The sequence below is a fragment of the Erythranthe guttata genome, chromosome 9 (assembly GCF_056151865.1).
Source record: "Erythranthe guttata isolate IM_541 chromosome 9, IM_541, whole genome shotgun sequence".
Classification (NCBI taxonomy): domain Eukaryota; kingdom Viridiplantae; phylum Streptophyta; class Magnoliopsida; order Lamiales; family Phrymaceae; genus Erythranthe; species Erythranthe guttata.
The window spans coordinates 13,346,671-13,451,632 of record NC_142541.1 but is presented as its reverse complement, the minus strand read 5'-3'; the positions used below and the strand labels follow the sequence as shown (position 1 = coordinate 13,451,632).

The window sequence follows — 104,962 nt, the reverse complement described above, 5'->3', positions numbered from 1 at the left end:
AAATATAGGGTGAGAGGAACATGAGATTGGAAAGTATATATGAGATTTGTTTCTTATGAATTAAGGGTGTTTATGTCCATGTACTGATTATTTAATTTTATTTCTATTATTTTTTTTGTCCAAGAACATATGCCTATATTCATCTAGCAACTATGATCTCTATCTATATAAGTCCAAAATAAGAGGTGTCTAGCAAATTTCCCCAAATTAATATAGTAATTTCATGTTAATTTATAACTTTAATCACATTTCATGTCTGCTATAAATGTGTTTACTATTTTAAAAATGAAAATATACAAATAATTACAATTATCTATTTTTTTCTTTAATAAGTGCATTTTTAATTTATTTACAAAAATCGTAAAATATTTCAATATAATTTTCACAAACCAACAAAAATTTGAATGAATAGATTATTAGATATCAATATTTGGACTCTGTTTAATTTTTCAATGTTTTCCATATTTTATTTATAGGTAAATTACAGGTACCTCTGACGTAAAAATAAATGTCTTACAAATCCCTATAATATTGGTAACTATATATATCCACCTGAGCTATTTATTCATCTTACAATTACACCCTTATAACTTATGAGTAATGAAATATTGAAAGTTTCATAGAATATACATTATGAATTTTCAAATATACTTCGAGGTAGTAAATGTAATATATCCACAAGGGTGTAAATGTAATATTTTTTTTACCGCATGGGTACCTGTAATTTACCCGTTGTTTGTTTGTTTAATAAAAATGTAATTTAGATAATTCATTCATTCCGTTAAGGTCCATAACATATTGTTACTTTTAGGGGTATTTGTAATTAACAATGCCACATGTTTTTGTTAGACCATTTTTTATGTTTTTTTTATATTCTTACCTCTATGCAATGGTAGTAGCAAAAACCAATTGAAATATTCACTTCGTCGACCAATTTATTTTTGTCCATTTATTTATTGTATATAGAAGTAATTCGTATTAGTATTAGTATTAATATTAGTGTTAGGATTATGATTAGGATTAGAAATACGATTTCGATTACGATTTCAATTAGATATAATTATAATTAGCATTAGGATTATGATTAGATTTATTATTAGTATTATAATTAGGATTGGGATTAACATTAGCATTAGTATATTATAATTATTATTAACATTAGTATTAGTATATTATAATTATCATTAGCATTAGCATTTTATGATTATATGATTCACATTAGCATTAGCAGTATAAATAGGATTAGCTTTACGATTCTGATTAGAATTAGAATTAACATTAGTATTATGATTATGATTAGTATTACGATTAATATTATGATTTGGATTAACATAAACATTAGCATTACAATTAGCATATCTGGATTAGGATTAGCATTAGCATTAACATTAGCATTAGCATTAGCATATTAGGATTAAAATTACCATTAACATTAGAATTACGATTATGATTAGGATTAGAATTTGTATTAACATTGTGATTAGAACTAGGAGTATGATTACGATTAGCATTAGCATTATAATTGGCATCAACATATTAGGATTATGATTAACGTTAACATTTCCATTACCATAAGCATTAGTATTAAAATATTAGGATTATGATTAACATTAGCCTTAACATTAGCATTAACATTTTAGTATTATTGTGTTGGGATTAGCATTAAATTTAGCATTAGCAGATTATGATTAACATTTGTATTAGCATTAATATTAGGATTAAGATTCACAGTAACATTAGCATATTAGTATTAACATTAACATATTAGTATTAACATTACTATTAGCGTATTAGTATTAGTTTGAGTGTTATGATTAGGATTAGAGCTAGGATTATGGGTATGATTAGTAGTAGTATTAATCTAAGATTATGGTTATTATTAGGATTAGAATTTGGATTATATAATTAGCATTTAACATTAGCCTTAATATTAACATTAACATATTTTAATTAGTAGATTAAGATTAGCATTATCGCATTATGATTAGCATTAGCTACATCATTAACATTAACATTAGATATATGATTAGCATTAGCATTAAAATATTAGTATTAACATTAGCGTGTTAGTATTAGCATTATCATTAACGTATTATTATTAATATTAGTGACAGTGTACTTATTAGGAGTATGATTAGTATTAGGATTAGGCTAAAGAATGTGATTAATATTATGAATAGGATTTGGATTAGCATTAGCATTAACATTAGCATATTATAATTATGATGAGCATCAGCATTATGTATTATAATTATGATTCGCATTAACATTAACATTAACATTAACATTAGTATTAGAATTAGGATTAGCATTAGGATTGAAATAGGAATTAGAATTAGAATTAATTTTACCATTAGGATTAGTATTAGGTTTAAGCTGATGATTAGGATTAACATTACCATTACATTAGCATGTTAGGATTAGAATAAACATTAACATTAACATTAAATTAGAATTACGATTAGTATTAGCATTATAATTATAATTAATATTAAAATTATTATTAGCATCAACATATTAGGATTATGATTAATATTAGCATTAGCATTACCATGAGCATTAGAATTAATATATTAGGATAACGATTAGCATTAGCATTATCCTTAACATTAGAAACGTGATTAGGATTATGATTGGGATTAGTATTAACATTATCTTTAGCATTATTGTTAACCTTAGCATATCAGTGTTAGCATTAGCATAATACTATTAGTAAATTACAATTATAATTAGCATTAGTAGATTATGATTAGCAGTAATATCAGAATTATGATTAACATTAGTATTAACGTTACCATTAGCATTATCATTAGTGTGTTATTATTAGTAATAGTGTTAGGACTAGGATTATAATTATGATTATGATTATGATTAGTATGAAGATTAGGCTAATGATAATGATTAATACTAGGGTCAGAATTTGGATTAGGATTAACATTAGTATTAGTATTAGCATATTATAATTGTCATTAATATTAGCATAGTAGGATTTGCATATTATAATTGTCATTGGCATTAGGCATTGGAATATCAGTATTAGGAAATTATAATTATCATTAGCATATTAGTATTAACATTACCATTTGTATTATCATTAGAGTATTAGTATTAGTAATAGTGTTATGATTAGAACTTGGATTGTAATTATGATTAGTATTAGCATTTATCTAAGGATTATGATTAATATTAGGATTATCAGTATCATTAGCCTTAGTATTAGCCTATTGGTATTAGCATCAACTTATTATTATTAGCATATTACGATTAACATTAACATTAGCATTGGTAGATTATGGTTAGCATTAGCATATTATTATTATCATTACCATTAGCATTTTATTAGTGTATTATTATTAGTAATAATATTAATAATAGTTGTTATGTAGGATTAGGGTTATGATTATGATTAGTATTAGGATTAGATATAGCATTGTGTTTAATATCTGGATTATGACTATATGATTAACATTAACATTAGCATATTATATTTATCATTAACATTAGTATATTAAGATTATGATTAGCATTAGTATTAGGAGTAGGATTAGAATTACCATTAGGATTATAATTAGCATTAACCTTACCATTGGCATTCGAATTAGTATTAGCATTCACATTCACATTAACATTAGCATAGCATTGGCATTAATATTAGCATTAGCATTAGCATTAGCATTGGCATTGGCATTAGCATTAGCATTAGTATATTAGTATTAGTATTAGTATTAGTATTAGTATTAGTATTAGTATTAGTATTAGTATTAGTATTAGTATTAGTATTAGTATTAGTATTAGTATTAGTATTAGTATTAGTATTAGTATTAGTATTAGTATTAGTATTAGTATTAGTATTAGTATTAGTATTAGTATTCGTATTATTATTAGTATTAATATTAGTATTATTATTAGTATTAGTATTAGTATTAGTATTAGTATTAATATTAGTATTAGTATTAGTATTAGTATTAGTATTCGTATTAGTGTTAGTGTTAGCATTAGTACTAGCAAATTAGTACTAGCAATAGAGGTGGCATGGATATGTCGCAATGTCGAGAGTTAAGAGTAGATGTGGCATAAAGATACTCATCAAGTCGGAATCTAGGCTCTGATGTTAATTGCAATATTGTCTACAAGGAAGCTTTTCAGGGAATATGAATTTAGATCATACAAAATGTACATTGTGATTCAAATACACATTTTCTTTTTATTATTTATATGAATAATTGTATTTTTTCTTACACTTTTATGTTATCATTTATGTTTCAGTAATGCATATTACTGATTGCATATGAACAACAAAAAATGAGCAGGTTACTCGCAAGGTATTAGATGAGTTATAGGTGATGTCATGTTATAAAACACTTTCTGATAATTAAGTTTCATGTTAAGGATCAGAGTGCATCAGATGAGATAATTGTAATAATTGGGTTAACTGATATATCTTTTTTGCACCCATTAATGAAAGTGTCAGTTTTGTGAATAATCATTTTTTGTCGATCATACCTGGAGTGGAGAAGGTCTATTTCAGCTCCAATAGTATGTGCAATGAGGAATTATTATCGGATGTTAACGCAAAAATATATTCTCCGGAGTTTCTCAACACCATATCATGCACCGGAATTCCACCACATAAGTTGACATTGAAAAAAAGTGTTCCCGTTATGCTCATCAGAAATATTGATCAGGTCAGAGGATTGTGCAATAGAACAAGGTTTCAAGTTATTAATATTACTCATTTGTAGGTAATTATACTACGAACTTGCTATGGACTCCGCCCACTATATTTTATGAAGGTAATCTTTTTACAGTGATTTTATGCCATTAAACAGTTATATTGGTATTCCTTTGGTAATAATTTACCTATTTTTGTATGATCATGTACAACATATGCAGATCAGTTGCATTGTATTGAATTTGTTCCATGCGCTTAGGGCGGTTGGTATGAAACAAAATAACATTGATTGTTTGGATCAAATTCAAAATTTCAACGTTCATATATCATTATGGTTGTACAAATTTGGGACCAATGATATATTCGTTCTTATTGTGAGGAAATTAAACTTTCAATATTTAGTTTTTTTCATTTATTCCGGCTTATTTCATCTCTTATCCATACAAATTAGTTTTTTTTTTTTTAATATTTTCTACTTCTTTGTATTACATATCAATAATTGATCTTACTATTTTGAGAACCTTTTTATTACTCAATATTTTATTTACGATGAATACCCCATGCATCGCACGGGTGTAGTACTAGTGATATTATAAAAGAAAGGAAAAAAAAAATTAAAAAAGAAAATAAATGCATTCTGGCCAGCCAGATCTGGCTATTTAGCAGCCTCCCAAGAAAAATTACCCAAAACGACAATTAATTTGAAACGAAACAATACACGTTAACAAGAACTTGTAATAACCCATACGAATATTCAGAGAATCTGCTGACCAGATTTCTATTATTGGATTACGAGAAAGGGCCCCACATCCGAGAATATCCGTTAATCCCATTGGAGATGCCATCCGCATATTCGCATTTATTCCCTCCAAATACCAACGCACCTATTAATCACCACCTCAATTCTGCATTAAACCTAATTAATCCATCATTAATTACCTTTCTCCCTTTTATCCAACCAAAAATCCACAATCCACATTCAAAATTAATCACGCTCTTAAATTAAATCCATTAAATCCTTCCTATATATATTATACAGATAGGCAAGAGGAAAAAAAAAACATCATCGTTCGTTTGTCTCTGGTTAATTTTCTCTCACAAACACACACACACACACACGCATTAACCATGGTTAAATGGGTGTGTTTACTAACGACGACGGTGATGATCGCCGCCGTCAGTTTGTTGCATACGTCAGCAGAGCTGGAAAGATTCGAACATCCGGCAAAAGGTGACGGAACCCTAACGTTCTTGGTTGTCGGTGATTGGGGAAGAAGGGGTGATTTTAACCAATCCCAAGTTGCTTTTCAGGTGCCCTAAAGATTCGTTTTTTTCTTTTTTTCATTTTTTTATTTATTAAATATTTATAATAAATAATCCCATTTTTTTTATTTTTGTTGTTGTTGAATTAATCAGATGGGAAAAATCGGAGATGAGTTGGATATAGATTTTGTGGTTTCAACAGGTGACAATTTCTACGACAATGGATTGAATGGGGAAAATGACTCGAATTTTCTCGAATCTTTTTCGAATATTTACACGGCGAAGAGCCTCCAAAAACAATGGTTCAGCGGTAAGTTTTATTGCAAATTAAATACGTATATTAAGATACTCAATAAATATGAATATTTTTTTTTTTGAGAAGCAATAAATATGCATAGATTATAGCAAAAATAACATTGTGAATAATAAAATACCGATGTCATTAAATTATTTTTTAATTAACTAATTAAAAAGTAAATAATTTTTTTTATTTTTTTTTATTTTACCATGCAGTTCTTGGTAACCATGATTATAGGGGTGATGCGGTGGCGCAGTTGAGTCCTTTTCTTAGGAAAATTGACAGCAGGTGGCTTTGTTTGAGGTCTTTTGTTGTTAATGCAGGTAATTTTTCATTTCATTCATATTTATTTATATTTGTTATATTTTTTTTTTAATTTATTTAATTGTCTCTTTTTTTTTTTGGGATAAAAACAGAAATTGCGGAATTGTTTTTCGTGGATACGACGCCGTTTGTGGAAGAGTATTTCACAAGTCCAGAGGATCATACTTATGATTGGCGTGGTGTTTCCCCTGTTAAGAGTTATACTGCCAACTTATTGAAAGTAAGTTCACCAACTTTTTATTTTTTTTAATTTTATTTTTATTATATGATGCTAATAATCAATTTTATTGCAAATAAGTACTCTTATTTGTAATTTATATCAAATATTATATTTATTCATACACGAAAAAGTGAAAAACACATATACTTAATAGGGTGTAGCATAGAATTAATCGGTAATTCATGTTTTAAGTTTCGACACACACGAAGATTAAGAAATCTAATAAATTTATAATAATTTTAAGAAAAAAAAAAAATTATGCGATAGGGCTAAATTAGGTAGCCTTCCAATTAATTCTTTTTTTAATTCTTACTTTCTCAACTTTGTGTGAATTAATGTTTGATTAAGAATAAATGTTGTATCTACCTAACCATGGACACTAATATTAATGTTTGATTAGGAATAAATGTTGTGCCTATCTAACCACATTGCAATAGATAGTGACACTAATATAATCTAATTTCTTGCCAAACATGTTGATTATGAGCACATGTTTTTTAAATTTTTATGTACCTAACCATATTATAGCAATAAATCTATATATGTACAGTTAAATCTCTATAAGTTAATACAGTTGGAAATAGCAAAATACTATTAATTTAGTGAATATGAAATTATCGAACTAATAATTTATTATATTTTTATCAAATCGAAACCAAAAAAATAATAATTATTTAATCGTTTATTATTAATTTATCGAGGTTATTCTGTAAATATATAGGATCTTGAATTAGCATTGAAGGAATCAAGTGCTACATGGAAAATAGTGGTTGGTCATCATGCCATTAGAAGTGTAGGTCACCATGGCGATACACAAGAGCTTATAGATCAACTTCTTCCTATTCTTCAGGTAAACAAATATATTTAATTTTCTTTGATAACCAAATTTATTTATTTTTTAAAATCAAATTCTTTAAATTTGTCTTTTTTGTGAAACTTTAGGCGAACAAAGTCGATCTATACATGAACGGACACGATCACTGCCTCGAACGCATCAGCGACCAAAAAAGGTATGCAAACAACAAAATCCCGATATCTATTTTATACTAAAATGTTGAAATTATTGTATTATTCAGTGATTCCTCGATAATTTAATAAAGTCGGTTTAAATAATATTGGAATTAATATTTTGCTAAATTAATAGAATTTTGCTAGTCCCGACTGTATTAATTTACCATGAAATTTGTTGCAGCCCGATTCAATTTTTGACGAGTGGGGCGGGGTCAAAGGCATGGAGGGGGGATGTAAGTACGTCGAACAATGCCGGGGTGAATTTTTTCTACGACGGACAAGGTTTTATGTCCGTAAAATTGACACAAAGTGATGTGGAGATTGTGTTTTATGATGTTTTTGGTAGATTATTACATAGATGGACTATGTCCAAGCTGCAGGACTTGCTTCATCCAGTTATATGAAACAATATATTTTTTTTGGCATTTAAATGTGTCCTTTGTACCTCATATTACATAGATATAATTACATAGGTGTAAATATAATTTTATATATAGTATTAGTACTCGAGTTCTATTTTTTATCCCCATTTCATAGTGTTCTTATTTTATTGAAATAGTCCTCTAGTTTAATGTTATTGTGTACGCATATAATAATAAAAAGCTGTAAAATCCTATTACAATGGAATATTTTAATTATACTGGAAAACACCCTCTGTATTATAATATGTCTCTTTGAAGAGTTTTCTTGTTTGTTTGTTTTTTTGGTCTCAAAATAATTTGTCAGTTTATATTTCTAATGATACACTAATCGCACTTTTTGGTCCCAAAATAATTTGTTAGTTTATATTTCTAACGATGCACTAAATATTCGTGTGTTTCGATAAATTATGGTGCATCGTATGGGAAAATATACTATTTTTAATAACTTAAACTATTAAGAATTCTAAAAAATTTAGGGGTAATAAGCTAAGAGTCCTTCGAATCAAACTTAATTTGAACTAAGAGGGTGTTTGGCTAAGCTTATTTTAAACAGCCGATAAGCTCTTACGTCTGATAAGATGTTTTAAGAGCTGATAAGGTGTTACATCTTATTTTTAGAATTAAGTTTTAGAGTGTTTGGATAATAAGCTTATTCCTTATTTTTACTCATTATAAGATCTTAAATAAAAAGGTGGGGTAGAGGTATTTATTTAAAAAGATCTCATTTGCTCTCCAACAGCTTATTATTTAAAATATTAAGATCTTTTTTAAATAATACCAAACACTTTGGAAGAGCTTATAAGCTCTAAAACATCTTACAAACTCCTTTTAACATCTTATAAGCTTAGCCAAACACCCTCTAAATACAACCTTGTTCATTTTTTAATTAAATCCTTACTTTGAAACAATATATGACCCACATTCTTAATTTTTTATTTTATCCCTATTTTTCCCTCATACCCTAATTAAAATATATATATTCACGTTTCTCGAACTAACAAGATTTGTTTCTACAACTAATCAAATTTATTTCTCCTCTTTTGCTTTCTTTCCCTTCCCCGCTCTTTACATCTCTCTCGCCATTCACTCAGGGGTGTGGAACCAGGATTTTTTGGTAGAGGGAGCCGAAAACTTTAGAGAGTTAATAATAATATGGCGGGGTTTCAGGGGCAGCACCCCCAAAATGTTTTAGGGATATTTATGAAAAAAACCAACACAAATAAGTAATGAGTAATAGATATTATTGTCAAAACAATTTTCATAAACTTATGTAAAATAAATTATAATATAGTATATATTTAGTTGAATAAGTAAAAGTATTTTAAAAAGAAATCTTGAAATACATAGAAATTCGATAGATTGAAAACTTTAAACATCGAGAAGAAAGAAAAAAAATACTTTCTTTTTTATGTTATATTATTTTTTATGATAAGCTTTAATAGAGAATAGGAATTGGGATTGAAAAATATTTTATAGGAAAAAATATAATAGAAAGTTAAATTTAAAAAGTGGAAATAATAATTTATTTTTCAATGTCCATATATAAGTATTTGTAAATAAAAAATTAATATATAATAGTAGATAATATACCAAGCAATTACTAATTATTTGTGCTATATCAAATAAGCATTAGTGTATATATATATATATATATATATATATATATATATATATATATATATATATATATATATATATATATATATATATATATATATATATATATATAATAGTAGTACAAAAATAAAAAAATTATGGGGGCAACAGCCCCACCCCACACAACTATTAAGAATTTTAAAAAATTTAGGGGTAATAAGCTAAGAGTCCTTCGAATCAAACTTAATTTGAACTAAGAGGGTGTTTGGCTAAGCTTATTTTAAACAGCCGATAAGCTCTTACGTCTGATAAGATGTTTTAAGAGCTGATAAGGTGTTACATCTTATTTTTAGAATTAAGTTTTAGAGTGTTTGGATAATAAGCTTATTTCTTATTTTTACTCATTATAAGATCTTAAATAAAAATGTGGGGTAGAGGTATTTATTTAAAAAGATCTCATTTGCTCTCCAACAGCTTATTATTTAAAATATTAAGATCTTTTTTAAAAAATACCAAACACTTTGGAAGAGCTTATAAGCTCTAAAACATCTTACAAGCTCCTTTTAACATCTTATAAGCTTAGCCAAACACCCTCTAAATACAACCTTGTTCATTTTTTAATTAAATCCTTACTTTGAAACAATATATGACCCACATTCTTAATTTTTTATTTTATCCCTATTTTTCCCTCATACCCTAATTAAAATATATATATTCACGTTTCTCGAACTAACAAGATTTGTTTCTACAACTAATCAAATTTATTTCTCCTCTTTTGCTTTCTTTCCCTTCCCCGCTCTTTACATCTCTCTCGCCATTCACTCAGGGGTGTGGAACCAGGATTTTTTGGTAGAGGGAGCCGAAAACTTTAGAGAGTTAATAATAATATGGCGGGGTTTCAGGGGCAGCACCCCCAAAATGTTTTAGGGATATTTATGAAAAAAACCAACACAAATAAGTATTGAGTAATAGATATTATTGTCAAAACAATTTTCATAAACTTATGTAAAATAAATTATAATATAGTATATATTTAGTTGAATAAGTAAAAGTATTTTAAAAAGAAATCTTGAAATACATAGAAATTCGATAGATTGAAAACTTTAAACATCGAGAAGAAAGAAAAAAAATACTTTCTTTTTTATGTTATATTATTTTTTATGATAAGCTTTAATAGAGAATAGGAATTGGGATTGAAAAATATTTTATAGGAAAAAATATAATAGAAAGTTAAATTTAAAAAGTGGAAATAATAATTTATTTTACAATGTCCATATATAAGTATTTGTAAATAAAAAATTAATATATAATAGTAGATAATATACCAAGCAATTACTAATTATTTGTGCTATATCAAATAAGCATTAGTGTATATATATATATATATATATATATATATATATATATATATATATATATATATATATATATATATATATATATATATATATATATATATATATATATATATATATATATATATATATATATATATAATAGTAGTACAAAAATAAAAAAATTATGGGGGCAACAGCCCCACCCCACACAACTATTAAGAATTTTAAAAAATTTAGGGGTAATAAGCTAAGAGTCCTTCGAATCAAACTTAATTTGAACTAAGAGGGTGTTTGGCTAAGCTTATTTTAAACAGCCGATAAGCTCTTACGTCTGATAAGATGTTTTAAGAGCTGATAAGGTGTTACATCTTATTTTTAGAATTAAGTTTTAGAGTGTTTGGATAATAAGCTTATTTCTTATTTTTACTCATTATAAGATCTTAAATAAAAATGTGGGGTAGAGGTATTTATTTAAAAAGATCTCATTTGCTCTCCAACAGCTTATTATTTAAAATATTAAGATCTTTTTTAAAAAATACCAAACACTTTGGAAGAGCTTATAAGCTCTAAAACATCTTACAAGCTCCTTTTAACATCTTATAAGCTTAGCCAAACACCCTCTAAATACAACCTTGTTCATTTTTTAATTAAATCCTTACTTTGAAACAATATATGACCCACATTCTTAATTTTTTATTTTATCCCTATTTTTCCCTCATACCCTAATTAAAATATATATATTCACGTTTCTCGAACTAACAAGATTTGTTTCTACAACTAATCAAATTTATTTCTCCTCTTTTGCTCTCTTTCCCTTCCCCGCTCTTTACATCTCTCTCGCCATTCAGTCAGGGGTGGAACCAGGATTTTTTGGTAGAGGGAGCCGAAAACTTTAGAGAGTTAATAATAATATGGCGGGGTTTCAGGGGCAGCACCCCCAAAATGTTTTAGGGATATTTATGAAAAAAACCAACACAAATAAGTAATGAGTAATAGATATTATTGTCAAAACAATTTTCATAAACTTATGTAAAATAAATTATAATATAGTATATATTTAGTTGAATAAGTAAAAGTATTTTAAAAAGAAATCTTGAAATACATAGAAATTCGATAGATTGAAAACTTTAAACATCGAGAAGAAAGAAAAAAAATACTTTCTTTTTTATGTTATATTATTTTTTATGATAAGCTTTAATAGAGAATAGGAATTGGGATTGAAAAATATTTTATAGGAAAAAATATAATAGAAAGTTAAATTTAAAAAGTGGAAATAATAATTTATTTTTCAATGTCCATATATAAGTATTTGTAAATAAAAAAATTAATATATAATAGTAGATAATATACCTAGCAATTACTAATTATTTGTGCTATATCAAATAAGCATTAGTGTATATATATATATATATATATATATATATATATATATATATATATATATATATATATATATATATATATATATATATATATATATATAATAGTAGTACAAAAATAAAAAAATTATGGGGGCAACAGCCCCACCCCACACAACTATTAAGAATTTTAAAAAATTTAGGGGTAATAAGCTAAGAGTCCTTCGAATCAAACTTAATTTGAACTAAGAGGGTGTTTGGCTAAGCTTATTTTAAACAGCCGATAAGCTCTTACGTCTGATAAGATGTTTTAAGAGCTGATAAGGTGTTACATCTTATTTTTAGAATTAAGTTTTAGAGTGTTTGGATAATAAGCTTATTTCTTATTTTTACTCATTATAAGATCTTAAATAAAAATGTGGGGTAGAGGTATTTATTTAAAAAGATCTCATTTGCTCTCCAACAGCTTATTATTTAAAATATTAAGATCTTTTTTAAAAAATACCAAACACTTTGGAAGAGCTTATAAGCTCTAAAACATCTTACAAGCTCCTTTTAACATCTTATAAGCTTAGCCAAACACCCTCTAAATACAACCTTGTTCATTTTTTAATTAAATCCTTACTTTGAAACAATATATGACCCACATTCTTAATTTTTTATTTTATCCCTATTTTTCCCTCATACCCTAATTAAAATATATATATTCACGTTTCTCGAACTAACAAGATTTGTTTCTACAACTAATCAAATTTATTTCTCCTCTTTTGCTCTCTTTCCCTTCCCCGCTCTTTACATCTCTCTCGCCATTCAGTCAGGGGTGGAACCAGGATTTTTTGGTAGAGGGAGCCGAAAACTTTAGAGAGTTAATAATAATATGGCGGGGTTTCAGGGGCAGCACCCCCAAAATGTTTTAGGGATATTTATGAAAAAAACCAACACAAATAAGTAATGAGTAATAGATATTATTGTCAAAACAATTTTCATAAACTTATGTAAAATAAATTATAATATAGTATATATTTAGTTGAATAAGTAAAAGTATTTTAAAAAGAAATCTTGAAATACATAGAAATTCGATAGATTGAAAACTTTAAACATCGAGAAGAAAGAAAAAAAATACTTTCTTTTTTATATTATATTATTTTTTATGATAAGCTTTAATAGAGAATAGGAATTGGGATTGAAAAATATTTTATAGGAAAAAATATAATAGAAAGTTAAATTTAAAAAGTGGAAATAATAATTTATTTTTCAATGTCCATATATAAGTATTTGTAAATAAAAAATTAATATATAATAGTAGATAATATACCAAGCAATTACTAATTATTTGTGCTATATCAAATAAGCATTAGTATATATATATATATATATATATATATATATATATATATATATATATATATATATATATATATATATATATATATATATATATATATAATAGTAGTACAAAAATAAAAAAATTATGGGGGCAACAGCCCCACCCCACACAACTATTAAGAATTTTAAAAAATTTAGGGGTAATAAGCTAAGAGTCCTTCGAATCAAACTTAATTTGAACTAAGAGGGTGTTTGGCTAAGCTTATTTTAAACAGCCGATAAGCTCTTACGTCTGATAAGATGTTTTAAGAGCTGATAAGGTGTTACATCTTATTTTTAGAATTAAGTTTTAGAGTGTTTGGATAATAAGCTTATTTCTTATTTTTACTCATTATAAGATCTTAAATAAAAATGTGGGGTAGAGGTATTTATTTAAAAAGATCTCATTTGCTCTCCAACAGCTTATTATTTAAAATATTAAGATCTTTTTTAAAAAATACCAAACACTTTGGAAGAGCTTATAAGCTCTAAAACATCTTACAAGCTCCTTTTAACATCTTATAAGCTTAGCCAAACACCCTCTAAATACAACCTTGTTCATTTTTTAATTAAATCCTTACTTTGAAACAATATATGACCCACATTCTTAATTTTTTATTTTATCCCTATTTTTCCCTCATACCCTAATTAAAATATATATATTCACGTTTCTCGAACTAACAAGATTTGTTTCTACAACTAATCAAATTTATTTCTCCTCTTTTGCTCTCTTTCCCTTCCCCGCTCTTTACATCTCTCTCGCCATTCAGTCAGGGGTGGAACCAGGATTTTTTGGTAGAGGGAGCCGAAAACTTTAGAGAGTTAATAATAATATGGCGGGGTTTCAGGGGCAGCACCCCCAAAATGTTTTAGGGATATTTATGAAAAAAACCAACACAAATAAGTAATGAGTAATAGATATTATTGTCAAAACAATTTTCATAAACTTATGTAAAATAAATTATAATATAGTATATATTTAGTTGAATAAGTAAAAGTATTTTAAAAAGAAATCTTGAAATACATAGAAATTCGATAGATTGAAAACTTTAAACATCGAGAAGAAAGAAAAAAAATACTTTCTTTTTTATGTTATATTATTTTTTATGATAAGCTTTAATAGAGAATAGGAATTGGGATTGAAAAATATTTTATAGGAAAACATATAATAGAAAGTTAAATTTAAAAAGTGGAAATAATAATTTATTTTTCAATGTCCATATATAAGTATTTGTAAATAAAAAATTAATATATAATAGTAGATAATATACCAAGCAATTACTAATTATTTGTGCTATATCAAATAAGCATTAGTGTATATATATATATATATATATATATATATATATATATATATATATATATATATATATATATAATAGTAGTACAAAAATAAAAAAATTATGGGGGCAACAGCCCCACCCCACACAACTATTAAGAATTTTAAAAAATTTAGGGGTAATAAGCTAAGAGTCCTTCGAATCAAACTTAATTTGAACTAAGAGGGTGTTTGGCTAAGCTTATTTTAAACAGCCGATAAGCTCTTACGTCTGATAAGATGTTTTAAGAGCTGATAAGGTGTTACATCTTATTTTTAGAATTAAGTTTTAGAGTGTTTGGATAATAAGCTTATTTCTTATTTTTACTCATTATAAGATCTTAAATAAAAAGGTGGGGTAGAGGTATTTATTTAAAAAGATCTCATTTGCTCTCCAACAGCTTATTATTTAAAATATTAAGATCTTTTTTAAAAAATACCAAACACTTTGGAAGAGCTTATAAGCTCTAAAACATCTTACAAGCTCCTTTTAACATCTTATAAGCTTAGCCAAACACCCTCTAAATACAACCTTGTTCATTTTTTAATTAAATCCTTACTTTGAAACAATATATGACCCACATTCTTAATTTTTTATTTTATCCCTATTTTTCCCTCATACCCTAATTAAAATATATATATTCACGTTTCTCGAACTAACAAGATTTGTTTCTACAACTAATCAAATTTATTTCTCCTCTTTTGCTCTCTTTCCCTTCCCCGCTCTTTACATCTCTCTCGCCATTCAGTCAGGGGTGGAACCAGGATTTTTTGGTAGAGGGAGCCGAAAACTTTAGAGAGTTAATAATAATATGGCGGGGTTTCAGGGGCAGCACCCCCAAAATGTTTTAGGGATATTTATGAAAAAAACCAACACAAATAAGTAATGAGTAATAGATATTATTGTCAAAACAATTTTCATAAACTTATGTAAAATAAATTATAATATAGTATATATTTAGTTGAATAAGTAAAAGTATTTTAAAAAGAAATCTTGAAATACATAGAAATTCGATAGATTGAAAACTTTAAACATCGAGAAGAAAGAAAAAAAATACTTTCTTTTTTATGTTATATTATTTTTTATGATAAGCTTTAATAGAGAATAGGAATTGGGATTGAAAAATATTTTATAGGAAAAAATATAATAGAAAGTTAAATTTAAAAAGTGGAAATAATAATTTATTTTTCAATGTCCATATATAAGTATTTGTAAATAAAAAATTAATATATAATAGTAGATAATATACCAAGCAATTACTAATTATTTGTGCTATATCAAATAAGCATTAGTGTATATATATATATATATATATATATATATATATATATATATATATATATATATAATAGTAGTACAAAAATAAAAAAATTATGGGGGCAACAGCCCCACCCCACACAACTATTAAGAATTTTAAAAAATTTAGGGGTAATAAGCTAAGAGTCCTTCGAATCAAACTTAATTTGAACTAAGAGGGTGTTTGGCTAAGCTTATTTTAAACAGCCGATAAGCTCTTACGTCTGATAAGATGTTTTAAGAGCTGATAAGGTGTTACATCTTATTTTTAGAATTAAGTTTTAGAGTGTTTGGATAATAAGCTTATTTCTTATTTTTACTCATTATAAGATCTTAAATAAAAAGGTGGGGTAGAGGTATTTATTTAAAAAGATCTCATTTGCTCTCCAACAGCTTATTATTTAAAATATTAAGATCTTTTTTAAAAAATACCAAACACTTTGGAAGAGCTTATAAGCTCTAAAACATCTTACAAGCTCCTTTTAACATCTTATAAGCTTAGCCAAACACCCTCTAAATACAACCTTGTTCATTTTTTAATTAAATCCTTACTTTGAAACAATATATGACCCACATTCTTAATTTTTTATTTTATCCCTATTTTTCCCTCATACCCTAATTAAAATATATATATTCACGTTTCTCGAACTAACAAGATTTGTTTCTACAACTAATCAAATTTATTTCTCCTCTTTTGCTCTCTTTCCCTTCCCCGCTCTTTACATCTCTCTCGCCATTCAGTCAGGGGTGGAACCAGGATTTTTTGGTAGAGGGAGCCGAAAACTTTAGAGAGTTAATAATAATATGGCGGGGTTTCAGGGGCAGCACCCCCAAAATGTTTTAGGGATATTTATGAAAAAAACCAACACAAATAAGTAATGAGTAATAGATATTATTGTCAAAACAATTTTCATAAACTTATGTAAAATAAGTTATAATATAGTATATATTTAGTTGAATAAGTAAAAGTATTTTAAAAAGAAATCTTGAAATACATAGAAATTCGATAGATTGAAAGCTTTAAACATCGAGAAGAAAGAAAAAAAATACTTTCTTTTTTATGTTATATTATTTTTTATGATAAGCTTTAATAGAGAATAGGAATTGGGATTGAAAAATATTTTATAGGAAAAAATATAATAGAAAGTTAAATTTAAAAAGTGGAAATAATAATTTATATTTCAATGTCCATATATAAGTATTTGTAAATAAAAAATTAATATATAATAGTAGATAATATACCAAGCAATTACTAATTATTTGTGCTATATCAAATAAGCATTAGTATATATATATATATATATATATATATATATATATATATATATATATATATATATATATAATAGTAGTACAAAAATAAAAAAATTATGGGGGCAACAGCCCCACCCCACACCCCCACCCCCACCCACCCCCCCCCCCTCCACCCCCACACACCCCCCCCCCCCCCCCCCCCCCCCCCCCCCACCAATAGAAGCTCCGCCAATGCATTCAGTTATGGTGGCGGTGGGGAATTACGGATATGCAAATGATGGTGGCAACTCATGGCTCATGACAGTTGAGAGAGGCGTGATTGTCGTGGTTATATGGGTGGTTATGGTAGTAGATGGTCATTGGACACAGTGGTGTGAGGTTAGATTAACGGTGGGATGTGGTTGCATTAATCTAGGGCTCTTTGACGGTGCTAGGATTTTGGTGGCGGCTAGAGTTCAGTGGATAGAAGTCGACGGCGGCTGCGAGTTGTTGATTGCTAGCGTTTTGGTGGGCGGCTAGGGCTTGGTGGATAGAAGTTAACTGTGGCTGCGAGTGGTTGGGCGGTGGTTGCGAGTGGTTGGGCGGCTGCTGCGAATTGTTGGTGGCTAGAGTTTGGCGACGACCGAAAGTTGTTCGTAAACTATATTTCACGTAATATACTATAGTACACCGTGTCTGCTACATATTAATAATAAATAAAATCAATAAGAATATGTAAATTGAAGTTTTAAAAATGAAAAATATGTTTTTTTCCAATATTACGTAGAGAAGAAAAATATTTTTTTAATAGTGTAAAAAATTCTTAAAATGAAGAAATATGAAAAAAAAGACATTTTCTATAAAAAATAAAAGAATGTTATATGTAGAAATGAAAATATTAAATGTATTAAAAAAATGATATTTACAATTTGAATTTAGTTAATATATATTTCGAATTTGTAGGTGAAAATCACTAGATGGACATTTATACCCCTAATCTCAAAACTTGTAAAAGTACGTCGCTCCTTATCCAAATCCCAAACTTGGTGACAAACACAAAAAGTTTTACGTGTCCATGGAAACCTCAGCCCATACACGTGTCCTACAGAAACCCCCTCTCATTTGACCGTTTCCCAAAAATAATGAATAAAATTAAAATTAAATAAATCAAAACCGCCGCAAATCAAGACACGTGGCAGCACCTGGTCCGTCATCCGGAGGCAGTCCCGTGAGCTGACCCACATTTCTCGCTCACCAATTTAAATATTTTCTCCTCAAATTTTGCTTACCCAACACAAAAAAATCAAAATTCCGGGTGCGATTTCTCCTCCTCTCAATTTTGAATTCTCATTTTTCAACCTCTCGAAATTAATTCAATTTTTTTTTAATTCTTTTTTCGGAGAGAGAATTTTTTTTTGTTAGGATCTCTGAAAAAAAAAAATCGCTCAACCAGATTATTGTGGATTGAAGAAATTCGATTTTGCTTTTTTTTGCTTTTTTTTTTTTTTTTGAATTCCCCAAATTTATGGTTTATGATTTGCTTCGCATTTCAAAGACCTAATAATTTGATTCCGAGCGAACGCCGTTTCCGAATTAAGATCGGTATAATTCCGAAAGGCAAATTGGAATTCAGTAGCGGAATTCCGTTCACCGGAAAGTATTCTCGATTTTCGTCGAAGGTGATACTCGAACCGCCGAGGAAGAGAAGAGGAGGAGGAAGGATGGTGAAGAGACCTAACGACGCCGCCGCCACCGTAATGCTGACGTCAGGGGCGAGCGGTAGGGTTAATGTTCTGCTTTCGCTGCGCGCGTTGAGGAGCGTGTGGCGGCTGATCAGCGCGTTCTTCATGATTCTCCTGCTGCCGTTCCGCGGTAGGCGGCGGTGCATGGTGGTGGGGGCGGCGCCGGATTCGCCGGAGAAAGGCGGCGGGAGGGAAGAGAAACCCTCGGCGGCGACGGGGAAGGTGGTGAGGGTTCCGGCGGCGATGGTGCCGAGGAAGAGCGCGGCGGCGGCTGTGGATAAAGAGGTGGCGGCGCGGCGGGCGCTGGCGATTAGAAAGGTGGTGGAGGATAATGGAAACGGAGACGGTGAGGATACTGTGAGGGAGTTTTCGTTGTTTGCTACGTCGAGAGGCGACACCATTTTTACTCAGTCATGGACACCTGTTAAGGTTCAAGTAAGGTAATTTTTCCATTTTTTTTAATAATTTGGTTTATTATTATTACATTTTTATTTACATAAATAAATGCTAGATTCTCTTATATAGTTTTCTTTCTCGATTTGCATTAACAAGAACCAACTTTTATTAGTGCAAAACTGAATACAGTCTTGGTTTTTAAGTAATTTTATTTTTCTGGTTATAACAAGTGTTTGATATTATTGTTTTTACTATTTCATGCTTCATTTTCATGTCACTTTATTCTCTCTCTTCATAATCTTTCGACTGTGGCTACATTGTTAGCTGCCGAAACCGATTGATTGGTCCATATGAAATTAAGCAATTTAACCTTAGTGTTGCATTTGCATCCTATGTACTGGCACATGAATTTACGAAGAAATCTATGCTATGCAAGTTTAAACATAAATATGAAAATGGGATAGATAAAATTAATTGGAGCCGAATTTCAGAAATGTATAACCAAGAAAAAAATATTGCAATGCCTTGAAAATATGGTTCACTCAAGTATTACCGTGTGTGTTAATATATGGTTTCTCTTGTGATTATCGGCTGTTAGAGATTCCGAGAGTGCCAATTACATGAGTGGTAACATCAATGGAGCCATATTTGTCCTTATTCAATAAGTTGATGTTAGTGATGTCACGTAGCTGCACCCGAGTATATATATATATATATATATATATATATATATATATATATATATATATATATATATATATATATATATATATAGGGACTTGAAGTTAAAGATCAAGAATATTCCAAAAAAATATTGGGCATACTGGAAATGGTCCAAACCGGCTTTTATGAGGCTGACTCTTGTTTTCTTTTGAGCCCTTTTTTGGATTCCTGTTAATTATTGTTGCCAATGTTATTTGGTCAGCTGAATGCCTAAACTCTTTCGGGAAACTAAAAATGAGAAGAAAGACAGCTCTTTTTTTTTTCTTTTTCGTCTTACTTAACTAAGTCAACTAATTAACAAGAAGATTTTGGTAAACAAAATGTAGGTTGTTTTTAACAAACATGTCCGATTTTTGTTGAGTCAAGGATACAAGGAAATATAAACCGAAATTTATACCACTCCATTAAATCCCGCAACTTGAAATAGGTAATGTTAATAATTCAAGTCTTCCATGAGCTCAGGATTACTGTTTTGATATAGCCGGAACTTGATTTCTGATTTTATTCACGGCAAAGATGCACTATACTCAAAAGGGAAAGTAGCATTTCTTTCTTATAGTGAATTTGATTTATATGTTTTTATTGCATGCAGGGGACTGGTTCTTCTCTTACACGGTCTGAACGAACACAGGTCTGTACTCTATCCATAATTTCATTTCATTCTTTAATATCCTTCCCTAGTGCTAAATGCCGGCGAATTTTTTTACAGTGGAAGATATAATGATTTTGCCAAGAAACTGAATGCAAATGGCTTCAAGGTTTACGGAATGGATTGGATTGGTGAGTTAAAACCAATCATATCTGGCATTTCTTTTTCTCTATATTTGTTTACAAATAGTTCTCGTTGTAAGATATCTGAGTAGCAATACTGTAATTATCTATTTTGGATTTGAGAGATGGTATAAGGGTGGGATCTTAATTTTTAATCTGTTCTTACTTGCAATCATCTGTTTTGCTGCTCCGTGGTTCTTTATTATGTGACCATCGGACAAAGGGGGGCGAAGAGGAAAACTAGTTGAGGTAGATTCTATTTTCAATATGATATTTTTGCATGAGAAATATCTTCGATGTTTTTACGAGCTGTGCTTATATGATTGTAATTGAAGGTTATAGGTGTAAGGATAGACTAAAATCTGGTTCAATCTGCCCGTAAAAAAGTATTTGTTAATATTGTTTTGAATCATTCAGTGATTGGTGTGGTCTTTCTTGGTTAACTACAGCACGTTGTCGGATTTATTCGGCAGCGAGAAACGTTTTTGTAAATGTGAAATTGAAAAAGTGTGCTTGCATATAAAAAATACAAGAAAATTCACAATTTTGTCGCAAAAAAAAGCAAAGGCAGACAGCCGCATTTGTTTACTATTTGGCAGTGTCTAGATATCGATTAGACTTCAACTATGCAACATATATTTGGATTGTTGCAGGGCATGATTATATTTCAATGTGGGATGCAATTGGTGCTTAAAAGTAACATGTGAAAGCCGTCCTCCATCAGTAAGCTTTGCTATTTGAGTCTTTACATATGCATGTAATTACACGTAAGCAACTCAGTTAATACAAGGAGGGGTCGTTTGTTTTTTCGAAATATCAATATCTGAAAACAACAACTTGAAAAGGCTTAAGAGAAACATATTGTGAGATGATTGTTCCTTCTCGAATTTAGGTCTTTTGTGTTTTGTGAGAGCCTATTTTTATTCGATTGTTCTGTCAAATGTACTTCTTTTTATTCTATGAATGATAGATTTTATTATTAGCTCGTATTTCATCAGTCTTATTTGTACCCTATTTGCAGGGCACGGTGGTAGTGATGGACTTCATGCATATGTTCATTCACTTGATTATGCAGTTAATGATATGGTATGTTTGGCAAATGATTTTTGTTACGTAACATTTAGGATTTTTTTTTTCCCTGATATACGCTTCTTTTTTATATATGGTGCGTAGAAAATGTTTCTTGCCAAAGTTTTAGCTGAAAACCCAGCACTTCCCTGCTTCTGCTTTGGACATTCGACCGGTGGAGCTATTGTTTTGAAGGTATAATATTTCGGAACATGATTATTAATTGCATTTTGACGTTATTTGTCTCTTAATCTGATTTTCATTGTACAAAAATGGATTAATATTAATTACTTCTCTGTATTCATGAACAGGCGTTGCTCGATCCCAAAGTGAGACAGCGTGTAGCTGGCATCGTATTGACTTCGCCAGCTGTCGGAGTACAGCCTTCGCATCCAATTTTCGCTGTAAGTGCCGAAAGCTTCCGCAGGTTATTATTTAGCATTCAAATTAGGGGTCGTTTGGTTGGCAAGATTATAAGTCATGATTAATGAGATTAATAATTTGTGGCCTTGTTTAGTTTTTGGTTACTCCAATAACTTTCCGTCAAGTCGTAAATTTTTGGGTGGTCTCGTTTGGTTCGTAAGATAAGATCAGCCATGATAAGATTAAATAATCTAATGAAAACCTAATTGTATTATTAGACCATGGGAGATACGGCAGGATAATATAATATTCTTGGTGGACTCGGAAAATTCTTGGGCTTACCATATATCAAACAAAGTCCAATTATTTAGTTAATCATGACTAATCTCGTGCACAACCAGACGAGGCCTAAAGTTTATTAGAAAATTGTATATATTATTTTGACTAAATCTTATTTTGCCAGTCTCATAAGCATATGCTAAAACATATCATAGTAAGTTTATTTTCGAGTATTGAAACAAATCATGACGTAAAAAGTCCTCTTATTATTAGGTACTTGCTCCGATTATTGCATTCTTGTTTCCAAGGTTTCAATTCAGTGCAGCAAACAAGAGAGGCATAGCAGTTTCTCGAGATCCAGAGGCGCTAGTGGCGAAATACTCGGATCCATTGGTATTCACTGGATCCATTAGGGTGAAAACGGGCTACGAAATCCTCCGAATAACAGCCCATATTCAGCAGAACTTGACCCGTCTAACGGTCCCGTTTTTAGTCCTTCACGGCACAGATGATTCGGTAACGGACCCCACAGCCACACAGAAGCTGTACGACGAGGCCTCGTCAAGTGATAAAACTATCAAGCTCTACAAAGGACTGTTGCATGATCTTCTTTTCGAACCCGAGAAAGAAGAGATAACGGAGACTATCATTAATTGGTTGGATAGTAGATTGTGATTATTGAATCCGGAGATTCGAATAACCAAGAAAAAAAGGTTTACTTTAACGGTTACTTTTTCTTCGCTCGAGGAACGAACGGCTTTCTTGATGAATAATATTTTATGCAGCTTTTGAAATGCAATGTAATTTCATCAAACATCCATAACTACTCTACTTGAATAACTAGCCTTTTTGTAATTGAGTTTTTTCCTCAGTCAATCAATGTATGTATGAAGCTCAGCTACATTTTTCAATATATTATCCTATCTATCTATACTAACTACTAAAAAATATGATGTTGGCAAGTTCCTTTCATTTTAGTTTTCTTACCAAAATGCCCCTATACAATGCATAAATTTTATTATTATCTTGCAAAGTTAGTCTCATGTAGTTTTCTTTCCCCTTCTTTTCTATCTTCAAGATTGATTATGTCACTATATTATTGTTGAAAAAAATAATGTCATTGTACTATCATTTCTCAATTTATTGAATATGTGATTATCCTATAAAAAAGGGTAAATTACGACCAGCCCTTGAGATAAGGTCAAATAAATAAAAATAATCCCTAATGTTTGGGTAATAACGACCATTCCCTCAATTATGAATCTTCTTACACATCCACTCTTGCGTTGTCTAATTTAGTGAAATCTTTGTAGATTATGTTGCATTTTCTCCAGTTTGTACCCGTTTTACCACATTCCAGCTCCACGTTTCTGAAATAAGATGATCATAAAATGTGTCTCTTTGACTTGTAAATATCAGATTGTGTTCTGCATTTTTGCACAAAACGAATACAAAATAGAGAACATTTCACGGAATCTAGAAGATTCTGTTGAATTTGACACCATAAGAGTAGACGTGTAAGAAAATTCATAATTGAAGGATTGTTGTAATTACCCAAATATAAGGCGCTTGTTTTCATAATTTGACTTTACCTCATAGAATGGCCCCGTAATTTACCCTTCTAATTATGGACTTTTCAAAACAGAGAACATTCGTAACACGCTTATTGAAAATAAAAGCGTTCCCTTTATTTAATTTTATCTCCACAGCACAACATACACAGTAAATTAAAACACTATTACGAATCTCTACTAACATTTCTTTATTTGTAGACAATTTAACAACCAAACGACACTTCTCAACAACAAGACAGTAGTATGTCATAAGATAGATATTTTTCTTATTGTCTTCTTTGATATTCTAGGATAGACATTCAAAATATATTGTATGATAATTGTATTATTGAAACTTTGCATTAACTTTTAACTTCTTTGTTATTTTTTTTTTTAGTGGATACGTCTCAACAGTACTACTACTACAAAAACAAGCTATCGTGACGCCTTAAACTGTCACCATATTGTTTGTCACCGTGCTCATGCTCGTGCTCGTATTCGTCCAATGGATGAATGGCGCATGTTGTCGTCGTTGTCTCGTTCATCATGCAACATCAACCCATCTGAATTAATTACAATATCAAAACAATTTACCTCACTAAAAGTTTATTTTTTTGGGTAATTTCCACTTTTCGCCGCTCTTGTCGATATCACTTTATCCCCTTCTACTTTCGATTGCATCGATTTGCCCCCTATACTTGAAAAACTGTCTCATTGTGGCCATCGCCGATAGTTTTCAAACCTTCGACCTTAACACCGTTTGATATAAGTCTGAAATTACAAAAAAAAAACCCTCCCAATTTAAATAATTATTATAAAAAAAAATTGTGGATGCTGTCGCGGACTATGCTTTCTCGTTGCCTTAATTTTTTATTCTTTTTTGTTTATTTATTTATTTATTTATTTTTATTTTTTTTAATAATTATGTAAACTGGTGGATTGGTTTTTTAGTAATTTCAAACCTTAGACCAAACGGTGTTGAGGTCAAATCTTTGACAGCTAACAATAAGGGTCATATTGAGACAATTTTTCAAGTGTATGGAGCAAATCGATGCAATCGAAAATAGAAGAGGATAAATTGATACCGAAAAGTACGGGAAAAGTGGAAATTACCTTAATTTTTTAGATACAATGGTAATTCAACATGGTCATATATTCTGAGTCCCACTCGTAAAAATATTCAACATGCAAGACTGTAAAATATAATACGCACTGTGAGGAAGCGTATTGAAAATATAGATATCTAATAATTCACACAACTAAGAATTTAAAGAGACACGTACATTAGATAAAATCAATAGAAAAAATAAAAGAGATATATCTCGTGTGGTTTTCGAGCTATTGCACGACAGCATAAGGGTATATACTTTACCGTTTTCTTCTCAAATAATTACTTATTTTATTTTTTTAAAAGTAGGAAAATATCTTAAGTAGGTAACTGTAAAATTCTAACCAAATGTATAGTAAAATATAGGACCACTGAATTTCGAAATAAAGTATTCATTGTTGTATAGTAATTTGTCCATAAGTCCTAATTACAAGATCCTGATTGGTCGTTGCGAAATCATCAATAGAGATTATTGATAATTGCCGAGTCATATTGACAAGCAATTTTCCCACTCACACACACACTAGGAGAAAATAAACTTTAATTAACTACACAAATCATAAATTGAAAAATAAAAATAAAATAAATGGCTCTTAAGTTGACCAATACTTTCAAACGGTCAATTCTATGTTACACTGGGTAGATCTTTATCATTCATATACACACAAACATACACACCCACATTGGTGTGTGTAGATCAAAGGTAAAAAATTACGCGGTGTAGTCTTCAGCTATATATTGTCTTAAACGTCGACCTTTACGGTGTCAAGTTCACCTACTGGAGGAGAAGTTTTTCCATAAGAAAATATATAGTTGAGGAGGTAGTTGTAATTATTCAAATATGAGGGGTTTTTTCGTACTTTAATTTTACGTGAGTGACGGTAATTTGTCTTTGAATATTTCAATCTCGATTTTGCCAATTTCTTGGTGATAAATAAATAAAAAGTAAAAATTCTTGTAAATCCCTTAACTCGAATACTATTATTAGAAAATAAAAGGATATGTTATTGAATATGCCAAAGTTAAGGGCATGCACAACAAATTTGGCATTAAATATTATCCAGATGAAAATAGCATAAAGAATAAAGAATATATATTAATACTATTGATGTCGATCACTTAAAATGTAGCTCGGAAAAATTCTCGAATTAAAGAGTTGATTGAGAATGCGTGTAACGCAATATCAAAAGTAGAATTTATTTGTTGTAGAAAATAAATCATACACCTTAAAATGAAATGATAGATTATTTATAGTTGTAATTAGAGAAATTTAGTTTATAGAAATGTGAAGTGATTATTTTTTTCTTCACTCGAAGTGTCTCTTGGAAAAATTATGCCCTAGTGCATCAACAACTCGCTAGCTGTACAAGAGATGTAAACTTACAAAAAAATAATAGAATAATCATGTGTGATTAATTCGACTTAAAAACATTGAAATTAGAGTTTGAATTCAGTTCGAAAATCTTATTATAACATTTTTTTATTAGTAGTGTCAATTGAATGTATTGGGTGATAGTATATCAAATATATCTATTATCGTTTTAGTTAAAAAGAAAAAAAAAATGGAAGGAAAAATTAATGAAAGCTGCCATTTTGAAATTGTATTGTAATAGGTTCATGTTTGGAAATAATTAGTGATAAACCCCTCCTTATGTTTTTTCGCGAATTCTAGATTATATTAAAAAATTTCGCGAAATTCTGGATTAAACTGTACATAACGACTACGCTGTTTGTGTACTTGATTTATTAATCGACTTATGTTTTTTCGCGAATTCTAGATTACATTCTATTTTTTCGCGAAATTCTGGATTAAACCGTACGTAACGACTACACTGTTTTTGTACTTGATTTATTAATTGACTATAGTTGATTAAAAGATTAAACGTATATTTGACTTAAAAATAATAAAACGACTATAAAATAAATATAGTTGATCTATTAATTGACTATAGTCGATTACGTAAATGTACTGTCACATAACAATACTAATATCGATGGAAGAAAAACTTTTGTGTATCAGTCGGATCGGAGAAGCTCTATCCCGCGATGAGTTGGTCTGGACCGTAGAGGAGAAAGTTGTCGATTTTTGAAAGGAGGATCGTTTCAATTCCGATGGTGGAGGTGTTAGATGTCTAGCGGCGGTGCCTCGACAGTGGTTTGTACCTCGGCGACGGCCGTTAGTGCGAGTAAGGTAATCGTGGGGATACAGAGTGAAAACGAATGTAGTATTAGAACTAAAAGTATGATTTTTCATTTAATGAAGAAATTGAACCTTTCACTATTATTGTAATATTATAATATTTGTTGCGCTATATCTAAAAGCTCCAAACAAAACTATATCTATTATACTAATTAATGATTTCTAATAATTAATTACAAAATTCTGAGATGTGTCGCTATAACTTATAATCAACTTTATTAAGATTTAACGAACCTAGAAATTGACTATAAAGATGGTCCCCTACCTACGGATCATATTCACTTTTCACCTTCTTTTCTTTTTATATGAATAAATGCATATAAAATTAGGATTTAACGAACCTAATAATTGACTAAAACATGGACCCCTATCTAACGATCATATTCACTTAGGACCTTCCTTTTTGCGTAAATTACGGTCATCCCCCTGAATTAATGTCAAATTATGAAAAATCCCCTATTGTTCGGGTAATTACAACCGACTCACTCAACTATGAATCTTCTTATACGTCCAACCTTATGTTGTCAAATCAACATAATCTTCTACATTATGTAGAATATTCTCTAGTCTGTACTTGTTTGTGCAAAAATGTAGTTTCTGATGCACCACAATCTGATATTTACAAGTCAATAGACATATCTTATGATCATCTTGTTTCAAAATGGGGAGCTTGAATGTGATAAAACGAGTACAAACTGGAGAATATTCCACATAATATGAAAAATTCTACTAAATTTGACACCGCAAAGGTAGATGAGCAAGAAGATTCATAGTTAAGGGAGGCGGTTGAAATTATTCAAACATAAGGGGTTTTCTCGTAATTTTTCCTTACCTCGGGGTGGTGGCTGTAATTTACCCTTCTTTTTTCCTTTTTTTTTTTTTTGTGTGAATACTAGTAAAATGCATTAAATGATTCAATTAAGTAAAACAATTAATTTTCCTAGCCAATGGCAAACGTTTATAAAATAGCTGAATAGGACACTATTAATTGTTTATTTAATTAGTGGTGAAGCTGACTATTTGATTTATCTAATTGTATTTAAACATTAACCCGATACCTAAGTTTATCAAATTAGAATTAATATCAGCACCAAACATTACTTTATCTTTAATTAGATCTCCGGCCAGCCAATCGAATTGGTGTGACTGCAATACAATATGAATGAATGAATGATAATTTAAATGAAATATAAGTGCAATCACATACGTCGTCGTGTTGATTTGTTTGTTATATTTGCTGCGTTTCGATTGCTAATTGGGTACTCACGACAATAAATATTTAATGTAGATAGATTCATAAATTGTTTACTGGGATCTCTAATTTGGCGTAAATTTACGTTGAGGTCCCTGGCACACTAATTTTATTAATCGAGGTACATCCTAAATTATTTCGTTTTGACCAAAGACCCATTTGGTTAAGTTATAAGTCCATGGTGACAAATCTTATTAGAACTAATGACAAGTCTAACTAAAATTTGCTTGACATCCTTTATCAAAATTCATTCTAAAAATGCCCCTCCACTCACAAATTCGAAATTACATCAAATTGTAAATATTCTATGGGGTTCTATGGTTAGAGCTGGCAATCGGGCCATGTGAGCCGAGCTTGGGTCGGCTCAAGCTCACATACCATCGGGCCTCGTTACTATAAGCTCAAGCTCACATGTCATCGGGCCTCATTAGAATAGGCTCAAGCTCGGCTCATGTATTTTTTCGGGTTTCGGGTTTATATCGGACCCCATTACTATATAATTGTAGTGAGTAAATTTTTTTATAAAAATAATTGATGAACAAGATTTACCTCCATTGAAGCCAATAAAAAAAAAACCCTAAACGATCTTTGAAAATTTCTGAAAAACTTGAAAATAAAATCGAAAGAAGTGAAAAAAGATTAGCAACTCTTATTATTGGAAACATTTTATATTCTCAAATCTCGGTGATATGTTGCATTTGATTCATATTGAACTTATTGCCACCGTCACTACTTAATTCCTTTTATTTTGACTTTTTCTTCGCAAAATCAAATAATCTTATACGGTCATGTTGAGTCATAGTATTAAAATAATAAATATATTATATATTTTATTATTATCCTAATCGGTCGGGCCTTATTCGGGTTGAGCCATAGTAGGCTCAAACTCGGCTCATAAATAAATCAGGTTTAATAAAATGGCTCAAACTCGGCCCAGCTCACTAAAAAGTAGGCTCGGCTCAAATATAATCAGGCCGAGCCATCGGGCTTCGGTTAGGCCCGGCTCAATTGCCGGTCCTAACTATGGTATTATTTAACATTTTTAATTTGCATCTAGCATTTTTGTTATTTTATTTTTTTACGTGGAATACGTTTCTCTCTTTTTTTTTTTCATTACTATAAGAGTCTATGTTTTTTTCTGTTTTTCCTACATAATATTAAAAATTATGATTTTTTTAATTTTTTTTCCGTTGTAGGCATCTGCAGACACTCGTAGTTCCGTTTTTGTCAAATAATACAGCAGATTTTAAAACAAAATACTATCGTATGCTATGGTACGCTATGATATACTACGGTAGACTGTGGTGTACTATTCCGAACTCTATCATTCACCAACTCCCAACCGCCGCCAAACCGTAACTTCCAACATCTTCCAGCCACAAATAAATTATAACAACGAACAAATTTCAGCCGCCGCCAAACCCTACCTGCAAAAACCTAGTCGTACACCAACCCTAACCGCCGACCAAATTAAACCTTAGCCATCGACCAAATTAAACCCTAGCCGCCATAGCCGTCGACCAAATTAAACCCTAGCCTACCTGCAAAAATCTAGTCGTCCACTAACCCTAGCCGCCGACCAAAATTTAACCCTCGCCATCAACCAAATTAAACCATAGCCGTCATAGTCGTCGACCAAATTAAACCCTAGCAGTCGACCAAATTAAAACATAGCCGTCACCATCCGCTGTAGATCTTACCTCCACCACCATAGTCGTCATCGCCTCCTGCCTCCATAACTATCCCCTTGTTAATGCCGCATCCACCGCCATAGTTGCGCCATAGCCATCGCCCCCTCTGCAATGGTGAGAAGTGATAGAGAGGGAGAGCGAGATAAAGAGAGACGAGAGAGAAAGAGAGAGAGAGAGAGAGAGAGAGAGAGAGAGAGAGAGAGAGAGAGAGAGAGAGAGAGAGAGAGAGAGAGAGAGAGAGAGAGAGAGAGAGAGAGAGAGAGAGAGAGAGAGAGAGAGAGAGAAGAAAAATAGATAGAAACATGTAGAATTTATGGATTTAGGTTGATGGCAAATTTGGGATAAAAAAAAAAAGTAAAGAATGTGGGTCATATTTATTTTTGTAAAGTTCAGAAAAAAATATTAGGGTTGTATCTCATATCTAATTATGTTTCCAACTAGGGACCTCTAGCATATTAACCCCTACCTTGTAATACCTTTCATCCTCCTTAATTGTCCTTAATAAAATCAATGAAATGTAGAGGGTTAATTCCACTTTGCACCTCTGAAATATAATATTTCGGTACTTTGCACCCTTTAAAATAATTAAGAACATTTTGCCCGCTCAAAACATAATAAATCATTTACAATGTACCATGACTTGAATATTTAAAACTTAGTGAGGGTAATTTTAATTTTTATTAGTTCTTTATTTCCAGAGTGTAAATTAATAAATTAAGTTATTATTTTCTTCTACCTCCAACATAAATTCGAGCGTACAAAATGCAAAAAAGGTTTAATAAAATAATAAAAAAATTGCAACAAATAACTGGAAAAAAAAAACTATAATTTCTTTAAAAAAACATTTCTCACCGAGTCATCCGATTGATGGTTCTTTTACTGTAATTAGTAAAAATATTTGGTAAAAAATATAATTTTTAAATAACTTGATAACAAACTAGCTCAAGGATTATTATACTTTTTATTTTTTGAAAACATATCTTTTTGTGCAATTTTTTTTAAATGTATTGATCAAATGTACCTTTTCACTTTATAGTATCGAAAAGAATTGATGAATAACAAATATATATATATATATATATATATATATATATATATATATATATATATATATATATATATATGACAATTTGCATCCTAAACAAATGCCATTAGAAATATTAAATTATCTTCAGTAGCTTTAAAAACTTATTTGAGGTGCATTATGCATTATTTATTATGTTCGAGAGTGCAAAATACTATTAATTATTTTTAATGGTGTAAAGTGCCAAAAAAACTATATTTCAAGGGTGCAAATGGAATTAAGCCAAATACAAAAGCAGCAATTAGTAACTCTAGTAATAATAGCAAAGAAAATTGGCACTAAAAACAACAGCAGTAAAGCTATAGTTTGAAAAAGAAAAAAAGAAAAAAAGAAAAAAAGAAAGATGAAAAATTGGGAAATTAGGAATTAAATACCAACTAGTATGTATAGTTTGTAGCAAGACTAATGCTACATCAATTAATAATTGCAATAATTGACAATTATCTAAATAAGTAGGATAAATTTGTCGTTATGTTTCATAAACCCTAATCACTCGTTTGAGTATCAATAAACAATTAACAAATGGTAGAAACTTGTCTTGTTTACAAGTGGAGGCCATTTCTGTTCTCTTCTTCTGTCTTTTCGGGATGGAAATTTGGGATGGATCCTACAAATTCCGCTGATTCCGATTCAAAATGTTTCGATTCTGGAACAAACATTTATTTCAAATTCCCAAAATCCCAATTGTTTCCAAAAATAATTTGGATTGGAATTTGAAGTATGTGCAAGATAATCGGATATTCCGGATTATGAACAAATTTAATTTTCAAAAATATTCCAAAAATTCTGAATTTTTCCCAAAAATACGTTAATAATATTAATATTATTACATATTTAAATGATGGGTTTCAAAATTTTATATATTTATAACAAATTTTATATATTTACAATCATATATGGTTCGAGTAAATAAATGATTTTTTTTACAAACAAAATACGAAAATGTCCGATGTTTTCCCGAAAAAATCCAAAAACATATTACTATCACGATTTAAAAAAAAAATCATATACTTCCGAAATCGGAATTGATTTTCATTTTCCCAACCTTTTGCAATCAGAATTCAAATTGAATTTTCACTCCCGGAAGTTTTCCGAAAGTATGTTTTACGATCTGATCAGTCCGATTTCCACCACTAAATATTGTGTTTCCTAAGTATATTTTATAATTTTATCTGATATTTTTACAAAATATCTTACCCTTTTAGTAGACCCACTGATAACAACCCTTTACCAACATGCCAAATACAACTTTCTCTGTTCCATTTTTCTCCTATTATTCATCTCTCATTCAGTCAGGTCCTACCTAATCACCCACAGTATTCACACACACACACACACACACACACATATATATATATATGTCTCTTTTTATAAGATACATTCAACCTGAGCAATTTTCTTTACTTTCCTTTATAAAAGAAAAAGCATCAAAACCCTCCCATGGAAGTTGGATAAGTGACCATATATTCATCTGAATTTAAATAAGCAAAATTTGGTTCGGTTATACGCTATGGTTTCTCAGCCGATCAAAGCATCTCCGCAAAGCTCAAATCGAGCATATTCCAGTTCAAAAAAAGATTCTTCCATTGCACAAGAAACTTTCGAGTACTACTCAACTTCTTATTTTTCTTTCTCATGCACCAAGTCACAGTAACTCGTTACCACAACATTTTCTAACTATTTTTGCTTCATTCTTTTTGCAGAATTTCCTTAAAAAAACGAAAAAGCGACTAAAAACAGAAAAAAACGAAAAACGATTTACTCTTATAAACAGATTTATACCTGACGTCCGATGTTTTCTGCTTCTTCTTTACCTCTCCTTCTGTAAAAAAAAAAAGACTGTTTGTAGGCTCATGGAATATAGGAGGCGTCTCACCGCCCGATAACCTGAACCTCGACGATTTTCTCGACACGAAAAACAGCACGGCGGATATATACGTCATTGGGTAATATTTCAACTTTTTACGTGCATGTAATTAAGTAGAATATATAATGACAAGTCATAACCGAATATATATTGTGGTAGGTTTCAAGAAATCGTGCCACTCAATCCCGCAAACATTTTGGCGCCAGAAAACAGCAACTTATCGAAGAAATGGAATTCGTTAATTCAAACGGCGCTCAACAAGAGAATCGTGACAGAAGATAGACCACAAAAGGTAGAAATCGGAGAGACGCAGAGGATTTATCCCCTAAAGAAAGACAGCTCCGATTTTAAATGTGTAATAAGTAAACAAATGGTCGGAATATTTATCACCGTGTGGGCGAGAACAGAGCTACACGGTTATATCAGCCATCCAAGCGTCTCATGTGTCGGCTGCGGAATCTTGGGCCGCCTGGGAAATAAGGTAACAGAAATAATTGTTATTATTCTTCATAAAATATATATATATAACAATATCTCATAAAAATATTATTTACTATTTCATAACAGGGTTCGGTATCGATCAGATTTTGCTTGTACGAAACGAGCTTTTGTTTCGTGTGTAGCCATTTAGCTTCGGGTGGTAAGGAAGGCGACGAGAGGTACAGAAATGCAGATGCAGGACATATTTTATCGCGCACGCAATTTCTAACCGAACGGCATCTGCCTAGAAAAATACTTGACCACGAGTACGTATTTTTAGATCTTTTCTGTATACGGTGTTTTATATATTATTTACATCGGGCAATCATTTGAAAAAAATAAAATAATATTTTTTTCATACAGTCGGGTGATTTGGCTAGGCGACTTGAATTATAGGATTTCACTGCCTGAGGATACGACAAGATCGTTAGTGATAAAGAACGAGTGGAGTATCTTATTACAAAATGACCAGGTAACTAACTGTAAAAACAGGAATATAATTCAAGATAATATAAAGGGTAAATTACAACCACCACTGAGGTATGGCCAATATTACGAAAAAAACCCTCTTGTTTGGATAATTACATCTACCCCTCAACTATGATTTTTTCTTACACCTCCACCCTTACGGTGTTAAATTCAACATAATCATCTAGATTTCGAGGAATATGCTCTAGTTTGTTTTCGTTTTGTGTAAAAATACAGTTTCTGATGCACCACGATCAGATATATACAAGCCAAAAAACACATATTATCATCATCTTGCTTCAAAATGTAGTGTTCGAATGGGATAAAACGGGTACAAAAGTGATAATATTCCATATAATCTCGAAAATTCCACTAAATTTGAAACCGCATGGATGGACGTGTAAGAAGATTTATAGTTGAGGGGGTGGTTGTAATTATCCGAACAGGAGGGGGTTTTTCGTAATTTGACCATACCTCAGGGGGTGGTTGTAATTTACCATAGTATAAAAGATCAGCTATCTAATTTCAAATTGTTCGATTATGAAATAAAGCTGAAAGCTGAGCTGAAAAAAGGCCGTGTGTTCGAGGGTTGGCATGAGAAAGAAATTACGTTTGCACCGACGTATAAGTATGACGAAAACTCGGATAATTACTACGGATCAAATCAGAAAATAAAAGCAAAGAAAATGCGAGATCCTGCATGGTGAGTCATCTTTTTCCGTTTAATTCTATTCGTGTAGTTTCGTAGTAAAGTGTGGCTGAATTTAAATTTGACAAAATTAAATTTTGTAGGTGCGATCGAATAATTTGGTTTGGGGAGGGATTGAAGCAGATCAAGTACGACAGATTTGAATCTAAATTATCTGATCATAGACCTGTTCGAGCAATTTTCGTAGCATGCATAAAAGTATCTAGACCCTCGAGAGAAACACAGAGCATCTTGTTAAACGGATTTCCCGATTCATCAATATAATAAAAGAAGAAAGACAAAAAAGATTATAAAGATTTCTTCCCTCCTAATTGAAGTTTCACATAACAGACAGTCATGAAAATTAGTCACACAATTTGACGAGAGTAATTAAGCAATCAGTATTTAACACGCAAATGAAATGTATAAAAAAATTTGGACAATAATTTATAGGTACATTATCGATAAACATTTTCAGTTAACGCACCTCAAAGACGGCTTGAGCATCAGGGTCGAATGTTTTACAAAGAATCTCGTAGCTTTTCTCTGGTCCTAACTACAAAAGAAATGAAACGACGAATCACGTATGAAATTGGAGAAAAATCAAATGATTTAAAAACATTAGACTATATGGAAGTGAGTATTCTAACCAATGGATCAACTCTCGAAGGTGATATTGCAGAAATCGTGTACCTGCAGAAGAAAAAATTATAATAATAAAATAATAAAAGAAAATACCGAAACTCCGTGGTTCAACACTTACGTTAACCTATTTTGGAAACATATGGAAAAAAAACCCGATGAAGTATTTAGCAAAATACCGAAGTTTACGAATATAGAAGTCCATTGCTAACCGATTTGCTCTTTGAACAGTTAGCACCACAGCACCCATTCCACACTGAAAAATTATAAATATTGACTTTCTATCGAACAAATCATGACCGGTATTTATCAACTGATACTTAAATTCGACCATTTATCACGCATTTAAAAAATAATATCAAAGATATTCAGCAGCTAAGGATTTATTGTACCTCGCAAGCAATAAGCTCGATTAATTGCATTAGGAATTTCCCTAACCCCTTGCCATGAACACGAGGCTCGAGCTGTAATTCGTAAACATAAACAACGGGAACTTCTTCCTCCACAACAAACCGGTAATGTACGAAACCGACAATGGGGCCCACACAACGGCATATAATATTCTTGCCCTTTAATTCAGAGGCTTCGTTCGAGATTTCGTGGACAAATATATAGCATGCTTCCTCTGCAACCATTTCCCGTCGCTTTATCTTTTCTTCAGCAGCCCACTCGGGTCCGTAAGGTACCTCCATATTTAACTTAAAATAATATGTAATCACAAAGTTATAAGACAAAATTAACTTTTATAGGTTTGGAAAATACAACGGATGTATTAGTATACGTGATTAACGTTACCTTGAGCAGATTTTGTACGTACTTTTTTGTAGCAAGTGTTAGTTTATTGCCACGCCCCGAATCCAAGTGCGCATGAAATTCTAGTAATGAAAAAATCGAAAAGCATTATAGATTTTAAAACCGATGCCTCGCTCGAGATAATAAGCACAAGAAGAAAAAAAAACCATGCAAACCAACCATGTTAAATCCCATTTTCGATTCCTAATTCGCCACATATACGAAAACCCGTCAAAGTTCACTTTGAATTACCAATTAAATCAAGGGTAAATTACAGTCACCCCTGAGGTAAGGTCAAATTACGAAAAAATCTATCATGTTTGGATAATTACAACCGCCCCCTCAACTAAGAAAATTTCTTACATGTTCACCCTTGCAGTGTCAAATTTAGTGGAATCTTTTAAATTATGTAGAATATTCTCCAATTTGTATATGTATTATCTCATTCCAGCTCTACATTTAGAAACAAGATGATCATAAGATGTGTATACTGGCTTATACATATCAAATTGTGGTGCATCCGAAACTGTCTTTTTGAAAAAACGAGTACAAACTAGAAAACATTTCACGGAATCGAGAAGATTAAGTGGAATTTGACACCATAAGGTAGGACATGTAAGAAAATTCATAATTGAGGCGTAGCTGTAATTGCCCAAACATGAGGGGGATTTTCGTAATTTGACATTACCTCAAGGGTGGCCGTAATTTACCCATTAAATCAAACACATTGCTTCTGAACTGACTATGGTGACCTTATAATACAGTTGATCAAACGAAAATTAAAGTAACCTAGGTAATTATTTAATCCTAGACGCGGAATTGCGGGAATTATAAAATAATAAAAAAAAAAAAAAAACCACCAACCATTTCGTTTGTAGTGGCGGAATTGCGGGAACTTAGAGAGATGATCTTTAACCAAAGAAGCAGCTTTGATTACATTTTCTGTTGATTTCTTCTTTTGCAGTATCTGCCTTCAAAAAAAATTTGGGAAATTTGATATTAAATTGAGGAAATGCTCGTTTTATTAAAACCCTAGAAAATAATTAATGGGTAAATCTTTACATACCTCTCTCCTTGTCTTCTTTGCTCTGTGTTCAATTTTTCCTTCAGCATCCATTGCTGTATGCGCAGAATTTTCTCTTCTTTACCGTTTTGGTGTTAATTTCGTTCGCTATTTATATAAAAGGATTTTTTTTGCATAAATACCCCTCAAAACTTTGGTAATTACGGGAAGGTGCCAAATTGATTTTCAAATTTTGTTGGCTTTTTCCTGCTCTCACTCGCTTCTCTGCTGCGGAAGCCTTCCTTAATTACTCCGACCACCGTTCTCCGCCGCCCGTACGGCGGTTCCCGTAAGCCAAACAATTTCTCACGGTGTGCCATAGTTCTCAGTTAGAGAGATTGATTGAATGACAAGTGTTTGCCCACTTCCAATTTCACATTGAAATTTGAAACTAGCCAGGGTTTTGATTTCACTATTTGTGTACAGTATTTTGATTTTCCGGTAGGGTTACCGATGGTTTCACCGGAAATAATTGATGGTTAGTTTTCTCTCTCTCAATGGTTCTCATAAGGGTTCGTCGGAGGTCCTCTTCGCAGTTTTTCGGTTACCAATTTCCGATCGAAGTTTCAGCAGATTTCTTCTACAAGGTTCAGTTTTTTTAATTTATTCCTTTGTTTATTTTCCTTTCAATCTGTGTAGATTGTTATGCAATTGCTTTCTAGTGCATATTAGGCTTCAAAAAATTGTTATTGAATGTGAATTTATGGATAATGTTTTTGTAGCGGCGACAATCGTCTCGTTCCTTCAATCGGTCCCCAGTCGAAGAAAACACGAACAATTTTACCGGATCATATTCCCATATAAAGAGAAATAATAATTTTTGCTCTCAATGGTTGCAAAGGGTTTATATTAGTCATCGAACGTACCACGCAGCGATTCTAGACGAATGCGACGAGATTAAATACTTGCCCGGCGTGGAGAACATTCCTGGAGAAACATTGAATATTGGGTTGCGTAAAGATAATGTAACTAGTGAATTACATGTTCTTGATGATTTTTCTGGATGTAGATATTCGAGCCCCGTGAAGAAATTGTACAGTGAAGTATCGAGTCTTTTTTCACGGATGTGTGACAATAATATTAGCCTAGATGATGGAGCTGTAGCTAGTATTTTACAAGCTTGCACTGGTTCTAAAGTTCCGTTTCAATTCGTTCAACAGATTCATGCTAAGATCATCCATTGTGGTTTGAGTACAAGCCCGCAGGCCTGTAACCCTCTTATCGATTTTTACCTTAAGAATGGATTTGTAGATTCCGCAATTCAAACGTTTAAAAATATGTACACAAGGGACAGTGTTACTTGGGTTGCCATGATATCAGGCTTGTCTCGAAATTTCCGTGAATTAGAGGGTATTCTCCTTTACTGTGAGATGCGAAAATTAGGAGTATTCCCCACTCCGTATATTTTTTCAAGCATTATAAGTGCCTGCTCGAAGATAAACTTGTATGAACTCGGTGAGCAACTTCATGCTCTAATCCTCAAGTGGGGATTTTCATCAGATCTTTTCGTATGCAACGCTCTTGTTGCACTTTACTCTAGATGTGGGAATTTAACATTTGCTGAACTGATTTTCAGAGAAATGCAGCGTAGGGATAGAGTTTCGTACAACACTCTGATTTCAGGACTTGCTATGCGAGGATCGACCGAGAAATCTCTCGAGTTGTTTGAGAAAATGCACGCCGAGTCCTTCAAACCTGATAGTGTTACGGTTGCCTGTCTCTTTGGCACCTGTGCATCAATGGGGGATCTTCGTAAGGGAATGCAGCTGCATTCGTATGCAACCAAGGCAGGAATGTGTTCAGATATCATCGTTGAAGGTTCTCTGCTAAACTTTTACGTAAAATGCTCCGATATTAAAACAGCCCATAAATTCTTTCTTGCAACAAAAACAAATAACGTGGTACTGTGGAATGTGATGCTAGTGGCGTATGGACAGATAGGCGAACTCGTGGAGTCGTTCCGTATTTATTCAAAAATGCAGATCGAGGGTTTGCAGCCTAATGAGCACACGTATCCTAGTATTCTAAGAACGTGTACCTCTGTTGGAGCACTTGACCTAGGAGAGCAAGTGCATACACAAGTTATAAAAACCGGATTCCAGCCAAACGTGTACGTCTGTAGCGTTCTTATAGACATGTATGCGAAACATAGAATGTTGGAAACTGCTCTCAAGATATTCAGACGTCTTAGTGAAGACGATATCGTTTCTTGGACAGCCATGATTTCAGGGTATGCTCAGCATGACATGTTCTCCGAAGCTCTGAAACTTTTTGGAGAAATGCAAGAACGAAGGATTCGATCGGACAACATAGGATTAGCGAGTGCGATAAGTGCGTGTGCTGGAATTCAGGCTCTCAATCAAGGACGGCAAATTCATAGCCAGTCTATTGTTAATGGATACTCTTTGGATCTTTCGGTTGGAAATGCACTTGTTTGTCTCTATGCTAGATGTGGTTGTACACTCGAGGCACACTTGGCTTTCGAGAAAATGAATGCTAGAGATAATGTCACATGGAATGGATTGATATCGGGTTTTGCACAGAGTGGGAAGAGTGAGGAAGCACTGAAGCTATTTCCTCAAATGATTCGAGTTGGAGAAGAGGCTAATATGTTCACCTACGGGTCTACTGTTAGTGCAGCAGCAAATTTAACGAATTTAAAATTAGGTCAGCAAGTCCATGCCAGAACAATAAAAACAGGGTTTGATTATGAAACAGAAGTATGCAACGTATTGATTACATTGTATGCAAAATGCGGGCGCCTCGATAGTGCTAGGAGGGTGTTCATCGAGATTCCTCACAAAAACGAAGTTTCTTGGAATGCTATGATTACTGGTTATTCTCAACACGGATACGGTAAGCAAGCTATACAACTTTTCGAGGATATGAAAATATTCCAAATGATGCCGAATCATATAACGTATGTGGGAGTTTTATCTGCATGCAGCCATGTGGGATTGGTTGAGGAAGGGCTTAGTTACTTCAAAACGATGAGCGAACATCATGGTTTAGCACCAAGAAACGAACACTATGCCTGTGTGGTTGACGTTCTTGGAAGGGCAGGTCAAGTTTCCCGCGCGAGAGAATTCGTGGAGTCTATGCCAATCGAACCGGATGCAATGGTGTGGAGGACCCTCTTAAGTGCCTGCACGGTTCACAAGAATAGGGAAATTGGCGAAATCGCAGCGAAGAATCTTCTAGAATTAGAACCGAAAGATTCCGCTACTTATGTTCTAATGTCCAATATGTATGCAGTTACTGGTAAATGGGATTATCGGGATCGAGTAAGACAGCTCATGAGAGATAGAGGTGTGAGGAAAGAACCCGGCCAGAGCTGGATCGAAGTAAAGAACTCAGTTCACGCGTTTTTTGTCGGTGACAAGCTCCACCCTCTTGCAGATCAGATTTACAATTATTTGAAAGATTTGAACGAGAGGGTGGCTGCGATTGGCTATGTGCAGGACTACAGTAGCCTATGGAATGATTTGGAGCTGGAGCAGAAGGACCCCACTGCACATATCCACAGTGAGAAGTTGGCCGTTGCTTTTGGACTTATGAGTTTGTCTGAGATGATTATTCCTTTGCATGTGATGAAGAACTTGCGCGTTTGTAGCGATTGCCATAATTGGCTCAAATTTGTGTCGAAGATTGTCGATCGGACTGTTATCGTACGCGATTCGTACCGCTTCCATCATTTTGAAAATGGGAGTTGTTCGTGTAAAGATTACTGGTAGTTTGGAACAGATCTAGATGGTTTTACACCTGCCATTCAGGTAACCAGTTTCATTAGTGTTGATAATATTTATTTCTACGAAAACCAGCCTTGAATGTAGGAGTTGCCTCTCCCTTTGAGATAACATATACATGTTTAAGAAATTTAAAGCAAGGGTAGAATTCAAAGGTCTCGATTGTAAATATAATAGTAAAGATCAAGATTGTTTTCTTGGTTTTTCGTATTGTGGTTAACTGCTCGTTTATTCATACCAAATTGTGTAAATACAGTGATGAGGTGTAACTTTGGCAGAAATCCTACTGAAGCTGAATTTCAAGATATGATCGATGAAGTTGATGCCGATCAAATTGGACCGTTGACTTGCATGAATTCTTGAACTTAATGGCTTGGAAGGTGAAGGTAAGTTTTATTTACCTGAAAAAAAAATTATAATTACTCGAGTGCGAACTCAATCCAGTGTCTGTTTTGTAAGTGTGTGTGTGTGTGTGTGTGTGTGTGTGTGTGTGTGTGTGTGTGTGTGTGTGTGTGTGTGTGTGTGTGTGCGCGCGTGCGTGTGTGTGTATATGCCAAATAAAATTAACATGGTTCTCTATTTATGAAGGACGACTCGGAGAAGGAACTTAAAGAAGCTTCTTTCAAGGTGTTGGGTAAAGATCAAAATGGTTTCGTTTCTGCTGCAAAGGTATTTCTACCGATTCTGTTTTACTTTTACCCTTTGCTTATTTCAATCGAAATATATGCTCTTTAACCATTGCAGTATAGCTCTTGGTTTTTATTTTCCTTTTAAACTTTTTAATTTTTAAATTGGATGTGAGAAATGCAGCTCCGATATTTGATGACCAACCGTATGGAAAAACTGACAGACGAGAAAGTTGACGAGACGATGCGTGGATGATGTCATAGAAGATATCCTAAAGTATGCAATATGGAAAATAAAATAAAATAAATTATTTTTCCTCTTGATGAAACTGCTGTGTTTTCTTGGAAGCTGACAATGAACCCTATGTTTATGTAAGTTCGATCGATTTTGAAGGACCCTGAAATACTTACGAAGCTGTAGTAGACTACGTTGCATGTTTGTTTGGATATTTTTCTATGTCTAAATTCGAATATTCGAGTTTCTGGAAAATCACTTCAGTATTTGTAAGCGACCGTTAGCAAGGGTATTCGAAACATATTATGCGCTGCTTTGGAGTTTCAAGGAAGGGACATGAAATTATTTATTTTTGTCCAACTTTACCCTAACATTAATTAATGATAAATTAATGGAGTAAATAAATAAAAAAAAAAAAAAAAAAAAAAAAAATTCAAATTAGAGGAGTAATTTACTATTGCAGCACAAAAACATCAACTTCTCAATGTTTCCGCGTTTCGGAAACTCGAAAACACCTGCTGGACACCTTATGGGCCATTTTATAATTTCTAAAAAATTAGAAACATATTTGAATAACAAATTTTCAAATATTTCTAATTCTTTCCCACATAATTTACATAATTTAATGATCAATTGCAAATTGATAGTTAAATCTTTATTTTGAATATTTTTGTATACAAATACATAAAACACAATATATTTATAAAAAAAACTTATATGTTTATATAAAATATTTATAAATATACCCCTATACTTTTAATATTTACATTGCCTCCAAATTACCGTATCCCCATTTCCCCGTTTCCGTGCTGCATAGGACTAATTTGGGTGCATCAATCTTAAACAGACACTTAATAATAAGAAAGAAACAGATCTAGTACATTATTAATTAACACAAAAATACTAACAAAATAACATACTTATTTTGTCATCAATTAAAAAAAAACATACTAGTTGAAATATCAGTCTATACATATACATTATACATATAAAAAAAAAATGTATGTATATCTACTGATCATCAGTGAGAGAAGAAGCATTGCCGCCAGTGGAAGAGTGAGAAGGAGAGTTCTTGTGATTATGCATCCACACTTTGAACACTTTTCGACTAATCCCAACTCCTCTGCAGAATCTCTCAATCTCGTCTTCTTGATCTTTCCTCTGCAGCCTCCACTCCAGCTTCTCCGCGAACCCCATCATTTTCTCCTTCTGCTCCTCCGTGAACTTCGTCCTGAACCTCTTCTTGCTGCTCTGCTCCGGCGAGTACGCCGCCGCCATCTGCTGCATCCGCCGCCCGGATCCGCCGCCGCCGTACTCCGTCATCTCCGCCGCCACGTCGCTGCTGCTGCGTGTGACGATGACCTTGCGGTGGAAGTTTCGGTGGCAGCCGCATGCAGCGCAGTTGAGGCCGCCGCCGCCGGAGGCGGCGGCGGCGGCGTCGTCGTCCGGTGTGAACTCCCCGCAGCCGTCGGTGGCGTAGCTACCGAGGCTGGCTGCATGGTTCCTCAGGCATTCTCTGTACATTTCGTTGCTGCTGTTGTCTCCCTCCATCTCTCTCTCTCTCTCTCTCTCTCTCTCTCTCTCTCTCTCTCTCTCTCTCTCTCTCTCTCTGTGGTTCTTGAAATATGTAGATATAAATGATTTTGGAAGAGAAAATTAAAGTGAACGTGGTGGCAATGAATTACACTGTTGCTACTTTTGTTGACATATAAGAAACTACTAAAATTTTAGTTGGATATATATTATATACATACACATATACATATATATATACACACACACACAAAAGAGAGAGAGAGGATTTAATGTAGAGGTTGGTTAGGTATCTGTGTAATAAAAGAGACATTCAATGTAGTAAATTTCTTATTTTATTTTTTTAATTTTAATTTAATTTTAATTTTCTTGCAGTGATAATTTGAGACGACAAATAGACAATTGACAGCAAGAAATTGCAAATTTTTGCCTAAAAGAAAAAATGAGTTATAAGAAACAATATCTTGCCAATATATTGACACAATGTGGGGCTGTGTGGAGTTGTGGCTACATTACAGCCACTGTCTTTTTTTTTTTTATAATTTATTTATTTATTTTAATTTGGGTATTTAATTTGTATGTGTTGATAAGTTTAAAAAATAAAATTCATGGACCCAAGCTAGTCTTTTCTTTATATTTTGTGAATGTTTTTTTTCTTAGACTCTCTTAACTAAAGTGTATTTCTTACACTTAATTAGAGATGATTTTGGGTTCAAATTATTATGATCTCAAACCCCACACTTCAATAATTTTCAAACATGATAGAGTTATTTTACACTCGAGAGTCAGATCAAATGAAAGTATGTATCTGAAAAAATTTGTAATTTCGGTCCTAGCTAATCTATGTTGCTCTACTAAGTTATCCTATTTCGATCCACATGCAATAACTTTGTAAATGTAGCATTTTTGGTCCTCTCTTAACTGCTTGAATTCAAATTTTATCATATATTGAACTAACATGATCGATTTTGCTTACACAGACTTTTAAAACATTATAATCTAATCATCTAACTTAGTTTTCGATAAAAAAAAATAAAAAAAATAAAAAAATTTATCGTGTGATATGACAAGTATATAAACCAAGTTAGAGGACTATTTATAATTTACAAATATTCATATAACTAAATTTTGATGAGGTTGTTAGCCACATAATTTATCAAAGGGTAGAATCAAAATTTTAAGCAAAATAGGACCAAAATGCTAGATATATAAAGTTATTGCATGCAAAATTGAAATATGACAGTTTTCGAGGACTAAATTCCTAAATTGACCAACATTGAGGACCGAAATTACAATTTTTCTTTTTTCTTATTATAACTCTATATAGTTTTGTGGTGGGTGTAGTTTTGGACCTTTGGTTGATTTGACATTTGATTTGTTGCCAAGTTTTAAGGATTTGAGTAAAATGTTTGCTATGATTGTAGATTTAATTATAGTAATGCCTATTGTTATTTCTAGAAATGCCTATTGTTATTGTTCCCATTCCATTTTTTCCCCTATTCAAAATTGCGTGACACTATTTAGGCATGTGATGCATGTCCATAAGATAGAATTATATGCAAGTATTCAAGAATTTGTCCTTTTCCACGTCATCAGAAACTATTTTTTTCTCACTCGGACCTGGGTCTGGTGCCGACAAGAAAACAACCCTCGTTGGAGTTGAAAATTAAAATCCTCACACTGCAGCTGCCAGTAATCGATCCTAGAACATTGCATCAACTTATCGCCCCGAAACCAGTTGAACTATACACATGCGGGCTTCTAGATCTCTATCTTAAAAGAGTAAAATGTGTCCTTAAGTATTGGATTAATCAAGAACTTAATTACTATAAAATGGCAATTATTAAAATAATTTCTCCCTCTTATTTGGACATGACACCATACACAAGCACAAATGAATAATGAAAAATGGTGCAAAGCCAATGTATCTATGGTAATTGTGATTAATTATTTGTGAAGGAACTAAGCATTACAGTTGTATTAGTTAGATAGTCAGCTTTTGTCCCAGTTCATGAACACAAAATATTCTCTTACTACATATTTTACTTTTTTTTTTCATTATTAATTTTAACCCTATACTCACATTAATATATATATATTGGGATGACCCATGAAATGTATGGGGATAACTCAATAATAATGAACATGCAAAAGATATTTTAATTTTACAATACATTCTAGTTCAAACTTTTTTTTCCTTAACTAAATTTGGTAATAGGTTGAATTGTATCTCCACACTAGTCACTATATATCTAGTTGTATTAATTATAAATCGTCACAACTTATTTTTATTAGTGCCTTATATAATTACGCAGCTCTTGGTCATCAACTTCGTGTGTGTGTGTGTTCAATTCGTTCTAGGAATTATTTTTATTTTATTTTGGAAAAATATGTTTTGAGAGAATAATTTAATAATGAAAGTAATGTTTGTTTATAATTTGCGAAAAGACAAAATACATTATAGCAGTCAAATCATGTTTGACAGCGTTAGGAAAATGTATTTGGAAGATGAATTTGAAAACTAAAAATGTTTGTCTTCTATTGAAGATAAATTTTAATGAAACGGCCAAAAAAAATTCACTGTAACAATCAAATCACATCCGTAGAAGAGAGAAACTTTAGAAGTTATTTTGTGATTTTTTTTTAAACATTTTATTTTTTTGAGAAACGCGAATTCGGTTCGGCTCGAGAATAAGAGGGTGTTTGGCTAAGTTTATAAGATGTTAAAAAGAGATTATAAGATGTTTCAAAGCTTATAAGCTCTTCCAAAATGTTTGATTTTTTTTTAAATAAGCTGTTGGAGAGCAAATAAGATCTTTTAAAAAAATAACATCGACTCCACCTCTTTTTTTAAGATCTTATAATGAGTTAAAATGGATAATAAGTTTATTATCCAAACACTCTAAAAATTAATCCTAAAAATAAGATGTAACAGCTTACTTCTCACCTGCAGAGCGGGTTCGATTGCTACTTCTCACAAAAAAAAAAAGTTAGTTTATTGATAATATATTTGATCCGTCGACAAACTATTATTCCCTAAATTAAATTCTAGTCATTGTACATTCCACAATTTACAAAGGTGAATTGTTAAACCCCTAAAGTGGGGACCACCTTTATGCAAAAATAATATAATATTGATTTGACCCGAATCAATTGGCCCAAATAGGAGTAGGCCCATAAGACCAACATCCACGAGGAGTAATCCCACATTGAAAATCTAGGTTCCGAATTCCATAATATTTATTTAATTATAAGTACCTTCACCATTTTCATTTATGATATATGTATGTGAGTACTTAATTGTACTATAATCCCCACATTACCTAACGTGTATTTGTGAGAAACGCGTATTGATTTCCATGGCGTATATATCGACGCTACTAGTGTCCTAAAATTAATTGGTGTTAGGAAATGCGCAAACTCTAGCCTTATAGTACCGCATTCGATTGTGGGTCGCCCATACCCGGGGGCCTCCACCACGTGGACAATTACTGTCAAACCCAGACTGACAATTTCCCCCTCAGCAATTGCTCCAACTGCAAATCGAACCCGTGACCTTGCCTCTGATACCACTTGTAGGACCTCATGCACTACTAGTTGTCATAAAACCAATTGGTGTTAGGAAAGGCGCAAACCATAGCCTTATAGTGCATTGAACAAACACAAGCACCCACAACATTTAATTGTGGGCTGCCCATACCCGAGTCTCTGCCACATGGACAATTGCTGCCAAACACAGACTAAGAGAATGAATGAATAAAGAAAAGAGAAATGAGAAGATAGAAAACAAAGTAAAAGGTAATGGTCACATTGGAGATGTCTCCATATTGGCAAAGAAGTAGGAAGAGGCATAGCTTTGTCTCCTAAACTGCAGTCATTATAATTCAGTAGCCACATGCTATTGCAAGCTACTCCCTCTTTACAAATTACTACATTATCTAGTGTGTGGGTCTCCCCATTTTTGCAACTTGCCCTAATTAATTAGACCTCTACCCACACTATATTATTGTTTCTATTTTTCTTTTCTTCCCATTTTTCACCGGAGAAAATAATACTAAAACAAAATCAATAACGATTTCTCTCTGAACCCTACTCCTTTTAAAAGTCGGGAAGCTCACCGGACGTCGGACTTGGTACTGATGGCGATGAAACAATGAAAGGAAAAATATTAAAGACATAGAGAGTTTGAGAAGAGAGTATTATTGATTGTAACCAATGTACCCCTAGCTAGAGGGTTTCATGCATTCGTTTATATAGTAGGTTTTCTTTGAATGGTTCTTTCTTTTTTTACTCGTTATGTTTCCGTACAAGATTTGTGCTGATTTCACAGTGATCACGTCTAATTTGTATATTTTCCTTATCTATTTTCGGATGATATCTTCAAATTCGTCCTTCCAACGCCGCTCACCACCTATCACTTTTGCTAAACTATCATTTATTGGGTCGTCTAAGCTCAACAAACCCATGTTTGCTAGTCCGGTCTAAACCGGTCAAATTAGCACCTATCACTATTCATAAATCTTTTTTCACTTTCAAGGAAACTCTTTCGAAAATAGGGACATTGAAATGAAGAGGGTAAGCGTAATCATTTGATATTTATATGATATTTGTTTCATACTTGAGGTTTAAGATTATACTAAAGATTATTTTCTTCTTATTATTGTGCAGTAATTTCATGGTCCATGTATGTGATTTCATGAACAATAGGAAATAGAGGAATTTTATCCGATTTAAATTACTTGCTCGTTCATTTTACAAAAATACCCCTGTACTTTATTAGCTAAAAATCCAGGAAAACAATGAGATGAGCCCACAAACCATAAGTTTATTGTCACAATTCAACAGTTCATCGTTAATTTCTATAAGTTCACTACCAATTGAAAAACCATTGCCAATTATAGCCAGTTTTCACCAATTTTCAGAATTTCACTGATATGGGTTGAACTCGGAGTACATATTTTTTTTTTTTGTCAAAATCGCCATAATTGAAAAAAAAAAGAAGCTTTTATTCACTTATACGTAAAACCAATGTTTTGAAAACCGGACCGGACCGGCCGGTCCGACCGGTTCAACCGCGAACCGGTGCAAGATCCGGTCCGGTTGAACTTAAAAACCCGAAAGTGTGAAAAAACCGGTTCAGTTGTTTGAGAACCGCGGAAATCCCGGTTGAACCGGATAAACTCGGTGAAAACCGATCCCAAAAACCGGGTTGATGCACAAAAAAATTCTGAGAAAAAATTTGAAAATCTTTATATTCTTATATTGAAAGTTGGGTCTTTGAAGGAGGTTCCCCACAAGATTAGTACAAGGTACTGTGAGTTCGTGGTGGGGGATTAAGAAAGAAAGAAGAGAAGATAAGAAACAAAAGAAAAAAAAATCAATAATATTTTAAATAGAAGCTGAAGAACCGATTGAGGACATGATGCAGGGGGAGAAAAATAGGGTGGGCGGCGGAGAGAAGATGAGAAGATGAGGTAGTCTTCATAAATCACATATTAGGGCTTGAGTAAGTGGGGGTGTATTTAGTAATTTACATAGAAGTCCTAATCTCTATTAATGCATATCAAAATTATTATTATTAATTTACTCTCTATAAATGTATATGTGGTAAATAAATTAGGATTATTAATTTATTGTTTGGTATTTATGATATATTTTATATTGGTGATGAATAGATAATTTTGCGTATATTTTTTGACATTTTTGTATTTTAGAAACTATAAGAATTATATATAAATGATTAAAAATAAAAAGATGAAAAAACCCGGTCGGACCACGGTTGAACCGGTCCAACCACGATCCAGTTGATGCTACGGTTCAATGTCCGGTCCGGTTTTCAAAACATTGCGTAAAACATAGTAATATTTATATCATATAAAAATGCATTTTCTTAAACATTGATTGTTTACAAATTAAATTTGGGACAAAAATCGAAATCTCATATATCTTCCAATTTTAATCAAAACAAAATAAATCTACAAAGTTGGGACTCTTGAAATTCGAAATTTAAAACAATGGTTTATAATCTTTTTAATCGTCGGATTTTTTTTATTTTTTTTGCCAAAACAAAGAAAAAAATCGGATCTAGATTGGCTGAAACCTGAAATTAAAGATTCAATAGAAACTTTGACCTATATTTGCTTCTATTTCTTATAAATTTACCATCATATTTTGTTAAATACTCAATTTTCAGAAGTTCGCAACCAATTTTGATAATTTCACTGTCATCCTCAGATGTTTACTATCATATTTTGTTAAAACGATCAATTTTGTAAGTCCGCAGCCATAAATTGCACAAAACACTCAAAGCCAAATTCTAATAGGACTTGGAAACCCTATGAACAACTCAATGTTCGTTTCACGAAATCATGTCCGTTTAAAAAAATAAAAGAAAATAAAAATAATGTGTGAATCAGCCAGCCGTATAACCAAAAGAATTCAGAAACGAGCAGAAAATCTACGAAGCAAGCTTAACATTTTCTGATCATAAAATTTACGTCTTCGATTCCTTCCTCGTTAATGAACTATATCAACAAGTACTCCTACATGTTCTATTCTACACGTGTAAAGACTTTTACAAGAAAAATGTTTCAACAATAAATAAAATGATCACCTTCACAACATTAATCCCCTATTAACCAATGAATTGATCTCCATAAACCAATAACAGAGAGGATAATTTGAGGCTAACTTACACGAGCAAATCTTCGGTATTTCAGCTCTCTTACGAATGCTGAAAAAGTATCCGTTCCCACTTTTCTAGTCCTTCGTTAAAACACTCCGAAAAACGTGGCGACTGCAAAAACTAAAAACAATGCTCCACCAATGTATCCCACCTGATTTATATTAAAACATAAATAAAAAAAGGATACAAGTGTGAAAACATTAACCACTAATTTCATTTAAGAAGGGATATTTATTAGCTTTTTTTTTTTTGTTTTTTAAATACCAGTTTTTCGGATATGTATTTTGCAAGAAATGCGCCTCCGAGTACTGCAATAGTTGTTGCTAAGAGATGACCTACGATGGCTCCACTTGCTACTCCCCAAGGTGACTGTAGAATATAACGGGTTCAAAAAAATAAAAAATAAATAAATAAATAATGATTAGAGCTCAAATTTTGAATAACAGAAATGATTGAATTAATCGCAAAAGTTCCGGAAAAATGATACCTGTGCTGCACCAAGAGCTATTGTTGCCAGCATTGAACGGTCCCCCCATTCCTAAACACATACGCCCAAAAACAAATATTAAAAAACGAAAAATTATTTAATAACAAATACTTATGGTTCAAATTATATTACATCTCATGCAATGCTGTAAGTTAAAAATGGATTACTCGAGCTAAAATATGAATAATCACTTTCAGTGCAAGGGAACAAAATGCTTACAGCAAAAAATACGAGGCTAAATGACTTCCAGATAATTTCGAGGGGATTCGAGAGCTTCTTTGAAGCCTGCAAGAGCGAGCACCAATTGTGAAAAAAAAAATGATAAACTTGATTAGATTACGTAATCTTGTTTAAAAAAAGTTAAAACAAGAAACCGATTAGAATGTGGCTATTAGAAAGAGCACCTTAACTTTGACAAGCTCCTCAGCTTCGGTAAATTCGTCAGATTCTTGGTTTCCTTCTTCAGCAGATTTAGCTGCTGCTGATGGAAGGTCCCATGCGTCTTTAATAGATTTAAGACCGAAGAACATCAAAAGCGTTACAGCTGCGTATTCCCCGATTGGCAAGGCTGTGTTTTGGATAATCAACATGTTACTTTACTTCAGACAGGAGTCGATTATTGCGCTTTTTTTTTTTTTTTTTTTTTTTGAAATTTAAGACGTATACTCACGATATACAAGATAAACAATATGTATCTCAGTTTTGCTCTCTTTTTCGTATACATTGAACTGTGTATATATTCAACTTAAGATAATTACAAAAATTGAGCTGAATGTGATTTTTACGGCAAGGAACTACTGCTTACTTGTTTGAAATTGAGACGGTACGGAATGGAATATGAGACCGATTACGACAGACAGGATTGTCATAAGGGATAGTGCACCCATTGATCCCAAAAGAACCTGTTGACAGTTAACAAAAACAAGATTGCCGATTTAAATTCTACTTTTTTTTTAGTATCCAGTTTAAAGAATACCGATCATAATGTGCAGCAGTATCAACTACAAATTGGCATGAATTTTGAGAAAGGAGAGAAATCATTCGCAAGGAATCGTCCAAAAGGCACTAGAGAAAAGTAAATAGGCAACTATAAAAGATTGGAAATTTTGAAAATCAAAGCTCTCATAAAATGCATAACAGAAGAAGAATCTCACACACGTGAAAAATCATCAACTTAAATTCATGTGTATTTGAATCGAGTGACTGTATAAAACATACATGCATTAGCTGAAACAGGAGGCAAATTGAAATCAACACAAAACATGTAAAACGTGCAACACATATAGGAGAGACAGAGAATCATACCAGCAGTTTCTTGTATTGCATGGCCAAAAGCGCGGCAATGAAAAAAGTCTGATAAATTAAATTTAAAAAAAACAAAAAAAAAATAAAAACAAGAAAAATTAGTCGAACTTAAAGACGGGGGAGGTCAATCTTAAATGATAAACGAAAAGATAATAACTCAAGCAACATACTAAGGCAGTTACTAACAAGGAAGGTGTATAAAATAATCTCTTACTGAGCATTTCTTTGGTGTTTGATTAGTGATTAGCCTAATAACTTTCGGGCCAACCCATAAATTTTAGGTAGATTAACCCATCATCTTGATTTGGTAATTAGGGAAATTGTGTATAGGACCCCCTAAGGGCCTCGTTTGGTTGGGGAGATTAGCCATTATTAACTAAATAATTGGACTTTGCTTAATGTTTGGTATCCCCAATAACTTGCCGGGTCGGCCCGCAAATATTATGTTATTATAGTTTATCTTGATTTTTAGGCATGTAGAGATGAATTTAATGCTTGCATACAGATCCCTGCAAGATAAAACATAAAAAAAAAACACCCCCTTTACGCAATAATTTACCTTGTCTCCGATTTCAGAAACAAAAATCAAAGAGAAGGCAGCGGTGAAGCCAGACTTTGCAAGAGCTGGCAAGATCGAGGAAGGTCCTTTTGTGAAGACAACAAGTGAAAATACCAAAGCACATGCACACACCACAAAAGCTATAGATAAAGGATAAGGAATTCGATCAGGAGATGCATCACTCAAACTGCCATGAGAAGTTAAATGTATTAGTTAGGACAGAGTACACAACATCTAATTCGGCCCATTTGCAGCAAATCTATGACAAGGCAAAAAAGGCATGCATCAGAATCTTATTGATTTTAAACTTGATTTTCTAAACTTATTTTTTAGGGTAAATTACGGCCACCCCTGAGGTAAGGTCAAATTACAAAACCCCCCCTCCTATTTGGGTAATCACAACCACTCCCTCAACTATGAATCTTCTTACATGTCCACCCTTGTGGCATCAAATTCAACATAATCTTCTAGATTCCGTGGAATGTTTTCTAGTGTGTACTCGTTTTGAGCAAAAATGCAGTTTCTGTTGCACCACAATCTGATATTTACAAGCCAACACATCTTGTTTCAAAATGTGGAGCTCGAATAGGGTAAATCGGGTTCAAGCTGGAGAATATTCCCCATAATCTAGAAGATTCCACTTAATTTGACCCCGCAAGAATGAACATGTAAGAAGATTTATAGTTGAGGGGTGGTTGTAATAACCCAAACATGAGGGTTTTTTTCGCAATTTGACCTTACCTCAGGGGTGGCCGTAATTTATCCTATTTTTTATATCTCAATAACATCTGAAACGAACTTTACATTACTTGTTTGACTTTTGTTCTTATAGTTGATAAATATGCTTCACTCAAACTATAAATATGGGTCTAGATACAAGATACAATCATCTTTATATTCTTGCTTTCTACATAATTTTCTTTACACTATTGTATTACGTACACACAAGTCCAAATTCACAGAAACTCCCTATTTTCAACTGACAAACCGCTCAACTCTTCTTAATAAAGCCTTTTCTTTTCCAACTTGCTAATGAATTATATGTCCAAGTCCAAAGGCAAAATAAGATCAACTCTACCTTCATGCATACGTTATAGCTAACAACTTTCTCGAGTATCAAAAAGCATGCGATCGCAAAGGTATACATGTGGAATACACACACATAGTTACTCATTGAGCAAATTAGAGATACTTACATTTTCGATGAAGCATCACTATGTTGTTGTCCATCAAGAGAGGAACTTTGGTTGTTATTTTCATGCGTATCTTCATACCCACCAGATCCCGTTCCGACATTTAATGCACGCGCTCTTATTGTTCTGCTCCGCAAAACCAACTTGGATGACACCTTGCATCGTACTGAAAAATAGGAAGTTGCCATCATCATTGCTTTAAGAGATAAATAATAACAAAATGCACCTTCTTGAGTAGTGTAATAGAATGTTTCTTTAGCAGTCTTTTGAGGAAAAAAGTTAAAGGTATCATAAAAACTAAGCAAGGAATGCTCGGCGATTCCTATGGGCCGATTACACAAATAGCAAACTTTTACCTCCATCTGTTAATAAAACCCTCTAATTCAGACCCAAAAGTGGATCGTAGAGGTGTTGGATGCAATTCGATCAATCGCACCATTCAGTTTTTCGTCATTATCCAGTAAATTAGGAATATACGAATTTCCGAATAAATGAATAAAAACATGACGTTAAAATGCAATGGGGTCAAGACCCTAAATAAGTTGCTCGTTGAGATTGGCACCACCAGGGGTGGAAAATTAGCACTTTCGGAAGTGAAAACTAATTTCAATTCTGTTCCAAAAAACAAACGGATATTGGGATTTCGGAAATTGGAATTAAATATAAACTCGTTCCAGAATCAGAAATTTATGGATCGGAATCGGCGGAATTTGGATGATTATAAATTTCTAGTCACCTAACATATAAAATGCATGATAACGCTGATATTAAAAGTGCAATTTTCGGGGAAAATCAGAATTTTTGGAATTATTTTTGCAAATTAAAATCGGATCGGAAATTGGAATCTCAATGTATTCCAATTCCGATCCCAAACAAATTCGGAAAAAATTGGAATCGGAATTCGGAATGAAAAATATTGTTTCAAAATTGTAAGTTTTCAGATCGAAATCAGCGGAAATAAAAATCGAAAATCATATTCCAATATCGATCCCTAGGCAGCACTAGCGGAAGGAATATTACAGAGGCGGATTTAGCCGAAAAGAATATACAGATGCTGAAATGAATACTCAATCCAAATTGATGCTGAAAAAAAAAAAAGTAAACTCAAATAATTAACCCGGATGCGAATTATTTTACGAGGAATTCATCCAGTTTATAGATGTTCAACGTGTTCAATAAAATCGAAAATTAATCAGCACAATCAAATTCATCCAATTGGTGATTCTTTCAAATGAATCTCGCCTACGTGCTACTGTAACAAATCCCCAAACACCTAAATACAGCTAATTGAACAAATACAAGTATATACATTCAATTTGTAATCTCATATTTTCCGAATTTTCACTTCACCGGGGAAGAATCTAGGCAATGATTTGGCGCGTGAGCTAAACAAAAAGTAAAAAACAGGATGAAAAAGGAAGAACTCACAGGAATACGAGCGCGGCGGACGAACTCTTATGGGAAGGAAAGGAGAGAAGGGGAGTGAATCGATCAGAGCAGAAATTGGGGGAATCTGATTGGTGCCGCCATTCTTACTTGATAGTACAATTTGAGACCTCTGGAAAGCCAACACTTGCATTTTTGCCGATACGATTGATTTGGTGATTGTTAACAAATCTTCAGTTCCATTTTTGACGGAATTATTTGGGGAAGAATTGCAGAGAGAGAGAGAGAGAGAGAGAAGAATGGTGAGGAAGGTGATAGAGGTGTGAGATGAGATTGTGTGGGCGTGTGTGTGGTGTGTGGAAGTATTTGAGCAAGTGTTTTGGTATTTCTGCTTATTGGCTAAAAGTTAAAATATTATTTTATTTTATTACCACACAAATAATTCTTTTTTTTACCAAAGCTATAATGGACCCCAAAATTATATGTTTACGGGGTAAAATTCATTTTCGTCCCTCATGTTTAGAGTCAAAATCGAAATAGTTTCTATGTTCCTAATTTTGTTCTATATCATCTTTTGGACACAAAGTTACCAACAAAAAAGAGCATACTTTACATAATGCCCACACTACCCTTCAAAACCTTGGGGATGAAAATGAAATGTACCTAGTTTTGGGCTTCACACAATTTTTTTTTCTTTTTTTTTTTTGCAATTTTTTTAACATCAATTTTTTTGACCAATTTCCAATTTTCGTATAATTACTTTATGCAAAGTTTTTAATAATCGTTAATATTTATCTAATAAAACATACACATGATCAAAACTTTATTTAATAGTACTATACTTATATTTTTGTTAAAATATTAAACATAAATGCTATAATTGTTTGGTTCATATAAATTAGCATTTAATATTTATTTTTTTATTTGGTTTCAAATTTTCTAAAACATAGTGTTTTGCTAAATTCCTGGGATATCTATTTTTCATGCATATGTATCAGATATATATGATTTATTATGGCTTAATTCCACTTTGCACTCTCGAAATAGAGCTTTTTGGCACTTTGCACACATTAGAGCCTTTTGGCAATTTGCACCATTAAAAAACAATAATAACACTCTGCACCATCAAAACACAATAAATCATTCACAATGCACCATGAATTGAATAACAAAAAGAATTTCATTTTTTATTGCGTTTTTTTTTTTTTTGGGTTCAAAATAACAAATTAAATTGTTATTTTTTTTTAACCTCCAATCTAATAGCTGAAGGATTGTTTTTAGTAAAATAGCTGAAGGATTTTTTTTAGTAAAATATTTTTTGTGATAAAAAATATTTTGTTAAATATGTTGATGAAATATATTTTTATTTTTGCACTTTATAGTTTCAAAATGATTGATGAATAAAAAAAATTAATTTCACATTTGGCATCCTAAAAGAATACCACTAAAAATATTCAATTCCCTTTATTAGCTTTATAAATTCATTTGGGGTGCATTATGCAAGATATATTGTGTTTTATGGTGCAAAGTGCTATTAATTTATGTCAAGGGTGCAAAGTGAAAAAATGTTATATTTCAAGGGTGCAAAGTTGGATTAAACCGATTTATTATAGTGTTTAAATAAGTATTATAATTTTAAAATTGTCAAATTAGATATATTTCATTTTCGTCCCAGGGTTTGAAGGGCAATGTGGGTATTAGGTAAAATATATTTGATTTTGGAAGTAAAATTGAATTTGGAGGATGACATTGAAGCAAATTAGAACATGAGGGACTAATTTGATTTTGACTGTAAACCTCAGGGATGAAAATGAATTTTACTCATGTTTACTGGCATTTTTCCCCATCCGTAGCATTTCAAAATAGCATTTTAAATGGGAAAATAATTATTAGTTTAATACATGACAATAATAATTACAATAAAATTTATTAGTGATATTGGTGACAACTTTATTATTAGTAATATCATGAGCTCGAGCTTTCTGACGAGACGAACTCGAACCAGTTTTTAGTTGTTCGTGAGCTCACGAGCCGGCTCGCAAGCCTTATTTTTTATTTTTTTTATTTTTTTATATATTATGTTTTCTTTAAATAATGTATAATAATATAAAAGATTATAGAAATAAAAATATATATAGATATATGTAAACTTTAAAAAATATATATAATTACAATGTATTGTTTATTTTGTAATTTTTTATTAAATGATTTTTAATAAAAAAAAATATTAATTAAAAAAAATATTTTCTTTTTAAAAACAACAAATAAACTTAGGCTCGAGCTTGACAAAATAGACTTGAGCTCGAGTCTGCCAAAAGAGGCGAGCTCGGTTCGTTCACACCCCTAGATGAGATTATGAAAAGGTAGTGCATCATTTTTCTTAGTCGATTAATTGAAATTGACCCTTAAAAGCATTTCATAAAGCAAAAAGATAAAATAAAAAAGAGCTCATATCAGCAGAATAAGTGTATTAATCAGGGTTCTAAATATCAATCGTGGTAGTTGATATATCGACGCCATATTTGTGACGGTCGTAAACCTTTACAATATTGGTGAGGTGTTTTGTGGCTGTTTAGGCGATGTGTGGTGATTTGAGGCGGATCAAAACAATATATCAGGTCAATAAATTAGAGAAAAATATTTTATTTTATTTTTAATTTAAAGGAAACTAGTTTTTTTTGTTTTAATTTCATTTAAACAAAAACAAACCAAGTCACCACCTCCGTAAAAAAGAAGAACCTGACCAAAAGTTACCAACACAAAACAAACCACACTAGGTGGCAGCGACATGGTGCGGTGGAGATAAAATCATATTTAAATATTTTTTAATATATATTTGAGTATTTATAAATAATATTTCAAAATATATTATACTAGATCTAACATTCGATTTGTTTTCGATTTATTATCAATTAATCACCACCACCCAAATTTATCGTGTGACGGTCCCTACCCGCCTCAGATCCAATAACCGCCTTTTGGCAAGAGCCCAAGATGGAAGATTTGGTGTATAATGGGCCAAGGTGTGCCTAAATTGACAATTAAAAGAATATTGTTGGGCTAGATTTAAAAATATTTGGGCCCGTTATAACACATACTTATTTATTTATTTTTATTTTTTTATTTTTTTATTATATATATTTAATTAATTTATCTCATTATATGCATATAATTATTTGAGTTGATGAGAGCAAAATTAAAAAAAATTACCAATTTTTTTAGACATTGATATTGATTTTACGCTCGAATACTACTGGCACGGGAAAAAAAAAGGTAATACGATATCAAACTATCAAAGAGGGGTAAAAATGTAATTAACCACATCTTAAATTGTTCAAAGAAAAAATCAGGCAGTATACTGTACGCATGTATGTATGCTAGTTCAGTTGTCTCTTTGTGTGTGTGTGTTTTTTGTAATGTAATGTAATGAAATGAAATGTGATGTAATGAGAAAAATGACAAGTAAAAGAAAATCAAAAGTGTCTAATTAAAGCTGTCCTAAAAACAATAATTAAAATAAATTGTTGAAAGAATGGGAACATATGATGGGAAGTTGGATTCCCACACACATGCATTATGATTTATTCAAATGCACCTTAATTCACAAGAGAATGTCTTTACACAATCATCTCTCCCAACCTACAAGTGTCACTAATAATTCATCATCTTATTTGCTTCTCCATTATTTTTCATATTATTTTCACTTTCTTTACTCTACTATTTTTTTTTTTTTTTACTATGGTAGATATATAATTAAAGTTGGTAATACTAATTATAATAATGAGAAGGTATAATTAAGTTTGTGCCATCAATTTATTTCAAATTCTATATATTCTAAAGTTGTGAATCTATATATATATATATATATATATATATATATATATATATATATATATATATATATATATATATATATATATATATAGACACACACACACAAATGTAGCTGGTCTAGTAAAAATATGTTCATTCACTAGTAGAAAAATGATTTTTTCTTTACTGAGATTTTTGTTGCTACATTAAAAAAGTTGTTGCAAAAGATAATTTTTACTATGCGACAATCTGAGAGTCGTCGTTTACCGTCGTTTGTCACGCCCGTTTTCGCTACGGAGAAAATTCATAGTACGTAAAATTATAGCAAAAAGCTTTTTTTGTAGAAAAAAATTGTTTTTCTACTAATGACCGTTCACCAAATTGATCGATATTTGCAAGAGCTTTTAAAAAGTTGAAGTTCATGTTGATTGTGAATAAAGTTCAAAATAGTTGTTTATTTCTAAATGTTGGGGTGCTTCGCAAATGTGATTAAAATCAGCTTTAAACATTATTTAAATTATGAGTTTATGTGTTTACAAACTAAACTTAATTGTCAGCTTGTTTAGATAAATTGATTTTTCTTTCAAATGTCCTTAAAATTTGGATTTTAGAAACAATAAGGGCAGAAATGTCAAATAATATGATTTCTTTAAAATTCTAATATTTTCTACGAAAGTGTAATTAGTTGTATCAAATAATATTTTTCACATTTAATATAAACGAAAAACAAGATAGCTATGTTAAAAAAAAACACTCTAGAATCCTACTTTGACAAGGCAAGTAAGTAATCCTACGCAAATTAAACTAATTTATATATCTGAATTTGTTTAAAGTCCTTCGAACATCTCAAACTGAAAATAGACATTTTCGATACAAAATAGACAGCCAAAAGGGGTGATTAACTTAATTAATTAGTGATGTGATTAACTTAATTAATAATAATATTAATAATAATATTATTATGGGAGGGAAGTAAGTAAGAGTGGTGATATGATGAGAAGTAGAGAGAGAGGAGCCCACAGCTTTTGATTAGGGCAGCCACCAAACAGAAGCTCATTTTTTGGTGTCGGAATTCGTAATGGCCCTCTTTTTATTTTGATTCTTTTCTCTCTCTCTCTATCTATCTAATTATTATATCTAATTATTATAATATATGGGTAAATTACGGCCACACTTGAGTTATGATCAAATTACGAAAACTCCATCTTATTTGGGTAATTATAATCACCCATTATATTCTTTTAAATATTTTTACATAAAATTTATGTAATTCGGTTATTTATCGAACCAAATCGTATATTCAGTTCGGTAAACGGTATGAGATGTTGGCGTACCGAAATTTCAATTCGGTTTTAGTGAATTAACATCCCTAAATTTACCTCTAAAGGGTCTTTTCGTGAGATAATATGTAGTTGAGGGAGGTGACTGTAATTACACAAACAGAAGGAAGGTTTTCGTAATTTAACCATAACTCAAGGGGGGCCGTAATTTGTCCTTATTATAAATGTGCCACCTCCTCCCATAATAACAGTAATAATATTAAGTGTCCCGCAATTGGTTGGAGCAACTGAGCATGTGAAAGTTGATACAGGTTCGAAACCTCTTGCCGACGGTTGCTAGGTCGAGCCAGTAACACATGATTATTCTAATGTGGTTTACATCTCTCATATGGTTTACAAGCTATTATACGAGAGTGTAGGTTTACCCAATACACATATATGGTTGGTTGTGAGTTCATTCACTAGCAATAATAATAATAATAACTCTGCATGGGTATAGGATCAACTAATTCAAGTTGGCGTAATGTCCTAAGATCGAGTACTAGCAGCCGTATAGTGTGAGAATTTCAACTTCAATTAGAATTGGTTCATTATGGCATCAGAGAACAGACTGTTGAGTCATTGTAATTTACATTACTCTTTCAAATGCTTATCAAGTCAGAGGATGGAAGCCTTGAGAACGAAGTTAGTGCAGCAGCAACAACAATAATAATACATATATTAGTAGAATTAACTATATTTATATAATATAACAAAAATACAAATGCCTAATGCAAATTTAAGACCCAAAAAATATTTTACATATATACATAATACATGCTTTTAATTAATGTGTTTGAAATAAAGTTTATAAGTGGTTTTAATTTGTCTCCTATTACATGAAGCAAATAGTATTCCACGTATGTAAACCAAAACAAAAACATTAAATAAACAAAGTCACGATCTATACATATACATATATATATTCTAATTAATATTTGTGATGCGCAATGATTATGAACACATAGTGATGTTCATGCACGCAGAAAGCTAGATGGTGTTCTCCTACTTTTTCCCTATATTTTTATATTAGATCCAAAATAACTATTTTATTTTCTTAAAGTATATAATAAAAAAAAAAATTTAAAAAAGCAAATGATGAACAATTTCACTCGTACATTTATTCTTTAAAATCATATTTTCGGCGAAGAAACGAAGAATAACTATTCATTGCCCAAAGCCAAGAAAAAAAATAAGGAAATAAAAAAAATAATAAATAAACAAATAAATAAAGATAAATAAATATTCTGAAATTGGCCAAGACAAAAACAAATACCATGCCTTCAACTCTTGTCCAAATCTGAAATCCAGAACATACCATACCTCCTAAATGTGCAACTGTTTAATTAATTATTATTATAATTATTTTCTCCAATATATTTATTTATTTTAATTAAAACAGACCTCCAAGTTGATATATGTCCATGATTGCCACTCATTTTTAAGAGATAAGACCTTTTAAAAATTAATAATTAAATAAATAAAATTTTCACAAACGATTTGATGTTTAGAACCATAAATAAACAGTTTAATAATAATAAATAAAATAATAAAAAAAAATAATGTAAGTGGGACGAAATTAAATTAGGCAAATTAGGGCCCCATTTGAAGCAACCCATCACCAAACGTCATTTGCATGAGACAATGCTTTTGTTGCCTGACACTGTTACATTGATGCTCTTCTTCACCCATTTCCTAATCCCAATAAATTGAAAATACTTACATACAATATATATTTGTATCTAGTAATAAGTATTTTAAATATATCAAAATACTATTATTTTAGTAAATGCCACATTAAGCTCTCTTACCTTGACCCATTATTATATATGAATTAATTAAGTATGATTTTTTTTTTTTTTTTTATATATAATGAATATGCAGTCAACTATATAGATGCACTGAATAAACACCCAATTATCGTGCAATAGTTCGTAAATCATATGATGATATGTAAATTATACGAGGCTAACTAAATGTGACGAGCTCGACTTAAAGAGTGTTGGCAAATGAATTGGTATTTATGTCGACAAAGTAGTAGTAGATCTAGGTAAATTTACAAAAATGAAATATATATATATAAATATAAATATATGAAAATTCAATTTGATATTGAATAGCACATTTCCAAACTTCATACCAATAATTCCTTAGGTTATGTCTTATAGTATTTGGTTGATGTCTTTGGCTAATGTAATTGTCCTATATATCCAATAATAACCAAAGAAGTAAGTAGCCCTAGGTTACATGAGGTTCTTCTTCTCAATTATATTATTGCATGTCTTTTTTTTTTTTTTTTTTGTCTTCTATTTTTAGAAATTTTTATTACTTTTTTTTTTGTTGTGTGTTTAACTGTTTATTTAAATAAATGGAGATCATATCTTTAATTTTACAAGTTTCGTAATGTTAATTTTTTGAACTATATATACTGTCATATATATTATACTAAAAATACTCAATTTTCAAAAGTTTGTTGCAGTCAACTATAGTCAATTTCATTAAGTTCGTTGTCGAACTTCAGCCATTTATTTCTGACCCGGTTTCAAATTTTCACTTCCATATTATATTAAAAATATTCAATTTTGAAAAATTCACTAACAATATTACTCTCTCTATCCCATAATATCTGTCTCTTTTGAGAAATTTTTTTGTTCCATATTATCTGTCACTTTACAATTTCAATGCTGCATTAATTGCTTATTTTTCAATTTTACCCTTATTAACTCGCACTCTTCCTGCATTAATTAATAAACAAGGGTATTTTGGTCCATCAATATTTATTTTTCTAAAATGAAGACATATTTATTGAGATTCTTAAGATTTGTGCCAAGGTGAAAAACGACACCTATTTAGGAACGGAGGGAGTAGCAATTAGAAATTTAAGAACTCGGACTTTTAGCTAAGGAAAAAAAATTAACTTGTCCTTTCCTTAATGTAAGTTCATGCTAGGGACTATTAGCTAATTCTCCCCAAAAATTAAATCCAAAATCAAGCTAATAAGTAACATGCGCAAGATTAATTTAAATCAGTCTTGAAATAAAAAAAATAAAATAAAAAAAATGAAAGACAAAGAAAAGACAGAGTTATAAACATTAGGTGAGAAGAAAATGTCCTATTAGAGAGGTGGCGGGGTAAAAATGTCATTTCGCAGAAGCTCTACAGTGTTTAGATAGAGGTATGCAAATAGCGACGCTGTAATATATATATATATATCATACATAATTACATATATATAAATATATTGTATTTTGTTTTATAACCAAGGAATATCCATATATAGGTGGGACTAGATAATTCCGTATTTTCCTACAATAAACTTGAAAAAGTAAAATAAAATTGAATCTCCTGTCAATCGGCTCGGGATCGAATATTCTTATGAGTGCTACATCGAACTTGTTGCACATAGTTAACGGGTGCGAACACATGGGGGTTTGGTGGGGGCTAGAATATAGGTGTAAATTAAGAGATAAGAAAATATTTGTATGGGGTAAAATGTATACACTTTTAACTTTCGGGGGCTAAAATATATAAAATAATAGATAAATAACACAATAATATAAAAAATAATAAAAAACTAAGGGTGCTAGGCCAAGGTGCTAGCAACTTTGCCCAAGGTGCTAGCAACTTGGGCAAAGTTGCTAGCAACTTTGGCAAAAGAGGGCCTGCCGCGCCCCCCTGCGGCAGGAATGGTGGGCCAGTGGTGGCGGGCGGGCGGCACCACCACCCAACGGCGGCGGCGCTCCGGCGGCGACGGCGGCAGAGGCGGGAGCCCTGGAGACACTGTGTGTCCGCCCCTGATTGTGAGTCCCCGTGTGGTTTACGTCTCTTGTATGGTTTGTAAATTATTATATATACGAGAGGTGTACATTTACTCAATGCACATGTATGGTTGGATACGGATTACTTCGTTCTCTGAGAATAAAAAAAAAATCATAAAAAGTGTAAAGGACATTAAACATAAATTATATTAAAAAAAAATATATATATATATATATATATATATATATATATATATATATATATATATATATATATATATATATATATATATATATATATAATTCCATTTAATTTCTGCGGTATTTTGCTCCACAAAGTATAGGAGGTGTATTTATTTATGGGTAAATTCTAATTTTCTCATTTACTTTGGTTCGATATCACTTTAGCCCTATTTTATTCTCAATTGTCTCGACTTGGCCTCTTGTACTTGAAAAAAACGTCTCAATGTAATTCTCGCCGTTAGTTATTAGACATTTAACCTTAACACCGTTTGATATAAGTCTGAAAATTACAAAAAAAATCACTCCCAGTTTAAATAAAAATAAAAAAGATAAAAATTGGAGCTGCCGTTGTGGACTATGCTTTTTCGTTGTCTTAAATTTTTATTTTTATTTTTATTTTTTTGTTTTTTTATTTTTTATTTGTTATTTAATAATTATTTAAACTCAGAGGGGTGGTGTTTTGTAATTTCAGAGCTTAGATTAGACCAAACAGTGTTAGGGTCAAATGACAACTAACAACGAGGGTCACACTGAAATAATTTTTCAAGTACATGGGACAAATCAATGCAATCGAGAGTAGAATGGGCTAAAGTGATATCGAACAAATTACAATGAAACAAATTACAAGGGTAAATTGGAATTTACCCTTTATTTATTATATGCATGCAAATAAATATAAAAAAAAAAAAAAAAAAAAAAAAGATTACTGTTTAAATGAAATCATAATGAGTAATGAGGCTGCTTTTGTTCCTTTGTGGGGGTTCATTATTTTCACTGGTTTCAACTTTGAACCGTATATTACAAATCCGGGTCAAGACCCGGCCCCCTTCCATACCCCACCGCCCCCACCCCCCACCCCCCCTTCTCTCTCTTGAACTCTACAACTATAACTGTGAGAAAAAATGCCAATAGTTTTGCTTAAGAGAAAGAAATAGAGAGAGAAAGGCCAAGCAATTTTATTTTTCTTTTTAGAGAGAGAAAGTAAAGAGAGTAAAAAGCTGAAATAAAAAAGAAATAGCCCTTTCTTCCTAGCTTGTATTTAATTTTGTTTTATTCTCTACTCCCATTTCAATTTTTCCCATATATACATACATACACACATACATATATACATACATATGTGTGTGTATATATATATATATATATATATGATCTTCATCTTCAACCTCGTTTAATCAACTAGAAAGAGATCGATCAAAAATTAATTAATGTTGGGCAGCAACATTAATCCCTCCGAACAACCCTTCTCGGAAACCGGCAGCACCAGCAAACGAAAGCGCCGGCCTGCCGGAACTCCAGGTACAATACAAAACATACACGAACACACTCTCTCTCACAGACACACACGTGTCTATGTGTGTAATGAATTTTGTATATATATATATATATGTATATATACAGATCCAGATGCGGAAGTGGTGTCGCTATCGCCGAAAACGCTGCTGGAGTCGGACCGGTACGTGTGCGAGATCTGCAACCAGGGGTTCCAGCGGGACCAGAACCTGCAGATGCACCGGCGCCGCCACAAGGTGCCGTGGAAGCTGCTGAAGAGGGAGACACCCGCGGCGAGGAAGCGCGTGTTCGTCTGCCCCGAGCCCACGTGCCTACACCACGACCCGTGCCACGCGCTCGGAGACCTCGTCGGGATCAAGAAACACTTCCGCCGGAAACACAGCAACCAGAAGCAGTGGGTCTGCGACAAATGCTCCAAGGGCTACGCCGTCCAGTCAGACTACAAAGCCCACCTCAAAACCTGCGGTACACGTGGCCACTCCTGCGACTGCGGCCGCGTCTTCTCCAGGTCTTCATTCCTCTCCTTCATTCATATATACATACACATATACATACATACACACATAAATAAATAAAAGCGATCTTTTCGATGGAGGAAGGTTTTGTTTTTATTAGTATTATTATTTTCATTGTAATCAGTGCAAATAACAAGAATGTTTTTAGTTAGAGATCTAATTAACACACAAACGAGAGTGTGTGTGTGTGTGTGTTTTTTTCTATTTTTTTTATTTAATGTTAATTTTGATTTACAAAAATGTATTTGGGGTTTGCCGGAAGACTGTGTGTCAAATCATTTTCTGTGCAGACTAAAAAATCAAAGAATAGACTAGGTTATTAATTTTTTTTTTCCTTTGACTGATGATGACGTCAGCCCCTCTAATTAATACTTTTTTTTATTTCAATTGACAGTTAAGAAAAAAAAAAACCTTCGATTTTTTATTTTTTTGATGGGTTGTTTTCATGCATGGAATGGAAGCTACATACTATTTTTTATATTTATTTATATATATACATACATACATATGTATATACACTATTTGTGTGTTTAATTAATTAATTAATTAAGCAGATGTTTTCTTGTAATAATTCTTTAATATCATCATAAACCCCACTATCCAACCTACTATTTCAAATTAATTAATGTATTTCAAACACCTAAAGTACATTTTAGGATTTATTTGTTTCTAATTTTTTTATTATTAATCTTTTTTTAATTTTAATTTTTTTTGGTGAAGATGGTTAGAAGGTGGTGGTCAAGATGCTAATGATATGAATCATGTTATCATCTTCATGAGTGAAAAAACTGGTCTTCGGAACAATATATATTATGCTCTTTTTAATTTAATTTGTCCTTTTTTTTATTAATATTAATATGCACTTTTCCACTACGAAAAATAATTATTACAACCCTTTTTCTTACGATCATCATTCTTCCTCAATTATTACACTGTTTTGCAGTTCCATGTTCAAACTAGCTATCTATATATACAGGCATATATAGATACACGTATTATGTATGTATATATCATGTTATTTCAGTACTGATGAAAATTCTCTCTCTCTCTCTCTCTCTTTCTCTCTCTCTTCTTTTTGTATATAGGGTGGAGAGTTTCATCGAGCATCAAGATGCTTGCAGTATGGGGCGGCTCCGATCAGACTGCCACCCTCTTCAGCCGCCGACAGCTTGCTTATCTCGGACGGCGTCCAGCCCCAGCCCCTCCAGCGACACCAATCTCAGCGTCGCCGCACCACCGTGGGCCGCCGCCGCCGCCGGATCTCGCGCGCCGCCGTTGAAAAACCCCATCTTCCTCACCACCACCGCGGCGGCGGATGCAGCTGCACCTGATATAAATAATAATAATTACTGCCACCCGCCAAATCTCGAGCTCCAGCTGCTGACAAAAGCCAGCAGCAGCAGCGCCGCCGCAGTCTCCGGCAACAACTCGACGAAGCCAGCCGACAGGGACCAGCAGTACTCAACCCAGCTCCAGCTCTCCATCGGGTCGTCGGAGATAGGCTGCTCGCCGCGCGGCAGCAGCACCACCACCGGCGGGACGGCGGCGGTGAAGGAGCAGGCGGAGGAGCAGCTGAGGGTGGCCATCGCCGAAAAGGCGTACGCGGAGGAGGCGCGGCAGCAGGCGAGGCGGCAGATGGAGCTGGCGGAGCAGGAGTTCGCCAAGGCGAAGAGAATCCGGCAGCAAGCGCAGGCGGAGCTTGAAAAAGCGCAGGCGCTGAAAGAGCAGGCGGCGAAGCAGATGAGCTCCGCCGTACTGCAGATCACGTGCCATAACTGCCGGAGCAAATTCCACCACCACCAAGAAGCTTCTTCCTCCTCCTCCCCACGTGATCACAACTCCAATAACATGGCACTCAGTTACATTTCTGCTGCGCTGAGGGAATGGGAATTCAGAAAAAGTAACGATCAAAAGTAGCAATATGTTAATTAATTAATTATATCATATATTAATTAATAATTATTAATGTTTTATTAATTAATTAACCCTTTTTTTTTATTATTTTTTCTTCCGTTTTGTTAATTTGCTTAGGACGATATTTATATATTTGTGTTTGTTAATTAATTATTATGGTAAAAAAAAAAAGGTATGCATGTGTTGGTATTTAATTAATTTAATTTGATGAGTTTCGATCTAATTAGAAACGTTAGCAAGGGAAATTGAACTCGAGTTATTTTTTGCAGAAGTATTTATAATTTAGGGTTTCTTTAAATTTTTGTTTTTAATTTTCGAATAGAGAAAGAGATGTAAGGTAATTTTCTTGGTATTCATAAATTTGATTTGCATTAATGGCTATTCATCTTTAGGATCGAATAGGCTTATTTTTCCTTTAACGCATGTGATGATTGTTCTTCAATTCCAGCTTATATATGTTTGGTTTTTAAATAAGTGGAAAGAAAGTATTCATCATTGCTTTTTTTCTTCTTTTAATTTATACGAGGTAAAGTCAATTTAAAAAAAAAAAAAAAAAAAACCCTTGATCTACTAATCTTCTTACACATACATTTTTGCAGCGTCAAATTTAGAGAAATCTTTTAGAGTATATAGAATATTCTTTAATTGGTATTCGCTTTACTCCATTCAAGCTCCATATTTGAATCAAGATGATCATAAGATGTGTCTTTTTGCTTGTAAATATTAGATTGCAGTGCATCAGAAAACTGCATATTTGCACAAAGCAAGTACTAACTGGAGAACATTTCACGGAATCTAGAAGATCTGTTGAATTCAACACTGTAAGTGTAAACGTGTAAGAAGATTCATAGTTGAGGAAGTAGCTGTAACTACCCAAACATGAGATTTTTTTTTTTTCTTTAAATTTGATCTCAACTCAGAAGGTAGCAATAATTTACCCAAGGTGTAATTATCCATAAATAATTAGGAATATTAATAATGTGGATAGATGGAATAATCAAGAGGGGCTTGAATAATAGATAGATATATAATAATATGGTCTACCATGAGACCAACTTTTAGCAGTGCTTAGATTTTGTGTTTGGACTATTAGAAGATCTTTGTTGGGTGAGGTGGTCAGAGAAAATGGGGGGTGACCCCCTTTCTTTAGGCCCCCTAGACCACGCATTAAACTAGAATACTGCAACAAATTTATTATTATTACACATTATATACATAATTATACATGTAATAAAATACACACACACAGTAGTATTAGTAGAGAGAGAAAGTATAGAGAGAGACACACAATAATGTAAAAAGGGTCAGAAGAAAAAAGAAAAGAGTAGTCCTTTACTGTGGAAGTTCTGCACCCATATAAATGTTAATGAAAGACACCATGTTTTTCAGTGCCACAGTTGTAATGGTTCTTCCTTCAGACTCGTCCCTCTCACCTCACACACACACATACATACATACAAACAAACTCTATTCTTTTTTCTTTTTTTCTTTTTTCTTTAATTATAATATTATATATATATATATAAACAAATATACATATGTATGTATCATACTACTCTCTTTTTCCACCCTAACCACATCAGAATCAGTGGCACAGCCATCTTTCCATTTATGAAGAGACCATTACATTTCATGAGCTACTCTGTCTCTCTCTCTCTCCTCTCTCTCTCTCTCTCTGTGTGAGAGAGAGAGAGAGAGTGTGTGTGTAGTGTGTGTGTTTTTATTACAAGAAGCTAAGGAAAATATATATATGTATATGTAACTGCGTGCTGTTACTGTTGTCTTTCCCTGACTTTGCACTATACTGGAAAAAAAGCCCAACCCCTGCCAAAAAGTGAACCTCCAAGATTTCCATTTTGCTTTTTTTTATATTTATTTTTTTATATAATTGTTTAAAAAAAAAGAAAAGAAATTGAGAATTAAAGTTTTGGACCACTAATTAATAGATTTATTTTCGATTAATAAATGCAAATGATCGTACAAAGTATGTATGTCTTTTATTTTCCTGACAGTAAGATAGATTTTAAAGAGCTGTCAAACGTCTCTAATAATCACTTATCAAGATTGTTCAAATCTGCCACCATATAATAATATTCACCACACTATATATTTTTATATATTTATTTATATATATATATGTATATATATTGTATTAATAATTAAATACACGCACGGTGCACCAGCAGAATTATGTGGTCAATTACTAAGTCTTGCATGATTAGATATTGTATCTAAAGAATAACAATAATACATAGATAATAATTTGGAATATGGAAGAATACGGAATTGAGGACTTCCGTTTTGCTAAAACGTAATTCATTACTCACTCATTTCATTAGGGCTGGAAATTGAAACCAAATTTTCGATTTCCACCGATTTCGATCATATTTTTTTTCAATTTTGGAACAATTTTTTTCAATTCAAATTCGGAAATTTCGACTTTTGATTTTCACAAAATTATTTGAATCGGAATTGTAATATATATGAGATTTTGATTTCCTGTCCAATCCGAAAATAATTTCAGAAATTCCAAAAAAAATATGAATGTTACAATTAAAATACCAATATGTATGTTTTTTATACTTAAGGTGAGCAAAAATTGAAAATTTTGAATTCTGCCTATTCCTATCCAAAATTTTCCGATTTTGGAAGTAGTTATTTTCGTTCCAATTTCCAAAATTTTTATTTCTGATTTATTTGAAACGAAATTGGAACTAGTTTTTCACTTCTGCAAAAAAAAAAAAAAAAAAAAAAACCCGAAAAGGCTAATTGCGATATGATCCGTCCGATTTACAGCCCTACATTTCTCTCTCACACACACCAAAAGAACTGCAATTTTTAGACGCATTCAATGAGGGGCGCCACTTATGCTTGTCGGAGTATATTGAAAATGTACGAAAAATCACTGCCAATTTTCAGAATTTCGCTATCAAATTTTAAAACTTCACCGTTAAATTTTCAGTTAATTTGACAAATTTAATCGCACAATTTCACTGTCAATTTTCAACCGGTTTACATAAGTTAATTGTCACATAACTCTAGTGAGTTTTTGCAAAAGCTTCCAATAAGTAAAAGTTAGTGGCTGTGGTTGTATTTGAAGGAATGCACAACCATATATGTAGGTGCACTACATTTAGTGAATATAATTAAAAAAAATCTTCTTTTAAGATATTTTTATTCTAGGAGTGTAAACAAACGGAGTTTCACTCGAGCTCGAATTCGAGCTTAAATTCTTAGGACTCGAGTTCAAGCTCACCACTAAGGATCACGATTTTTCGATCACCTAAACAAGTTTTCATTTAAGAATTATTATTCGATTACTTTATTATTTAATTATAAAAATAATAAGTTCAATTAATTTTGAAGTATTATTCATGATTTGACTGTTACAATTAATATAAACTATATTTTACCAAAATCAAGAAAGTATATATTACTTTATTTCTCTAACTTATTTTTCTTCCAAAACATTATTAGTAGGTACTATATACAATTACAATGTAGTACATCAAAATAGTGATATATATATATATATATATATATATATATATATATATATATATATATATATATATATATATATATATATATATATATATATATATATATATATATACCTTATTTGATCAAAATTATGGTTGGAAAACATTTAATTAAAGTTCGTTGTACCTCACACTCATGCTCGGCCCCCTTTGTACAGTGGATCATCCAAAATTGGTGTATTAACCACATTGTTCTTTAGCATTAAGTTTATCTGTTAATGGATGGATTTTTTTATGTCTTAACAAACAATTAAACTTTGATTAAAACATTAATTTACTTAAAAGGAAAAAAAAAACATAAAAACCAAATATTTAAATATATGTATACAGCCCGGGAAAGGATTATGTACGTATAGTAGATAATTAAAATAAATAAAGAATAATTTCCTCTTATAAAGTGGTACTCAATCCCTTCTATAAACTTAATAAGTATGTCATGATTTTAGGAAAATAAATATATCTTCACTTAATAAATTTTTTTACTAATTAATGCAGAGAGAGTGCTAGAAAGTTAACAAAGGCATAATTGAAATTTATTTCATTAACATTGAAATGTAATTGTAAAATGACAGATAATATGAAACAAAAGAAACTCTCAAAAGTTAGGGGCAATTAGTTAAAAGCTCTCCAATATATAATTTTGTGTATCGGTAAAGACCATGAACCGGAATCCTTTTGGGCTCGTGCCCTCGAGTCCCTGCTTTTTCGGGTTTTCTTTTAATAATCGAAACAATACTTAGTGAGAAAAAATGTAAGATTTACGTTAGATATATGTAGTTGCATGTCGTTCGAATGATCGAGACTAAGTTGTTGTTTGTTAGATAGCGTTTTGTAATCTTTCGACTTCCCCTTTAATAATTTTCAAAGAAAAAAAAATTGAAAATCGCATGTGACGACATATGCAAACATCATTTCGAATTGTTTCGATTACCATTGAATAAAATGCCGACTTGTGTTATCCATCACAACCATACAATTTTTTTACAATAATTTTGAGAGAATATTAAGATACATACACTATAGATACAATATAGTATTAATGCAGATAAAATGTACAATTTTGTGAAGTGATATATATGAGTACTTCACATTATATCTGATAGCCTAAGACAAGAACTTAGGTCATGTCTTGTTTTTCTGGAATCTTAATCTATATATTCCAAAAGGAAAATGTCTGCAAGATATTTCTTATATTTGTCTCCAGATTATTTATTTTGAGTAACGTCACACTTGTATGTACTACTTGTTTTTTTTTTCTTTTTTTCTTTTTTTTCATACATATATATTATTTTTTTTTAATTATTTGACATTGATAATTGAAGAAATTAAACATATCTAAAGGAAATTTATTGTTTGATGTTTATGTTTGGAATGATCATGAGTTTTGTTTAAGTACCAATTAAGGATCCTTTTTTTTTTTTAACGACACCTGATGAGGCTGGACCCACAACCTATCTATAGATAAAAAATCAATGAGTATATAAATAGTTTCAGATAATATACTATAGCCCGAAAAATGGCTAAAAATAGCAATTCCAAAAAAAACAAAAGTTTATCTAAAATAGAATAACACGAGCAAAATAGACATCCCAAACTAATGATAGGATAAGAAGAATGCGAGTGATCACATACAGTCTGAGAAAGTCTAATTCGACACCTTATTATTTTGATGATTCCCTGTCACGATAAGTTAATATCTAAATTAATTGAGATCATCTAAACTGCGATCGTTTTGGCGGATTACTGTTGGGCTAAATACCTAACACGCAAGTGCACGTATCGCAAACAAGTAGTAAAAGTGGACTCGTGAGAGTCGGATGTCGATCCCACAGAGAATACTCAAATTATTTAATCCTAAGTACCAAATTCTAACAATTATGATTTTTATCCAGCCTACGCAAGGTTGTCAAATTTAATAAACTAAATAAATTAAACTAATTCTAAAAGCAAATAAACAAGAGAGGATATCAATATAAAAATGGATCTAGGATTTTATCTTCCCCCTATGCGGTAATTCGTCACCAATTAAACCTCTATCATGCAAGTTACGATTCCCGATTATTAACCCGAGACACTCAATCACTCATAACCCGCTGTCGCGTGTATTATGAGTCTATTATTTATAACTGATTCACTATATGTCTATGCAAACCAATTATGAATAAAACATTAAATAACAAGTCTCGTAAACGGTTACCTAAGGTATTATCTATATGTCTACGATAATACATGCAATTAACACACTCATCCGGTGAAAACTACTCGAAGGTTCTTCTATCCCTGTTCTAATTATTAAAACGATCTGTCAATCAATTCTAACAATAACACATAGCAACATAAATTAGCTAAGTTCATGCGCTAAATAAGATCAAATAGAAGAAATAATCATGGAATTTAAACTTGCATAATATTAGAAAAATAGGTTTGAATCACCACATAGGGTTCAAATAAAATCCTAGATTAAAAGCTTAGCTACTCGTAATTCTTATGATAAACAAAATAAAAATAAAAGAAATAAGAAAAACTATGATTGAGTCTTCGTTGATCTTCGTTCTTCGCGTTTTGTGGTGTAAAATTTCGTGCTTATGGTGTAGAGACATGTTGCTTTTATAGGCTTTTCTTGATAAGGAAGTAGTGGAAACCTAATAGGAATCAATTTCCGCCACTTTCCCTCATCAAGATTTGTTCGTCGATTTGTGCCATGTTGGAGTCCGAATTTTGGAATGTTGTGTAAATAAGAATTGTAGCCCTTGAAATTAGCTTTCCAATGCCGCCAAAATCACCTAATTCGAAGTTTGTATGAGAGAGATATGCTCGAAATGGTGGACACTGTCAAAGCAGTGGCGAGATTCCTTCTTCCAATTTGATTTGTTTCCTTATTTGCAACTTTTTCCTTTCTTTTTGATCTTTTTTCCTTCATGGACACCTAATTCTCGTGTTTCACCTATAAAACACAAAATCAATTAATTAAAGCACAAATATAATTAAATCTAAACAAAAGATCCACGTAATGTAAACGTATTGAGTGTAATATCTACACTCAACAATTACCATGTTAAAAAAAAAAAAACTTCGATTCCACCTAAACTCAATAAGTTGTGTCACATTACCTTTTTTCTGAATTTTTAGGCGAAATGTCCGGAATTAGACACATGGTACATGCGATTTGAAAGAACTCTTTTATTTTTTTCAAAATCACAATCCCTAATTAATTCCTCAAATTCTTCCAGTTTTTTCTTCGATTTCTCTTCCGCGATTATATATTGCCAAGATTCGGAATTTCTCAAGTTAAAATAACTCCTCAGAGTTTTATTAATACGCAAAAATTCTCCCGTGATTCAATTTTCTTTAGCGAACTACCCGTAAAGTTTTTCATCAATTCGATATATATAAAACAACGAATTAATAATATAATGAAATAAACTTTATGATTAATTAATTTCAATTTGCTCACTATAATTCGAATTCAAATAATAGCTGCTAGCCTTGCAAATTAAATTCGTACGACAAAGAAAGTTAAGTGGGCCTCTCTAAGAATGAATCATTACTTTTTCCAGGTACTTTTGAATAAAAATGAGAACATGTACTATATATACTACTATTTTTCATTAAATGGAGTGTGTAATTTCTGTGTGTATACATACATATAGTTACATACACACATATTTACACACACATATATATATACACACACATATGTGAGAAGTTATTAATTACAGCGTTGAGTTGAGTGGGTTACGTAACGTGAGAAGAAGCCGAAAAAGAAAACGTATAATTGCACGTTTTTAGGTTCTTTTTGGAAAGACGCTTTTACATCTTTTAGATTTGATGCTTTGACTTTTGGACTCTCTCTCTCTTTCTCTCTCTCTCTAGAGAGAGAGTATAGAGATATAGAGATATATATAGAGAGAGAGAGAGAGAGAGAGTTCTTTTTGGATTTAAAGGTAATTGTGTCTTCAGCCCCCACTCACATGCTGTGTTTTCTTCACTCATTCATCTCTATTTATTTTCATTTATTTATTTATTTATTTGGATAATAATCTCTCCTAGTTTAATTTCGAATATTATTAACCTTAAATTACTCTATAAAGTTACTTTTTTTTTTTCTTTTTCAGAAAAGTAAATGCTATAATATTTATAGAATCTCATAAAGATTATTTACCAAATTGGGTGATTTGCATTTTGAACCCCACAAATTATCTATATTGGCACTTTGCACCCTAAAATTTATAGTTTCGGCAAAGTTCACCCTTAAATTATATATCTGATGACATAAATGATTCATGATATTTTAAATTTTGAAGCGTTTTTTGTCTTTTTTTTCCCAATTTTTTCTGTATAATTTACATTGTATATGACTTTTGATACGATTTTAATTTACAAAAACAATTCATATTTTTCTAATTCAGACGTGATTTTGACCCTTTTTTTTTTTGAATTAGCAAAACTCAAAACACGGAATTTGTAGTTCTTTAAATTAAATTTATAATCAAAGTTTAATCACCAAGATTAGATGTGGGGTGATAAAGATATCCATGAATAAACGAACAATGCCCACAATTATGGTTTCCATGTTTTCAATTTTGCACAAATTAAACTAGAAAATGCTCAAAATCACATTTGAATTCAGAACAATATTAATAAAATTAAAACGACAATATTGATCATTTTAGTAAAGTAAAACAATAACATATAATCCCATAATTTACTAAATGATGGTTTATCAACTAGTTCTCAAATGTTGTTGAAAACTCCCCTAATTAATTAATTAATAAGTGATATTTTTATTTTATTTTGATTAGGACAGTGAGCCAACCAAGAAACATGAAAAACAAATAGATAGATTCCAAAAAATATTGGACCCCATTTTGTTCATGGATTGATGATTAGGGTTTGTTGGGTATATGATTTACATCTCTATATATATAAGATAAAAAGTTATGACCCCATCTTTCTCTTTAGATCCTTCTTACCAAAGCAGATGTCATTCATTCAAACAACCTTTTTTTCTTTAAAAAAAATAAAAAAAATTAAATAAATAAATATATATATTTACATTTGGTATCTTTATTCCTTTTCCCCCACTGCAGTGTGTGTGTGTGTGTAACATGTTACCACTCACTAATCCCCTTTTTAGTGTTACTTTTTGTTTGTTTTTTCATCTCATTATAAATTTCCATAAACAATGAGATTTTGCACACAAAAAATGATACTTATATATGCTCTCAAATGTCAAAACATATGCCAATAATTAATTAACTACATTAAAATCTTGATGTAAGCTATATATAAATGGTTGACATAATTATATCCACAATTACGGATATTAATCGATTTAAATATGTTTGCTCGCGTCGTACTTTTAATTTATCTCAATTCTCATAAAACGAGCTTTCTGAAGATCTCTAATGGACCGTTCTTTCTTGCATGAAATGCTAATGATCCGGTGAATCTTTTGAATATAAATTATTGCTGATTTTATACCAAATTCCATCATTCGAAGGCGATCTAGCTGTCAATAAAAATAAATTCCAATAAAAAAAGAAAGAAAAGAAATAATAAAGGGTAATGGTTGTGATGAACCAATTCAAGAAAATGAATATATCTATATAAGTTTTTAGGATTTTTCTTCTTTGATTGATTTATTTATTTTTTAATGTTTTGTCTTTCATATGAAATGATCCACTACTGGAGCTGAAGTTGATAGAGGCACATGGAGACTAAAAAGGTCTCCTTCCCATAAAAGATTTAATAAATTGCAACCAAAAAGAAAAAGAGAAAAAGGGTTCAAAAAGAAGAGAGAGAAAAATAAAAATAATAATTATTATTATTAAATAAAAAATAATTAATTAATTAAAATAAATAAATTAAAGAAAAAAAAAGGAGAACAACCCATGCTCCCTGTCCTAATGTGTAAATGTACTTTCAACACTATATTTTAATAGTCTAAATTAAATTTATTTTATATTACTAATAAATCTTCCCCTCACTTGAGTAAAGTAAAGGCAAATCTGTTGAGTGCGCTGCGCTGTGTGGGGAGAGAGTTCTTCAAAAAAAAGAAAAAAAAGAAAAAAAAAAGAAAAGACAAATATTGAACTAGGGGTCGAAATCGGAAAGAGTATTTTTCATTTCGAATTCAGAAAGTTTGGTTTTCGACAAAAAAAAAAAAGGATTGGAATTTGGAATACATATTAGATTTCGGTTGTTGATTCGAATTGAATTGGAGATATTAATATTAAAATTTAAATGATTCATTTCACTAACATCTTAAGTTTTAGATTGAGATGGCCATTCATCAGTGTATGAGAGCCGGATCAAATGAAAGGTTATGCCTGCACTTGAAGGAGCGTATTAGATATATTAATATTAAATGATACATTTCAGTAACAGCTTAAACTTTTGGTTAAGGTCGTCATTCAACAGTTTTTCAAAAAAAATCTTTTTTTTTTTGCTTTCCGAAAATTAGTCTTATAATGCGAGTATTATTATGTATTATATACAAGTAACTAAAAAAAAATAGAAATTTCAAGTTCCACTTTACCCGGTCCGAAAATTTTCAATTTTAAAATTGTTTTTTTTCAATTTTTTAAATTCCATTTTTCCAAAAAAAATCCACGGAATTGTATTTAAATTTTGACTACAAAAATTAGATTTTTTTTCTGCTTCAAAAATGCTAATTCTGATCCGATTCCTGCAATTTCCATCCCTAAGGTGAAGCTCTTCAAAGAGGGAAAAAAAGGACAAAAATTGGGAGCACAAGATAATGAATTAAACTTATAAAAAACAACTTTTGTTGCTATGAAAAAAAAAAAAAAAAAAGGATAAATAAATCTATATATATAATTAGATATTGTTTGCAAGTGAGAAAGTTATATATATAAAAAAAAATAGATCTCATCACACTATATGTGGTTTATTATCTGTCTCTTTCTAGGGCAATTGGATTATATCCATTAAGATTGAGTTTTTTCAATTGCTTTTCATGCACCTCTGCTTGCTGCCCCCAATTTCATTTCTAGTGGACTGCACCACGACTTTTACTTCCTTTTTCATTCATCACTCCCACCTTTTTTTTTAATTAAAAGAAAATTGTGGAATAAAGGTCATTTAATTACCAAAACATACCTTTCTCCCACATTTTATTTATTCTCTCTTTTTCTTTTTTTTTTTTTCATTTAAGAGTTTACTATATCAACCTTGTATTATTTGGGACTTAGGAGTAGGGTTGTTCATTCGGTAATATATACCGTACAGGAATTTCGGTACTTCGAAAATTTGTACCGTAACCGAACTATTCGATTTGGTACAGTTTTTTACTGAATTAATTCGGTTTTTTCAGTTTGGTACCGAACTTTTTGTTAGGTGCGATTCGATCAATTTACTGGCCGAATGAACACCCCTTCTTAGGAGGGTATCTATATCAGCCACATTCAGTGAATTTCAATGGATTACATCTTATTAATTATACAATATGTAGATTCATACGAATTTTACACACAACACACACATACAAGTATCCGATATATTTCACCTACGGTAGCATAATAGAAGGATACCAATCATCAACGTAAATATTGATCCATCACATTGTTTGATGTGGTTCGTTATCTATTCCTCATTTTCATTTTTTTTTTCTCTACAATGAATGGTATTTATAATCGATCATTTGATTTTTTAGGGCAAATTACGGCAAACCCCCTGAGGTAAGTTTAAATTACGAAAAAATTCCTCCTGTTTGGGTAATTACAACCACCTCCATCAACTATGTATTGTCTTACAGGTCCACCATTACAGTGTCAAATTTATCAACTGAATGAGGATTTTGTTTGTAAAAAAAGATATAGCCAAAGTCGAAGGGGTAGTTATAAGTAGGGCTGGGACTGGGTTGGTTTTTATCCACCAACCGATCCATTACCGACCATATTTATAGGCGGATAATCAATTTTTAACCGATCCATTGGATCGGGTCGAAAATTTCAACCAACCCATCTATAATGGGTCGGTTGGTGGTTTCTAATATTATCAAAAGTTGATTGACCGATAATTATCGGTTATCCAACTATACTATTAAAATTTTATTAAAAATATAAAATAAAGCCCGTGTTTTCTTAAGTGGTTATTAAATTATCAAAATAATTAGTATTTTAAATTTTAAAACAATCAACAAAGGAAAAAAAATTGACCTAAATATTCAACCAGTTTCTTTATGCCCAAACTTAAACAAACGCGCACAAAAATCCACTAAATCTCTTGTGTATGTTTGAAATTACTTTGAGTTTCCTAATTATATTTTTTCCGTAAATTGTTATTAATTATTTTGAACTGATAAATGATGATCGCATCGTGACATTACGCAAAATGTGGATATTTTTACTCCAAATTTTGATTTTTTTCAAGTGAACTAGGTGCGGGTATAAACCATCAACCAACCCATTCCGCAACCAAATATTCAGTTGCCAACCATCAACCGACCCACAAAGGTTGGGTCGGCAACGGTTTTCAAATTTTAGCAAAAATGGTTTGACGGATGGGTCGGTTCTTAGGCTGGTAATCGACCGACCCAACCCAGTCTCAGCCCTAGTTATAAGTACCCAAATGAGAGGGGAATTTTTGTAATTCAACCTTACCTCTGGGGTCTGGCCGCAATTTTCTCTATTTTTTTATGCCAAAATAGAAAAGACAATGTCATTTGTGTATTGGGCCCAACCCTGACCCGGTTTAAATTTAATTCCTGATGAACCGACAGATGAATCATGAGGGGGGCCTTGGTGGGCTAAGATTTTCGACCCAATTGTCAATCAAATTCAAAATCACTTTTTTTAGCTACTAAAAATATACGAGTCAAATTAATAATAATTGTTTATTAGTTCTACTTCTTTTTTTCTTTTTTTCAATGATGAATTGAAATAATAATGAATATTATTTTTCTAAGAAATTAAAAGGAAAAGAAAAAAAGGGGATGGGCCCTTATATTATTCGGCAATGATTTGTTCCTTCCGTTGCAATTTAAATTTTGGATAAGTATTACATTGTTTAGTATAGAATAGTGTATGAGTGGTAATTATGTAATATATTTAGTATTAGGGGTTTGTTTTTAATGGAGTACATGTTAAATCCCCAAATTACCCCCCGCCGGTTGCGGTGATCTTGTGAAGGATTAACATAGTCGGGATGGAGAATTTCGACCGTCGTTAGATTTCGAGGCATTTGTGTGTATTTAATGCATTATAAATCTAAGGTATATGCAGACGCGGATTATCATAAGTGTACCCGACCCAACTTGGCCCAAGTTATTTTTTCTCGTGTTGTTTGTGAAATTCAAAATCGTGAAATCGGACAATGTGTATTCGACTTGTGTGGGAGTAAGTTGTGGGCTCGAAGAAGGAAAATTAAAAACAATGAAAAGGGAATTTATGTATTTGACAATTGAGGATTTTAAAAATAAGTACAAGGTTTAACAATAATACTTTATAGGGCAATTGACATTTTGTACCCTTAAATTACATGTTTTTTGCACTTTGTAAACTTAAATTAAAAAAAATAGCAGAATGCACCCTCCAATTACTAATTGCTTGACAAAGTGCACCGTAGCTCATCTTTTGGTTAAAAAAAGTAACCGACGTCTGCGATTTGTTAAGAGTCCAACTCGTTTCATTAGATTTGGCCCATTATGCCAAATCTAGGCCCATCACACGATGTACAAGATTTGTATATTACATTACATTCAATCCGAGCATGTTTCATAAGTTATAAGAAGGCATTCAAAACTAAGAAAATTCATATAAATAATAAATTAGGCCCCGTTTCGTTGCCAATATAAGCCATGATTAACTAAATAGTTGGACTTAATTTGATGTTTGGTATCCTCAATAAATTGTCTGGTCGACCCGCCAAAATTATATAATTATGGCTTATTTTGCCTTATCTTGTCTCTAATGAGTTTTTTTTGTTGGACGTTTCAAGCTCTAATAAAATAATTAGGTCTCATTAAATTATTTAATCTCATCTTGGCTAATCTTATCTTGCCAACCAAACGGAGCCTAAGATGCGCATTGAGAGCTAAAAATCCAACTGGCATGAGTTCTATCAGCAAAAGTTAAGGCAATGTTGACACAAAATAAGTCATAAGAGTTAAATTTGCAGAAGAGCACCGGATAAATTATGATTTTTTTCTCTACTTCATGGTCGTTCAACCCACTCTTGCATCTCCGACTACTACAAAACACCATTTTTTCTATTAAGGAAGATCCGCAGACAACAATCCGACTAATCAGACTATTGCGGTGTTCCTGTCGATTTTTCATTTAAGGAAGATTCGCATCAACTAATCCATTATTTCAGAAAATTGCTATTGATAAAAGAAAGAAAAATCTGCAGTTTTTCAATCTCTCAAAACAGGTAGCCCGATCGCTTTTTTAATCAGACGGTGAACTAGGGTGCACTTTGCCGATAAATTGGTAATTGAAGGATGCATTGTGCTATTGTTTCAGTTTAAGGGTACGAAGTGTCGATACATGTAATTTGAGGGTGCAGAATACCAATTACCCTACTTTATATTGTAATAATAAATATGGAACAATATAAAACTCCCTTGTCAAATATAATGTCAAACAAGAACTAATATATAGAGTTATTACAAAACTTCCCTTGTCAAATATAATGTCACACAAAAACAATGAGCTTAACATATTTATTAGCTAGCCTTTCAAATTGCAAGCTTGGAGAGTAGTACATTAAAATTTATATTTAAAGAATTATCTATGTGTAACACAAATAATCTAGTTATTGATTGATGATATAGAACAAAATATTAGAAATAATAATAATAATAATCATCTTATTAGAAGAATCCCTTTTTGCTTGAAGAAGCACGACGGTTCGATGAGAATACGGTGAGTAGAGCCATAAAAACAAATCCAGCAAGGAGAAGTCCAGTCGAAACAGTGCCCATGTTAAGGAATTTTAGGTCTTTATCGCCTAATAATTCGCCAAAAGTTCTCTTAAATTCAAATGTCACTCCAAATCCAACACCAACTCCACTTGCCAATAACAATGCAACCACCTAGAGAGAAAAAAAAATCAAAAAACCAAGAAAATTATGTTTATTTGATAATTGTACTAAGAAAGTTGAAATTCATTCAAATAAGTTAAATACATTTGTTATTATAAATTCTAAATTTTAAACCTAACTCAATCTAAATGAAGTTTGAAATGTACTTTTTGAAGGACTAGAAGCCAACATCGGTTGAATAAATCGACCGAACCGTATTAAATCACCATTTCATAACATATTGCGGCCGCAATTTGGTTCATTGTTGTAATGTAAAAAAAATGTGATAAAAATTATATTACTTATGACTTTTATTATAGTTTAAGCACTTCGTAATTAACGAACTAATTAAACGCAATCTTTTAGTTTTGACGTACAACATACAAAATTGGTGTACCAAAATTTAGGTGCGATCGATTTATTAAGGCTTTCACGAAACGCACACACAACGATAAAAAAAAAATAGTTAGAAAAAAGTGAGAATTGAAATGAAATTAGAACCTTGTCACCATAGAAGTCAAATTCTTGCAGACAACCATTTCGTATCCATCTCTTCTCTTGGACAACATTGTACATTGCAAATGGGATCTGAAATATTGTGTACAAAAACCCTATTGCCCCACATGCAAATACATACCTGCACAACACATATATTTATATCAATTGCACCTAACCCCCTGTGTAATTTCAAATTGCTGAAAAAGTCCTCGTGTTAATATTTTTTAGAAAAGAACCCCTATATTATGTTTTACAAAGCACACTGCCCCTTTCTTCGAAATTGGTTATGGACTTACACGAAATGACTAAACTATCCTTAATATTTTTTTAGTAGTATTCGCACTTTAAATAAACAAAATGCAAACAGAAATATACTAAATATAAAAAATCACCCACACCCACACTATGAAAACTTCATTTTGGGCATATGAAAATTTCGGGGTGAATTTGTGATTTTCGAAACTTCTAATTTAAAGGGTATTTGAGTCTTTTCAAGTCAAAAAACGCACATCCAGTCGAACAAACCGCGAGTGTGTCCCACGTCGAGGTCGCAGGGTCCTTATTGTCTTTGACTGATTTTCATAGGGGGGTTTGTGCTAATTACTTTAATAAAAGATTTTTTTCAGCAATTCAAAATTTCACTAAGGCAGTCCTTGCAAAAACCCCAAATATTATAGTACAATTAAATAACAACATTCAACCAATTAATAATTTGTTTTCCAAAAAAAATAAAAATGAGAGAGTTACCTAAAAGCTATGACATCAGTGAACTTAGTTTTGGTGGCATCTTCGTCTGTGTAATTATTGAGTGCCATAATCACAACTGATGCAGCTAGGGCTAGCAGAGTTAAGATTCTCAGGGACAGAATCGTCTTTAACACTGCTGCTGAGCTCGCCATTGTTTTCTCTTTCTACCACTTCTTGATTGTATATTTATGATAATTCTGTTTTTCTTTAAGGTAAGATTAACTAATGGCCCCTTTTTATTGGACAGTATTTCGTAAATATCGATGTTAAATTTTTTATTTTTTTTTTATTTCAAATATTGGAGCATTGTAAGCTTTGCAGGCCAATTGGAAACTTCGTTGCTTGGTTTAATAAATCACAATAAATATTTCAAGGCATCATCTAGTAGACAAATATTAGGGTAAATTTCACTTTTCTCCCTTAAGTTTTGGTTGGATATTACTTTATCTCATTTTACTTTCAATTGTATCGATTTGCCCCTTGTAATTGAAAATTTGTCTTAATGTGATCATCTAATAGACAAATATTGCAAGGGTTATTTTCCACTTTCCCCCCTTGTACTTTGGCTCGATATCACTTTACCCCTTCTACTCTTAATTGTATCGATTTGCCCCCTATAATTGAAAACTTGTCTCAATGTGGCCCTCGCTGTTAGTTTTAGTTTTTAGACATTTAACATTAACACCGTTTGATCTAAGTCTGAAAATTACAAAAAGAAAAAATCACCCCTCCCTGTTTAAATAATTATTAATTATAGATTTAGTGAATCATGAGGGGCCTTGGTGGGCTAAGATTTTCGACCCAATTGTCAATCAAATTTAAAACAATTATTTTAGTAACTTTAATTTTCGGCCCAATTGTTCATTAGTTCTAATTTTCTAATTTTGTATGATGATCATGGATCATTTTCTCTACTGAAATGAAATCATAAATAATGTACGGCTTTAAGTAAACGCATGTCATCCTTTTAATTCTTAGTTTGTAAGCTCACTTCACACGTTTATCATCTCTTTAACTTTATTGTTTTAAATAATATTCATATATTTCACTCTCATTATATTTAAATTTAATTTTTTTAACTTTTAGAATTAAATTACGGGAATCATCTTCACTCAAAAAAATTCCATAGTTTTTTCTTGAAAAAAAAAATTAAGAGTTTTTGGGTGGTTTTCTTAGATTAAAAACACAAATGAAAAATGAAATTGTCTTTATTATTTAATTATTGTGCATTATGAATGATTTATTGCGTTTTGAGGGCGCAAAGTGCTATTATTATTTTTCGAGGGTGCAAAGTGTCAAAATAGTATATTTCAAGGCTGCAAAGTGGATTAAACCCATGTCCTTGTATCTTATACTATGTAAATCGACTTTACTTATTGAAGAGGGCGCTTGCAACGAGATCGGATGAGGGTGTTTTGGACTCCCCCGTAAGCAGAAACAGTCAACATTAATTTTGACACGTCAGTGAATATTGAAGGTGCTTGCAGTTTAGGAGTCATAGCGAGAACAAGTTCGGGTGAATTAAGTAATCTCTCGATCCCACATGGCGCGAGACAAATAACTGGCAAATAATAGTGTTAGAAGTTGACTCGAGTTGTGTTATTTTTGCGATTGGTGAAACGAGATCGCATGCATCCTACGGCACCATCATTGACGATATAAAACGCATTGCTGCAGATTTTGGGGTTGTTTTGAGCTCAACACATCGTCAGAGAAGGCAATAAAGTGACTCATGTAATAAAACTCATGGTTTTATTCAAAAAAATAATAAAAAAAAATCGACTTTATTTATTTTATTTTTCGAAAATCTCTTGGACTGAAAATTTAATTTTGCACTTCCCAAAACAATAAGATTTTATTCCAAAAAATCCGAATCCCAATTCACACACTCGTAACCAAACATTGATGATTGAACCCAACATTTCTCCTAACAAAAACATCATTCCCAACAAAACGTCGATTCAATTCCGAATTGATGATAGATATTCTTCCCAATCAACCGAACCCGAATTATAAAATTGACCCAACGTTACGACGTCGTATCATTGACGTCATCCCCCCGTCACCATCTCTCTCCCTCTTCTTTCTCCGTTTCTCTCTCTAACCATAACAAACCTCCGCTCTACGTAACGCCCTCTGCGTTAGTCTAGCGTAACCCCTCACGTTTCAAACACCACAATAATCACGCACTAAACACACACACACACACACACACACTAAATGGCGGCGGCGGAGCCGCCGGAGCAGGAACCGGCGACGCCCAATCTCTGGGCGGAGCTGCTGAGAAAAATGCTGCCGGAAGGCGCCCCTCTGCCGGACGACGACCAGCTAGATTACTCCATTTCCGTCAATTACGCCGGCCCTCCCCCATTTTACAACCCGCCGCCGTTAAATTCCACCTTCCCCAAACCAAAATTCACCACCTTCCCCAAATACCCACCCTCCCTCTCCCCCAGAAACCCTGCCTCGTCCAAATCCGCATCCAGTTCCGACACCACCACCACCTCCGACAACTACATCAAACTCTTGAGCGCCGCTAGCTCCATCGCCTCCGACGACGGCGGTGCCGCTTCCGATCCCGGCAATTCCCCTCGCTCCGATCAGGTTACAACCGAAACGAAGCACGTAAAACGTGGGATTAAGAGCAGAAGTTGCAGTAGGTGCAGAAATCGAGGTAAAGGAATTATGTGGGGGAAAGAGGGCTGCGTAGTTTGCGGAGCAGAGTACTGTAAAAAATGCTTGTTGAAGGCAATGGGATCCATGCCGGAGGGGAGAAAGTGCGTCTCCTGCATCGGAAACCCAATTGATGAAGCGAATAGGGCAAAATTGGGGAAGCCTTCGAGATTGTTGAAGAGAATCTGCAGTCAATTGAGGGTTAAGCAGATAATGGAGATGGAGAGAGAGTGCAGGGCCAATCAGGTGATGCCACGTCAGATCATCGTAAATGGCCGTGAATTGAGGGAAGATGAATTGGATGAATTGTTGGGTTGTAAGTTGCCTCCGAAGGGTTTGAAGCCTGGCAGATTTTGGTATGATGAGGATTCTGGGCTTTGGGGCAAGGTAACAGATTTTTTTATTTTATTTTTCAAAATATTGATTTTTTTACAATTTATTTTATTTTGATTTTGTTGGGATTTTTTTATGTTTTTTTTAATTGAAGGAAGGAGAGAAGCCGGAGAGGATTATTAGTTCGAAATTAGATGTGGGCGGCAAGTTGCAGACCGGTGCGAGTGGCGGTAATACCAGAGTTTACATGAATGGCCGCGAGATCACTAAACTCGAGCTTAGAGTGTTGAAGGTAATTTTAAATTAAAAAAACTCCATTTTTCTTGAAACCGACAGTTTTTTAAAAACGTCGACAAGTTTTCTTTTTGGTGCAATCTGGTAAATACTCGTCGATCCTAATAAACACATTCTGCATGTGGTCGCCACGTTTAGTGGTTTTGATCGTAAATTCCATTATTTGTTACTAAGATGTTTATATATATATATATATATATATATATATTATAATCGTGTCGTATCGTTCTTTTAGCTGGCCAAGGTGCAATGCCCTAGTGGTACTCACTTTTGGCTATACGAGGATGGATCGTACGAGGAAGAAGGCCAAAACAATATTAAAGGGAATATTTGGGAAAAGGTTCCATTTTGCGATTTTTGTTTTGACGATTTTAAAGAGTCGTTCCTATTGAAGAGTTTGAATTGTGGTTTTTTTTGTTAGGCAGGTCTCGGTTCGTTTCATTTCTTCGTTGTTCTCGTTGCCTGTACCACCGCCATCACAAATTGCTAATTCGATAAAGGAAAATCGTGTTTCGGTTATACCTAGATTGTTTTCCCCCGATTACTCGGAGCAGAATCGAGTCCATAAGCTTCTTCTTCTTGGATTAGAAGGCTCTGGAAAAGGTACCATCTACAAGCAGGTACAACGATCGTAAACTCTATTCATATGTATCGTCTTTTTTTCTTGGTTTAATTAATTAAAGAGTATACCGTGAAAATATATTTTCTCCAACGTAACAGGCGAAGTTGATTTTCGCAAACAAATTCAGTTCTGAAGAGATGCAGAAGATTAAGCACGTAATTCAAAGCAACATGTACAGATATCTCGGTTCTCTGCTCGAATGGAGAGAGCATTTCGAAGACGAGAGTTTCGGTAGGTCTGTACGAGGTAGTTAACTCGGTTTTCACTCATATACTACAATCTGTCTTTTTCTTGATTTTTTTTTTTTTATTATTATTATTATTCTTTTTTTTTTTTTTTTTTCAGGGGAGATGGAATTTAATAATCAGAAAATCAGTGACTTCTCTGATTGGTTATTGAATCTAATGGCTAATGGTGATATAGATATATATTTTCCTGCTGCTGCACGGGAATATTCTCCTCTAGTTCATGGAATCTGGAAAGATCCTTCTATACAAGAAACATACAAGAGAGTAAAACAACTACAATTAATTCCAGATGTCGCCGAATATTTCCTAAACCGGGTACGATTCTGATCTCTATATTGATAAATACTAGCTTTTCGAGAAGCAGTGAGGGGGCCATGGCCCCCCCTCACTAACAGCATTCACTAATTTTGACAGGTCATCGAAGTATCGAGCAATGAATACAAGCCTTCGGAGGAAGATATTTTATTAGCTGAAGGTACAACTCCAAGTAACGGTATTGCGTGTACCGAATTCTCATTCGAATATCACAGTGCAGTTTCTCAGATATACGATGAAAACCCGAAAATCCAACAAACAATGTAAGCCAGTTGTTAATCGAAACGTAATCTTTTATTAATTCTTCGAAAACACACTTACCATATTATTGCACATTCTCTCTCAGGTACCAATTGATCCAGCTCAGCTCTAAGGGGCAAAACCGTACATTCAAATGGCTAGAAATGTTCGAGAACACGAGCGCCGTAATCTTCTGCATTTCGTTGATCGATTACGACCAACACGATAAAATGCTCGAAAGCAGAGATTTTTTTAAGACTATAGCAACACATTCTTGTTTCGTGGGGTCGCCCTTTCTTCTACTGCTAACAAAATACGATTTATTCGAGGATAAAATCGAGAAAGTCCCTTTAACCGTTTGTGATTGGTTTCGGGATTTTAAACCATTGAAGACTCGTAATCATAGTAGTAAGAGTCCTCTGGCACAACAGGCATTCTACTATATCGGTATGAAATTCAAGAAGATGTATACTTCTCTCACGGGAAAAAAACTGTACGTTAACCAAATCCGGGCTCGTGATGAAAAATCGGTCGATGAAGCGTTTAGATATATACGAGAGATTATTGACTGGGAAGAGCAGCAGAGGGAGGATGAAGGTATTTATTATACGTTAAGTGACGAAGATATGTAATCACTTGTTTATATTTCTTTCTTTCTTTACTTTTTTTCCAGATTAGAGAAGAAAAAAAATCCAAATAGAGGGTTATATTAATTCATCATTCCAGTATCGAAAATTCCATTCTCATGCAAATTGGGGTCTAACAATAAATCATCATGTGACAAATGAGAAGTATTCATGATCATAATCGAATAAACGGAATGGTCTAAATTTGTTTTTTGAATTTGACAGGATCGAAAAATATGTAGACGGTGAATAACATTTTGTTTCGTGTTGCTACTAATTACTGGTCCTTGTACCTCTTCTCCACTTCCTCCATGCTCTGAATATCCTTACAATACTTGCAAACACGGTAAATGAACCTGTGTCAAAAATAAATACATTAAATAAAAAATTGCAGGCATGTAAAAAACTAATGCTCGATAATTAGCTTGAAAACTAAACTCAAGAAAATGAATTAAAAAAAAAAACGACGAGTTATTTTACCAATAGAGGAGACATGCGACTGTGCATAATATTGAGTTCCTTTGAGATTTGTAGATCTGCATCAACACCAGAGATTTATTTAATAAACTAAATCGCACACAAAAAAATAACGTCTTTCTAATTTACCCGATTAAGGCTACAAATTCAATCGATTAAGATGACGTGGCGTATAAGCATTCGTTATAACTTATACATAAGACCCTCAAAAGTTCTGAAAATATCAAAATAATAACTTAAAAAAGTTGTACATAGATGTATAATGACCAAAAAATGTTCGACTCGTTCAACAAGTTCTCCTCGAACTTATTCGGCAAATCTAAGTATTAATATCGCACATATCCCATTATCCCTTAATCTTAACTTCGTTTTTATGTTACTAATTTCACACTGTTTTTTTCTTTTTTTGCAAAAAAGGGGCCTCAAATTAGTTCACTGATTCGCATGAATTATATATCATATTCGAGAACAACGATTTCGAAAACTTAACAATGAACAGCTCAATTACAAGTTTCATAACACGATCTCGTTCTATTGCATCTAACGTAACAATAAATTTTAGGTCGCATATACATTTAATTTCATCGTTCCTCCTACTCAAAATATATAATCAACATTTCAAAACAAAGCAATGAAATTGGAAAAAAAAATAATAATTAAAAAATGATTTTACCGATTTCTCATAACGATCCCTCTCAGAAGCAGTGCAGACATCCCCAGTACACATCAAGCGGTGTTCGTTCTTCCAGTATATATCTAATATCAACTCCAACAAAAAAAAAATCAACGAAATAAACCACCACCAAATTCCCCAAAAATCAATGTGAATTAACAATCGACTTCGCAGAAAGCTACAAAATAACCGAAATGAAGTAAGTAAACAAAAACTCAAACCCCCAATTATCGTAATGAATTCAATTCCGCAAACAACCATTTAAATAACTTCTCACTAAGCACACACACACATGGGTGCGTGTGATTATATGCAGATCTACGGTCAATAATCACCCGGTGTAGCATCAAATAAACCCTCAAAACAGCTACAAATTACCAAATTAAAAAAAAAAAATTGAAATAAACAACCACCAAATCCCCCAAAACTGCAATGAATCAACAATCAATTCCACAAAACAGCTACAAATGAACTGAAATAAAGCAACAACTAAATCCCCACAAATCACTCCGAAATTCTGAATCGACAATCAATTCCGCAAAACAGCTACGAATTTCAGACGAAGAACGAATTACTCACCGAGGAGCTGAAAAGCAGAGAAGGGTATAATGAAAAGTGAAGGCTGGAGAATCAGCGAGACGAGAGATACGATGCGAGATTTAACAGCCTTGGGCGATGGGAGTGTCAAGACGACCGCCACCGCCGCCTCCGCCGCCACCACGTACGTCAGAATCATCCATTGCAGCCCCATTGTTTTTCCGATTTCTGAACTGAGTGTGTTGTGAGATTTCCCCCTTTTTCGATTTTAACTTCTTTTGTTCTAGATTTTGCTTAGTGGGCAAGGTTAGTGAAGATTCTTCTTTGGTAGATAGATCAGAGACTTTTGGTCGTTGATTTGATGCGCTTATAGTTTTGCAAATATCAAAAACCACCCTTATGTTTTCATATATTATATTTTTGGTATCCTTGTATTTGCTTGTATATAGTATATACCAATACTGCCCTTATACATGTATACCTCACCGTTTTAAAAATTTAATTTTTCGATTTCGGCCGATGCTTAAGTTTGTAATTTTCAAACAATTTCCATTTTTATTTTCCCGAATATTTTTAGATGAGAAATGGTACATTACTTTCGGAATTCCTAATATCCGAAAAAACAATTTCGAAAGTTTTTGATTTCCTTTTTCCAACGAACACATTTTATATATTAGATGTTTATATTCTATAATATATATGATGATGCTAATTACTTAGATCACCTGGGGTGGTGTAGAAAATGAACTGGGAGAGCAAAGCAGATCAGTAACTTGACAACTTGATGATCCTGAGGTACCTGCGATCATAGAACACATGAACTAAGTCGGGGGTTGATCGGGCGGAAACCCCTCCGACGCTCAAGTCAGACGTGCTGATCATAGAAATAGTCCAGAAAATACAGTTAATAGTATTGCTCAGTTAATAGGACGTACCTCAATAAAATGAGTAAAACCTCTATTTATATGTCGTTTATTGGGTTGGGTTTGCTTTGTTGGGCCCAAGCCTTACTTAAAGGTGTTTGGGCCTCGGTGATATTAGTCTTCGATATTGGGCTCGTAGCCCAGTAGATAAAAAAATTGTAGGCTCATTGAGTTGGCCCAATTAGGCATATCAATATATTATAGTTCATAAATTAAGTTAAATATCTAATAAGTTTAATACACTTCAACATTTGTGATTGTGGTATTTTTTCTCCATATAAAATTTTAGTAGCTCATATGTTTTCTCTTTTTTCTTTGATTATCCAACATTCAAATTGTTTCGCCCAGCAGTATGATGTTTGTATTGATCTCCCACAACCCCGTTTCACAATTTAGGTTGTTTCCATTTCGCTCACCGCTACTGCGGGATCACTATTTATCAAGTAGGCGTTCTTAATTCACAAAAAAAAAAAAAAAAAAAAAAAAAGAAAAAGAAAAAAAAATTACATGATTTTTTGGCATTTGTTAAAAAAATGAAATTTCGTAAAACTATGGGAGTTGGAAATCAGTGTGTCATAAATTATTTACAAACTCAAAAGTTTTTTTAATTCATAACTTATAGTCTTCGGGCAACGAAATGGAAAAGTTCAATTAGTATTTTAGTTCTTCTCTCTCTCTCTTTCTTTTTTTTCCAAGGAATGGAAGTTTGATAAGATCTTTTGGGATTAAAAAATAAAAATTAATACTAGAAAAATATTTTGATTACATAAAAATAAATAGTTGACCATATATAAAATTTGAGATAATTGAGATTTTAGCCCAAATAACAGTAGATCTGTTATATGTGTACGTGTGCTTAGCTGGAGCCTGGAGGTTATTTAATCTCATTTACGATTAACACTCATTTGTTATAAATAATTAGGTGTAACATCTAATTCCAAATTAGTATTATTGAGGAGGAGGTTGAAAATAAAGTAAGTTGCAAATTAGTGAATAATATTTGATACGGGCTGATACGGGCCATTATGAAAAGATCAAATGATATTAAGCCCACGATGGTAAGCCCATGGTAACTTAGCCCAGTAAGGCGGAAGAGGTCGTTAGGTCGTACGATCTCAGAGGCGAAATGGGGTACCTCAGCTCGCAGGCCCAATATCAACTCGAGGCAAAACGAGCCCAGGATAATTAAAGGCCCAAAACGTGTGACTTGAGGGTAGGAGGAAACCCTAAAAAAGGAAACCTTGGAGGCCAAGGTTTCCTCATCTATAAATAGAAGGCTCTTCAAACACACGCAGGGGAGATATACGTTAATCACTATTTTTACATTGCATACATATTTTTCCTATTCCGATCACTGACTTGATCGTCGGAGCTTTCCCGCCGGGAACCCCTCCCGGCGTTGCAGGTATTCTCACCGGAGTTCGGACCAAGTTGCTTTGGAGAAGACGCAAGCCCCACGGACGAAAACAAGTGGCGCCGTCTGTGGGAAAGGCCTAGAAGTTCCGGGAAACAGCTTCCGGGAAAAATCAGATCTACCCCCGGAAGTCCAGATCTGAGCTAAGAACGTGGAGAAAAAATGGAAGAAGAAGGAACGATCACCCGAAACCTACAAAAGGAGCTGGATGCAGCAGTTCATGACACACCTGGCGTCGATCCGCCGTCTGCCTTGAGGGAGAAGTCAGGGTGCAGCCTGCTCACGCCCGAGAAAGAAAGACGGGTCCCCCTCTTTTCAGGAAGCCCTTCTTTCGAATTTCAGAGCGGTGGAGCTGCTTCGAAGAGACCGGCTACAGCACCGGCTCCATCCCCCGATGAGCGTACGTACACCCGGGATGAAGTAGAAGCCATGATCACTACGGCTATCCGGAACTACACGCAAAATTTACCTCAAGACAACCGGCCCAAGAGAGATCTCAGACGCTCCCAGAATGAAGGGCGAGCTGAGGATGAGTGCGATAGCTATTCGGAGAATCGATGAGGCAACAGTCATGGCGTTAGAACGGAAGTCGACAACTTAAGGCGCGATATAGATGAGCTGAAGGCCCTGCGAAGTGGGCCAACGCGAGATCTCGCGGGATCTGGCCCTTTCGCCAAGCATCTCCATGACGACCCCATACCGGCTAATTACCGACCAATCCTGTTCGAGTATAACGGCACGTCAGATCCAGCCGAGCACTTAAGTCGGTTCAACAACACAGCTTCGCTCCACCAGCTCACGGAGGGGGTGAAGTGTCGCGCCTTCGTCACCACTTTAGCTGGGCCAGCCCAGGCCTGGTTCGGTTTGTTGTTGCCAGGGAGTATACATTCTTTTGGACAGTTTGCTAAGGCCTTCATGAATCAATTCGCTAGTTCAAAGAAGTGCAAAAAGACCTCGCTGTCACTGTTCAGCATCCGCCAGAAAGAGAAAGAAAGTCTGCGGAACTATATCAAACGGTTCACTTCGGCCACTCTGGAGGTCCCCACCACAAGCGACGAGGTGCTCATGGCCGCTCTTTCACAAGGATTAAGGGATGATGAGTTCTTTCGAGCCTTGGCGCTGGAACCTTCACCTGATTTCGACAATTAGTTGGAACGAGCATCCAGATTCATTAATCTTGAAGAAGCTCGACAACAGAAAGTAGAGGAATCTCTCCAGACACTGAATGCGCGAGCCATCGAAACTAGGAAAAGTAAGGAGCCCATGTTGCCCCGAAGAGATGCAATATCCGGCGTCGGCACTGGTCGAGCTACCGCTCTAGATGCTAAAGGATCTCGATATCAATCGTACCAGCCTCTTACGGCCCCTTTGTCCAATGTGTTATGTGCAATCGAAAAGAGGGCTGATTTGCGATGGCCTCGGACCGCTCGAGAAGCACCTCGCCGAGATCCGACACTGGGAACTTTTTGTCGTTTTCATAACGAATACGGACATACAAGTGACGATTGCGCGCATCTGAAAGATGAAGTAGAACGCCTCATCAGAGACAATAAGATTGGAGATTTTGTGAAGATAGACCCCCCTCGAAGACAGAAGCGCGAAGCTCAGTTCGGAAATCCGGCGCGAGTCCCGCCCCCGCCGCCAATGCCGAAAAGGGGATTCATTCAGATGATCTCAGGGGGGCCTACAGGGGGAGATACGCACAGGGCTAGGAGACGCCATCTCGGTAGCCTTAAGAACCAACGCGAAGTTTGTCAAATTTCTACATCAAAGTGTCATCGATACCCCGCTATTTCATTCGGTCCCGAAGACGAAGAGGGACTGGAAGATTTCCACTGCGATCCTCTCCTCATCACAATTAATGTGGGAGGGTACGACGTCGCCCGCGCTTTTGTCGATCCAGGGAGTTCGGTAGATGTCATATCTTACGAGTAGGGATGGCAGCGGGGCGGGTACCCTCGAAAAAGTGTAATACCAGAACCATTACCATTTAATATAGCTCAAACCATGACCATACCAAACCTTTTTAAAAATTTAATGGAAATACCAGAACCATTACCATGAATATCCGGGTACCCACGGGTACCCATTTACCATTTAAATTATGGTAATAAAAAATAACTTTAGGTCCGACAACGTTTAAGTAACTCTCAGAACAGAGGAAGAAAAAAAGAAAAAAAAAATTAAATTATACAAACATATCCTCCCTAAATTATTTAATACTTTATTTAAAATTTCGTAAAACTATTTTTTTTATTCATATTGTTGAATTATATATATATATATATATATATATATATATATATATATATATATATATATATATATATATATATATATATATATATATATATATATATATATATATATATATATATATATATATATATATATATATTAAATGGTCGGGTACCCATGACCGTAAAGGTAAAACCAGAACCATACCAAAACCATGACGGTTTTCTTTTCTTTTACCAAAACCGTTACCAAACCCTAATGGTTTCGGTAACGGGTTTTAAACGGAGCGGATACCCGCGGATAGCTAGCGGTTCGGATTTTTTTGCCATCCCTACTTACGAGTGCTTCCTGCAAATGGAACTCGATCTCCCAGTTTTCCCCGTCACCACTCCGATATTCGGGTTCACAGGAGGATCCCTAACACCAATTGGACAGGTTAAAATCCCTGTCACTATAGGAACGCCACCTCGAACCCGCACCCAAGCTGTTAATTTTGTCATCGTGGAAGGATCGCCGACTTCGTATAACATCGTAATAGGACGACCAATGCTGCATACCTTTCGGGCGGTCCCCTCAACTATTCATCAGAAGCTCAAGTTCCCAGTCGACGGAATGGTAGGGGAGGTCAGAGGAGATCAAGCCCAGTCGAGATCATGTTATGTTGAGATGGTTAGGGTAGCAGAGAGAGGGCGACGAGACACTCTCACCAAAGAAGATTTGGGGGACGAAAAACGCCCCCGAATTGACCCCGAAGATAAGATTAATCATGTACAACCTATGGACGAATTGATGATGATTGACCTCGTCCCCGGTATGATGAAACAAACCCGGATAAGCAAGGATTTAGAACCATCTCTCCGAGACGAGCTGATAGCGTTACTACGATCTAATGAAGACATCTTCGCATGGCAACCAAGTGACCTAACCGGTATCTCACCTCGTACTGTTGTGCACAGGCTCAATTTGCGACCTGAGTGTAGACCCGTCAAACAAAAACGACGGCACTTCGGTACCGAAAAGGACGAAATCATACACAAGGAGGTTCAGCGACTTCTGGACATCGGACATATCAGGGAAATCCAATTCCCCACATGGCTGTCCAACGCAGTTTTGGTACAGAAAGCCAACGGCCAGTGGCGAATGTGCATCGACTTCAGGGACTTAAACAAGGCTTGCCCAAAGGACGATTATCCCTTACCTCGCATAGATCAACTTGTAGATGCCACTGCCGGGTGCGAACTACTTAGTATGATGGATGCTTCGCAAGGATACCACCAGATTCCACTGGACGAAAAGGACCAGCCGGCAGTAAGTTTTGTCACGGCCACGGGTACTTACTGCTACGTGGTAATGCCTTTCAGTTTGAAAAATGCAGGGGCCACGTATCAGCGATTGATGGATAGAATGTTTCGGGCTCAACTCGGACGCAACATCGAAGTCTACGTTGATGACATGCTAGTTAAAAGCAAAAGGCGTTCTACGCACCTCGCAGATCTAGCTGAGACCTTTGCCACCCTTCGTCTATACGGAATGAAATTGAACCCCGCGAAGTGTGCATTCGCAGTACAAGCTGGAAAATTTCTGGGATATGTCGTTAATCGAGAAGGTATTAAGGTGAACCAGGATAAGGTTGAGGCCGTACTCCAGATGACACCCCCTCGCTCCATCAAAGAAGTTCAATCCTTAGCAGGGAAGGTAGTAGCCCTAGCTCGGTTTATATCACGGATGGCTGATAAGAGTCTACCTTTCTTTAAAATATTGAGGAAAACAGCTCAGTTCGAATGGACTAACGAGTGCCAGCTCGCATTCGATGCATTAAAACGATCCCTCACTTGTCTGCCGATTCTTAGCACTCCTGGAAAGGGCGAAACTCTGTTCGTATACCTATCGGTAGGCGACGAATCAATCAGCTCGGTCTTGTTCAAAGAGGTGAATAACCAGCAAAAGCCGATCTACTATACTAGTAAAATCCTGACTACGTCGGAAAGCAAATATTCTGAAGTCGAAAAAATAGCGTATGCTCTGGTCCTCACCACGCGACGACTCCGGCCTTACTTCCTGTCGCATACCATGGTAATCCGTACAAGTCTACCACTTCGGCAAACCCTGGGCCAACCTACTGCGTCAGGACGAATTGTTAAATGGGCCATCGAATTAGGACAGTACGAGATTCAGTATCAACCCCGTACCTCGGTCAAAGGACAAGCACTGGTAGATTTCATCCGGGAGACTACCCGAATACCTATCGAGAAGGAGTGGAAAATTTACGTAGATGGGTCATCTACAGCAACAGGAGCAGGGGCAGGAATAATAGTCATCGATCCCACAGGAACGGAGGTCGAGTTTGCCGTCCGATTACCTCGAGTTTCCAATAATGAAGCAGAGTACGAAGCCTTCATCCGAGGTATGGAGATCGCTCAGGAGCTCGGAGCGCGAGTGGTGCGGATATACTCTGACTCACAATTGGTGATACACCAACTAGAGGGGGATTACGAAGTAAAAAATGATAGAATGAAGGGGTATGTGAATAAAGCTCGAGCAGTACAAGAAACCTTCGAAGCCTGCACGGTGCATCAACTCCCGAGGAACGACAACCAACGTGCCGACTTCCTCGCTAAAATCGGGTCGTCAGTCGCTGACTGTGTTGAAAGAAAAATCACTATCCTCATTGCCCCTACCCCGACATCGGGAGTCATGCTGATCGATGAAGAACCTGACTGGAGAACACCTTTGTTCAAGTATTTCAGAGGAGAGCGAACTGGCACAAAAAGGGAACAACATCGATTGGCATATAAAGCGAGGCACTTTTACGTGCGGCACGAGATATTATATAAAAGGAATTTCGCTACAATAGATGCGAGATGCTTGGGAAAGCAGGAGGCTAAACACGTCCTTGACGAAGTACACCGAGGTGGTTGCGGTGAGCACGGAGGAGCTCGGGCCCTCATACAGAAGTTATATCGGGCAGGATATTATTGGCCCGGCATGAAAGAAGACGCACACCGATACGTTCAACACTGCGCACAATGCAAAAAATATGCCCCACTTATCCATAAACCGGGGGAAGAGATGATTATCATGAGTGCCCCATGTCCCTTTGCTCAATGGGGGATTGACCTAGTAGGACCATTCCCTCAAACCACTGGCCGGAAAAAGTTCATCATTGTTGCGGTAGACTACTTCACTAAATGGGTCGAAGCTGAGGCCTTATCAAAAATATCAGAGGACGAGGTCATGCACTTCGTCTGGAAGAATATCTGTTGTCGGTTTGGTCTGCCTAGAAGCATCGTATCGGACAATGGCACTCAGTTCAACGGCAAGAAAATTCGCGCATGGTGCGAGGAAATGAAGATAACACAGAAATTCGTGGCGGTAGCGCACCCCCAGGCTAATGGTCAAGTAGAATCCACAAACCGGACCATTGTCAACGGTTTGAAGAAGAGACTGGACGAGCTAGGGGGAAGCTGGGTAGACGAGCTGCCCTCAGTCCTTTGGTCTTACCGGACAACAGTCAAAGCAGCTACTGGCGAGACACCATTTCGGTTAACCTACGGAACCGATGCTGTTATCCCGGTCGAGGTGGCAATGGACACACTCTGCATCGGCACATTTGATGAAAAGACAAACGATGATGCCTTGAGGACACAGCTGGATGAGGCTTTTGACCTACGAGAAGCGGCGTATCTACACATGGAACGAAGTAAGAACCTGATCAAAGCTCGATACGATCAAGGGGTACGACCTCGTTCATTCCAGATCGGTGATCTCGTCCTACGACGAGCTGACGCACTAAAGCACACAGGAAAGTTAGAGGCCAATTGGGAAGGACCATACATGGTCACAAAATATTTGGCTGGTGGAGGATACGAGCTGGCAGACGTAGAAGGAAAACCATTGCCACGGGCATGGAATGTCATCCATTTGAAACGCTTCTTCGCGTAAAAAAAAAAAAAAAAAAAAAAAAAAAAAAAAAAAAAAAAAAAAGAGAGAGAGAGAAAGAAGATAGAGGCAATTAAGTCAGAGAAATCGAGACACACCTTGTACATGCAAACAACCATTAATAAACATCCATTTTCCGATCTGGGCTAGGCCCCGTGGTTTTTTCTCTCCTCATTTGGAGGGTTTCCACGTTAAAAAATCCTTGTGTTATTTATTTAAGTTTTACTGTGGCGTTAACTCGCGTATTTTACTGTGGCGTTAAATCGCGTGTTTCATTGTGGCGTTAAATCGCGTGTTTCATTGTGGCGTTAACTCGCGTGCTTCATTGTGGCGTTAACTCGCGTGTTTCATTGTGGCGTTAAATCGCGTGTTTCATTGTGGCGTTAAATCGCGTGTTTCATTGTGGCGTTAACTCGCGTGTTTCATTGTGGCGTTAAATCGCGTGTTTCATTGTGGCGTTAACTCGCGTGTTTCATTGTGGCGTTAAATCGCGTGTTTCATTGTGGCGTTAACTCGCGTGTTTCATTGTGGCGTTAAATGGCGTGTTTCATTGTGGCGTTAAATCGCGTGTTTCATTGTGGCGTTAACTCGCGTGTTTCATTGTGGCGTTAACTCGCGTATTTTACCGTGGCGTTAAATCGCGTGTTTTATTGTGGCGTTAAATCGCGTGTTTCGTTGTGGCGTTAACTCGCGTGTTTCATTGTGGTGTTAATTCGCGTGTTTCATCGTGGCGTTAAATCGCGTGTTTTATTGTGGCATTAAATCGCGTGTTTCACTAAGTAGTTAAATCGCATGCTTTATTGTGACGTTAATTCGCGTGTTCCGCTGCAGCGCTAAGTCGCGTATTCGTAAGCGAACTGGTGGGATCAAGAATTAAGTTAACTTAAAATATAAACACAGTTTTCCGAGATCAAATTGACTGATAAGCTTAAAGGATAATCACCAATGAGAATCATCTGGAATATGGAAATATGGGCTAAATTCGAGGTCAAGACAAGACGAATATAAAAGCTCAAATTAAACTTGGAGAAAAAAGGAACTTCCAACATGTTGGCATACAAAAAACGGAGGAATTGTTAAGGATACATAGTAAAAAGAAACAAAGCAAATAATGTTTTAGAAATACATAATCAAAATTCAAGCAAAAGAAATGGCTAAGTCTTTTCTATGGCTCATTTCGGGACAGCCGCATCTGCTTCGCCTCGACTCTCAGCATCCGGAGGGGGTGATGAGACGAGGTCTGGCTGCGCACCATGGGGGCTAATCGCCGTCCCAAGGGCCTCAATGTCCCCAGCAAAGTCAGTAATGGCCCCTTGACGAGAAAACTCTTCAACAAGGCCTTGGTAAACCGGCCTCCACCATTCCAAGTTGGGATCCTCATTAACATCCCCCTCAAAACCCGGGATCACGTCATCGGGAAGGTCCTCGGCTAGTTCATTTTCCACCAGCGGGAATTCGATGCCGGCACCACCTAACCTCTTTCGAACAGCCGCAACCGCCGATGAGAAGAAGAAACGAGCCAACCCTGAAGCTTCTCGGGTGAAAGTAGTCGAACGCCATAACCGGTGAAAGAAGCGACGAACGAACTCTTCAATAAAACGGAGACCCTCAGGCGACCCCGGAAACAACCTTTGTCCCTCTTTCACCCCTTCGGCGAAATTAGTAGAAGCCTGCACTCCGGCTGCGTACAGCTCGTTGGAAAGTCCTTTGGCTTTTTCCTCTAGGCTGGTGACGTGAGAAACCAGGGAGTCCTTCTCCGCCTGCAAGATCTTCTCCCTCTCCTGCAGCCTCTTCACCTCGGCAAACAACCCCTCATTCGACGACTCCGACATCGTCAAACTCTTCTTCAGGCCTCGAACTTCTTTTCGAAGTTGAGTCACCTCCTTTTTTTGGTTGTCGTACGCCTCACGCGAGACATCATCCCACCCCAAAGGACCCGAGAAAGCGATGGCGAATTGCTACATGTATAAGAAATTCAAACAAGGTTAGCCCTGAATAAAAGATATGAAATTAAGGAATTGGTTCGCATGTCCGAAATAAGACAAACCTGTGTAATGTTGTGAAGAAGTAGCTCGAGTCGGTCGCCCTTACTCATCTGCCCGAAATGGGCAACATCGGTGGGAAAGGCCAAAGACCGACACACGGCAATAGCATTCTCCGCGTTTTGGAAGAGATGAAGTCCAAAACCGGCAGGTAAGGACGACCCAGCCGGCCCAAGGGCCAAGTCAGTTCTCCGCTTCTTCGGAGCGGGCTCTTTTTCCACCACTTCTTCGGTTGAAGGAGGAGGTGGCGAGGAGGCCAGAACTATGGCAGAAGACCGCCGAGGAGGTTCAGAATCCTCAGCACGCGGCCCACCTCGGGCGCGAGGAGGTGCAGCATTTTTCTTGGGAGGCCTGGGTCTTAGAGCCCCTTCCTCCGAGGAGTGCTTCTCAGATTCAGCGACCAGAGGACGCTGGAATTCGAACGCTTCGAACCCCGGCTCCGGTTCGGATGGGCGAGTAGCAGGTTTGTCACATCGGAACATCCTCTTCATCCTCAAATCTATCCACAAAATTGGAAAAAACAGGATAAGTAAATGAGGCGCATAACAGATAAATACGGAATTAACGAGATGACGAAAACACGCATCCAAGATAACACAATAAACCGAAATAAAGACAGGTATCGCGACCAAACCCACCTAAATCTTCCCGGGTTAAGGAATATGTGCCGTTGTCATGAAAATAGAAATGACGAAGCATCGGCGGAAAGCTGGTGAGGCTATCCAGGACACCGTAGCTCGGCTGGAAATGAGATATCATTTTTAACAGGCAGTCGTCAACTGCCAAAGGTTTTCCCCTTTTCTTCTCGGGCAAGGTAGCGAGCCAAGGGCATAGGTAGGGGGCATCGACGGGATTTTTCGCAAAAAAGTAATGACCCTGCCACCCGTCGGTCTTGTTAGGTGGCATTAGTATCTTAAAACCCGGACGGGCTGAGACGGAAACATGAAAGGGACTAGAATTCTTTAACACCATAACGCTCCGGAAACGAGCTGGTGTAGGAATTACCCCCGACCAGGCGCACAGCATGCGAAACCCAGTCATGATTATTATAGCATGAGGGTGGAATTGGTTAAGGGACACGTTACATAGCTGGGCAATTTCAGAGAACCAAGGCGAGATGGGGAAAGAAAGACCGAAGTAGAATTGCTCCGAAAACCAAGTGCTGAAACCTAAAGGAGGGTTTAAGGGGCGATCACTTCGCGAGGGTAAAACTAATTCGACATCGGTAGGGAGGCCTATGTCGCGGGCTAAGTTAGTGAGATCTACTTCGCTTAAGGTGCTGGGCCCCCATTGGTCATCCAAATCTCGTCCTTCGGATAATGAAGGCGAGCCACTCCTCGCGGAAGAAGAAACCTCTTTCTTGCCCCTCTTCTTGGGTCGTTCCAAGAGTTTACCCGAAGGGGAGAAGTAAGGTCCCTCCTCCGACGAAGAAGAGATAGAAAAGGCGGGGTTTCCACCCCCCTCCCCGGAGGGCACTTTTTGGCCAAATGGGTCAGGAGAATGGGCAGACATTATCAATTCGAAGAGTAAAGGCAGGGGTAATAAGAGATGGGGGAAAGAAGCAGTACCTTGACCGGGGAAAGGAGTAGGCTCGAGGAAGGAAAAACTCTGTCTCAGAGAATAAAATCACCAGAAAGCAAATAGGAGGAAGAACGCGTAGGGAAAAAGGAAAAAAATTTTACAAATTGGGCAAGCTGGGTATTTATAGGGAAAGAGATGAAGGGAAATTAAATCTCAACCACCCATTCGGACGAACGAGATCAAAAGCAGGCCGCCTCGAACTCGACGCAAAAAGCACCGATTGAAATCCCCTCATTATGACCTAGGGAACTCGAATCGACCGCATTGATTGATAGGACGGCCAGAGGCGGGAGGCCCGTTTCCCCATCAAAAGTAAAAGTTAAAAACGAGCTATTACTTCGCATCTCATACTCCATATTTATCAAACGAGATAACACAGAGTCTTCTCGTCCGATAATTAAGGAGTAGGGGGGAGTAGTTGATACGGGCTGATACGGGCCATTATGAAAAGATCAAATAATATTAAGCCCACAATGGTAAGCCCATGGTAACTTAGCCCAGTAAGGCGGAAGAGGTCGTTAGGTCGTACGATCTCAGAGGCGAAATGGGGTACCTCAGCTCGCAGGCCCAATATCAACTCGAGGCAAAACGAGCCCAGGATAATTAAAGGCCCAAAACGTGTGACTTGAGGGTAGGAGGAAACCCTAAAAAAGGAAACCTTGGAGGCCAAGGTTTCCTCATCTATAAATAGAAGGCTCTTCAAACACACGCAGGGGAGATATACGTTAATCACTATTTTTACATTGCATACATATTTTTCCTATTCCGATCACTGACTTGATCGTCGGAGCTTTCCCGCCGGGAACCCCTCCCGGCGTTGCAGGTATTCTCACCGGAGTTCGGACCAAGTTGCTTTGGAGAAGACGCAAGCCCCACGGACGAAAACAATATTTTTAACAAATTATTTTTTGAAGTAATAATGTTCAAATTATTCGTGGAGTTTGAACAAAATGTAATCAAGTTATTTCTATTATTATTTAGAAAATTACGTACGGTCACCCCCGAGGTATGATCAGATTACGAAAATTGTCATTTTATTTACGTAATTACTGTCACCCCCTCCTTTTAAATATTTTTACATAAAATTTATGTAATTCAGTTACTTACCGAACCAAATCGTATATTCAGTTCAGTAAACGGTATGAAATATTGGCGTACCGAAATTTCGGATCTGTTTTATCGAATTAACATCCCTAAATTTACCTCTAAAAAGGTTTTTTCGTAAGATAATACATAGTTGAACGGTTACGGGAATTTGTCTTATTATTTATAAACATAAAAAAGTATGATAAGAAATAAGATAACATATAATTCGTTAGATTACATGATAAGTTACAAAGAAAAAGAAGAAGAAAAAAAAAAAAACTCATGCATGTAAGTCTGAGAAATTGTTTTC

The 104,962-nt window shown here is 33.8% G+C and overlaps 13 protein-coding genes across 19 annotated transcripts; 8 read left to right on the top strand and 5 right to left on the bottom strand.

Moving 5' to 3' along the window:
- The first annotated feature begins 5,533 nt into the window (after positions 1-5,533).
- LOC105976131 (purple acid phosphatase 17) lies at positions 5,534-8,219 on the top strand. Its single transcript, XM_013001426.2, has 7 exons — positions 5,534-5,983; positions 6,089-6,245; positions 6,449-6,556; positions 6,650-6,777; positions 7,499-7,627; positions 7,720-7,787; positions 7,970-8,219. Exons 1-7 carry the CDS (start codon positions 5,801-5,803, stop codon positions 8,190-8,192), a joined length of 996 nt encoding a protein of 331 aa, XP_012856880.2. The 5' UTR covers positions 5,534-5,800; the 3' UTR covers positions 8,193-8,219.
- Positions 8,220-19,001: 10,782 nt separating this feature from the next.
- On the top strand, positions 19,002-24,042 carry LOC105975988 (uncharacterized). The gene is made up of 7 exons (XM_013001257.2): positions 19,002-19,896; positions 21,168-21,206; positions 21,285-21,355; positions 22,368-22,432; positions 22,520-22,609; positions 22,726-22,818; positions 23,330-24,042. The coding sequence occupies exons 1-7, from the start codon at positions 19,247-19,249 to the stop codon at positions 23,729-23,731; spliced, it is 1,410 nt and encodes a 469-aa protein (XP_012856711.2). The 5' UTR covers positions 19,002-19,246; the 3' UTR covers positions 23,732-24,042.
- Positions 24,043-33,303: 9,261 nt separating this feature from the next.
- On the top strand, positions 33,304-35,740 carry LOC105975826 (type IV inositol polyphosphate 5-phosphatase 9). The gene is made up of 7 exons (XM_013001060.2): positions 33,304-33,549; positions 33,783-33,890; positions 33,971-34,292; positions 34,379-34,557; positions 34,655-34,763; positions 35,311-35,462; positions 35,552-35,740. The coding sequence occupies exons 1-7, from the start codon at positions 33,455-33,457 to the stop codon at positions 35,730-35,732; spliced, it is 1,146 nt and encodes a 381-aa protein (XP_012856514.2). The 5' UTR covers positions 33,304-33,454; the 3' UTR covers positions 35,733-35,740.
- LOC105975827 (Acyl-CoA N-acyltransferases (NAT) superfamily protein) lies at positions 33,904-38,054 on the bottom strand. Of its 4 annotated transcripts, none has more exons than XM_013001061.2 (8): positions 37,948-38,054; positions 37,746-37,848; positions 36,885-36,964; positions 36,482-36,787; positions 36,269-36,345; positions 36,098-36,140; positions 35,935-36,003; positions 33,904-34,280 (listed from the first exon to the last, which is right to left on the bottom strand). In XM_013001061.2, the coding sequence occupies exons 1-8, from the start codon at positions 37,996-37,998 to the stop codon at positions 34,251-34,253; spliced, it is 759 nt and encodes a 252-aa protein (XP_012856515.2). In that variant the 5' UTR covers positions 37,999-38,054; the 3' UTR covers positions 33,904-34,250. The 4 variants fall into 4 exon arrangements, with proteins under 4 accessions (XP_012856515.2, XP_088679069.1, XP_088679067.1 ...); XM_088822943.1 differs by having other exon boundaries at positions 37,746-37,852; positions 37,948-38,034; XM_088822941.1 differs by lacking the exon at positions 33,904-34,280 and adding an exon at positions 34,397-34,698.
- Positions 38,055-38,086: 32 nt separating this feature from the next.
- LOC148768152 (Pentatricopeptide repeat (PPR) superfamily protein) lies at positions 38,087-42,310 on the top strand. Of its 3 annotated transcripts, none has more exons than XR_016033468.1 (4): positions 38,087-38,531; positions 38,667-41,717; positions 41,969-42,076; positions 42,279-42,310. XR_016033468.1 is itself a non-coding variant. In XM_088822940.1 (4 exons), the coding sequence occupies exons 1-3, from the start codon at positions 38,442-38,444 to the stop codon at positions 41,676-41,678; spliced, it is 2,997 nt and encodes a 998-aa protein (XP_088679066.1). In that variant the 5' UTR covers positions 38,311-38,441; the 3' UTR covers positions 41,679-41,717; positions 41,947-42,082. The 3 variants fall into 3 exon arrangements, 2 of the variants coding, with proteins under 2 accessions (XP_088679065.1, XP_088679066.1); XM_088822940.1 differs by lacking the exon at positions 42,279-42,310 and having other exon boundaries at positions 38,311-38,531; positions 38,667-39,762; positions 39,868-41,717; positions 41,947-42,082; XM_088822939.1 differs by lacking the exon at positions 42,279-42,310 and having other exon boundaries at positions 41,947-42,082.
- Positions 41,949-42,806, top strand: LOC105975825 (calmodulin). The gene is given in 4 exon segments (XM_088822944.1): positions 41,949-42,018; positions 42,021-42,076; positions 42,279-42,359; positions 42,501-42,806. Coding segments are annotated over 4 exon segments (279 nt in total). The 3' UTR covers positions 42,573-42,806.
- A 603-nt stretch (positions 42,807-43,409) lies between these two features.
- Positions 43,410-44,312, bottom strand: LOC105975565 (zinc-finger homeodomain protein 11-like). Its single transcript, XM_013000765.2, has one exon. The coding sequence runs from the start codon at positions 44,100-44,102 to the stop codon at positions 43,563-43,565; it is 540 nt and encodes a 179-aa protein (XP_012856219.2). The 5' UTR covers positions 44,103-44,312; the 3' UTR covers positions 43,410-43,562.
- A 6,228-nt stretch (positions 44,313-50,540) lies between these two features.
- Positions 50,541-56,169, bottom strand: LOC105975934 (protein PAM71-homolog, chloroplastic). 2 transcript variants are annotated; one of them, XR_016033469.1, is made up of 11 exons: positions 55,742-56,169; positions 54,317-54,479; positions 53,121-53,307; positions 52,562-52,609; positions 52,062-52,158; positions 51,661-51,824; positions 51,476-51,541; positions 51,257-51,307; positions 51,034-51,138; positions 50,769-50,920; positions 50,541-50,734 (listed from the first exon to the last, which is right to left on the bottom strand). XR_016033469.1 is itself a non-coding variant. In XM_013001183.2 (10 exons), exons 1-10 carry the CDS (start codon positions 55,890-55,892, stop codon positions 50,855-50,857), a joined length of 1,098 nt encoding a protein of 365 aa, XP_012856637.2. In that variant the 5' UTR covers positions 55,893-56,169; the 3' UTR covers positions 50,541-50,854. The 2 variants fall into 2 exon arrangements, 1 of the variants encoding a protein (XP_012856637.2); XM_013001183.2 differs by having other exon boundaries at positions 50,541-50,920.
- Positions 56,170-65,754: 9,585 nt separating this feature from the next.
- Positions 65,755-68,769, top strand: LOC105975533 (protein indeterminate-domain 14). The gene is made up of 3 exons (XM_088822938.1): positions 65,755-66,131; positions 66,234-66,633; positions 67,726-68,769. The coding sequence occupies exons 1-3, from the start codon at positions 66,041-66,043 to the stop codon at positions 68,555-68,557; spliced, it is 1,323 nt and encodes a 440-aa protein (XP_088679064.1). The 5' UTR covers positions 65,755-66,040; the 3' UTR covers positions 68,558-68,769.
- A 13,991-nt stretch (positions 68,770-82,760) lies between these two features.
- Positions 82,761-84,588, bottom strand: LOC105975535 (CASP-like protein 4D1). The gene is made up of 3 exons (XM_013000730.2): positions 84,392-84,588; positions 83,648-83,783; positions 82,761-83,158 (listed from the first exon to the last, which is right to left on the bottom strand). The coding sequence occupies exons 1-3, from the start codon at positions 84,541-84,543 to the stop codon at positions 82,937-82,939; spliced, it is 510 nt and encodes a 169-aa protein (XP_012856184.2). The 5' UTR covers positions 84,544-84,588; the 3' UTR covers positions 82,761-82,936.
- A 1,723-nt stretch (positions 84,589-86,311) lies between these two features.
- On the top strand, positions 86,312-89,781 carry LOC105975536 (extra-large guanine nucleotide-binding protein 3). Its single transcript, XM_013000731.2, has 8 exons — positions 86,312-87,451; positions 87,552-87,689; positions 87,927-88,031; positions 88,117-88,311; positions 88,412-88,559; positions 88,659-88,876; positions 88,976-89,139; positions 89,223-89,781. The coding sequence occupies exons 1-8, from the start codon at positions 86,612-86,614 to the stop codon at positions 89,746-89,748; spliced, it is 2,334 nt and encodes a 777-aa protein (XP_012856185.2). The 5' UTR covers positions 86,312-86,611; the 3' UTR covers positions 89,749-89,781.
- A 113-nt stretch (positions 89,782-89,894) lies between these two features.
- On the bottom strand, positions 89,895-91,811 carry LOC105976088 (hypothetical protein). Its single transcript, XM_013001378.2, has 4 exons — positions 91,472-91,811; positions 90,893-90,975; positions 90,223-90,278; positions 89,895-90,098 (listed from the first exon to the last, which is right to left on the bottom strand). Exons 1-4 carry the CDS (start codon positions 91,641-91,643, stop codon positions 90,020-90,022), a joined length of 390 nt encoding a protein of 129 aa, XP_012856832.1. The 5' UTR covers positions 91,644-91,811; the 3' UTR covers positions 89,895-90,019.
- A 3,218-nt stretch (positions 91,812-95,029) lies between these two features.
- LOC148768151 (uncharacterized) lies at positions 95,030-95,701 on the top strand. Its single transcript, XM_088822787.1, has one exon. It carries the CDS (start codon positions 95,030-95,032, stop codon positions 95,699-95,701), a length of 672 nt encoding a protein of 223 aa, XP_088678913.1.
- The last annotated feature ends 9,261 nt before the right edge of the window (positions 95,702-104,962 follow it).

What these genes read in the sequence shown, in the direction of transcription:
- LOC105976131 (XM_013001426.2), top strand. Translation starts at nt 5,801, where the DNA reads ATGGTTAAATGGGTGTGTTTACTAACGACGACGGTGATGATCGCCGCC. An exon ending in CCAAAAACAATGGTTCAGCG is followed by an intron (nt 6,246 to 6,448) that starts GTAAGTTTTATT and finishes TTTACCATGCAG; the next exon opens with TTCTTGGTAACCATGATTAT. An exon ending in ATACTGCCAACTTATTGAAA is followed by an intron (nt 6,778 to 7,498) that starts GTAAGTTCACCA and finishes GTAAATATATAG; the next exon opens with GATCTTGAATTAGCATTGAA.
- LOC105975988 (XM_013001257.2), top strand. Translation starts at nt 19,247, where the DNA reads ATGATTTGCTTCGCATTTCAAAGACCTAATAATTTGATTCCGAGCGAA. An exon ending in CCTGTTAAGGTTCAAGTAAG is followed by an intron (nt 19,897 to 21,167) that starts GTAATTTTTCCA and finishes TATTGCATGCAG; the next exon opens with GGGACTGGTTCTTCTCTTAC. An exon ending in CTTCGCATCCAATTTTCGCT is followed by an intron (nt 22,819 to 23,329) that starts GTAAGTGCCGAA and finishes TCTTATTATTAG; the next exon opens with GTACTTGCTCCGATTATTGC.
- LOC105975826 (XM_013001060.2), top strand. Translation starts at nt 33,455, where the DNA reads ATGGTTTCTCAGCCGATCAAAGCATCTCCGCAAAGCTCAAATCGAGCA. An exon ending in GCGGATATATACGTCATTGG is followed by an intron (nt 33,891 to 33,970) that starts GTAATATTTCAA and finishes ATATTGTGGTAG; the next exon opens with GTTTCAAGAAATCGTGCCAC. An exon ending in AAAATGCGAGATCCTGCATG is followed by an intron (nt 35,463 to 35,551) that starts GTGAGTCATCTT and finishes TAAATTTTGTAG; the next exon opens with GTGCGATCGAATAATTTGGT.
- LOC105975827 (XM_088822941.1), bottom strand. Translation starts at nt 37,998, where the DNA reads ATGGATGCTGAAGGAAAAATTGAACACAGAGCAAAGAAGACAAGGAGA. An exon ending in ACGTACAAAATCTGCTCAAG is followed by an intron (nt 36,788 to 36,884) that starts GTAACGTTAATC and finishes TATTATTTTAAG; the next exon opens with TTAAATATGGAGGTACCTTA. An exon ending in ATGCTCAAGCCGTCTTTGAG is followed by an intron (nt 34,699 to 35,934) that starts GTGCGTTAACTG and finishes TCGTATCCTCAG; the next exon opens with GCAGTGAAATCCTATAATTC.
- LOC148768152 (XM_088822939.1), top strand. Translation starts at nt 38,442, where the DNA reads ATGGTTCTCATAAGGGTTCGTCGGAGGTCCTCTTCGCAGTTTTTCGGT. An exon ending in CAGCAGATTTCTTCTACAAG is followed by an intron (nt 38,532 to 38,666) that starts GTTCAGTTTTTT and finishes ATGTTTTTGTAG; the next exon opens with CGGCGACAATCGTCTCGTTC.
- LOC105975565 (XM_013000765.2), bottom strand. Translation starts at nt 44,102, where the DNA reads ATGGAGGGAGACAACAGCAGCAACGAAATGTACAGAGAATGCCTGAGG.
- LOC105975934 (XM_013001183.2), bottom strand. Translation starts at nt 55,892, where the DNA reads ATGCAAGTGTTGGCTTTCCAGAGGTCTCAAATTGTACTATCAAGTAAG. An exon ending in TTTCTGAAATCGGAGACAAG is followed by an intron (nt 52,610 to 53,120) that starts GTAAATTATTGC and finishes TTAATTTATCAG; the next exon opens with ACTTTTTTCATTGCCGCGCT. An exon ending in TGCAATACAAGAAACTGCTG is followed by an intron (nt 52,159 to 52,561) that starts GTATGATTCTCT and finishes AACTGTCAACAG; the next exon opens with GTTCTTTTGGGATCAATGGG.
- LOC105975533 (XM_088822938.1), top strand. Translation starts at nt 66,041, where the DNA reads ATGTTGGGCAGCAACATTAATCCCTCCGAACAACCCTTCTCGGAAACC. An exon ending in CCGGCCTGCCGGAACTCCAG is followed by an intron (nt 66,132 to 66,233) that starts GTACAATACAAA and finishes GTATATATACAG; the next exon opens with ATCCAGATGCGGAAGTGGTG. An exon ending in TGCGGCCGCGTCTTCTCCAG is followed by an intron (nt 66,634 to 67,725) that starts GTCTTCATTCCT and finishes TTTTGTATATAG; the next exon opens with GGTGGAGAGTTTCATCGAGC.
- LOC105975535 (XM_013000730.2), bottom strand. Translation starts at nt 84,543, where the DNA reads ATGGCGAGCTCAGCAGCAGTGTTAAAGACGATTCTGTCCCTGAGAATC. An exon ending in ACTGATGTCATAGCTTTTAG is followed by an intron (nt 83,784 to 84,391) that starts GTAACTCTCTCA and finishes TGTGTTGTGCAG; the next exon opens with GTATGTATTTGCATGTGGGG. An exon ending in TTGACTTCTATGGTGACAAG is followed by an intron (nt 83,159 to 83,647) that starts GTTCTAATTTCA and finishes TTTTCTCTCTAG; the next exon opens with GTGGTTGCATTGTTATTGGC.
- LOC105975536 (XM_013000731.2), top strand. Translation starts at nt 86,612, where the DNA reads ATGGCGGCGGCGGAGCCGCCGGAGCAGGAACCGGCGACGCCCAATCTC. An exon ending in ATTCTGGGCTTTGGGGCAAG is followed by an intron (nt 87,452 to 87,551) that starts GTAACAGATTTT and finishes TTTTAATTGAAG; the next exon opens with GAAGGAGAGAAGCCGGAGAG. An exon ending in TTTCGGTAGGTCTGTACGAG is followed by an intron (nt 88,560 to 88,658) that starts GTAGTTAACTCG and finishes TTTTTTTTTCAG; the next exon opens with GGGAGATGGAATTTAATAAT.
- LOC105976088 (XM_013001378.2), bottom strand. Translation starts at nt 91,643, where the DNA reads ATGGGGCTGCAATGGATGATTCTGACGTACGTGGTGGCGGCGGAGGCG. An exon ending in CTCTGCTTTTCAGCTCCTCG is followed by an intron (nt 90,976 to 91,471) that starts GTGAGTAATTCG and finishes AGTTGATATTAG; the next exon opens with ATATATACTGGAAGAACGAA. An exon ending in GTCGCATGTCTCCTCTATTG is followed by an intron (nt 90,099 to 90,222) that starts GTAAAATAACTC and finishes TTTTTGACACAG; the next exon opens with GTTCATTTACCGTGTTTGCA.
- LOC148768151 (XM_088822787.1), top strand. Translation starts at nt 95,030, where the DNA reads ATGTTGCCCCGAAGAGATGCAATATCCGGCGTCGGCACTGGTCGAGCT.